At 46.2% G+C, this 144,179-nt stretch overlaps 1 protein-coding gene across 1 annotated transcript; it reads right to left on the bottom strand.

The window, feature by feature from the left end:
* Positions 1 to 42,369: 42,369 nt before the first annotated feature.
* LOC142566632 (solute carrier family 2, facilitated glucose transporter member 8-like) lies at positions 42,370 to 136,307 on the bottom strand. Its single transcript, XM_075677468.1, has 5 exons — positions 136,105 to 136,307; positions 126,450 to 126,708; positions 83,123 to 83,344; positions 75,846 to 76,049; positions 42,370 to 42,501 (listed from the first exon to the last, which is right to left on the bottom strand). Exons 1-5 carry the CDS (start codon positions 136,305 to 136,307, stop codon positions 42,370 to 42,372), a joined length of 1,020 nt encoding a protein of 339 aa, XP_075533583.1.
* Between the last annotated feature and the right edge of the window lie 7,872 nt (positions 136,308 to 144,179).

Raw genomic sequence — 144,179 nt, 5'->3', positions numbered from 1 at the left:
ATGACCACGCCTGGCGTTGTGACGCGGTTTGCAAAAAGCAGCTCGGCCCTAGAACGCCGTTTCGCGTTTTAATGCTCTGACAAGACAACTGTGTGGCCCTTTGTCCGACACCCAACATTGTTGAAAATTAATTTCGGTGCTTTTTTGTTACTTATGAGCCACGCTCGCCACGCCTGGCCTTGTGAGGCAGCTAGCGAAAGGCAGCTCGGCTGTATGGCGCAGTTTTTTCGCGTGTGCTGTATCATACTGGGACAAGTTCATGACACTTTCTCGGACCCCCAACATGATTGTAATTAATTTCGTTGCATTTTCGGAAAATTTTGAGGCACCCTTACCGCGCCTGTCGTGACGCAGCGAAAAGCACCTCGGCCATATTGACAAAGTTAGTTTGGTGTGTACTGAATCTTACTGCGACAAGTTTGTGACAATTTTTATGGCCCCGCAACAACTTAAAGGGACACTAAAGTGAAAAATTATTTCTTCTGCATCAGTAAATTACCGTACTTCAACACCAAAAACGCCACTCTTACAACGATAAGACGTTTGGTAAGCCAGAAAAAGCGCAAGAACGAAATACGGGTGGCGACGCCTACTGAAGTTCCCGCACCTGGGGGCTGTGACGTCTTGCATTTTGTAGGCATCTTCTAGGGCCTACTAATTATATATAGCGGTACAGATTGACTACATTGTGTCCTAAAGGAACCAAACATTAAACATGGCAAGTTTCGGGAACCTTTATTCAGCCAACCGGGCCCAAATGCGAAAACATACTTTGGGATCCCTGACGTCACGCTGACCTACCAGCGCTGGGGTTTCGGCGCGAAATTCAAATACTGACACTTGGACCTTCATTTTCTTACCTAATAAACTATTTTTTTAAGATGACTGCCTGCAGGGTTCTCGAACAATGCTTCATTAGTCTAAACTGATTTAGTGTTTCGCTTTAGTGTCCCTTTAAACCTTCTTTCGGTACTCACGATTCTCAATTGCCAAGAGTGGTAACACGGTAGTGTGTTGCTTGCGCGAACGCAATAAAGAACAAGAAAAATATAACACCAAGGAGTGCAAACACCAGCAACTCGTAACTCGAAAATTCTGTCTTCTGAACGACTGAAGACAGGCTTTGCACCCGCGCATTTGTCTTTAGTGCGAGTAGAAGGAATTCTGCGAGCGTCCAGCATGGTCTGCTTAAGGGCCTGTGTTGTAGCCACTTCTGTGTATTCGTAGCGTACTATCGCGTCGATTGTAGCCAAGTTCTTTTAGAAACGCGCACTATTCCCTGTATTTATGCTCTTAAAGTGAAGGAAATAAGTTCGGGGACGAGGGGAATGCTTGGAAATAGGATGTTTTCGTGGTGGGTATTTTTTTTTTTTTTGATGAGTAGGGTATTTTCTACGCCATGTATGTAAAAGCGAACTGCTTTTGTTTGTAATGCCACCCATTCACCACTTTCACACGTTTCGCCTCTACACACATTATTCGTATGTGTTAATACCAAAATTACACATGCCTGTAATTTACTTTTTTCAGCTTACGTCGTCCGGTGGAGCTTCGTACGGGAACTGCTGCTGCTTACCAGGTACCACAACTTTGGAAGAATGCACAGAAAGCCCACAACGAACATTTATATAGAATAAAATAAACATTTCCTGAATTCACAAGGTGTCTTGCGTCTTTATGAAATTGAACGTGGCGTATATTCGATGGAGACTTGTAATGATCGCTCGGAGTAATTTTTACTTCATAAGAAAACGATTTCGCACGAGAACCGATCACGGTTGAGCTGTAGAAGCAAAAAAAAAAACAAAGAACAATCGTGTCGATCAGCGCAGCCGGCGCAACGCGTACCAGCTTGCGTTCAAAACGCGCGCGCCCAAAACCAAAATCGGAAGTGTGGTTCAGGCATTAACGCTGTCGGCTGGGCGCGCTGCAGTCAATTCGGCGGCTGCGCTCTATGGGAGTGACACGTGTACTTATCTTTATCGGGCGACCACGTTTCGCCGCCTAACAAATGTAATCGCACAGCGCGGGACGCGCCTGCATCTATCCGAAGTTTCTGGAAAGTTATCGATGCTTCTATCCACGGTCTGTTGTGGCCGAACCTTGTGTTATCTGGTTTCATCGCGTGACGCGAATGGTGTAGAACTTCGTGGAAGGCACGCGGGTCCCAACGATTAGTCTGGAACGTTCGACTACTGCTGTATAAAAGCCGACGCGCTTGACCCGCTGATCAGATTTCCGACGATCGCCGACCGTGTTCGCCGCTCTCGTTGTGCTATAAGTGTAGCCTCTTTTTGTGGGCCCAGGTTCGCCCAATAAAAGTTAGTTTTGTCTTTCACAGTATTGCTACTGTGTTCTTCAACGTCACCACCACGTGACAGGAGTCTCCTCTCTTTAATGCTTTCTCTATGCGACCCGCTTGACCCGTTGAACAGATTTTCGACGATCGCCAACTGTGTTCGCCGCTGTCGTTGTGCTTTGAGGGTAGCCTGTTTTTGAGGGCCACAGGTTCGCCCAATAAAACACTAGTTTCGCCATTCACAGTTTTGCTGCTTTTCTCACTGTCATTACCACGTGACAATATGCACATGTGGGGCTTGGATAGGGCCGTTAAGAAACGATGTTCAGTTATGTGCCACGATGGTAAGCGCTTCGCTCGAAACATTATACGACGTTGCATTAGACGATTAGGGGATACCCATTTATTAATAGAGCTTGCCCAAACGAAGTGAGAAGTGCTCTCTGAATGTAGGTCAATAATGAAATGATGTGGCACGGGTCAGGTCATTTACGGTTGTGCATCAAGATGTTCATGTTCGTGTGCCCATTAGGCAAATATTTCAAACTGGAATATGACCTCTGTGAATGGAGTTACCATTCGTTTAATTCGGCTAGAGGCTTCCTACAGGACTTCGCCTAAATGCACGTGTAACCAGGCGGATTCCGAAGAGGTGATCAGGATCAAGGATCTTCGCCCTCGGTACGGCAGAGTGTTATATCGCAGTACAGTAATCCAAGCGTGATCGTACAAGACTTTTATGCAGCTTGTTTAGGCACTTATGTTCGTGCCCCAAGTTGTATGCGATAAAATATTTCGTACGTTTTCAGGCATTTAGCCTTGAGGTACTTGATTCGAGTAATGACGCATAGATTCAAGTTGTTTTTAGGCTAAAAACTTGTGCTCCGCATTTAGAAGTAAACCCTGTCCGTCGAGTTTGATATCGATCTGGGACCAGGCTTCACATCCTTGTAAAAAGGCGCAATAACTTATCTGGCTGTTAGGATTAAGCAAGGTGTGGAGACCGGGCTAGCTTGTATTCCATAAGGCTATAACTAGCGCGAAAGTAGACACGGAAATGCCAAAAGGCCCGTGTACTTGGATTAAGTGCACGTTAAAGAACCCCAGGTGGTCAACATTTTCGGAGTCCCATACTACGGTGTACCACCGAATAAAAAGTGTTTTTGGCACGTAAAACCCGATAACTTTGAAAGTAGACACGGAACAGAAAAACATGCGACAAGGACAAGCGCAGCGATTGTCTTTGTCACTTTTGTTTTTGTTCTGTGCATATTTTCCTGCTGGTTAGATCGTTAAGGTTAAACCAAGTGTAGTTGACTCCTTTTTTCACTTTGTTTAGCCCAAGTTGAACTGGTCGCTCACTAACAGTGAGGTTTCACATATTGAACATCACATGCCCGTCATCCACGCGTACATAAGAAAACATACTCAGTGGAATTGATGAGCGTAGGGAATTCATTTTTTATAATAAAAATGGTACAGCCCAGTACACCACCTTGCGGTACCTCAATTTCCTATATGAAAATCTAAATAAAACATTACCGACACGAGCACGGAATGTCTGGTTTCATAGCAGCTTTCTATAGCGGTGTACATGTTTCCATGAATACACATTATCGACAGGTCTAACATTATCACCTAGCGCCACGAGGCCTTGTAGGCCTTTTCCATGCCAAGGAACATCAACTAAAAGGGTTGTTTATAAAGAAATGCATCTGTAATACAAGCCTCGACGCGTACTAATTGTCGCTTGTCGACTGCCCTTCTCAGTAATCATATTGGTATGGATCAAGTAATTTATTAGATTCTAAGAAGTGTAAGAGAGGGCGATTTAATATCTTTTCAAATAGGTTGCAGAGGCGACTGGCAAGAGCTATCGGGCGCTTACTTCTTATCGCAGATTGGTCGGTACTCTGCTTCAAAAGTGGCACTTAAATAGCTTCTCTCCATGCAGCTGTCATATGTTTTGAAAAGCGTGAGCAGTTTTGTTTGTGTGTTGGGACGAAGGTTCTTGATTATCTCGCACATGATATTGTCAGCCTCCGGTGCAGCGCTGCTCCATGCCTTCAAGACGGCTCTTAGCTCGGCGATATTGAAGGGAAAGGTGTATGGTTCACTTTGCATGCATTTGTGATCGAGTGGCTTACGTTCTTTCATTTCTTTGTATTTAAGGAATGCTTCGGAATACGCATGGAGCTTGAACCGCGTTCGAAGCGTTCCCCAGCGCATGTGGTTAGTCTTCTAGGCTGTTCCCTTAGTCGTTTACCAAGGGCAACGGATCACTCGCCTGTCCATTTAGCCTTCTGAGCACATTCTACACTTTCGCCACCAGGGTACATGAATTGATGCCATACATAAACCTGTGCCAGCTTGCTCTCATGGTCTGCCATCTCGAGCACCTTCCGTGTGACTTCATAGGTTTAAATTCAGTGAGATTTTCCTCCGTTGGATATAGTTGCCGTATGCCCCAAGCTAAATTTTTTTTCGTGCATCTCTGTAGCCTTCATTCCAGCATGGAACACGTCTCTCACATAAGTGGCCATTTGTTTATGGTATGGCCTTTTATACAAAGTCAATTATAAAAGCACTAAAGTATGCATTGGTGTCATTTTCCTTAAGGTCGCGTATAAAATCTCGTGATAAGTAAGTAGATTATTCAAAATGTTTCCAATCAGACGAGGAAAATTTTCAGCGAGGGAGATGAGGAAGAGGGTCTCGTTGTGTAACTTTAGCGTTAGAGATATCATCACTCCCGCACCATTTTTTATTACGCCACATTATATGCCTAAAAAGTAATGGAAGGTGCAAGCGCTAAATCTATCGAGGAGTACGAATTATGCGCAATGTTATGGTAAATAGGTTATTTTCTTTTAAATAGGCACACATCAGGCGTCACAAGAAAATTTCTGTAAGCCGACCCCTCGAGTCAGTCCGGGAGTGTACGCACAGACTGTTATGAGGATCACAGTCACCGACGACAAGATAAGGTTCAGGAAGCTGGTCAACATGGCAATATAGAATCCCGTTTTGCTCAGGTGATAGATTTGAGGCATGTGGCTGCAGCAGACTTCAACGAATGTATTGACAAGAATTTCTTGCATTGCAACTGCCTCGAAGGACGTCCGAAAAGGCAAGTGTTGGCAAGCAACAGTCTTCAAAACTATGGCTACGCCGCGGGACGATGTGTTAATTTGACCACGATCCTTGGGAAAAAGGGTCTGTGGCCAGAGAGAAAATGTTTATGTAGGTAATAAATATGTCACTTGAAGAGACTGTACATTTCGATTAACTTTGAGTAAGAGTTCTTTAGTTCCCTCAAGATTGGGGAGAAAACCTCTCATGTTCTGCTGTAAAATTTCGGCATTCATTGTGTATGCACTGAAGTATTTCTGTATGCAAGGGTGGGCACGCCTGCTGGACCCACCCATGCACTTTAATAAATACGCTACTTTTCTGCATGCAGATTGCGCTCATCGGTGCAACAGCGGAGCTTGGCGCGTCGCAATGTTCCACTGGTTGCGTACAGCAGACCAGTTTCCTTCTGGACAACTGCGCGCATGTGAGTGACTTCGTCTTAGCAGGATCAATGGCGCATGACCTGTATAGCATTTTTGTCCAGCTAGCGTGCCAAAGAGCCTGAGATTGTTCTGTTATACTATAAGTGTTGTGTTTTTATTACTACTCATGCTGAGTGGTGATGTTGAGTGCAATCCGGGGTCAAACACCACTGAACCTTTAGCTCAGCTACTTGACAAACAGAAGAGCGTTAGGAATAGGCTCAGGGATAATAAATGAAGGTATGGATAGTCGAACAATCGTCGATCATAATCAAAGAAGGAAGCGCAAAGATCACATGTCTCGAAAAGAGCGTCAGAAACATGGAGACTAAGCTTGTTGACTACGAAGATCGGAGTCGGTGCAACAAGCTTGTGTTTGGCGTTACGGAAGCGACCTATGAAGCTGCAGAAAACCTTATTGGCAGCGTAGTCGATAATATGTCCCAGAAAACTTTGGGAGTACGTTTAAACTCTGTCGAGGTAATTTATAGACTTGCGCAGCCGCAGCGTGCCAAATCACGACCTGTTAATGTCAAATTTGTTGGGCACAGGGAAAAATTTGTGCATCCAAGAACTGGTTAAAGAGGCAAGGAAATTGCTATCTCAGAAGATTTTTCTGCGCCCACACGACATAAAAAAAAACACGTGCGGGAGGGCACGTCAGAAATGAGAAAAAGAGAATGAAAAGTCAAGCTTGCACACAACAAAATATAGATTGACTAACTTTATTTTAATGAGATAACGCTCAGAATAAAATTCTGTACAAAAAAAATCTGTACACGATGTAACGAGCACATAGGCCTAACCTGCTTTCAGTGTGTAAGTATTAACGTCCGTAGCATCGTTGGAAAATTTGATAATTGGGAAAGTAATTTAATCACGTACGATCACCTACGTACTTTAATCACGTACGACCTAGTCATCATAACCGAAACCTGGCTGGCATCCCAATATTGGAGGCGATGAGGTCCCCCCTGCAAGGGTTGGGGTCAGGCACGACATAAGTGGCTGCTGGCCCATGCCGTCGTGCGACTCATCCACGCTAAGGACATTGTTGGAAGGAGGCACTTGTTCTCATTGAGAACGAGGAAGGTGGGGTTTAATTACAATATCTACATGAAGGGTGGAGAACGTGATATTTCATCAGTGTAGCATGACTGAAAGAGAATGCACACCAAACAGCCGACAACGGGCGCATAAAACACTCTGTCCTCCCTAGATCCCTCAATGAGGGAAAACTGCCGTTCAACCTTCGATCAATGGGAGCGTCCAAAGTCATCGTAGTCGATCCCCCCTTGAGGGGGAGGGTTCACACACTCGCTTCCAAACTTTGGTTTCACTGAAGAAACCGATGTATGTAAGAGGGTTCTTAGACAGGGCTCTTGACCCAAGCAGGCGCCTCTTGATCCCAGAGCTGACCCCTCAGCCAGCAACGGTCAGCCACCGCGTCTGACCATTGACTGTGACGACTTCTGGCACCCGTTGCAAAGCAGCGCAAAACATCCTTTTCCAGGAGTTCTCTTGCTCCAAGGAAACCATGAAGGCGACAGCGAATCGAATATCAATAATCGGTCCGCCAACATGGCTAGACGTGCCGGTGCTGTTGGGCTTTTGAAGAGGCGCATTGTTGTTTTTACAAAGCGAGTCATCGCAGTGAGCTGGGAAAATTTTGCAGGTCGGTACTCCTGCAGGCCGATCGTAACAGCTCCTCCATGGCCAGTAAAATCTCGACTGGCCGGTGCTGATAACCGCTGGGTAGGAAGAGAATGGCTGGTGGCAAGGGGGAGGTGCCTTGGCATGCAGCAACCAGCTGTGAAATGAAACCGCCTCCAAAATATCCAACAATGACAGGCAACTGCAAAACGAACCCCACAACACGGCTCTGCGCCGAGATGATATGTCGTGGATCTCACTTTAGACCTGCTAGGCTTCAAAGAAAGCAAAAGTGCAGAAACAACAACTGCTGCACTTAGCTACGCCAATTTTGGAAGGAATTTCGGGCTGAAAAATTCAGCAATCATGATGGAGTCCTGCAAAATGAGAGGGGATCTTCTTGGCTAAACAAAATTAACAATACAACCAGAAAATTTAGGCGGGATCCTTAAACACAGAATTCAAATTAGCCTGCACAAACCATCCGCATTGCTATGCAACTTTCCATTCTTACATCTAACGGAGAAGTTGTACTCTTGGAGAGTGAGGCTCCATCGGAGCAAGCGGCCATTTTTGTGTGACATTTGATTGATCCACGTCAGAATACTCAGGTCGGTCTCGAAGATGAACCTCGCTCCGTACAAATAACACGACAAATTCTGGGCTGTCCAAAGTTAACAAGCACATTCCTTCTCTGAAGCGCAGTAGGCTTCCTATCTTGCAGTTAGTTTACGGCTGGCATAGAGAATAGGATGTTCCTCATTATCGTCGCCGACCTGAGTAAGTACCACGCCCATACCCCTGTCGCTTGCGGCGCACTGAACTATGAATTCCGTTGTGTAGTCCGGCACGCGAAGCACCGGACGAGAAACGAATAGCGTTTTCAAACATTGGAAAGCGTTCTTTTTGTCCTTATCACAGTGAACGCTACTCGGTGCTCCATTTCGGAGGGCGTCCGTTAAATGACTTGTTATTTGCGAGTAATCCGGAATGTACCGTTGATAGTACCTCACAAGTCCCCAAAATGAACGAAGGTCTCTTTTCGTGCGCGGCTGTGAAAAATCTCAAATCATAGCTATTTTCAGCTCTGCCGGCCGTCTCGTGCCCTGACCGACAACAAAGCCCAGGTGAGCAACCTGCGAGCAGCCAAATCTACACTTTTGCGCCTTCAGCTTTAAACCTGCTTCCCTCAACCGTGAGAACACCTTTTTGAGGTGCGATACGTGCTGTTCCCAGCTGTCCGGAAAAATTGTTACATCACCAAGATATCGCAAGGCGAACTCCTGCAAGTCCTTTAGGACAATATCCATTACCTTTGAGAAGCTAAACGGCGCGTTCTTCAGCCCGAAGCTGAGGACGAGAGGGCGAAAAGTTCCTACAGGTGAGATAAAATGCGGCATAGCGGCTGGCACTTTCTGAAACGGGAACATGCCAGTATTCCCGCATGACACTTATAGTTGAAGCGTATTTAGCAGCGTTAACCCTTTCGATTCGTTCCTCAATGTTGGGCATCGGGTACAGCTGATCCCTAGTGATGACATTTAATTTCCTGTAGTCAACACACGGACGAGGGTCCTTATTAGAGGTTTTTACAAGTATTAGCGGTGACGTGTAGTTACCTTCAGCTGGCTCAATAACTCCCAACTCTAGCATGCGCTGTATCTCTGCCTCCATAATTTTTCTCTGTCGCGGAGACACCCTGTAAGGCTTTGATCTTACGGGTTCGGTTGATGGTAGCTCTATTTCATGCGCTATTACTTCGGTTCCACCTGGGCGATCGCTGAATCTGTCGAGATATTCCACTAACAGGCCTCTTAGCTCATCTAGCTGCTCGGGTCTAAGAGCGTGCGGGCTTACCGAATGTTTTACCGCTTCCAGGCTGATATCAGAGTTGGAGGTCGCTTTATACTCAATAAACTCGATACTAGTGTCATCCTGCTCCTTGATGGTAAAGTTAACGACTCGGCTCCGCTCTACGTACGGCTTCATCAACTTGCAGTGGTGTATCCTCACCTCTTTCCAGGGACCGTGAATTTTCAGAGTATAGTTAGTATATGAAAGTTTGTGCAACACTTTAACGGGTCCGTCACAGTGAACATCAAGCTTGTTCTTTCTTGAACCTTTGAGGATCATTACCTGGTCGCCCGTGTTAAACGTACGAAGCCTCGCATTGTTGTCGTAATAGAACTTGGCGTTCTTTTGAGCTACTCTCCTGTTCATTTAGACTAGTTCTTGGGTAGCACTTAGCCGTTCCAGCAGGTTTAGCACGTATTCTACATCTGTTGCCCTCTCTCCTCTTTCCTCCCACATCTCTCTTAAAATTCTCAGTGGGGAAAGGAGTGTCCTCCCATACACTACTTCTGCCGGCGAGAACCCTGTTGCCTCATGAGGAACCGTTCGCAAAGCAAGCAAAGTGGCCGGAAGACAATTCTCCCAGTCCTCTTTGTGCTCTTTACAGAGCGCCCGTAAAACTCGCTTAAGCACTGAATGCCACCTCTCTACACTATTTGACTGAGGGTGATAGACGGAACTGTGTATCAACTTTACCCCGCACTTTTGTAAGAATGTGGAAGTCAGTAAGCTCGCGAATACTGCCTCTTGATCCGCCTGAATTTCTGCTAGAAACCAAACTCGTGCGAATACTGACAAAAGCGCGTATACTACTTCGGTGGAGCTGAGCTCTTTCAGAGGGATTGCTTGCGGAAACTTTGTAGCCGGACACAGCATGGTAAACAAATACCTGTAACCCGACTTTGTCTTTGGTAGAGGCCCTACCATGTCAGTCACAAGTCGCCTGAAAGCTTCTGAAATTAGGGGCACTACCTTGAGTGGAGCGTTCCAGATTTCTCCTGTTTTACCCGAGCGCTGGCAGGCGTCGCATGGTCTTACAAACTTTTCTACGTCTATGAAACAGCCAGGCCAGTAGTATTCCATAAGCAATCTTTTCTTCGATTTGTTTATGCCTCGGTGGCCAGACGACCCATTTCAATGACAGAGTCAAAAGGTCCTCTCTCTACTTAGTAGGTACGACTAACTGACCTAGAATCCTGCCCTTTCGGTCTCTGTTGTGCCGGTACAACAATGCTCCTCTCGTTTGTATCGTCACGTTGCACCTAGCAATGCCTTCTTTAGCTGTGTGATCTAATTTAGCTAAGCTGTCATCACTGGTTTGCACGGCTGCCAGCAACTCTCTGTCAACACGTAAGAGCTCATCAAAGTTCTTTGAGGCCGGTGATACTAATTACCCTGTCTCGCTTGCGAGTGCATGAGCTGGCTCTTCCTGCAGGCGTGAACTTTGACTCCTTAGTGATACGCTCTCATTGAGCTGGTCAGCTGGCAGGGTTTCCTCAACCGTTTTTCCGTCCCTAGAAGCTAGCTCGGATTCGTATACTGAAGTTACCTGTTTTGCTACTTCCGCTGGAGCAGCTTTTGCGTTTTCTGCCGGAAGCGACGCGATTTTACGAGCTTAGCCTCACGTCAACGCCTGTACTACGCCATCTCCTAGTTTAAGCCCTTTGTCTCGCAGTAACTGATCCGACCGATTGGAAAAAATGTAGGGTTACTGCAGTGACATGAATTTGGAAACTGCAGCCTCGGTCGCGAGTTCCCCGAACGGTCCACTGATTTGACTCTGGCCATGGGCAGACAAACGCTTTGTTCTTCTACAACCTGTTTGATCGATGCTGCTTCTCCAGTGAAATATTCTACCCTCACGTAAGACGGATGCACATGGTCCATAGTGGGCGGCGCTGTCTCGCAGCACCCGGCATGGTTTCCCATGAACTTGCAGGTCATGAAAGTATTGGCTTAAAAATTCCATATTCTCGCCTTTTTCATCCACGTAGCAGAAAAGTACGCTAGGCTTCCCGCAGTTTACAGTGATGTGCCCGAGTTTGTGGCACTTATAGCAACGGTTCTGTCTGAAAGATTCGAATTTTCTTTTCTGCTCTTTTTGTACGGTTTCCCCGTTTGACCTCTCCTCGCTCTTTTAGGAGGTCTTTTCCTCCACGTCTTCAGGCTCCGGTCATCTAGTCTACGAACGATTTTTGAACCGAAATGGCTTCCGCGGTCCATTTCGACCATCATAATTTCAGTCCTCGGCATTCTACGCGTTGCGTAATTTTCGGCTAATTCAGCCGCCCTTTCCACAGTGTTTACACTTTCTTTGTCTTGCACCCAGAGCTTCACAGATTGCGGGATGCTTTTGCAAAACTGCTCTAGGCACATGCATTCAATAATTATGTCTCTGCTCTCGTACGCTTCTGCGCGTTTCGACCATTCGACTTGGTTTGCCTTTAAGCCATATGCAAACTCCGGATACCCCTCGCTATCCTTCTTGCCCATGCTTCTAAACCTTTGCCGAAAAGGTTCGGCTGAAAGGTGGTACTTCTTCGAAAGACTAGCCTTAACCTTCGCATAATCATATGCATCTTGTGCACTGAGTCTGGCGATTACTTCCGCAGCCTCACATGGCAACCTAGACAGCAACTGCCATCATATTGTCACGTGGTGGTGACGTTGAAGAACACAGTAGCAATACTGTGAAATACAAAACTAACTTTTATTGGGCGAACCTGTGCCCACAAAAACAGGCTACACTTATAGCACAACGATAGCGGCGAACACGGTCGGCGATCGTCGAAATTATGATCAGCGGGTCAAGCGCGTCCGCTTTTACACAGCAGTCGTCGAATGTTCCAGACTAATCGTTCGGACCCGCGTGCCTTCCACAAAGTTCTACACGATAAGCGTCACGCGATCAAGTTAGATAACACAAGGTTCGGCGACAACAGACAGCCGGATAGAAGCATCGATAACATTCCAGAAACTTCCGATCCATGCAGGCGCGTCCTGCGCTGTGCGATAACATTTGTTAGGCGGTGAAACATGTCGCCCGATAAAGACAAACAAGTACACGTGTCAATACCCCCCTCTTAAAAAGCATCGTCCCGATGCTACAAATGTAAGAGAGCGAAACACAAAAGGACACTTATTAAACATAAGTAACAAAACAAAGAAAAGAGACAAAGTCCAAAGGTCAGGTACGCGAAGTCCCAAAGTTCATCAACGCTGGTGGTACGACTTCAGTCGCACAACGTGAACAATTTCAGGTCGTGAGCGTCACCGCTGTGACAGCGAAATGCAGTCTGTCACGGCCTCATAGTCCAGAGCGCCAATACGTCGGATGATGTTGTACGGTCCGAAATAGCGACGCAAAAGCTTCTCGCTCCGTCCTCGTCGGCGTATAGGGGTCGAAACCCAAACACGGTCACCGGGCTCGAACTCGACGAAGCGTCGTCGGAGGTTGTAGTGTCGACTGTCGGAACGCTGCTGGTTCTTGATCCGTAGGCGGGCGAGTTGTCGGGCTTCTTCGGCGCGCTGGAGAAAGGTCGCGACGTCAAGATTATCTTCGTCGGTGACGTGTGGCAGCATGGCGTCGAGCGTCGTCGTCGGGTTCCTGCCGTAAACCAGCGTAAATGGCGTGATCTGTGTCTTGCACCGCCGTGTTGTAAGAAAAGGTTACGTACGGCAGGACCGCCTCCCACGTCTTGTGCTCGACGTCGACGTACATTGCTAGCATATCGGCGAAGGTCTTGTTCAGGCGCTCCGTGAGACCATTGGTCTGCGGGTGATCGACAGTTGTCCTCCTGTGCCTTGTATGGCTGTACTGCAGAATGGCTTGGGTGAGCTCTGCTGTAAACGCTGTTCCTCTGTCGGTGATGAGGACTTCTGGGGCACCATGTCGCAGCAGAACGTTCTCGACGAAAAATTTCGCCACTTCGGCTGCGCTGCCTTTCGGTAGAGCTTTAGTTTCAGCAAAACGGGTGAGATAGTCTGTCGCCACGACGATCCACTTATTTCCGGATGTTGACGCCGGAAACGGTCCAAACAAATCCATCCCGATCTGCTGAAATGGTCGGCAAGGAGGAGTGATCGGCTGTAGTAACCCTGCTGGCCTTGTCGGTGGTGTCTTGCGTCGCTGACAGTCTCGGCATGTCTTGACGTAACGAGCGACGTCGGCGGTCAGACGCGGCCAGTAATACCTTTCCTGTATCCTCGACAGCGTTCGGGAGAATCAGAGGTGCCCAGCGGTTGGATCGTCATGTAGGGCGTACAGTATTTCTGGGTGCAGCGCTGACGGAAAAACAAGAAGGTAGCTGGCGCACGACTGGTGAGAAGTTCTTCTTTACGAGCAGGTTGTTTTGTAATGTGAACGAAGACAATCCGCGCTTAAATGCCCCAGGTACTACGTCGGTGTTCCCTTCCAAATACTCAACGAGACCTTTTATTTCCGGGTCTGCTCGTTGCTGTTTAGTGAAGTCTTCTGCGCTTATTATTCCGAGGAAGGCGTCGTCATCCTAGTCGTCTTCCGGCGGGGTATCGATGGGGGCGCGTAATAGGCAGTCGGCGTCTGAGTGTTTTCGTCCGGACTTGTAGATTACCATGACGTCATATTCTTGTAGTCTGAGGCTCCACCTCAACAGCCGTCCTGAAGGGTCCTTTAGGTTAGCTCGCCAACACAACGCGTGACGGTCGCTGACGACCTTGAATGGCCTGCCATATAGGTAAGGGCGGAATTTTGCTGTAGCCCAAATGATGGCGAGGCATTCCTTTTCAGTCGTAGAATAATTGCCTTCCGCTTTTGACAGCGACCGGCTAGCAGAAGATATCACCCGTTCATGTCCGTCTTTCTTCTGGACTAGGACGGCACCGAGGCCTAGGCTACTGGCGTCAGTGTGGATTTCGGTATCGGAGTCTAAATGTACCAGCACCGGCGGTGACTGCATGCGTCGTTTTAGTTCTTGAAATGCGTCAGCCTGCGGCGTTTGCCATTTGAACTCGACATCAGATTTGGTTAGATGCGTTAGCGGCTCAGCGATGCGTGAAAAGTCCGTGACAAAGCACCTGTAGTAGGCACACATGCCAAGGAATCTACGCACTGCCTTCTTGTCGATGGGCTGCGGGAACTTTGCAATGGTAGCTGTTTTCTGCGGGTCGGGGCGTACTCGGATTTGCTGATGACGTGGCCTAGGAACGGAAGCTCGTCGTAAGCGAAGTGGCACTTTTCCGGCTTCAGAGTGAGCCCAGATAATTTGATGGCCTCTAGTACTGTTGTAAGCCGCCTAAGGTGGTCGTCAAAATTTCCGGCGAAGACGACGACGTCATCCAAGTATACGAGACAGGACTGCCACTTCAATTCTGCTAAAACCGTGTCCATGACGCGCTGGAACGTTGCAGGCGCTGAGCACAGTCCCAGTGGCATAACCTTGAACTAGTAGAGGCCGTCTGGGGTGATGAAGGCGGTATTTTCGCGATCTCTTTCGTCGACTTCTATTTGCCAGTAGCCAGACTTGAGGTCTATCGACGAGAAGTATTTAGCGTTGCAGAGCCGATCCAGTGCGTCGTGTATTCGTGGGAGGGGGTATACTTCCTGCTTCGTGATCTTGTTCAGACGACAATAATCGACGCAGAAACGGAGTGTTCCGTCCTTTTTCTTCACCAGGACAACAGAAGATGCCCACGGGCTTTTCGATGGCTGGATGATGTCGTCGCGGAGAATTTCGTCGACTTGTTGCCTAATAGCTTCACGTTCTCGCGTTGAAACTCGGTAAGCGCCCTGGCGGAGTGGTTGAGCGCACTCTTCGGTTACTATTCGATGCTTTGCAACTGGTGTTTGTCGAATCTTCGATGAAGTCGAAAAGCAGTCCTTGTATCGTCGGAGAAGACTTCTGAACTTTTGCTGCTTGCTCTTAGGGAGGCTTGGATTTACGTCGAAGTCTGGTTCGGGTACTATGGTCGGCGGGGTAGATGCTGCAGAATCTGAGAGGACAAAGGCATTGCTTGTTTCCACAATTTCCTCGCTGTACGCGATAGTCGTGCCCTTGCTGATGTGCTTGAACTCTTTGCTGAAGTTGGTTAGCATCACTTCCGTTTTCCCTCTTGGAGTCGAGCGATCCCTCTTGCGACGCAAATTTCATGGTCTAGCAGTAGACGTTGGTCATGCTCGATGATGCCTTGTACGTCGGCAATTGTTTTGGTTCCGATGGAAATGACAATGCTGGAGAGAGGCTGGATGCTGGCTTGACTTTTGAGCAGGCTTAAGGCAGGCTGACTACGAGAGCTCTGCGGCGGTATCGCTTGATCTTCAGACAGGGTTATCGACTTCGACTTCAGGTCGATGACTGCGCCATGTTGTTTTAGGAAGTCCATGCCGAGAATGACGTCGCGTGAACATTCTTGGAGGATAACTAAAGTGGCAGGGTAAGTCCGGTCCTGAACGGTAATTCTTGCCTTGCAGATTCCAGTCGGCGTAATCAGGTGTCCTCCAGCGGTCCGAATTTGAGGGCCTTCCCATGCAGTGTTAACCTTCTTCAACTGGGCGGCGATGTGTCCACTCATGACGGAGTAATCGGCCCCTGCGTCGACTAAGGCGGTGACTGCGTGGCCGTCGGGAAGCACGTCGAGTTCGGTGGTTTTTGCCTTGGCCTTACAGTTACAGTTAAAGACGCTGCCACGTCCTGGCAGCGTCTTCCAATGCGAAGAAGACATGTCGCAGTTTGTCGTCGCTGGGCGGTTAAATGCAGCGAGCCTCTCATACCTCTCGAGCCAGGTTTCCGGGTCCTCGAATGTTGATCCGCGGAACGTCGGAGGTTCCCGGGGCTGCCGCAGCATGATGGGGGATGCTGGGGCTGCCATCGGGGTTGCCTTGGCCACAATCTTCTTGGTGTTCTCAGGTAGAAGTCCGTGCCCCGGGGGCAGCTGTTGAAGACGGCGGCTTGCGCGATGCTCCGGCACTACGTTCGTGTTCTCTTTGCGGTCCGGGCTTGGATCCCGGCTTATCCGGTGCGTCCAGTACATGAACGAAAAGCACCTCCACCAGATGTCACGTGGCGGTGACGTTGAAGAACACAGTAGCAATACTGTGAAATACAAAACTAACTTTTATTGGGCGAACCTGTGCCCACAAAAACAGGCGACACTTATAGCACAACGATAGCGGCGAACACGGTCGGCGATCGTCGAAAATCTGATCAGCGGGTCAAGCGCGTCCGCTTTTATACAGCAGTCGTCGAATGTTCCAGATTAATCATTCGGACCCGCGTGCCTTCCACAAAGTTCTACACCATTGACGTCAGGTGATGAAATCAGATAACACAATATTAGGCGACAACAGACAGCCGGATAGAAGCATCGATAACTTTCCAGAAACTTCGGATACATGCAGGCGTGTCCCGCGCTGTGCGATTGCATTTGTTAGGCGGCGAAACGTGGTCGCTCGATAAAGATAAGTACCCGTGTCAATATAGCACGAAATACAAAACTGCCGAATGATTACGCGACCACCGGCCTAGACACAGTGACTTCAGATGCTGCTCGACGGAACTCCGATCATCGCACGACACGGCAACCAACCTCGAAGCTTCAGACTCTCTGTGTTGGTGGTGGATTCCCTTGAACGCAAGCTACGGGTTCCACGTGACGATCGTAGCCGTGTGATGGTCAGGAGGTTTCCAAGTAAGGCAATGGACGCAGTCAGTTCCTTAACAATGCCTTTTGGTGCCACTGATCTCGTGGCGCGCGGGCGTGCAATAAAGTGGCACGTTTTATATTCCTAGCGCTACCAGTGAAGCATACGACATTGGTATTTCGCAAGACATGGCACGTTGAAAACGACCGTATGGGGTGTTCAAAGACGGAATAACAGCGTTCGCATAGGAAGTCACATTATTTATTTCGAAACTAAAAATTGCTAAATGAATGTTTTATGATTACCCAGGTAATTAGTACACAACATTTATTTTGGTGGCTGCACAGGACTGACTACCGAACAATGTACGCCTCATCACCGTATATTTACTAGCTTTATATAACTTGTTTGGTTACAGTTAGCCGGGACACCCTCCACACATGGTATATATAGGTGCTAGTACACCAAAAGAAGAAAGAAACAAACAAAAGCCAATATACCAAAAACATCAAGCGCAACCAATGAAAAGCGAGACTTCCCCCTCACTTAAATTGATATATTAATTATTTTTATATAATTATACTCATGGTGCGCTTACAGACTCGTGGCTTTCGGTTAGATAACGTAAGCTTCACACATTTCGCATCACCTTGTTTCACAGCACCTCTTGAGCGCCCTGGAGTCATCTAACAGCGATAAACTGCCACGCATTTATTATTTATGATAGCCTCAAGGTTTTATACCATGGTGGAGGGGAGGGACAGAGAATAACACAAATTTCATAAAAAAGCACTCTACAGCAAGCACAAAATCACTGAATATATCGGTATAATAAAATAGAAGAATTATAGCATGCATTAGTAGGAGGCTTCTGGCGTTTTCGGAGTTTACTTTAGGTTCAATTCGGAGAGTGTGTGTCGGAGCTTAATTTTTAAAAGACATTCCAAATTTTTCGATGCGTTTTATTTACGCATATTGTTACATGCCACAAAATCGCAATTCTTCAGTATTTATGTATTTCTTTCAAAATTTAAGCAACTGCTCCTCAATGGAAGGACACACTGCTAATAATAAAAAGCTTCCTTGACCAATACTACAAAAATAAATGTCGCTGATTAGAACTTGTATTATAAACAAGCCTACTTTCCTATGTTCGTATCCGCAACTGTAGCAAGCTATTTATTCACGATACAGAGCATAACTAGGGCAAACAGTTGCAAAAAAGCCTCGAATGTCTTGGCCGAATAGGTGTTACGCTAGGGGATTATAGTTTGCACTAAGAAAATGAATGAATCGCTGTTATATTAGACTGGCAATGTTACTTTTCACAGTACCGTTCCATGCGTCAACTACTGTGTAGTACTACTTCCCGAAAGAACCGATTGCGTCAGGTCGCTTTCGCTCCTCAGCAATGTCATGCATACAATAAGTAAACGTAAACACTAAATGTACCGTCAACTGAAAGTACAGCGAGCTCTCCTTCTGTTTAATGCCATCGCCTCATTTGAAAGCTCATCTTAAGTTTAGACTGCCACGAATTTGGCATACCTAACATAATATGTGGAGCGTCCTAGATCAAGCCACCCGCTACGAAAGAAAATTCCCTAGCATTCATTCAGCAGAGGTCAGTGCATGTTCATGTTGTACTCTGACAAAGGGGAAATCGCCTCTACCGCGGCCAAATGGGACAGTGTAGCGCGGTGAGTGGCTGTTTACATTTTTACGCGTCCAGCTTGGCTAAGCAAATATTTTCTTATTAGGGAAACTTGTATTGATTATGCTTTTATATACCCAGCCCAATTTGTTACACTTTGGCCTGTGGCTTTTCTTGAAAGTGTCATGCATTGTGGTGTTCGATGCCAAATAAACTCGCATGTACAAGTAACAAGCGCCATCAATGAGTATCCTAAGACTGCATGCCCTCAAAATCTTAGTTTTTCGTATTTATCCAAGAACGCAGAACGCTGGTCAAATGGCACCTGGAAAGTCGAAGATAGTGGAATACTACTCATTAATACGCTCACCAAAGAAAAAGATACGAAGGCAAACAAACGAGTGTAGAGAAGAAGATAAAAGCATACAAAAAAGAAGAAAAAACATTAGACGGACTTGTCAAGTGTGTCGTGGAATCTGTCAGTAGTCAGTCTGAGTGTTCCGTTGTGTTGGGTTTAATGGCGCATAAGCAACTCAGGCTATCATGCGCCAAGCGCAAGGTAAATTTCTTTTAACAAGCTGGGGGTCACCTCAGCGACGATCTTTGTCTGGGCAAGGACTCCGAGGATCCCAACAAACTAAAGACCTCAGTCTTCCCCTCAAATATGAGGAGGTGGGTGAGGTGTATAATAATATGAAGTTGTAGGTAGGATTGTTTATAGTTTTTCAACGATACCTGCTTCTCTTAAAAAAGCTAATAACATGTGTGATATCGGGAAGTGCATGTTCGCCTAAAATCAATGTTGGGTTAAAGGGCATATGTTGGTTATAAAACAAAGTAAAGTATTTTTTCCTCAGTGTTTCGAGTTGCACGCATGATAATAATATGGGGTTTACAGTAAGTTCATTTGCGCATTTTTCACTAACAGGCTTGTCTTGTTTTGTCAGAAGGAAGTTGTGTGTAAGGTGCGCCTGTCCCATGCGAAGGCGACATAAAATTACTTCGATGAAGTGTTCTCGGTGTAAGCATGACTTCCTTTCTTTTATGACTGATTTTACTGGGTGTAGTTTATTTGTTACTTCATTATTCCATGTAGTCTGCCATTTATTTTTCAGTTTATGGTGCACTGATTTCATACAGTCTTTATAAGGAATTCTTGCTTTGATGATTTCTTTGTCGAGCTTTTGCTACACATTTATCTGCTGTTTCGTTCCCACTGATTTATTTTTATTTATTTATTTGACAATACTGCCAGCTGATTTTTGGCAGCCAAAGCAGGAGTGGTATATAGAAAATAATAAGGAATACTGTACAAGCAAATAGAATATCGAAATAAAATTCGAACACAGCAATCTCACACACTGTGCAACACAGATCATACTTGTAGGATACTGCGCAGAACAATATCTCTAAAGCTAAAGACACGAGTTGATTATAATTCGGTACGAAAGGAATTGCGTGCTTCGACTTCGACTCGGCACCCAGCAAAATTTTATGTTGTGTCCTTGTCTGGTGGTTCTTATGTTATGTAGGACATCGCCGATTAATGGTGTAATTGCATTTCTAAGGTGAAGTGCTTTTAGTAGGCTTAATGAATCTGTGTAAATTATGCTATTTTCAATGTTCTCATTTGTTATTTTTTCTACAGCTAGAGAGATTGCGCAACACTCTGCAGTAAAAATGGATGCACACTGAGGTAGGAGTACCGTTTTTTCCCAAATGTTTTGTATCGTGGCACAGCCAAAGTCTCTTGCTGATTTGGAGCCATCAGTATAAAACACTGTGTATTCCGTGTATTTTTCGTTTAGTGCTAACGATTCTTGTATGTGTTCATGTGGTGTTTTGTTTTGAAGATGCGTTAATGTGAAGTCACTCACTGAAGGCTGGCAATACCAAGGTGGGAGTGGATCGGGTTGCCGGGCTATCTGAGGCAATGCGTCCATTATGTCTAATTCATGGCATCTCTCCTCAAAGCGGAGGAGGAGTGGTCTTATTGCTTGGGGTTGGCAAATAGTCTTCGTGATGGGGACCTTGTAACTATTGGGTAACAGACGCGTTTCGGCAGTGAACAAAATTTTTAGGTTGTATGAGCATGTAAACATGGTTCTTCTGTCTGAAAGAGGTGGTTCAATGGTTTCTACATACAGACTGTGCATAGGCGACGTCCTGCATGCACCAGTTGAAAGGTGTAAGCCTAAATTATGTACTGGGTCCAGGCGGTTAAAATATGACTTCCTTGCTGAGCCGTACACTATGGACTCATAGTCTAAGCAGGAGCAGGAGAACGGTAAACGTTAGGAGGCATACCCTATCAGAACCCCAGTGTTAGCCTGAAAGGACTTTAAGTATGTTGAGAGACTGAGATGCTTTCTTTTTCAGCGCGTTGATGTGCGAAAGGAAGGTGAGTTTATTGTCAAAAGTTATGCCTACAAATTTTTGCTCGTTTTGGAAAGGTAATTCGGCTTCGTTCAGGTGTAGGGTGGGGTCTGTCTGTACACCTCGTTTGAGTGAGAAGGGAATGGCCACTGTTTTCTGTGGAGAAAAGCGAAAACCATTTCTGTCTGCCTTTGTTGCTAGTTTATCTATTGTTAGCTGTACCTGTCCTTCCTATGTTGATATGTTTGATGACGTGCAGGCTATCTGAAGATCGTTGACGTAGACTGAATACACAATGTATTTTGGGATTATTTTGCTAATTCATTTTTATGACAAAGAGTGTTGTGCTTAAAATATATCCCTGAGGTATTCCATTTTCCTGAACGAAATTTTTCGACAGGGTTGAGCCAAGGCGTACATAGAACGAGTGGTTAGACAAAAAGGCTTTTATGCAGTTCAACATCCTGCCATGGATGCCAAGATCGGCCAGGTCTTTAAGCATGCCGAACCTCCTGGTTGTGTCATATGCCTTTTCTAAATCGAAAAAGACAGCAAGGCAGTGTCGTTTGTGGATAAACGCCTCTCGGACTGTGTTTTCAAGACAAACTAGATGGTCATTAGTGGAGAATGCTTTTTAAAACCTCATTGATGAATATCGAGAAGCTCACGGGTTTCTAGCACGAAGGTTAATCTAGTATTCAGGACATTTTCAAAGGAGTTCGCAAGACAGCTGGTAAGGGCTATAGGTCTATAGCTACTGGGGGAGGTTCGTCGATTTCCGAGTTTCGAAAATGGAACGATAATAGCTTTGTTCCATGCTTCAGGTATCTTCCCCGATACCCAAACTTTGTTAAAAAAATTAAAGGGGCTTTTACGGCATGTTCGGAGAGATTGTGTAACGCAGTGATTTGGGCTTGCTGGTAAAACATCGTGAGGCTTATAGCGCGGGAAAAAGACAAGGACGAAAGGAAGACGTGACACACCGAGAGATGGCCTAGCATTTGGTAATGCATTTTATCTGGGCCAGGTGCAGTTTGTTTACCAGAGGATAGTACTCTGTGGGTTTCATGAACTTTTATAAAGTATTGTATGGTTCATTTCTACTGCCATTTATCGTTAGTCTTTGTTTCTCAGCTCTATTCTGGAATTTTAGAAATGATTCTGTATAGTGTGATAAACTGGAAACTACCGAGAAATATTCACGCAATATCTCCGCCTGTTCTTCTAAGCTTGTCTGTATACCGGGGCTGTGAGAAACGGAACTGTGACTCGGGAATAGCTGTTATTTAGCTTTCGTACCTTCTCCCACATTTGCTTTGATGTGGTTGAGCTGCTTGTAGAGGACAAGTAGCTTCTCCATGAATATTTTTCAGCACTGCGACGGATATATTGAGCTTCCACTTTTTTTTTAACTTATAAATTTTTCTGCCGTTGGGTATCTGCGAAATATTCCTCAAGGTTTGTTTTGTTCTTTTTTTTTCGCTTGTCTACATTCATGTGTATACCAAATTTTGGGATATTGTTTCACTACTCCAGACGACTGAGGTATAGGTAGGTGCGCAGAGTCAATAATACAGTTTGTGAAAGCTTCATCTAGTTTGTATATGCTGAGATTTTTTGATACTTTTTTTTTCTAGGATGGCTTTCTCTTGAAACAGAGCGCAGTCGGCTACATGAAACTTCCACCGTCGTGATTTTGTTAGGATTACTTCGGGTGAGGATTCTAAGCTTATAAGTAAAGGTAGGTAGTAGTCAGTCTGAGTAGGGTGAGTGAGTTAGTAATACTGGAAGTTCAGGTGGGCAGGTGATCCTAGTCATGGAAAGTTGTGGTAGAAAAAGTTAATGCCAATATAACAGTCTTTCGCGGAGCAATATGGACATTGCATTGGTGATTAGGGCAGCCAGATGATATGAAAGGAGGCTTCACTCAGTGTGGTTTAACGGAGCTTCGAGCCACGTTTTATTGAAGTGCAGAAATGCATTTGAAGTTAAACTAGACCATTTCAGAACTACCTTACCCAAAAACGTACATCTATGGCTTCAGAAGAAGCGGAGTGCTTGGCGATCAGAGCTCGTGTACGATTTCGTTTGCTCCTTTCGTTCCCGTTCCTCCTTCGATGCCTTGCACTGCGAAGGCGACGGCAGAGCGGTGCTTGCTTAAAACGCTCCGCCTAGTTATTGTCAGCGTGGCGCGCCGTTGAACTTTAATTTTGGTTGTTCACGTACAATTTTGGCGCCTGCGAAGTGTCAAACGTAAAACTCCTAAATTAACTAAAAGTAACGACATCTCCTCTCTCCTCCTCCTGTGACCGCGCTCCTTCTCTGAGCTCCTCCTGGGCGCTGACGGTGGAGGCACCTCGGCCGGGTACAGCGAGCAGACGCTCCTAACGTTGGCCCCTTTGGCTCGCAGTGCACTGCGCGCCTGAAGGATTTGGTTATTGCGTTTGTGACAGGAGACGGTCATAAGTGAGTTATGACAATAACTGCCGGTATCCACGTTGCACAACTTTATCGAAGCTCCTTCCACTACGATCACTTGGACTGCTGTGTTAACGGCGGAGGTGGTGTTTCTGAAGTGAACTAACGGAATGTCTTTTCTCGAACGGTGCCTTTTGATCAGCTTCATTTAAACTTCAACGCCGCCAAGAGAAATTGGAATAACATACGCTTTGATGTGGATATTTACCTTTTACTTTTTTAAAACACAGGTGTGGGCTCTAGGCTTTATAAAAACTGATGGTGGTGTACTGCTTCCATAATCTGTCAAAGGCGCATTTGCTTTTACTACAAAAAGGCTTGGTAATGCGTCGAGCCTTAATTTCTTCATGCTGTAATTACAAAGGATTTGGCTTGGAAATTGGCTTTCGGTGAAGTAATCTGAAGATGAATAAGCTAAGATTTTGTATAGCACAACTTTTCAGAAATGATAAAAGGCACGGAAGAAAATATACGCCCTGACATTTCACAAATGATTTCGGAAATAAGAACTGTTGATACGTCAGCCCGCCGTTTGCGTCGCCATAACAATTTTCGCAAAGTCGAACGTTGAAAATGGTCGGGGTCATTTCGTGCCCCTTCGTTAGACGTTTCTTTTACCCTACCTATCTCCGTTAAAAACGTTTCAACCAGCTCAGCTTTGCATGACAATGTTGAACCCAATATAATTTCGGCTGTGTTTAGCGAATGTCTGCGTTGTGATTTGGCGCACACAAGATATAGCTGCCGTTACTGTGCCTAGGCACAGTAACTAACAACTTTGGTAACAACTCCGCAAATACAAATACATGCACCAATGCGCGCTACATAAAAGCTAGACCTGCCCCGCGAGGAGCATGAACAGAGGTGTCTCAAACGATGAGAACCACCGTTTTAGTCTCGAGTTCCTCACCGGAGTCCGACTAAAAAAAAAGAAGATACGTCTAGCAATACGCGTCAGTATGCGATACGCGTCACTCAACGGCTGGTAGAACTATCATATGAAGCGCAACTTTCGTGCCTAAGCCGAGCAACGGTTTCAACTACAACGAAGCGAGTGCACCAAGCATTGTGCGCAACATCATAATGAAGCCTGCCGAACCAGAAGCGTGAACGGGGAGGCTAAGACAACATGAAGCACACCTGTCTTAGCAGCGACTGAGCGTTTACAACTTCAAACGGCTGAACGTTATTTAGTGCGAAGAAAGGCTGCAAACACTCGTGCTTCTCACCAAATTGTCCGAAAAAATATGAGTGACTTCTGATGAACGGCCAGTTACCTCACAAAGGCGCGGGTCCCACGCATTTTCAAAGTTTGCCCGGGCGATCTTGTGCAGCCAAATCTTTCGGCGAGTCACACTGCTTCTTGCGGATGGAACAGCGAAAAGTATTTTCCCCTGGCCTCCTCGGTTGTTGCACCTATAAGCACAACATAGGCAAGGCAACGCCGCAATACATAAACGGGGCCAGCGCTATCGAAACGGTTCCCGCCAAAACTCCGCCGCCAGAAACAAACGCAAGCGCGATTTCGATGCCCGAGCATGGTGCCGGCGTCTGCTACAGACCCATGTACGGAGGAAAAAAGCGTGCGCTAGCACGTGACCACGGCGCTGAGAGCAATAGGAGGGTCGACTCTACGGAGGGGTGGCAGGCCAGAGAGAAATCGGCAAAGTTCAGAGGAAGTCGTTACTTTTTTATTCAGGAGTTTTGATCAAACGTAGCCAAACGCGGTTGTCCTCAGCTAGCCGCAGTGCGCTCAGCCAGCTAGGGTGCCTGATGTACTCCTTCCCGCCACTGGGGAGGAGGACATCGGGACACCCTTCCAACACCCTGCTGAAACCCCTAAAAAAAAAAAAAGTACCGCCATCTACGCCGCCCTCCTCTGCTTTGCGCTGATTTCTTCTGGCGCACTCTCGTCCCTCGCTGGTGGCGCTGCCTTGTCCGATGTAGTGTAGCAGACGACGCCAGGCGTTAATGCTAGCAGGATGACAGCTTTTTAGTTGGGCACTATTTATTACCTGGCGCATTGAAATTGAATCCGAAAGCTTTATTTCTGTGCTGGGAAGTAGTAAAAGCAGTAGTAACACGATTTCACAGGAAGAAACGTGTAAAAAATGTTTGCTTTGGAGTCAGGAGAGGGATAGCGTGGGCGCACAAGTTCGTGTCTCTGTAAAGGTTTTCGCTGAATACCATTTGTGAATCGTCGCAACTACCTATGAAGCACGGCTGTCTCATAGTGTTCATGAGAAATAGAACTTGCAAATTTGTTTTCAGTAACGTCGATTGCATCTACTCAGTTATACAGCTACGTTGCTAAGGCGGACAGAAACGATGAGTGAAGTGAACAGCCATTCGGGAAATGATGGCTCCATCCAAAGCTTTACAATAAACATCAAAATTTATTATTACGAGTCATGTGGGCATAATGGCTTCGCGTAAAGCCTTAAAAACATTAAAATAACTGCGCTGGCACTGAGTGTGTGTAATGGCTGATTACCATGGAGCTTGCTGGGTATAGGCCCGGCTCCAGCTTCTTTTTGTCGTAATCGCGCAAAAACAAAGGCCCAAATTTATCATCCGAAAGATGATCCTACACATTCAACAAAAGAGAAAAAACGACCTACATGAATCAAACATCATACGCGCCGAAAACGATTCGTGGCGGAGAAACAACAATGAAATAAACACATTACGGATAGTGTACGCATTTGGGCTGGTTGCTTCATGAGCATGCGTAGTAAACAGCGCTAAACAACAGGAGGAAGAGAGGGACACATACCACAGCGTTAGCAAGTGTAGAGGCGTGCATAAAATGAATGCAAACGACTGAAGAAGGGAAGCAACAGAAAGGCGTACACGAAGGAAGCGGCTTTCGCGCTGTTTACTGTACGTATTCATAAACAAGACAGCCCAAATACGTACCCTTCTGCAGATCACTTCTACTGCATCGGGCTCTTTTCCTCCATGTGCACCTTGCTCATGTTTCTGTTCTTCCTGGTTTGCATCAATTTGCTCGCCACCGCGACTTGTAGAGCTCGCCGCTACACTTACCAGCGTTGTCGCCTGTGTCCCTCCCTTCGTCCTGTTGTTTAGCGCTGTTTACTGCACGTAAACATTAAGGATGTTGTAAATTTTGATCGAATGAGGCATTTCCCACAAAATTTTAAGAGCTGAAACACCCTTCTTTGCGTAAGTATTAACGCGTGCAAGTCTGATTTATTTCTTGGGTATTCTGACAGTTAAATTGACGCTGTATTTTTTCCGCGGCTAAATACACATGCTTAAAAATCTCAAATTTTAGCCTATCATTCCGTTTTTCTTATATTAAAAAGCATGCATAAACTCCACTGGAGTTATCTATCTATGCGTAAGCATACCCCAAATTTCTGTTGGGCACCTCAAATTTCAAGTTGGGCAATGCCCAAATGTCAAGTTGGCCCCCTTCAAACTTCAAGTTTGATCACCCCGAAGTTTCAGCTGGCCAACCCCTACTTCTATCTTCCCCATGCATCTTCTAGGGGGCCCTATGTATCCTATGCGTACTTTCTCTCATAATTTTCTTTTTTTAATTCTTCCTTTTCACTTATAATCTACCAATCATCTACATTTAACCTATGGCTGGGAGCTCGGTTTAGCGGAGACAAGTAATATACGTTTTGACGGATTGAGAACGAAGGGTAGACGCTTTATTTCAAATTAAAACAGGTTTGATGGATGGATGGATGGATGGATGGATGGATGGATGGATGGAAGGTAGGAGCGTCCCCTTTGAAACGGGGCGATGACAGTTACCACCATGCTCAGCTCTTTATTTTTGTTAAACTGTGTTGTAAGTTCTTAAAATTCGCCATTTTCTTTAAATACGTCTTACTACACATTTACCCTATGTCACCTCTGCTTTTGAGCCACCAATACTCCAATCGCTTTTTGCTAATTTCCACCGCATTTATTTACATGACTATTGTTATCTCTAAACACTAGGGCCTCAAGAAGCGTGACTGTGCCCGCATCGACATCGGGATGGATACCATCACATTTTAATATGAGGTGTTCTATTGTTTCTAGATTCACCACATACAGTATATGTGTCTTCTTTGTTAAATTTCTCTTTCTAGCTGCGCGTTCTAAGACATCCTGACCTTGCTTCAAAGAGTAGGGCACTGCCTCTTGCATTATCATAAAAGGCTTCCTTCCTGATCTCCTGATTCCAGTATCGATATAGTTCAACACAATCCTTCTTTTGTATTTAATTTATGCAATTTTTGCCTTCCGCGTTTTTAACCTGTCGTTTAATGTTCTGTCTTTCTCCGTCCTCGTGTCTGGCATACTTACTGGTTAGCTTCCTAGTTCTTTTCCGCCATTGTGAGTCAATGCTCTTTCCGTATATGTATTTAAATACCTTAGCTGCCCACCTGTCATCGTCCAATTTCCTCAGGCGTTTTTCGGATAGGATTTTACTCTGAGCTTCCCGTGCTTCGAACGATGCCCAGCTCATATCCCCCTGTACTGCCTCGTTTGTGGTTTTCCCGTGGGCACCTAGTGCTAACCTTCCGACAGCTGTCTGATTTATTTCTAGTCTCGACGGAACTTCTGCCCTTAAGCACAGGACCGCATTCCCGAAAGTAAGCCCCGGCACGATTAATCCTTTCCAAATACCTCTCAGTACTTCATACCTGTTGTACCCCCAAGATGCCCTATTCTTCATTATCTCGGCATCTCTTCGCCCTTTTGCTATGAGAGACTATTCGTGCTTTTCCGTGTACAACTGCCCTTTCTTTATCCGTACCCCAAGATATTTGTATTCGTCAACTTGGGGCATTTCATGGCCTTGTATTGTAAGCTCCTGATCAGTTGTATCCTTGAAAAACATGCCACCGGACTTATCTGCGCTAAAACTGAACCCTAGACTGTCTCGTTCGTGTCCACAATAATTAACCAGAGTTTGAAAATCTTCCGGGCTGTCTGCTATCTGTACAGTATCGTCGGCATACTTAAAACCCGGTAGTCGTTGCTCAACAACTTTTCCGCCTAATCTTTACGGTAGATTATATACTAGATCGCTTCCTTGTAGCCTTCTTTCCATACTTATCAAATAAAGCATGAACGGCAGGGGTGATAGAGGACAACCATGCCTTAAACATTTTGGTACATAGACAGTTGTCGTACTCTTAATTCCTTTCCATGTTATTTCAACATTATTTTCTCGATATATTTCCTGTAGGAAATCAATTACCTCATGATCGATATCTTCATTTCTTGATCTCTTCCTCAGGAGTTCCCTGTTCACGTTGTCGTATGGGCAGCGTATGTCCAGGAAGGCTAAATACAGAGGTATATTTTCCGCCTTAGCTATTTCTATGCACTGGCTAAGCACGAACAGACCATCATCTAAGCGCCTACCATTTCTTAAGCCGTTCTGAAGTTCTCCGAGTATTCTATTACTTGCTGCCTATGACTGCATTCTTAATTTCCTCGCCTGCATCGCCAACCTATATATCACTGATGTTATCGTAATTGGTCGGAAGGATTTTATGTTGTCTTATAGCCTTTCCCTTTATAAATCAAATGCATTTTATTCTGTTTCCAGCTGTGCGGAATTTGCTTATTTGTTATGACGGCCTCCAATGTTTTTATAAGCGTTTCCGTGTTTCTTGGGCGAAGTTCATTAATTAACTTGATTGGAATTTCGTTTGTCCATGCGGACGTGCATTTTGGAACATTTGCTTTCGCCTTTTTCTGGTTAAGATCGGTCAGTTCTAAGCTGTTTCCTATTCTGCGATCCTGTGTTGCTCCCTCATTTGGAGCAATTACCCTATCATCTTTCCTAAATGACTCATCTATAACTGAACCAATATAGTTCACAGCGTCATCTGCCTCTGGACATTTTCCCTCGGCATCGTGAATCTGTTCCTGTTTTCTGTAGTTCACTTTACCTAGCCAGCTTATATGGTTCCAGAATTTTCTTGACCCCCCTTTAGTTGCATCGCGAACGTCAGCCAATCAGCTATCAGAGGATTGCTCTTAAAGCTTATTGTGCGCAAACAAACAGGGACGAAGAATAGAAGAAACACAAGGACGAGCGCGCTCGTCCTTGCGTTTCTTCTATTCTTCGTCCCTGTTTGTTTGCGCACAATAAGTTTTAAGATGAATTCGTTCCAACTAGGCCGACTCGCAGTCTTGCTTCAGAGGATTGCTTTATTTTAGCCTGGACGAGGAGCTGCACTTGTTGTTTCTTTTGTCGATAAGATTCCCATGTTTGGCCTATTTCCTCTTCAGATAACTGCGGCCTCTTTCCTGCTCTGTGTTCTCGTGATGGAAACCGTCGTTGTTCGATGGCCTCCCTAATTTCCTTATTCTACCAACTTCGTGGCTTCCTCTTTCCTCTCCAGTCGTTTATTTGTTAACTTCTTTTTTTGTACTTATGAGTAGTTCTAACTTATTATAATGTCACCATTCCATGCGATGTTTCTCTATTGCTCCCTCTATGCCGGCCGCTATTTGCGCTATTTCTTCGTCATTTCATTTTGCGTACTTTTTTTACTTCCCTGCGTTTCTCTTTTGAGCAGGGCTCCCACCTGTAGACTAATACGCTTATGATCACTTCCGAGGCCGTACTTGCTCTCTTCGTCTATTTCCAATATTGCGAGCTTGCTATACATCTCCTGCGACATTAAGCAGTAGTCAATGGTCGTTTGCCTGCTACGGGATTCCCACGTGACTTGTCCCTCACACTTAGTTTCTCTATTTACTATAACTAGGTTGTGTCGCTCACAGAAGTCTAGCATCAACTTCCCATTACAATCTGTGTATCCATCCAGACCCTCGATGTGGCTATTCATGTCAAGCAGCAGAATAATATCGGCACATTCTACAAACTGCTTTATGTCGTCATTGAGACACTACACTAGATCATTGTTCTCTTGCCTGCGTTTATCCCCTGTCCCCAAACAAACTACTCCTAGCCATGTATTTTTACCGGAAATTGTACTTGCCACCAAGACATGTTCTTTGCAAGTTGACTTTATTCTTTGCCAATTTGTTCCTTGATGTATCAGCATACCTACTCCTCCTCCTTTCCACTCCGTTGCTGTTCTGTTGCGCCCATCTGAGACGTAGCCTTCAATAAACGGTGGGTCTTCTAGATCCCTGAAATGTGTTTCGAATAGCGCGTATACCCCTACTTCTTCGTCCTTTAACTGTTGTTCTATTTCTAACCACTTCGCTTTCTTTCTACCACCTTGCATGTTTATGTATCCTTGTGTTAAATTTCGTTTTTTTTTTGTAGTTTTCTTGCTGGATCTCGTAGTGGCCATTTTATTGGCGTCAGCCTCTATTGTTGCACTTTCTACATTGTTTCTACATACCCCTACGCCCTCAGCCGTAGTAGATCCCCTAAAAAAAGCTACTTCCCGGCCTGCCAGGCGCCAGCCGATCTCGGATCCTAGCCTTCCATTAAAGTGGATGCCATCTCATGTAAAGCCTCCACCAAAGCCTGCTCTATGCATTTCTCTGTTTATGTCTGCCACTTCAAAGCTTTCTTCTGGCTTAGCTTTCATAACTCCCGATGAACAACCACAACATCCTTGGTAATTTCTTCGTTCCGTCCTTGCACCTCCGGCACTGTGCATTCAAGATGTGGACTTGCTGTGCTATCGCCCTGCGTCAACTCCCTTCGCTAATCTTTCCGCTACTTGTGGCTTCACCATTCAGGACATCATTTAGCCCCGCCGCTACCACTACCAAATTGCGCTCTGCAACATTCTTAGAAAGTTCACTTTTTGTCTTTCTCACTACTGCGTCCATTGTCTTGTCTGGGAACGCCCCGACTGCTACCCGCTTATTACCCTTTACACGCTCCATTATAGTTCTTTTGCACCTACTCATGTTTGAGTCATCACCGATAAGCACTGAGGTATTCCCTTCCTCCCTCCTGACTTCCAGATTATGCTGCCTCTTATAACTGACTGTGACCTGATTCCTTGGGGTTAGCTTGTTCCCCTCCTCTCCATCGCCTCCTGACTTCCTAGTTGCCACGTGTACGTAGCTATTCCTGTCTGAACCTGCCTGACCTTCTTCCCTATCGCTTTCCATGCCAGTGCAGGGCCCATCCCCGTGGCTGGAGCTGGAAAGTCCGCCAATGTGACTTCGCATAGCGGTCTCAGTCATTTTTTCGTCCAACAATTCACTAAGCTGCTCTTGGAGTTTGCGCTTCTCTGCCCTCTCTACCTGTAGCTCCTTTTCTAGAGCATCCATACGTAACGCTAAGCTGGTGTTCACTTCGTCAGTCCTGTCCAGGTGTGCAATTAGTACGCAGCATTTGGACATAAAATCCGCGCCTTCGCCCTCCTCTACAGATTCGAACCGTGTTTCCTTCCAATTCATGGACGCCTCATACTCCTTGCATTTAACCTTCAGTTGCTTGACCATCTTATCAGCGCTCTATTATCGCTACCACAAAAGCCAGAAAAAAAAAAACACTTGCAACCACGTGCTCAAATAAAATTCTGCCTACCGCAAAAAGTCGATAAGCTAGAAAACAAATACTAACTACTTGTCTAAACTAGTTAACTTACAAATGAGCACTGCAAATCTATAGCTGCCGGCCGGAAATGAGCCGGCCGTTAGGTCACTGACCTGCTCTTTTGCGAGCACTTCACCTGACTAGCCTAGATCTGAAAACTAGCCTAAATATAAATTCTGAAAATATTAAAGGAAGGAACTCATCTATTTGTCGTAGTCACGGCGCTCTCCCCGTCATCCGTGCGTCCGTCCGGTCCCGGTCACCGCGCGTAATCCCCACACGGGAGTGGCATTGTTGGTGCCCCTGTCCCAAGAAAGAGCAGGGGGCAATGACCCCCACCTGGAGGCCAGGCGAGGTGACTGAATTTCACAGAAGCCAGGACAAATCACAGTGACAGACGGTCGTTACAAAGACTCCCCTTCCCCCCTCCCCCTCTCTAGAAAGCCGGAGGCATAGGTGCGAATGGCGGGAGGAATGAAGCGTTAAAGATAGGCGGCTTTCACGAGGTCGCATGACACTGTCTGCGTACGTTAATCTTGCATGCTTTCTCTGAACGCGAATCCACACGAAATAGGAAGGAGTCAATGGTGGCTTCGGAGAAAGTTGCACCGGAGAAAGACGTGCGTGGTTGCTTCCGTTGTCAGAAAACTAAGCACAGGCTGCCCGCAGGCAATACGTGGGGGTGTAGGTAGGTGCCGGTCGAGCCAGAAATGTAGCCTAAGTGCTGCGCCGCCACTGGCGGAGTGCCTTGCTGGGTGTCGAAAAACTGGCCTGAACCACGGATTGCTGATCCATAGAGCATCTTGGCAGCGCTGACTCCCAGGGGATCCTTGATCGTTGTTCGCAGTTCCGGTAGTACTAGGGGTAGCCTCTCCACAAAGTGCTGTCTGTCCAGCGCGGCGGTCAATGACGCCTTCAATTGTCGGTGAAGTAGCTCTGTGGATGGTAAGTCATGGTGTTATGCAGGCGCGTGACAAGCAGTTTTGCTAGGGCCGAAAAAAAGAAAAAAGCGAGCTTTGTAATTGTCAGCCTCCATCAATAGTCATTCGCAAAGAGCAACCGTACCGCGATAGCCACGTAGCAGCCAATGCTTTCACTGCTGTTTCGGCCGTGATGTCTTGTAGAAGCGTGACCTCATGCCACCTTGAATACCGATCCACACACGTGAGAAGGTACCCGAAACCTTGGCAGGGCGGAAAATTCCGCACCAAATCTAAATGCATGCGATCGAAACCGCTCTTTTGTGGTCGAAAGAGCTGCGCCACTGAACGCTGTGCCGGGTCACTTTCACGGCGTGGCAGGCTTGGCAGCTTGTTGCCCAGCTTCGAACATCGATATTGATTCCTGGCCAGATGAAGCGGCCTGTGATAAGGCTCTGTGTCATTCCGATGCCGGGATGGCTTAGCCCGTGCAGTGAATCATATATTGGCTGCCGAACTTGATGGGTCACGACAGGGCAAGGAGTTACGTGCGATGTGTCGCACGTGAATAATGGTGTTGTGTAGGGAAGCGGCACCTCCGCAAGCTGGAACAACGAGCCTTCTTCCCGCAATTGGCGCAGCTCGGGGTCGTTTTGCTGAGCAGAGGCTAGAGCTTAGAAATCCAGAGCCAGCAGGCACAGCACCGAACCGCGAGAATGCGTTAGCTGCCTGATTTTCGGTCCCAGAGATGTGGCGGATGCCCGCAGAAAATTCGGTAATAAAATAACGTTACTGAAGCAAACATTCTGAGCCCGATGAGCTGTTCTTCTCGAAAACGAAGGTTAAGGGCTTGTCTTGGCTACTAGGTGCGAAAACACACACGACTCAAGGGAGGAGACGGGACAAAAAAAAATTCGTGTGTGTTTTCGCGCCTAGTAGCCAAGATGAATTGTGACCAACTCGCCCAACAAGACGTCCTTTTAAGGGCTTGTGGTTGGTCAGAATGTAAAAGCTATAGTCTTCAAGGAAAAAACGGAAATGCTTGACAGCGCAATAGATGGCCAACGTCGCCCAGTAAAAGAAAGAAACCCAGTAGCCTCCAGTCTGTGCCTTCATGCTGCTTTAGTACTGCACCCACTTCTGTGGTCGACGCATCGGCCATAAGGCGAGTTGGGGCGTCAGACAATGGACGAATCAGCAACACTGCAGTAGCCAGCCGCGTTTTGGCTTCCTGGAAGGAGTATTCATGCTCCGAGGATCAGTTAAAGGTAAGGGTTATTTTGAGTCACTACGCAGCAAGTCGTTAAGCGGCTGAAGAACTTGCAGACAGAATAGTATGAAGCGCCTGCGAAAATTTGAGTACCAGAAGCTCGCGCAACTTTCTGAAGGAGGTTGGAGAAGGGAAGTCCTCGATTGCCTCAAGCCGTGTTTCCAGTGGCTTGATGCCTTGGGATGAAATGCAATGGCCGAGAAAATCCAGGGCTTCAACTCCGAAAATGCATTTCTTGGGCTTTAGGATTAGGCCGTCTTCATCCAGTCGCTGAAATAGAAGGCGAAGGTGCTCTTTGTGCTCTTCGTCTGTGCGACTTGCAACGAGAATGTTGTCAAGGCAGACGAAAATGAACGGGAGTACGCGCGTAACCTCGTCCATGAACCTCTGAAAAGTTTGTGCAGCATTCTTGAAACCGTAAGGCATACGGAGAAAAAACAGGGCAAATGGAGTGGTGATTGGTGTCTTCGGATTGTCGCTGTGTTTCACAAGAGTTTGGCGGTATGCGCTCATCAAATCGATCTTGCTTTACATTTTGGTTCCTGCGAGACGAGCTCCAAGGTCATGTATGTGAGAAAGGGGATATTGATCCGGAGTAGTGAGGGCATTCAAACCTCGGTAATCACCGTAAGGCCGCCAGTCGCCACTTTCCAGCTTTGGAATCAGATCGCAAGTACGTTGTCGTACGTTGAGACCGGCCGAAACGTACGGCTGCCGGATGTGGTGACGTTCGACATAAGGCCAAGTACAGCGAGGGATGTCACGTCATCCTTTAGGCGCCGATCGCGAACACTCACATCTAGTTTGAAATGGCGGAGGAAGGCCGCTCCCGTATGGCAAAGCTCACGCCGGCTACCACAAACACATATCTATGCAAGCACCGGCGGCTGATATTTGTCGTTATTGACCGGAGCCCATACCACGTGATGGCAGTGTTCACCGCGTGGAGTGTGCGTGTTGCTTGGATCCCACCGATGGCATCGGTTGTTGGGAACTCGGCGCTGACGCCCGTGGTTGTACCTGGGTCGCAAGCCCCAAGGGTAGCGTTGGCCTGGCGGCCTGGGGTACAACTGGAAGCATCCGAAGGTCCCGGCAAAGCATGAGTCGACTGGTAACAACAAAACAACTTGTTTATTTTAACATCGCAAAGAGTTGGCGGTCAGGTTGACCGAAGTAGAGAGACGGGAGAGCACTTTACTCAACAGAAGAAATCGGAGCCCTCCTTTTTGCGTCCGGGGGCAGCTGTTTTTATACTCTCGCAGTTGAGGGCAAGAAGGAACCCCTCAATAGACGAGCACGTGAATGTACAATGGGCTAATGGTGACGCACACTGTCGTAGCGCTGCCGGTCGGGCACAATGACTGGAATGAGAGGGTGATCCCTGCTGTCGCATCGCCTGGTTCGGGCACAATGACACATACACTCACACACGCACATGAAGACACCTGGCATCGGAACATGCCTGGAAACGCCTGGAAACGCCTGGCGGGGAGCGTTGCGGCGACGCCGAACGGGCCAAAATGTCTGCCGCCCCGCCGCAGTCGCGCCGGCAAAACCGCGTGTCGCAGGCGAAACGCAACAGACCGCCCCGCCGGGGGAAGGAGATCCCGATGGACAGGGGACTACATCCGCTGTCCGGAGGGATGTCGCTCGATGATGCTCATAACCGAAGTCGGGCGTCCCTCGACGTTTCTTGAGCGCAGCGCACAGAGAAGGCCTCGTTCTCTCGTTCAGGTTCGCACGGGACACTGCAAAGTGACTTCGGGAGAGTTCACATTTTTGTTCTCGTTCCCGGCAAGCGTTAGAACTACGCTGAAACTCAACCGCTCAGTCAGCAAGCACGGCACAACCCTCACTAAGCCCTGCCAGGCTCTTTCCCCTTTTTATACCACTGCCTAGTTCCTTACAGTAGTCTAGCATCACTCAGAACGCGTCCACAAATTGGAAAATTGCACTAGAAAGCATATCATCACTTTGAAACACTAAACAAAAGCAATATGTTAAAAAAAATCCTGCCTCAGGAAGAAAAACATCAGTAACCAACAATTTTGAGGCTGATTCCTACGTTAGGGGCTTCGGCTTAAGCCATCGGCGTTACCGTTGAGACTCCCCTTTTTGTAACGCACCTCAAAGGAATATTGTTGTAAAGCGAGACTCCAGCGCAGGAGGCGGCCATTTTTGGGAGAGATGGTCTGCAGCCATTGGAGAGGGCAGTGATCCGTCTCAATGATAAACCTCGAGCCGGCTAGATAGCATGACAATTTCTGAACGGCCCACACGAGACATGCACACTCTTTCTCGGTGGCGCTATACGCCTGCTCACGACTGGTCAGCTTACGACTAGCATACAGGACGGGGTGTTCTACTTCTCCCTTTTCCCGTTGGCACAGTACAACGCCCATGCCTCGCTCACTAGCATCGCACTGAACAATGAACCCTTTTGTATAGTCTGGCGATCGTAGCACAGGCTGGTTTGTTAGGGCACTCTTTAGGGCGCTAAAAGCTCTTTCCTTTGTCTCGTCCCAGACGACTGTTTGAGGCTCTGACTTTCTTAGAGCATCCGTCAGGGGAGCCGCGATATCAGAGTACCTGGGGATGTACCTCTGATAGTAGCCGGCGACACCTAAGAACGACCGAACATCGGTCTTTGTGCGCGGTTGCGGGAAGTCTCGCACAGCGGCCACTTTTATTTCAGAGGGGCGGCGACGACCCTGACCAATCACGTGACCGAGGTAGACAACCTCGGCCTGTGCTAACTGGCACTTAGGAGCCTTTACTGTCAAGCCCGCTTCGCGCAGGCGGGTTAGCACTGCCCGCAAGTGTGCCATATGCTCAGACCAGGATGCGGAGAATATCGCTACGTCGTCTAGATACGGTAAAGCGAATTCTTGCTGTCCCCGCAACACCTTATCCATGAGGCTTGAAAAACAGTATGGCGCGTTCTTCAAACCAAAACTCAACACTTTAGGACGGAATGTTCCCATTGGTGAAATGAACGCCGCATACCTACTAGCCTCTTCGGTAAGTGGAACCTGCCAATAACCCCTGACAAGATCTAGGGTGGAAATAAACTGAGCGCTACTAACTTTCTCAAGGCGCTCCTCGATGTTAGGGATCGGATAAATTTGATCCTTAGTGATGGAATTAAGCCTGCGGTAGTCGACGCAAGGACGAGGTTCCTTGCCCGGTACCTCAACTAAAATCAAAGGGGAGGTATAATCACTCTCACCTGCCTCAATAACACCGAGCTGTAGCATTTTCTTTACCTCAGCCTCCATAATATCGCTCTGGCGGGGTGATACCCGATACGCCTTGGATCGTACTGGCTCTGGGGAGGTAAGTTCTATATCATGAGTAAGTACAGAAGTCCTACCAGGCCTCTCAGAGAACAGACCTTGAAACTCTTGTAATAGCTGGTGTAGTTCGGTTTTCTGCTCGGGCGACAGCGGTGCTTTACTGATAAGGTCACTAATGACTTGACCGGTGTCTTCCCTGTTCGTCACTGAGCCTAGTCCCGGAAGCTCGACCGGAAGCTCTTCAGGAACGTTTACCATCATGCACACCACTGCTTCCCTTTGTCTATAAGGTTTGAGCAGATTACAGTGGTAAACTTGCTGTGCTTTCCGCTTTCCTGGCAGACTTACCACGTAGTTAACGTCCGACAGTTTCTGAACAATTCGTGCTGGGCCCTCCCACTGCACGTCTAGTTTGTTGCTTAGTGATGTGCGCAATATCATGACCTCATCGCCCACCTCAAAACGACGGGCCCTGGCTGTCCGATCATAATAAACCTTGGCCCTCTGCTGGGCCTTTGTCATTGCTTCACCTGACAACTCCTGTGCCCTTCTTAAGCGTTCGAGGAGCTTAAGTACGTACTCCACCACGACTGGGTCGTCTCCCCTACCTTCCCACGATTCTCGAAGCATGCGAAGCGGAGATCGAAGCGAGCGACCGTACACCAGTTCAGCTGGCGAAAACCCCGTAGCCGCATGCGGCGCGGTCCTTAAAGCAAACATCACCCCAGGCAGACACAGCTCCCAGTCAGTTCGATGTTCAAAACACAACGCTCTCAACACGCGCTTCATGACGGAGTGGAGCTTCTCAACGGAATTCGACTGTGGGTGGTACACTGAGCTGTGTAACAGCTTTACCCCACACCTTTCGAGAAAAGTTGTCGTCAAAGCGCTAGTAAACACTGTGCCCTGATCTGATTGGATTTCCGCAGGGAAACCAACTCGCGCAAATATGGACAGTAGTGCATTAACTATCTCAACTGAGCTGAGTTCTTTAAGCGGCACTGCTTCAGGGAACTTTGTCGCTGGGCAGATCACAGTCAAAATGTGTCTGTACCCCGTGGCTGTTACCGGCAGAGGTCCCACTTTATCAATAACGAGCCGTCTAAAAGGCTCCGTTATGATAGGTACCAATTTCAACGGCGCCCTTGATTTGTCCCCTGGTTTGCCCACCCGCTGACAAGTGTCACATGTCCTCACGAAATGGTCTGCGTCCCGAAAACACCCTGGCCAATAGTACTCTTGCAAGAGACGGTCCTTAGTTTTCTTAACTCCTAGGTGTCCGGACCACGAACCCCCGTGTGACAAGCGCAACAGATCCTGACGATAGCATTGAGGCACGATCAGCTGATCGAACTCCACTCCTCGGCGGTCTAGATACTTCCGGTACAGGACTCCACCTCTTTCCACAAAACGCGCAGTTTTCCTGGCGATACCTTCTTTGACATTGCAGCGCACGTTTTCCAGGCTGCCATCCTTTTTTTGCTCGGCTATCAAAGCCGACCGGCTGACTTTTAGCAACCTATTAAGTCCGTCTGACGTAGGCGCGATGAGCAAATCAGTAGATAGCTCTTCTAACTTTCCCGTGTCGGGCGTTTCCTCTCCAGTATCTGGTGCCTTTAACGTTACAGACTCAAGTTTATTCAGTTCGGGCGTGCTCTGAATATCAGCTTGCTGCGCCTCTGACCCTTTTTCGTTGTTTGATAACGTCGGCCCCGCAACTACCGCCTTTGCCGCGAGCTCCCGAACCTTCGATCTGGTTAAGGCCTGAACACTAGCTTCACCAAACAAAAGCCCCTTCTCGCGCAGGAGGTGATCGGACCTGTTTGAAAATAGGTACGGGTACTGGGGTGGCAGCATAGATGACACTGCCGCCTCCGTCTCAAGCGCTCCGAAAGGTCCTTCAATAAGCACCCTTGCTACTGGCAGACACACGCTATGAGCTTCCACGGCTTGCTTGATCCATGCGCACTCGCCCGTGAACATATGGGGTTCTACGTAAGACGGGTGAACTACATCCATCGTAGCTGCGGAATCGCGAAGCACTCGGCACTCTTTCCCGTTCACGAGGAGGTCTCGCATGTAAGGCTCGAGAAGCTTCATGTTCTCGTCAGTGCTGCCTATTGAAAAAAACACAACTTTTGGTGTTGTTTCCGGACACTGCGCCGAAAAGTGACCCGGCTTCTGGCACGTATAACAAACGCGCGCTCGCCTCATCTCGAACCGCTTTCTTCGTTCGGCTTCGGCTGCCGCCGTCTCTTTACGTTTGGTCGGACTGCTTTCACTTGCATCCTCACTACGCGTGTTCCCCTTTGCTCTCATGGGTGTGAACTTCGGCCTCTCAAACTTCGAGCCAAATTCACCCTTTTGACCGTCCTTAGCTCCGCGAGCCCGACGCGTCACAAACTCCTCGGCTAGCTCAGCGGCTTTAGCCACCGTACCAACGTCTGGCCTATCCAAGACCCAGTATCGCACGTTCTCCGGTAACCGACTATAAAACTGTTCTAGCCCGAAGCACTGCAGAACTTTATCGTGGTCACCAAACGCTTTCTCTTCTTTGAGCCACTCCTGCATGTTCGACATAAGCCTATACGCAAGCTCTGTATATGACTCACTTTTGCCTTTCTCATTTTCCCGAAACTTCCGACGGAACGCCTCCGCAGACAGCCGGTACTTTTTTAGAAGACTCGATTTCACTGTGTCGAAATCCTCTGCCTCCTCTCTATCCAAGCGAGCGACTACGTCGGCCGCCTCGCCGGGTAACAAAGTGAGCAAGCGCTGTGGCCACGTTTCCCGAGAGAACCCCTGCTTCTCGCACGTTCGCTCAAAGTTAACCAGGAACAAACCAATGTCCTCTCCAAGCTTAAACGGCCGCATCAGGTCAGTCATTTTGAACAATACGCGTTCTCCTGCACCGTGTGCCTGACTTCCATTACGAGCGCGTTCCATCTCTATCTCGAGACGCTTCATTTCCAAAGCGTGTTCGCGCTCTTCTTTTTCTTTCTGCTCTTTAAGTTCGCGCTCCTGTTTCTCTTTTTGCTCTTTAAGTTCGCGCTCCTGTCTTTTTGACCTCTCCTCAATAGTCTCAAGGCATTCCGACAGCTCGTCATCCTCAGCCTCTAACTCAAGAATAGCCTTTAGCAGTTCAGGTTTTCTTAGTTTGTCTGAGACATCCAGACCCAACTCTCTTGCAAGCTCTAACAATTTCGGTTTGCGCAACGACTTCAAATCCATGGCTGCTCTGAATGCTGCTTTCTCTACTGCTTACTATTGTCTTGCCGCAAACTAACCCGGCAGCAACGACAACCACAATTACCAGCTCTGTTTCTAACACTAACAAAAGCCTGGCAAAGCTCAGAAGAAGAAAGTCCCGCACTCACCAAACCTCGCAGCCATGAGTCCAGCGCAGTCGTTCCGCTGCAGGCAACCAGTCATCACACAGGGCTCGTTGCACTGCTCCCGGATCGTCGTTGAGCTGCTCAGCATACAGTCAACTGCATATCTTCGCTGCTGGCCTCCGTTGTCGCGATCTCACCGCTGGCAGACAGTTGTTTGAAGTCGGAGGCGATCCCACCGCTGCCAACCAGATGTTTGGATCCCACCGATGGCATCGGTTGTTGGGAACTCGGCGCTGACGCCCGTGGTTGTACCTGGGTCGCAAGCCCCAAGGGTAGCGTTGGCCTGGCGGCCTGGGGTACAACTGGAAGCATCCGAAGGTCCCGGCAAAGCATGAGTCGACTGGTAACAACAAAACAACTTGTTTATTTTAACATCGCAAAGTGTTGGCGGTCAGGTTGACCGAAGTAGAGAGACGGGAGAGCACTTTACTCAACAGAAGAAATCGGAGCCCTCCTTTTTGCGTCCGGGGGCAGCTGTTTTTATACTCTCGCAGTTGAGGGCAAGAAGGAACCCCTCAATAGACGACCACGTGAATGTACAATGGGCTAATGGTGACGCACACTGTCGTAGCGCTGCCGGTCGGGCACAATGACTGGAATGAGAGGGTGATCCCTGCTGTCGCATCGCCTGGTTCGGGCACAATGACACATACACTCACACACGCACATGAAGACACGTGGCATCGGAACATGCCTGGAAACGCCTGGAAACGCCTGGCGGGGAGCGTTGCGGCGACGCCGAACCGGCCAAAATGTCTGCCGCCCCGCCGCAGTCGCGCCGGCAAAACCGCGTGTCGCAGGCGAAACGCAACAGTGTGGACTTGCCGCATTGGCAATCTGCTGCCGTGGCGGGAACAATAGACAGCTCTGCTGTGGTGTCTACGAGGTGGCGGGTGCTCGTGATGCGTGCGACTACGAAGAATAGACGACTTGCACGAGGGCCAATATCGCATGCCGCGGTTAGCGACTGGCCTGTGCGTTTCCCGCCCACGAACAGGGCAAGGTTAAGTGACTTGCTTGTTCGGGAAAGCGACGGTGGTACCTGCACAATTGGCACGGCGAGTCCCTAGGTGCGCTGCGAGAGAGTGTAGGCGAATGGTTGCGCGGAAGTTGGACTGCAATGCTGCGATCAGTCGCCGGCTTCTCAAGTGCACTAGTAAGGCTATGGACTGTTTCCTCCAGGGGGGAGAGTCGGTCTTCTCTCTTTGAGACTCAGCGCAGCGGTGATAGGTAGCTGTGACGCCGACGAGCAGTCGCATACACGGTCAGCGTCTGCAGCTGGTCGATCAAGACTCGTCTCGCCCTAACCTGCGAGCACCAAGCGTGCGGACTGTGGGAGGCGCTGCAAGATCACGCAAAATTAGAAGCTGGCTGTCGTTTGCGGAGTGACCACTCAGCAGCTGACGCAACCAGTGCAAGAGCTGTTCCGAAGAACTCTAGAGTTCTTCGGAAAGGAATAGTTGAAGCCTGTTCTGTTGCGATGGCTAAAGGCACTGCAGAACCATGCGTTTTACGTCGTCGTATGCTGTGCCCGAAGGCGTACCCGCTGGCAAGTCGTCTATGGCATCGGTGATGTCGCAGGGTGGCGCGGCGACGACGTGCAGGTACTGCACTGTCTGTGAAGTGATGCGCCGGAGTTGTAAACGGGCCTATACTTGCATAAGCCAAGCTAAAGGATGGTTGTGCAAAAATCTGGGAAGCTGAAGCTCTGCGGCAATGAGAGGAGACGTTATCGTGGCGTCTTCTCTGTCAGCAGGAGTAGGAGCAGCGTCGTGCATGGCAGTGTTGAAAAAAAGAAAAACGTAAATGTCCTGGGTCACCACTTGGGAGCTCAGTTTAGCGCAGGCAAGTAATACACGTTTTGAAAGGTTGAAAACGAAAGTAGACTGGCTTTATTCCGCAGTAGAACTGGTCTGAGGTGTGGCAGTGGGGGCACCCCTGTTGAGCAGACACCTCACATCCCAAGATAGAGCAAGCGGCGATGGCCGCTACGTGGAGGCAAGGCGAGGTAATTTCCCAGACGTGGGGGTCAAATCACAGTTACAGACGGTCGCTGCACTATAATAACGATAAACTGTCCTAACTTCGCAAATAACGCACTTTTGTGCAGATACAGGGCATCACACTTTTGGCGTGACGGACAACTTTTCCTGTGGTATTCGCCAAGGAATGCTTACGCATTAAAAAAAAGTCCACAGTACTGCTCCAGGCAAAACAACTGCGTTGATATGGCGTACAACGAAGGTGCACACGACATCTGCGGTAAAGTCGCGCGATGTGAAAGCTTGAGAATAAATACCTCAGATACACTGTCCTATTTAGCATCCTCCAACTTACCCCACAAAAGCGCGTGGACGGCGGCCCATTGATGTTTGCGCGACCACTCTGGCGGATCCATACATTTCTTTGCTCCACAATTTGCTTGCCAGACGGCAGCATACAAAGTTTTTTTTTTTTCATTCACCGAAGCGATTACAGCAAACGTAGGCCCAGCAAATCACGACGAATAGTAGACGCAGCACCAAGGAAGCGCGCTGTTCTTAACGACGCCCTCACGACGGAGGAGACGGTCACCATATAAACCACATTATGCGTACACTACAGCACGTATTCATATATTGTAGCGAAAATGACGCCAGAGAGACTTCTGAAAGCGCGTACTTTCTGCTCGGAAAAAAAAAACTGGGAAAGCGCGCGCAGTCACGTGACGGCGGTAGTGCAATTGGGAAGGAGAAACTGGCAGTGAAAGGCGCGGGTAAGGGTGAAAGGCAAACAGCCCGTGCGGCGGCGGGCAAGTTCAAAGGATAGCGCTACCTTGAACCATTGAGGTGTTCTTCAGTAAAGCAAGCTAAAGCCCCTCAATTTCCCAAAGTAGCGCCATTCACTTCCCTCCTCCTCCGCTCGGCGCGGCCTCGATGGTGGCGCCGCCGGTGGTGGGCCTACCGCAGCAGACGACGGCTAACACGCTACGGGAGGAAATCCGCAGAAAAGTTCGTTCGAGCCCTGCGGAGCAGTTTTTTCACTCCAGATCTTTCTTCGTCAGTCGGTAACTGGCCTTTAGAATTTCGTGTTGGAATTGCGGAAGAAATAGCGAAAAGGACCATTATTCAAGGCGTATTTAAGGCGTAAAGCGCGCGACGTTGAGAGTTCGTGTTGCTGAAACACGACGCAAGCACACGGTGTACTCAAATACGCGCGTAATTACCAAAGTTTCAGGTGTTGACGGCGTGAAAGTATGTGTACGTGGTTTCGTAGGTTCATTTACGTACCTGCAGGATACTTTTGTTCGGCCGGCGCGTGAGAGATTGCTGACCGCACACAGCCATTCCGGCTGTGTGCGGTCAGCAATGCCTGGCAACCGGGCCGTTTCTTTCATTGCGGGGTGCTTTGGTAATCGTGACGATATATTGTTTTTTTTTTACAAGTACTGCTCCAGGAGGGCACATGTAATGGCTAACGGAGGCCTCTGAACAGCACGTGACATTACAATAATGCAGGCGTCGCAAGGAGTGTTTGCATACAAAATTGGCTGTCCGCGATCTTATACCCCCTTGGCATGTACAGGCTTCGGCGAGCCCCATCCAGCCCTGGTTCTAGCTTTGGTGTTCCCGTTGCCGCTTTGGCGCCCTGGAGGCGCCGTCAATAATACGAAATAATGACAAGGAGTTACAACTAGTAAATAAAATTTATTGAAGAAATACAATCGCGCCGAGGCGCCAACTTCTAAAGCTGCGCTAGCGCGCCTGCGCGAATATTATGAAACGCCAACGAGGAATTTACCTGCCCACGTACGATTCTACGATCAAAGTGCACGTTAAACATCCCCAGGTGAGCTAGATAATGTTATCCGGAGCCATCCACTACGATCTGCATCCTCGCTTTAGTCGCTTCGGAACGTTAAAAACGTTAATCACCACAAACCAAATCAATACATGCGGGCGTACATTCGAAGCTAAAAGACTGCATCCTAAGTCATTTTGAGCCTTGCAAAGGCCTTGAGAATGTGCTAACTTCTGCCTGAGTAAAGTCGCTTTTATGTCACAGGCCAGCTGCAGATGCGTGCATTTCACCGCAAGACGAAATTACATGAAACAAAGAGAGCACATTCGAAAAAAAAAAGTCAAACAACGCGCTAAAAACCACGCAGAGCATGAACACACTTTTTCGAAGCGGAAGGCGTGAACTAGGCTCGAAATAAGAGGTTGTGAGTAGCCGTGGCTCTTCACTAAGCCGTGCGTTCTTTGCCACTTCCTCGAAGTCAGCCCGCCCGATCCTGCGAATCCACACTTCTTGCGTTGCGCCCGCCGGACGGCAAAGCATAGAGCTTTTTGCCCTCGCTGTGTCTGTTGCGGCAACCGAAGGCGCAGCAGCATAGCATCGCAATTAAGTTCTCGGCCCGACACATTCTATTACGCTAACGCACTCCGCCAGTCCGCCTGCCGTACTTTCGTCGCGCAGGCCCAACAATGGAGGTCGGCGCGCGCTGGAAACAAAAAAATATACAAAAGCGCGGCGCCTGCTCCGCGCTGGAAAGAAAAAACATACAAAAGCGCGGCGCCTTCTTCCACGTGACACAGATTGGCCAATGGGGGAGCGGAGGAGGCTGGGGCGACAGGAGGCGTGGAGGAGGACGCGCCAGGGTGAGCGGGGTGGCGGAAAGATCTAAGAATGGCGCTACTTTTGAAAAATTGAGGGGCTTTAAAGCAAGCAGACTCCTCGCGCCACCCCGTGGCGACAGCGGTATCTACGCTGCAGCAGACCACAGCTCCTTACAAATGAAATGCGGATCCACAGGTTTTGCGTTGTGCATGGCAGGGTTTGAATTCAAGCTCATATGCTCCAATCTGGCTTTGTTATGTAACGTGGAGCGGCTTCCTGCACCAGCTTGACCAGCGGATAGTAGCCACATCGAAAGAGCGGATACTCGGCACTATCAGTAACTCAAAACGCAGTGAAGTCTGCCAAGGCGTCAAACCAAAAGTGGCACTGGAAAGCGTGCGTGTTGTCTGACATTAGAGGGAAGCTGAAACGGTTTTGAATTTCCATGAATTGCTGTAGTTGGGAAGAACAGACCTATTAATTTACGGTTCTGAAATTTTTTTCTTCGTTTTGTTAATATAAGGGGCGGAAATCGCTTTCTAAATCCCTCCCCCCCCCCCCCCCCCCGCGGACACGCCCTCGTCGCTTCCCGCAGCGCCGGGTGAGGAGGCAGCCGGAGTAGAGTACCGTCGAGAGAGACGTCATTCCCGGGGACCATGCTGCCGGACCGGCGTGCTGGCATGTGCTTGCATGCTTCTTTCCGTCCTGCACTTTACTAAACGACGCTACGAGAGATCTGCCGCCGCTGAAGTTCGCTTCCTTTCGCGATTTTCGTGAACTGTGCTTCCTTTGTGTGCTGCGGGAGTGCATACAGCCAAGGGCGCCCAACATGCCGTCGTTCTGTGCAACATTCGGCTTTGCGAACACAGGCGGGTGAGACGATGTGGTGTTTCACATGTTCCCGAAGGACAAGAAGCTTGCAGCGCAGTGGGTCCGTGCGGTGAGGAGAGATAATTTCGTGCCGACGAAATCAACTGGGCTGTGCTCTGACCATTTCCGCGACAGTGATTATCATCGGAGCTTGACAACGATGCGAGCAATCGGTATTCCAATGAAATCGGCGCGACTGAAGCCCGGCGTTGTTCCGTCTATATTCTCCCACAAGAGAAACACCTCGCCACATCGAAGAGAGGCCTTTGCCAAGAGGCGCTCAGTTCTCAACGAAAAAAAAAATTACTCATAGAAATAATCCGTGTACTTATAGAGCTGCTAAAACGTTGTTTTAAATCAATTTGCTTTATCGTTATTTTTTAATTGCAGCCCGTCGCGGCAGCTTCGCGTGCATACTCGCGCGAGCAAACGCCGCTGGCACGCTGCGAAGCATAGACGGAAACGCGGGGAGTAATAAATTTTGGTGACCGGACTTCTTGCGTAGCTTCCACAGCGTTGCACCTGAGGTATGAAATGGAGTATAGGCTTGCCTAGCGACATTCGACGTACGGTTGCAGTTACCGTATATGTTTACCATACGGCGGCGCTAAAACTGCATATCTTTTGTCAACACTAGCATGCAGCACGCATACCGATTCTTGATCGAGCCACAATCGCAATGTCGTCGAACCATAATGAATATTTCACACATAATCCCCCTGGCCCTCTCTGGACGTGTATGATAAGCAACTTCCATGACTGTGCCTCGCAGCACTGTAGGGGCGCCCTTTGAAACGCGGCACTTATGTTCGCGATCGTATATCAACACGCAGAAAACCACGGAACTTTAGACAACGGCAAGGCAAGGTGCATGGCATCGCGGAATTGCACGCGTGTTTACAATCTAATAAGAAGTTAATGCTTCGGCATTCTTCCAGCAGCAAGTTCACAGTGACACTTTAGCGCGTGTTTTTCTCCCGTCATTGGAACGTGCAACTACATGAAAAAACATACGTACCAGCTAAGATTTATAACACGTGAGAAGGTTCACACATCGCTCTCACTCTTGGCACACTCAACATCGTCGTTGCCGCCGTTACCGTCATCATTTTCTGTATCGGCTGTCAGTTCGAACATTTACCTCGAAAATACAAGCTGTCCGGAATAGCGAGAACGTCCCATAATGCTTACAACTCAGCTGTGAAGCCAGAACAGAACAGCGTGCTACGCTCCGAAACGGCGGCGCCGACCGGCGATTCCCGTGAATGACACTACAGCGGTCCCGACCGATCACGGGCAACAGCGGCGTTCGCGCGATGCCCTGAAGCGCTGGTGCGCGTTTTCTTCCAAAAAATAGCCCCTTGCGTTTGGTTCCGCCTTTTTAAACGAGATATTCGTGTTGAGTGGACTAAAAACTGTACAATGCCGCAGGGAACTCATTTTTTTCGAAAAGTGTTTCAGCTTCCCTTTAAGAGGAAGCTTTAGCTCGGGCGCAACTCCGACGCGGCCTATTCAAATACATGTAAAACGCAAAAACGTTTTTCTGAGATAACCCCTGGACCGATTTTAATGAAGTTTGTTGAATTTGAGAGAAAAAGCTCACTTCTAGTGACTCTTGAATGCGGAATTTCTATTTACGGCCTGAATATTTTCAAATGTTCGACCGTTTGAAAAAAGTAGAAGCACGAAGTTCACAAATTCATAGCTCAGCATCAAGGACAGATATCCCGGTTCTGTAAAAGGCATCTGTTAGATGATTCAAAGCGGACAAATTCGGTATGTCATTTTACATCTTACGTGAATTTATTACGTTGGTTACAAGCGTTCAGTAAAAGCTGTATTTCCATATTACTAAATTTTTTTTATATTCATGTGTAACAGATCAATTTTATCCGTTTTAGATGTACTATTAGATGCAAGTCACAGAATTGTGCTAAGTTAGTGTACTAAGTTACAGTAAACTAAGTCACAGTAAACTAAGTTAGAGTTGTAAACTTGATAGTTTGGCTTTTTGAAAATTTTTTATTTTTGCCGATTTTTAATAAACAATTGATTATCTAACTCAGAAATTCAAAGCCAACAGTCTCTAAATTTTAAGCTATTCTTTAGAATGCAACAAAGCTCGTCAAATTTGGTGCAGTGGTTGCCGAGAAAAACGAATTCTCCTTTTATATGTATTTCGATAGGAGCACTCGAGCGAAAGCTTCCTCTTAAGCTTCGCGTGTTACGAGGCTACTAGAGTGCTCAAAACTAGTCGAAATCAGCGATACCCAACGGCTACGACACCGATAAGCAGGGTAACCAAAGTGTTATTCCTGCGCGGCCGGCCATGGCCAAGCACCGAAAATGTTAGTCGGCTTCTTGCGGTAGTACGCAATTATTATAAAAATTCGAAACCAGAGTTTCACTTACGTCAGCCTGTTTAATAAACCGAGTCCACAAGTATACACAATAACAGTAGTACGAAGCTTACTGAGGTAAACACTCTTCTCGATTAACATCAGCTATTGGCCAATAGCAGCCGCTTGTGGGAATCTGCTATATCAGGACATAAAGCGTCCAGAGAAGAGTGAGGAGCAGATTTCTATTCAAAATACACCTTTTGAGAGAAAGATGACTTCGCGCACCCCTTGCGAGCTCTACGTGCCGCGCACGACTCAAATTTGGCTGAGTTGTTCACAGCAGCGTATGCTATCCATGGACCCTTTTCTTTTTCCACCCTGCCACAGGAGTCGTTCAGGACCTCTTTAAGTACACGGTCGTGATAAGTAGAGGTGAGAGAATCTTCTGCGCGTGGCAAAAGATGGGAGGTTAAGGTTACCTTCCATGCTAATTACACTAGACTTTGCACAGTATGAGCAGCGCCGACCGATTCTGAAGTGCGGCGAGATTGTTGATAAGTGTTACATGGCCAGCATCCCATCGAGATAAAGCGTATTCTAGCACAAGACGGACATAAGTGACATATAACTGTTTCTTTGTCGACGAGGGTGCAAGTTTTAAGTAACCGTGCATACGCTTGGGTTTGGATGTAATGTAGTGAATGTGAACAGACCATGACTTAGAGTTAGTAGCTTTTTCACCATGACCCTTATAAGACCGAACAGATTCGACCAGAACTGCACAAAAAAAAAACTAATTGCTTGTGAAAATGTTTGAAGGTATTCGACATCGGTATCATTAGTAACGTCGCGGTAGATAACGTAATCGGCAGCGAAAAATACAAAAAGACAGATTGATATCAGTAAACCATCGATAAATCTTCAAGCGTATTAGATTTGGCGGACGATCCCACCGCTGTCAACGAAATATAGGAGTTGTCGGGTGATCTCGCCGCTGCCACCATTTGAAGGAGTTGAAGGTCGTACAGAGGAACTTGGGAGGAACTAGGTGAACAGGGTTTATTTACATTATTTACAGTTTAAACAAGACATACATCGACAGTCTAGCGTGGCTCACAAATGGAGCCCGCAAGACGAAGCATACAGCAATTGAGCACACAGCTCACGAGTACATTTCGAGCACGACAACGAGCACCAGCACCCTGTAGCAGCCGACGACCACTGCTTATAAGCACTCCATTCGACGTCATCGTTCGACGTCATAGTAGACTACCCGCCTTTCAGAGGAGGAGGGCTCACACACACGTGCCGCGCAGGTTTCAGTGCTCTCTCGAGGGCAGACGACCTTTGCAGCGCAGTCGTCCTGGTATCCATTGTGCTGCGTCCTCGTAGCCATGTGGTCACGCCCGACCCCAGCCGGCGCCTCTAAATTCCAGAGCTGCCTTTCTCCTGTTCTCCGAATGAGGCGCTTGGTGGATGAACACCTCCGTAGTGAAGTTCTCCAAAGGAAGCTCACGGTTGGTTAGCGCTGTCCTCGCTGCTTCTCTGAAGGGCGCCCCCACCGCGGGTGGATCGACGCACCTGCAGCGGCTGAAATAGCTGCAGGCCGATCCTAACAAGCGACAGACAACCGCCCAGAACATGAATCGAGATGACTCAGCTGATGAAATGGTTCCCTATCGTAGTGGCCAAAACGTGCCATGTATTTCTCAATAAACGTGGATTTATATTTTTAATTCATTATCAAAAGTCGCCAAAAATGACTTTTGGCTCCCCACGCAGCAAAAACTTCAAGCCGCATAAGAGGTTAACCAGGTAACCTTCTACTAGTGTACGTGGTTACCGGTCTTTTTATGATCAAAAATCGAAAGCGGACTCGCCACAAGGAACATGCTCACGGAGCCATATTATTGATGAGAGCATCACAAAAGGCTAGGTGCGGTCAGGTTGACTTTACAAGTTTTCAAGGATTCACTCACGGGCTAGTTGGTTCATTACGGCCTAAACAACAGCGCTTCAAGTTGTTAGCGCAGTGTGTGTGTGTGTGTGTGTGCTTCCTCCTTTGTGCCCCGTCTTGAAGCGCTGTTCTTTCAGTGACCTTAGAGACGTTCATTTTCTGCGTCAGTTACACTTGCCAATACCGTTTACTTGGAAAATTTTTCTTCGCGTGGCTCTTACAGAAACTTGTTTAATAAAAGTTTCTTCGCTTTGCTGGATAATCTCGGGGGCCGGCTCCAAACTGCTCCTTTTCTTTGGCCACGTAAGATCAATTACATAAATTTAATTAACGTAGCTTTGTTAATTACGCACACAACCTCTCAACTTACTCCGCATCCAAAGCTTACGAATCTGAACACACGAATGAGAAAATGATGTCACCAATACTTTATTGGTTTAATAGTTTTGTTTCGTGCAGTTAATTGCAGCCGGCACATTGATAGTGCTGTAGATTTCTTATAATTCAAGTATATATAACCTCATACCTATCTCGCTGACGTCTTGCATCGGCAAGGTAGCCGATCACGTGGTCCTAAACAGGCTCTCGAAGCATCTCGTAGAAAAAGATATCTAACCCGCAGCAATGATCGGCTTTAGACCCGGGCTATCCACCCAAGACGCCATGAAGCTCCTGAAGCATGAGATCATTGACGCAGACACGAGAGACGCGAGATTAATCCTAGGGCTAGACCTCGAAAAGGCATTAGATAATTTATCACATGGCTACATACTCGACACGATCTCCAACCTCGACCTCGGCACGACACTCTACGCTTATACAAAATCGTTCCTGAGCGACAGAACGGCCACCCTCCGTCTAGGGGAAATCAAGTCCCAGAAATACAAAGTCGGCGGCAAGGGCACACCGCAAGGTTCTGTAATCTCTCCGACGCTTTTTAACCTTGCACTAGCCGGCCTACGCGAGAAGCTGGATCAAATCGAGAACGTCAAATACACGATATACGCAGATGACGTAACGCTCTGGGTCCCCGGAGGTAGCCTGGGATCAATTGAAAGCGCTATGCAGAAAGCGATCGACGCGATCGAAGAATACCTCACCCCCACCGGCTTGCGATGTTCGCCTGCGAAGTCGGAGCTCCTCGTCTACGAACCACCGAGAAGCGGTCCCAAGCCAAAGAACGAAATCAGAGACACATACCCCATTACTCTCAGAACAAAAGGCGGAGGAACCATTCCACACGTCAGCAAAATCAGAGTCCTTGGGATGCTCATTGAGAGCAATGGCTATAACGCCGCGACAGTGGAGAAGATCGTGACAAAGTCGAATAATGCCTTGAATCTCATACGACGCGTAGCAAACAGACAACACGGCCTTAAGGAAGAAAATCTCCTGAAGCTAACACACGCCTTCGCGCTATGCCACTTCACCTACGAGGCGGCCATGCACAGATGGAAGGTAGCGGAGAAAGACAAACTCAATGTACAACTGAGGAAGCTAGTCAAACTAGCGCTGGGTATCCCCAAGAACACCGAGACAGAGCTCCTGCTGAAACTGGGGGTACACAGTACACTTGAAGAAATCGCCGAAGCTCAAGAACGGGCTCAATGGACAAGACTCTCTGGAACCAAACCAGGTAGAGAAATCCTAGCCAAACTAGGTCATGACACCACAGTAATGAATAATCTATATAAAAGCGTCCCGACGGACACACTCAACTCCTACACGGTTCGCCCACTCCCGCGGAAGATGAACCCCGCGTACCATCAACCCAGAAGGCTGGTACGCGGATCGTTCATCCTGCGCGAAATACGTGATAAGAAGATCTTAGACTGTTTCGTAGACGCGGCACAGCACCCGACCAGGAAGGCCTTCGTTGCCACCACGATCAATAAGCAAGGTCAAGTCACAAACGCTCTCACAGTCAAGAACCACAAGTCAGAGATAGCAGAACAGGTCGCCATCGCACTCGCGCTCACAGACCTGACCACCATCCACGTCTGCAGCGATTCACGCTCGGTCGTTAAAGCCTTTCAGAAAGGAACAGTTGCAAGCCAAGCACTACAAATAATCAATAGATCCGCACCGCTGCAGCATCACACCATCTGCTGGTTCCCGGCACACCTCCGAGATATCAAGGACGCCCCTCGCAATCTCAATGAGATAGCTCACAGGAGCGCGCGAGACTTAACCCTCCGCGACGCCACCTATTCTGGTCGTGACCATCCCAGCGAGAATCGGGACCCTCCCTCCACATATAACGAGATAACAAAGCACTTTTATCTAGACCGCAGAAAATGCAGCACACCTCACAATATGCTAACGAGGCCTCAAGCCCTCACGTTCAGAATGCTACAAACATACACGTAGCCCGCGCAGAACAGACTACATCACTACATGCCTGACCTATACAAAGCATCATATTGCGAAAACTGCCATAGGACTCTAGACGTACATCACTTGCTCTGACCGTGTGGTCGGACCCACGCAAACAAGGATCAAGATTCCGCCAGGCTAGAAGAAGCATTACGCAGCACGGACCTGGCAGAGCAGCTCTGGGCTGTCCAGCGAGCCCACGATGCGGCCAGGGAGTCCTTGCGACCTTGCGTCCCGTAGCTCGCAGCACCTTTCATTAAAGTTATTCCATCCATCCAAGTGTGAAAGCTTGGAGAGGTTATCTTGGCGCACATCAACTTCATAAGCTTAAGTACATGCGCCCAAACGTGCACTTCTGCCTTTATAAACGATTCTACTACATTACACAACAAGCACCTCACCGCTACAGTATATAACACAAGGTGTGCGAGAACATTGTGCACGCTCCCGATTAGATTTCGAATCATTGGTGGCATCAGGCTCGATTTCCTGGCATCATCAGGAATAAAAACAGCTACCTGCGGAAAACCATTGATTAAATTTTCAGTACTTTATAAAATATGGATCAGCGCGGATAAGTACGTTAGAACGAAAACTACTAAAATATTAGGACAAGGGTTCTACTGCATAAATTTTGGCTGTCTAATGTTAAGATCTAAAGAAAAAATACTGTGATATTGTGACAAATTATGCTTCCATACGTGCAGTCACGTGAAATATTAGCTCCGACACAGTACCCGAGGTTGAACTGGCCCCTGGACTCTAGGGCTACATTAAACCAGGAAATGCCGGTTTGATGAATACCCGTAATTTGAAAGTGTTTAGCTCTTGAATTTTTTGTATGTCGGCACCACTGTGCAGCCTTGGGGGCCCTTTTTACCACGAGCACTATGTTTCAGCGAATCTTCAAAGCAACTGTACACTATTTTTTTCCAAGGTGAGCTTTCTTTAGCGTCTAATCACTCTTCCAAAGTTATCAGTTAGCTCAAGACGCGCCTGCATGTGTTTCTAATATCCAGTATGTTGCCACAGATTCAATAGCGAATGTGCATTATCTTGTCAGATTTCACGTGTGAAGCGACTATTAGTGACATTCTCCATCACATATGGCCGTCCCAGTTTCGCTGCAATGTACGAGCATTCCAATCTGATGAACCGATGCCTTGATCCGTAGACCAGATCCAGAGGATGCACTACTTTGCGTGCCGCCATCGTTGTGCTTTAAGTATTTTCCAGGGCAAGCTCCCTTATAATGAGTTATCCTCGTGTAGACAGTGTAGACGTGCTACATTTTCATTCAGTGAAAACTGGGAAATGGTCTAAGACTTTTGTTGCGTGTGCGTTTACACATTTACCACAACAATTTATTATTCATGACGTACTCTTTAATTTAGGCGCATGTAAAAGACAGCAACCTTTTATTAACAAGATGGCTTAATAAAACAGAAAATTGAAATGCTAATTAGTCGGCTTTCAGCTCATGGTAAGGAATTTTAATAAAGATATCGTTATGATAACTAAAAGCATATGCGCTTGACAACATTTCATCTGAGTTCCCCTTTTGCAAGCTGATACCTATTTGAAGGTGGTGCATATCGTGGGCCCCTGACATATGTACAACCGTCAAACAAAGGGTTATTCCGAATGTTTAATTTCAGGAAGGCGTGTTACCCTCCTGCATTTCACTCCAATTTTCAAATACGCACTAAACAAAAGTGCTGCGTGACGAACTCGGTTAGTCCAAATCTATGAGCTACCGCAACTCGTCTCGCCTATATCGCTGTAATTTAGGCTTAGATAAGAAATGCATATTTTAAATCTAACGCATCACGATTCCGGAAAGAGGTGCCCTTGACCAGTCCAGCTAGGTTTCTTTCATTTCGTACTCCGTCCTAGCGACTAATAGTAGCTCACGGAGGAGAGCGGTCAGTGTGGAAGTGGCAGAGAAGGTGCTCTATGCTGTCTCGTCACACACCGAAAATTGCACGGCGCGCTGGTTGCCATTCCTAGCAAACTTTATATGCGACGACCAGTCATTTGCAACACAGCCACATTGTTTTGCGATGGGAGAGTCGAGGTGAGAGGCAGGGTGGTTTACGAGGTATAGACATGCTATTTTCTGCAGCAATTTAGGAATGAATGGATGAATTCCTTCATTTATTGAGAAAAAGGAGGAGCAAACATCGGTGGAAGCACGTCTGAGCACATTGGGAAAGGAGCCGGGGACAAATGAGAAAAAGCTGGAGTCCGGGTGGCAGGCGAAGCGGCAGGTTAGGGTTGAGAGAATATAAGCTAGAGTTTGTGAAACTGGTTGAGTTCCAGCGTAGATCTGTGATGTGGCGAGTAAATGATTGGAGTCACCACCCAGCATCCCTCCTTTGCGGTAGCATACCGCCGTTCTTGGTAATAAACATTTACTGTAAACCAATCTTGGCAATTGCTTATTCATCGGCCATACCTCACCGTGTATTCCTTAGTGGCAAGGTATGTGGATTAGAATTGCGCTGTAGTGACGATTTACGACCATACCGTGCCGCTTGCGCTTACGGTTACCATACTCGCGACTCACTATAGCAGGAATACTACAAACGGGTTTACTGCACAAGTTAGAGAACAGACAGTTTAGAACAGCGTTTCTCGCCTTACATACGCAAACGCAAGCACCATTGCAGTATATTAGTAGCCATATTTCAGAAGTCTTTAAAATGCCACTCGCTACCTCAAGATTGGCGTAGAGCAAGTGTGGTCACAATTTTCAAAGGCGGCAATAGAACAATGTTGAGCAATTATAGGCATGTGTCTCTCAGATCGGTGTGTTGTAAAATATTTGAGCATATAGTGACAAAATACATCAGAAAATTTCTGGAACAAAAAGACTTATTATGTCCGTTTCAGCATGGACTCCGCAGTGGCCTTACAACTGTAACGCAGTTGATCGAAACGATTCATGATTTCTGTGTTGCTATACAAGTCGATGTTATATGCATAGATTTTGCGAAGGCTTTTGACAAAGTTTCACACCGTAAACTGCTCTTCAAGCTTCGCAATGTCGGTCTTAGTGCGGATGTTCTCGATTGGATAGGAGCGTATTTATGTGATCGCCAAGAACCAGTCAGAGTGGCTGATACTATTTCAGGAAATCGTGAGGTGTATTCGGGCGTGCCGCAGGGTTCCGTACTAGTGCAACTACTTTTTCTGCTATAAATTGATGATATATCAGCGGTTGTCCAATCACCTGTAAAAATTAAGCTTTTCGCAAATGACTGCCTAATTTATTGTCCGGTAACATGCAGGGAAGATCAATTTAAAATCAACCAGTGCCTTCAAAACTTCAGCTCATGGTGTCAAAAATGGGGTATGGAAAGTAATTTAAAAAAAACCACTTACACACACATAACAAAAAGAAAGGAAGTGATCTCGTTCACATATAATATTGCTGATAATATACTGGTAAAAGTATGTAGCTTCAAATATTTGGGTATAACCATAACAGATAAATTGAACTGGCACCCTCATGTTGAAAATATTTGTCAATCAACATACAGGAAGTTGTGCTACTTGCAAAGGAAATTACGCCAGGCGACTAAAGAAGTCAAGTTGATTGCATACAAGACATATATCCGTCCGAGCCTAGAATACGCTGATGCTGTGCGGAGCCCCCATCAAAAGGTTCTAAACATAAATTAGAATGAATTCAAAGAATGTCAGTTCGCTTTATCTGCTTTAAATATCGACGACGTGACCCGGTAACTGAAATGTTAAAAGTATGTAACTTGGAACCACTGGAATCAAGAAGGCAGAAGCAGCGATTGAATTTGCTTTTTTAAATACTACACGCAGATGTGAAAATAAACAAGGATGAATATCTGACGCTCTTTCACAAAAGGTTACCACGAACAACACGCAGTACATTCGTGCAACCAATAATAGCTCGAACAGACTTATTCCGCTTTTCTTTTCTGACGCTATTAAAATATGGAATGAACTACCGAATGATGTGGTACAAAAAATGCTTTGAGTGATTTTGAGGTTGGCCTTGATAAGTATTTCGCTCACACTGTATAGCTTATGTTTGTTCCTTGCATGTAGCTGTTTTTTTTTCTACAAATGTTCTATGTATTACAAATTTTCTCCTACAAATGATCTTCAATGTTTTATCTATGTACAATTCAAATACTAAGCGTCCCTGTAACGACTCTCAAGTGAGGGTTAACAGTATGACTAAATAAATAAATAAAAATAAAATATTATGCTGCGCGTCCCTTCAAGACAGGGATGCCAACGCCATCATTAGAACGCTTTAGAAGACAGGGTGCCGTCTTGGGCCTCGTGGCAAACGTATCCAAGCCAACAATATGTTAGCAACCATGCTGTCGTTTCCACGCAAGCAGGTTATATACTTCTCGAGTGCCAGTCGCAGCCGTCGCCTATGGGAGCGCGTGAATCTGCAGCCGGCCATATTGTTAGAAGAAAAGGAGCGCGGCTACTATACGTGGTCGCGATATGCGCGCGGCGCACGTTGCGCTTGCGGTTTTGCGATGAAAAATAAAATTAAACCCCTTTAAGAAGCATGTCAGTCCGTTGTTGTGTGGCGCTGTTGTCGAAAGCAATGTGTCATAGTGGCAGGTGCCTCGTGTTTTTTGTATAAATTATAAAAACTGAAAAACAGTTGTATTTTCTGTTTTCATCATTCAGTAGCCTGCCGCGTGCATCGGCAATAATGAATGAATATTTGATGTTTAATGGCGCAAGGGCCAGATGTGGCCAAAGAGCGCCATGCTAATGATTAATGAGTTCGCAGTGCCTGATGGGTTTATGGTCTTAATGCGCTGTGGCTGTAAAGGGGCCTAAAAGAGTTGATGTAAATTCCATAAAATGTACGAGTAATAAAGTTATGGGAATGACTATTGGCGAGTACTGTGAACATTAAAATGGATTGAGAAAGGATGATGCAATATATAAAATATGTGATTGTCTAGATGTATAATATTGTCTAGAGCACTAGTGCCTCACCGGGACCCTTGAAACGCAAGGGCCTAGAGGCATGTGCTATACAGAGAATCTATCCTAGCGATATCCTCTGGAAAGAGAATGCGCTAAGAAATGAATGGGCTTGTAACATGTAGTACAACATCTTTCAAGAAAGCGAGGACTGCTTTGGTACCAAAAAGCGGTTCTACCCCAAGGAACATGGCCGGATGCAGAGGGACGTGATGGCTGTATGCAAAAGGAAAATGTTTTCTCCTGTCTTTTTCGGCTTCCCGGCACTCCAGGAAGACATGGAGGACGGTCAGCCGGTCGCCACATCTACCACAGGTTGCAGGCTCGTTACCAGTCAAAAGAAAATTATGAGTGCCAAATGTGTGTCCTATTCTCAGTCTAGTGAAAAGGACGTCTGTTCTTCGTGTTTTCGTTGTTGGCTGCCATAAACCTAACTTAGGCTTAATTACGTGAAGCTTATTGCTCGTTTCTGCGTCCCACAAGCGTTGCCAGTGGCTTCGCAGTTTGTTTCTGAGGAAAGGCTTCATGTCTGTGACAGGGACTGCAGCAGAACGGCTACCCTGCGATGCCACTGATTTGGCCATCTCGTCAGCAAGCACATTTCCCTCGATTCCTCTATGGCCAGGAACCCAGCATATTACAACATGTCTGTGTAATGAGTAGATGTTACATAAGTGTGTGTAGAGTTCATTGAAGACAGGATTTGTATGCTTTTGTAAAGAAATTAGTGCTTTTACAAGACTTAACGAGTCTGTGAATATTATTGCTCTGTCAAGTTTCAGTGTCTTTATGTGTTTTACTGCAGACAGTACTGCATAGGCTTCTGCAGTGAAGATACTTGTTAAGGGGTTCAACATGTCAGATTCAGAAAGAGAGTGGCCAACAGCAGCGTAGGATACACCAGCATGGGATTTGGACGCGTCTGTGAAAAACTCGTAGCAGGAGTACTTCGATTGAAGCTCTCGGAAATGCATAGCAATTTCAAGCTCAGGAGCGTGCTTCGAGACCTCTACAAAGGATGTGTCACATTCTATCATCTGCCACTCCCAGGGCGGTAATAGATTAGCAGGAGCCATTAGGCGATGTTCGAGTATTGGGACATCCATTTCTTCACTAAGTTCTCTTACACGCAGCGACAAAGGAAGTCTCATGGAGGGTCTGTTACGGAAGAGTGTTTCACACGTTAAGTCGTTTACTGTCGTGAAACACGGATGTTCCTTATTAGAGCGCACTTTAAGAAAGTAGGTGAAGCTAATGTATGTTCTCTGAATATGTAGTGACCACTCGTCTGACTCTGCATATAGACTTTCGACGGGGCTTGTTCTAAATGCGCCAGTGGCGAGGCGGATGCCCAGATGATGAACGGGGTCTAACAATTTTAGCGCACTCGGTGCAGCAGAGTGATATACTACGGCACCATAATCTAGCCGTGATCTAACTAGGCTCCTGTAAAGATTCAACAGGCACCTCCTGTCGCTACCCCATGTAGTGTGGGATAGAACTTTAAGTAAGTTCATGGTTTTTAGACATTTTGCTTTCAGACTTCTTATGTGTGAAATGAAGGTAAGCCTGGAGTCAAGGATAACACCTAGAAATTTGTGTTCTTTGTTAACAGGAATTTGTTGTCCACCCAGTTCTACACAGGGATCAGGTACCAGGCCTCTCTTTCTTGTGAAGAGAACACAAGAACTTTTGTGCGGGTTAATTTTAAATCCATTTTGGTCTGCCCACTTGGACACCTTGTTTAAGCCCTGCTGTACCTGTCTTTCACATACTGTAAGGTTGCAGGATTTGAAGCCTATCTGTATATCGTCTACGTATACTGAATAAAAAATGGCTGGGGGCAGTGAAGAACGAAGTGTATTCATCTTAACGATAAAGAGAGTGCAGCTAAGTACGCCTCCCTGGGGTACACCAGTTTCCTGCGTAAAAGGACGTGACAGTGCATTACCGACTTTTACACGGAAGGTACGATTTGACAGATAGCTTTCGATTATGTTCAGCATATTTCCACGGATGCCCATTTCCGACAGGTCTCGCAAAATCCCGTAACGCCATGCCGTGTCATAAGCTTTTTCCATGTCAAGGAATATCGATAGGAAATACTGTTTATGTATAAATGCATCGCGGATATTTCCTTCAATGCGCACAAGGTGATCGGTTGTTGACCACCCTTGTCTGAAGCCACACTGATAGAGATCGAGTATATTGTTGAGTTCAAGGAAATGTACGAGTCTGCGATTAATCATTTTTTCAAAGAGCTTACACAGACAATTGGTAAGAGCTATCGGACGATAACTTGCTGCCAAGGAGGGGTCTTTTCCCTGCTTCAGGACAGGAACCACAATCGCCTCTTTCCATGTAGATGGGAGGTATCCCGCAGCCCACAGAGTGTTGAAAAGTGTAAGTAGTGTAAATTGCGTGTCAGTATGTAAGTTTCTGATCATGTCATACATGACTCTGTCAGGTCCCGGTGCAGTGCTTTGGCATGTATTCAAGGCAGCTCTCAACTCGGCAATACTGAAAGGCCGGTTATAGGGTTCATTCTGTCTTGATTTTCTAATTATTGGCTTACATTCTTCGGTTTGTTTATATTTGAGAAAGGACTGAGAATAGTGGGTTGAGCTCGAGATGCTCTCAAAGTGCTCCCCAAGTGAGTCTGCCTGATCTTGGAGGGTATCACCTTGTGTGTTTACCAGAGGGAGTGATTGTGCTTGTCGCCCTATTATCCTAATAACCCTGCTCCAGACTTTGGCCTCATCTGTGTACGAGTTGATGCCCGATAAAAACTTCTGCCAGCTTTCTCTTCTGGCCTGTCGGCGGGTTCGCCTGCCTTCGGATTTTACTTTTTTAAAGTTGATAAGATTTTCTGCAGTGAGAGAAGCGCGTAGCAAACCCCACGCTTTGTTCTGTTTTTTACGTGCGATCCTACAATCGTCGGTTCACCACGGGACACGCCGTTTGCACGACAGGCCATTTACTTGTAATATGCATTTAGATGCGGCATCTATTATAAAGGCTGTAAAATACTCCACAGCAGCATCAATTTCTAACGAGGATATGTCATGCCATGAGATACCAGTAAGAGTTCGAAATTTGTCCCAATCAGCTGTCTCCATCTTCCACCGAGGTGCCTGTGGTGGATATTCGTTTTCTTGAGGTGTTCGTAGTAGTATGGGGAAGTGATCGCTTCCGTAAGGGTTCTTTGTAACTTCCCATTCAAGTTCAGGCAGAATAGAAGGAGAAACTATGCTCAGATCAATTGAAGAAAAGGTATGGTTTGCAAGACAGTAATAAGTGGGTTCCTTCTTATTCAGCAGACACGCATCGGACGAAAAAAGAAATTGTTCAACGAGACGACCTCGCGCATCGATACGAGAGTCTCCCCACAAGCTGCTGTGTGCATTGAAATCACCCAGAACAACATAAGGTTCTGGCAATTGATCTATAGAGGATTGGAATTCATGTTTCGTTAATTTGTGATGTGGGGGGATGTAAAGAGAACTAATAGTGATAAGTTTGTTTAGAAGAACAGCTCGAACCGCCACTGCTTCAAGAGGCGTTTGTAGATGTAAAGGTTGACACGCAATGCTTTTATGGATGACAATGGCAACGCCGCCTGATGATGCGACACCATCATCGCGATCTTTGCGAAAAGTTAAATACTGTCGGAGAAAGTTTGTGTGTTTTGATTTTAGGTGTGTTTCCTGTAAACACAGCACTTTTGGATTGTGTTGGTGGATGAGTTCTTGTACATCATCAAGGTTTCTCAGAAGACCTCTGACATTCCATTGTATGACTTGTGTATCCATGTTTAAAGGGAATTGGTGCTGTGTTTACGGAAACGGAAGTGATGCCTTAGATTACAGAGCTCTTGCGAGGCCCTGTAACCGGGGTTCTGCCTTTTTTGGAGCGTTCGAGGGAGCCTCGCCGCTCCTTAGGCGCTTGGAGCGCCGTGGGGATAGGTGTTGTGTCCATTGCCTCTTTTGAAGCGCCGGACACGCGCTCTTGAGAGCGAGAAGTTTTTCGAGAGAGTCTCACCTCGGAAGGCGAGACCCCTGCGCCCACCAGCCCGGAGGTCGATGGGGCTCCCTGAGCGATTTGGCTGCGCCGGCTGTTGCCAGCGCTGGAAGGGGCCGGGGAGGTTGAGGCAGCCTCGGCTGCGCCCACCTTCGGGGTCGGTGGTCCCCTCTCCTCGGTTGACGGAGCAGCGCTAGCTGCAACCGCCGCGGGGGCAGATGGCTTAGCTGCCGACTCACTGATTCAGGGTCGGACAGCCGCCGGAGGCCGTTGTGACGCTGCCCCCTGACGTGCCACTTCGGCAAAGGTTTTCTTTGGCAGGTATGCTACCCGCCTTCGTGCCTCTTTGAACGATATATTCTCTTTCACTTTGATCGTTACTATTTCTTTTTCCTTCTTCCAGGAGGGGCACGACCGCGAGTACGCGGCGTGCTCCCCATCACAGTTTACACAGTGGGGAGCGTTCTCACACGTTTCAGTGGTGTGTTCTTGGGCACTACATTTAGCACAAGTTTGGCGGCCTCGGCAACTCTGCGAACTGTGGCCGAAGCGCTGGCACTTGAAACAGCGGAGTGGGTTGGGCACGTACGGCCTAACGCGGAGCTTGATGTACCCGGCCTCGATTGACTCGGGCAGGACACTTGAACCAAAGGTGATTATTAAGTGCTTCGTTTGAATCTCTTTACCATCTCGCCTTATCTTTATTCTTCTAACATTGATAAAATTTTGCTCACTGAAGCCCTCCAGGAGCTCCGCCTCAGTCAGCTCAAGCAGATCATCATCGGAAACAACACCGCGGGTGGTGTTCATTGTACGGTGTGGCGTTACTGTTATGTGGGTCTCCCCGAATGACACTAGTTTCTGTAGTTGCTCATATTGCTTCTGGTCGCGGAGCTCCAAGAGGAGGTCACCGCTTGCCATCCTGGACACCTTGTAACCTGGTCCAAAAACATCAGTCAAGGACTTTGAGACAAGGAATGGTGATATGTTTCTACTGCTTTGTTTGGCTTTTCAGAGTGAATGACGTGGAACCGGGGAAAATTCTGGATTTGGTGTCCGAAAAACTGAAAAACATCTTCGGTGCGCCCTCGTTTCGGAGGGCGATCAGGAAGTTTGGGGAAGGAAGTTTCCATGAGAATATATAAGATTCGGCAACAGCGCCGACCGCCCACCACGGAGCCCAACGAGGGGACGCGGCAGAGCTTGTGTACAAGCCTGCACGACGCCAGCCGTACGCCATCACTATAACCCAATATGGTGTACCCAAGGTAGGATATCCACACAAGGTTAACCCTTGCCGCCGTGGAGAAAGGAAGTAAATGGAAGAGAGAAGAAGACAGGAAAGATGTAAAGTGAGAGATAAAGACGAAGGTTTGAGAAGAGAGAGACAGGAAAAGGCGACTACCGATTTCCCCCGGGTGGGTCAGTCCGGGGGTGCCGTCTACGTGAAGCAGAGGCCAAAGAGGCGTGTTGCCTCCGCCGGGGGGCCTTAAAGGTCCGAACACCCGGCATCGGCTCAACCCCCAGGATCCCCCTTTCCCCGGACACGGCTAAGCCGCGCACGGCTACACGCGGGAGGGTCCAACCCTCGTGTGCTCGGGTCCGTGGTGTCGCAACACACCAAACGCCTGCTTGCGCAGACGCCCCTGCGGGGTGCATCGGCAATAAGATGCCCTTTCGCCGATACGTGGCGCCGGCCCGTATAGACAGCGAGATGACCTCAAAATATAGCATCCTTATGCCATTTCTAAAAAAATAAACGACTATTTGTGTAAATGAACGTCCAAGGGCGCTATAACGTAAAACTATTCCAAACTTTTCTATTCCAATTCTGCTATCAGCCCTCCACGATTGGTCAAAAACGTTTTTCGACCACCCGCACTTCACCTGTCTGTCACGCGACGTCACGAAAACAGCGATACCTCCCCATCTGATATGATGTGTACACAGTGATTATGCATGATTTGACAGAAAATTAAAAAAAACAGTTATTTCTGATTTGACGCCTTTTCGCCATTAGCCTCCGGCTATTGGTCGAAAGTTTTCGGGATGCACCCACTTCACCTGCCTGTCACGCGACGTCCCAAAACCGCGAAAACTCACCGCGTCAAACTGATGTGTACGCATGAAAGATGCATTAATATGCCGAACAAAACTGAATTTTCTTCTGAATACACGCAGGCTGCCCCGTTCCGAAGGGAATAAAAGATGGCTGCCGCCGATCGCTCAGGCGCTGGCTGCTCGCACCTGCCGGAGAGCATGGGTGTATTTGCGCATAATAAAACTTCTTGCGTGGCCGTGTAACGTTTTCGAGCACTTTCGGCACGTTTACCAGCTCATTCTGCCAACTCTTCTTTGCTGAGTGTCCCTTTTAGCGTCATTCTTAAGCTTCCGTTGCATGCCGCCGCGATTTTCGACCAGCCACAACAAGCTAAGTGAGGGAAAGCCAACCAATCGCAGACGCCGGCACCACCCTCTTCATAAGGCTATCGATTTTCAGTGCACTGGCTCTGCCCCTTCGAATCCCTCTCTACTTGAGCGTTTTGCTCGCCTCTTCTCAGCCAATTAGATACGACAAGCCGCTCAGTGTAGGCAATGTTATTCGTTTTTCAAGCAAACAAAAGCGACATCCTATGAACGAGGAGAGCGATTTATTTGTGTGTTCAGACAACCTTGCAGGTGATCGCCCGGTGCTTGTGTCGGTGGTTACGCAAATTTCACGTCAGGAGATTGGAATATAAACATATTGGAATAGTTTTACGTTATAGTGCCCCAAGTCACTGATGTTGAAGATGTTGCCACTTTAAAGTTAGGAATGAGCGTTTTTGTTTTAAAGCTAGAAAACAAAAACAAAAATACAACGGTAGGTCTCATTTTCGCCGGGCGTTTCAGATTTAACAGAAAAGAGTCCGCGAAAGCAAATTTACAATAAAGCCAAGTCGACTATCTGCACGTAGCCGGAAGCCTACGCGCTCTCCGATGATAGTAGCCTGCCAAAGTTAAGCTCATGTGTCTGCTAGCGCCTCAAGCAATCTTTACGTTTTTATGTGTCTGCATCCGTTTCGCCTGCGTCTGCGACGCAAACGAGTAGTGGGAAGGCAGATAAACCGAAAGTGGGGGGGGGGGGGAGGTGATGACAGCGTAATGGTTAGCGGGCCCAGCTCCCAAATGCAGAATGCTGCGAATGCATGGGCTCGAATCCCGGTGGGTTGTCTGTGAAGACAGCTTTCTGTGCTCTCTGGTGACGGCGAAGCTCAGAATGAGGCGGTAGCCTGATGACAACGGTTGCCACCAGCGTACCAGAATTAGCGAGCGAGCAAGGTCACAACCTAAAGCCGAAAGTATACTCAGAGGAAATACATATGCACCTGTCGACAAAAAAAGTGATAAATAACGAGCGGTGTTGCTAAGACAGGGTGTACACCGATAATGTCACCAAAGATAGGACCCCGCTCCTATCCCGGTGATAAGCAGAAATGTATATCGACAGCATCTCAAGTAGCGTTTAATTGATACTCCGTTAAGGCCGTAGCGTATTCGTGTTGTGTCTAGCACGAGCGAGCAGTGTAAAGGATGGCACTGGAAAGAAAGCCGCGAGCGATGTCCCCGAAAAGTACTTGATAGCCATATTGCACGTCAACGCCGTGTTGAAGAAAGCCTGCGACTTCAGTTCCTCAGGTCGCCAGAAATGCTTGAGTGGCAGCATACCGTTGGGCGTATTTGGAAACCACAGCGATACACACACGCTTTTCGGAAATAAACAAAGGAAAGGAGCCCAGTGAGTTGGACGGCCTTTTCGAGCTCTGGCATACTTTTAAACATGAATGCGGCGAAATATGACGCCAGGAAGAGTATAGGGCAACCCAAATGAATCAGCGCGGTCATACTTGCGCGACACGCCATGGTGGCCTGCCACCAGCACATCATGTAGTTGCGGCGATGACAGTTTAGATCGGCTGATTGAGAATAAAAACAAGCAGATCAGAGGCGTCCGAGGGACGTTTCTACGCTACAAGAGGACCGCCCAGCCCCAATACAAAAAAAAACACGCACAAAAATAAGCTTCCGAATAGGGGCGTCATACGATCGAGTACTACGGCGTTTGTTGATCTTGTTCATGATGACGTCCGCGTTTCATTCAGCGTTTATTTTTGAGAAAATGGGTTCAAGAAACATTTATGTGCATCACAATGGCGGGAATTACCAGGCCAAAATTGGAAGCATTTAATTTCGAGGGTGCCTTAGTGATCTGTCTACATAACTTACGACAATGATAGCAAGAATGCAACATTATTAGAGAACATAATTTGAAAACAAGTTCACTTGTTGATGCAGTGTAGTAAAAAGAAAGTACCTTCACAGTATAGCTGAGGAGGGCGCAAATAATTAAACTCCAATGCATTAAATACAGTGCACTCTGCGGTGTCTTTCTTTGACGGCTGGTACCGACTCTCGGGCAATAAGGGCAGTAACAAATTGTTTCACGTTCCGTCTGTCACCTTTCTCGAACTGCCAACGTTCCTTACCCGCCGTAATTGCCTAGTTTTTATTGGGTTAGGCTGCTAATCAAGAGGTCGCGGTATCGAATCCCAGCCACGATAGTCGTATTTCAATGGGTGTGAAATGCGAAAACACTGGTGTACTTAGGGTTAGGCGCACGTGAAAGAACCCCAAGTGGTGCGAATTATTCCGGAATCCCCCACTATGGCGTGCGTCGTAATCAGATGTTGGTTTTGGCACGTAAAGCCCTATAATTTATTATGTAACATTTCTTAAAGGTGTCCTTAGCAATAGCACAACTTTTGAATAAAAGAACAGTGTCAGGAGCTATGCACGAGGTCTTTAAGTATGTGGGTAGCCTTTATGGTGCTCGACACCTGCTCGTCTATATTGTGGCTGTATTATAAAGGCGTAACGGCAACTTGGTAGACAATATGGACAACAGACCAATCTCGCATATACTACTGCACAATAATTTTAAATAGCGGTCTTCCTTCAGTCACATGGATAACCATGACAGGAGACTACTTTGGGGACTAACTGCAAGTACTCTATATGTGATACCCAAGAGGGCACCTGGCCCGGTGGCCAGTAAATGTGATGTTATATTGCGAGCAGCTTCAGCCATATCATGCTAACGGAAGACGACAAAGAGATAGTTCGCTCAATTATTGTGTCATGACTTTTGCGTCAAGATGCAAAACCAACTCCTGACGCTGCGCGATGTTCGGACGTTAAGAATGTGTGCCGACTGAAGAAATGGTGCGCTTTGATGGTTACCCTGGATTGTGTACTCCGTAGCATAAAAGAGAAAGAAAAGAAAGAATAGAAATCAAAAGTCCAGAATCAATCATCGTTCGCGCAACTAAACCCTCTTAGGATGATAGGTCATTTTTAGGCGGCGAGCAGCTACGCTTTATCAAGAACACTGATCACGCCGGCGGGACAAGCATTCTGGCGAAGTTCAATGCGCAGGGATAGCTTTTAATTATTATATTTTTGTTTTGTTGACATCATCATAGCGTCACCGCGGGAAGTTTGAAAAGCTTAAGGTCAGTACGCCACGCGGTGGCACTCACACAAACTAAACCCTCGTGTCCAGAAAATCTGGATGTGTTGTCATCAAGCGACGTCTCCTCATGTGTGCCGATGCGCACGCGACATGGTATGTCTTTAGTAAGTGCATGTTTATTGCATTTAATATGGCCGATGACACTACGAACCTTTTTTCATGTAGTTCTCTAATACATTACTTTGATTATTTTGCCTTTAAGGCGAAACACTCAGCATTTTTTCTTGAAAAACATTTTCTTACGTTTTCATAGCAAAATTACGCTTCCATATTTTCAGGTGCAAAAAAGTAAGGCATTGCTCTAAACAGAACACTGTGCAATATGACACCAATCGAGGCACGGTAGCTGTAGGGCCTTCTTTTTCGTTCATTCTCAACTGATGAGACTTCCTCCAACCGCACTTTTTGATCAAATGGTGAGGTTTCCTCTTGTAACATGTGAGCACTAACCCTGACCGAATCTGCCGTCAGCTCATTCTCCACTTTTCACCAGCCCTCCTCGAAGTATCTGCTTCACACAAATAAGATGCTGACAATCGAAACGCTGTGCTGCCGCTATATTTGGCGCTAACCACAAAATGCGGTGAAGTCCTTCCAAACCAAGGCGTGGTTGAGGTATCTCAAATGAAAGTTAGCTTCCCTTACTTTTGTGGAGATGGTCACATCTTTAGCCATACTGAGGTTCAACAAAGGCTTCAAAGTCATTTAGGAGGTTCTAAAGAAGTTGTGCATCCTTCCGACTCGGGAATTGATCTCTCTGAGCAACCATATAGCACATACAAAACCACAGAAAAGTCACAGGGAATTTTGAAACACAGAGAGCTCAACGTAAATCTCGTCACTGCAGAGGAAAGCCCACCTGGAGGAATAGACTTCGAAGGGTTCTGAGTGCAACCACCTACGCAAGAGAATGCTGAAGTTTTATGCTTCTTTCGCAAAGAATGATCTCCGTTCTGGAGAAATTTTTATGCTAATTTCTGATCTACAACAGTACCACGCATGTTAGAAGCTTTCAACTTAGTTTGGTCGTTTTGCTTTTTTTGCAATCTTGCCGTGTTTATACTATTTACCGGCAAACATTACTCTACATTGTGTGACTCAACCTCGGCGAAATTTTGCGTACACATTCTTCAGGACTTGTAGAGTGCAAGTATTGATGTTTCATGGTAATTTGCAGCAAATTGGGACATCGTAATCTTAAAACAATTATAGGTGTTCTCAGTAACTCTTCTCCAACGTAAAAACTTTCGTTTGAATTATTAACCCTATAAGAAAAAAAGTTTGAGTCTGCTAACAATTGCAATGGGGGACATAGCGCTTGAAGACAAAGGCAATAGCGAGAAGACAGGTCGAGGGCTAATTTTCAATTAAGTATTTAGTTCCAGAAAACACCGTGTTTGTTGGGCCGCACACTGGAAAGGCCCAATGACCGCACATGAAAACCAGCCACTTCTAGGAACGTAAAATCACTTTTAGTCAGAGCAACTAAAGGGGAACTGGTGGACTTACCAGCGGCCCTCGCTATCAAAGCAGCTTAAACAACTTCTGGCGTAACTTTATATACATTTCTATACAAAATAGAGCACTTATCAAACACGGGTTTGCCCTCACAATCACCGGAATGCACAGACAGAGACAATGCACAATGCTCAGACACATGACCTCGCGGTATCAGTTCTATTTTTGGTTATGTTCTATTAACCTATCGTTCAGGCATCTCCCAGACTACCCAATGTAAACCTTCGCACACGATAACGGAAAGCGGTACGCCACATTCTTTACGTGTGATACATTAGGGGGCCGACGATTGTTTCTATAACCTGCGCGCTTTTTGCCAGACTGATCTGAGGCACTGCATAACCTGAGAAATTTCTGCGGAGCGGAAAATACCATATCTAGTTTAACATTTGGTCCAAGTTTCTTCAGTGTGTGTGAAATGTTATGCAAATACAGCACAACCACCTTTTTTCATATTGTCACAAGTGCTCATGTGCGCGCCATTCTGTTCCCTCAACTTCCTCAACGCACGCTGTGCTACTGAAACAAGTACGTGGTCAGTGTAACCTGCGTCCGATAGATGCTCTTTCTGTAGGTCAAAGCTTCTAGACAATTCATAGGGGCATTATTTCCGGAGCACGTTGTCAAAAACAGGCTAGTGATTGCTCTTTTCACTAGCTTGCAATGAGATGAATGATGTGGAAGCAGCATCTTACTGTCGCGAGAATGACGTTCCCAACATGCATGATTCTCGAGCAAAAAATTGTCATGTCTAAAAACAGGATTTAATTATTGACTGGTATTTCATGTGTTATTACCACACGGTCAAGAGATCGAAAAAAAATGTTGACTACATCATTTGAAGAATGAGTGGAATGAAATAGGACTAGATAATCGTCAAGATATCTACAGATTTGGCGACCCTCGCTTCTGACATACAAACTTTTATGACCTTGACATAATGGGCGAAGAAAATATCGCTAAGTATGGGTGCCAGACACGACCCAATGCGAAATCCCCTCTTTTGTACATATATATGTGTCCATTGCATTCCACGTAGGTTGAATTCAAATAAAACGTAAGAAGTTCTAATAACCCGCTATCTGAAATGCCTGTCTTAGTTCGAAGCCCAATTACTTCAAAATGATCAATGCATTATTAAACACATGTAAAAAGGGGGCTTTGCGGCATGGACTAATATAAGTCCTTCACGTCAATACAAAAGGCCGATATGCCCTGGTCACATTTCATTCTAAAGATCTGTCCCACCTCATTCGAGCATCTTGCGATAAACGGAATGATTGTGTTAATGTGGTGTCCGGAAAGAAACTTGCGTGTACCCATCAACATGTTCGTCGTGTGCAGCCGTTCTTGCAGGATAATTCCCTGTGCGTCCTACTAGTGAATAAAGATGGTCGTTTTGTCGTCCTCACTTAGGCTGAATTTTTGTCAAGGGCTTTGGAAGCGGTATCTTCCGTAATAAAAGATGCGAAAGGGTTTCACTAATGAATTTAAAGGCTGAGGGGAAAAAATGGTGCTCTCGCCTCAGCCTAGCTCCGCTAGAAAAGTGTTCGGACAAAAGGGAGGACTTTCACTTAAATGTCATGTTCTCTGTGAAAACTCACAAACCCAAATGGCCTTTTAGAGTGATAATGTCAGAGAGAGGCACCTTGCGGAAAGCGGTTGCCAGTTTTCTTCAAGATGCATTTCGCTTGTTGAACATCGATGATCCGTTTATTGCAAGAAGCTTAAGCGAGATGGTGCAGTTCTTTAAAACGAATTGTGACAAGGGCATATCAGCAATTTCTATTGACGTGAAGAACTTATGCTGCAAAGCCACTTTTTGACATGTGGTGAAGAATGTATTATAATTTTGCAGTGATTGGGTTGCAAGCTAAGGCATTTCAGCGACTGGGTTCTCAGAACTTCTCATGTTCTATTTGAAGCCAACCTAAAAGTAATGTGATCGACACATCTATGTTCAAAAGAGAGGGGTTTGCATTTGGTCGTGTCTGGCACTCATACTTAGTGATATTTTCTTGGCCTATCATGACAAGGTCATAGACGTTTGCATGTCTGAAGCGAGGAGCACCAAATCTTTTTAGACATATTGAGGATTAGCTTGTCCTGCTTAATTCCACTCCTTCTGTAAATGATGTAGCTAACTTTCTCTATGGCCAAAGAGCACCAGGCCAGTGTTAATGAGTTCGAAGTGGACGATGCATTACGAGAGCTGAATGTGACAGGGCTGTAAAGGACCCTAAAAACGGTCACTGTAAGTGCGTAACACCTATATGTAATGAAATTATGGTAATGGCTAATAAAGTGGTGCTATAGACATGAAATATATATATTGTGAAAGAACGATGATATACAAAAATATGTCAGAAGTAAAGCAGAACGCACTTAGCAGAGCCATTGAAACCCAAGGACCCGAAGGCGCATGCTATGCAAATTGGTTCTTTCCCAAAAAATATAACGGTATGGAGAGGGACAAGAGTGTGATATGCTAGATGGAAATGTTGCTTTGTCTCTGTTTCAGGTTCCCGACACTCCTGAAAGCCGTGGAGGGTGGTCAGCCTGCCACCAAATCTACCACCCTTTGGTGGTTCATTTCCAGTCAGCAAAATACTGCGGGTGCCATATTTTTGTCCTATTCGGATATGACAGAACAGGACATCAGTTCTTTCTCGTATTTTTCAACGTATTTTCTCTACGGAGGGCCAGCAACCTTAATGCGGCTCAATCAAATGAAGATTATTATTCGTTTCAGCGTCCCACATGTGTTGCCAGTGGCTTCGCAGTTCCCTTCACAAGAATGGCTTTATCCCTCTGGATGGCACGACAGCGGTAGGGTTAATTGTGTGCGATGTTATCGACGTCTTCATTTCATCTGCTAGCACATTACCCTCGATGCCTGTATGGCCAGAGACCCAACATATAACGACATGCTGGTTACATACATACGCTCTACAAAGAACAGAATAGAGATCAATAAGTGCAGAATATTTTTGTTTACCGAGTGACATTAAGGCTTTTACGATGCTTAGGGAGCCTGTGTATATAAATGCTTTTGAATTTCAGATTTTTTTAGATCCTTCAATGTCGACAATACTGCAGAGGCCTCAGCCGTAAATATGCTCGTTTCCGAATGCAGTACATCGGATTCCCTGAAGTATGAACCGACGGCTACATAGGTTACTCCAGCTTGTGACTTAGAGTCGTCAGTGTAAAAGTTTGTGCACGAGGACTTGTAGTGGGGTTCTAGGAAATGCATTTTAATAAGTGCTTCTGCAGCGTGTTTTGTTACGACTACAAACAATGCATCACATTCTATAAGCTGCCACTACGACAACGGTAATGGCATTCCTGGGGTCATCAGACGATGTTCCAGGAGTGTAACGCACATTTCCTCACTAAGTTTCGTTGTGTGCAAAGGGAAGTGTTCTCGTGCAGCAGGTTGATTAATAAACAGTGTTGCAGATGATCAGTCGTTTACGGTCACATAAGAGGGATGTTCGTCGTTTGCATTAACTTTCAGGAAGTAGATAAAAGATAGGAGTACGCCTTCTGAAGATTGAACAACCACTCGTCAGCTTCAATGTAGAGACTCTCTGTAGGACTTGCCCTCAGGGCATAAGTTGTCAGACGGATACTTAGGTGATGGACAGGATCCAGCATCTTCAAGGTGCTAGGAGAATCCGACTGATCCACTATGGCCCCGTAATCTAAACATGATCGAGTGAGTCCTTCGTAAATGCTCATTATGCACTACCTGTCACTACTCCACGTTGTGTGGGACAGGATTTATAGAATGTTCATGTTGTTCAGGCATTTGTTTTAAGTCTACTTCAGGTGTTCTATAAAGGTACTTTTTGCATTTAACATGATGACTAAAACTTCAAAGCCATTCCGCTCTTTGAAGAGGGATGACCAGCAGAGTTGTATATATGAGGATAATTATGTCCCTAATTATTATTTTTGTTGAAAACATGACACATACCACAATGAATTTCGTTTTTCACGATTTATTGCTGTTTTACTAAATTGTATACTCAACGCTCTTTTATTTTTAACCTTCTTTTGTTCGCTTTTTTGGATGTATTATTTGATCACCAAGGTACTATCGCTTTATGAGCTCTATGGCATACTATCGCTTTATGAGCTCTATGGCATATGCTCATTATGCACTACCTGTCACTACTCCACGTTGTGTGGGACAGGATTTATAGAATGTTCATGTTGTTCAGGCATTTGTTTTAAGTCTACTTCAGGTGTTCTATAAAGGTACTTTTTGCATTTAACATGATGACTAAAACTTCAAAGCCATTCCGCTCTTTGAAGAGGGATGACCAGCAGAGTTGTATATATGAGGATAATTATGTCCCTAATTATTATTTTTGTTGAAAACATGACACATACCACAATGAATTTCGTTTTTCACGATTTATTGCTGTTTTACTAAATTGTATACTCAACGCTCTTTTATTTTTAACCTTCTTTTGTTCGCTTTTTTGGATGTATTATTTGATCACCAAGGTACTATCGCTTTATGAGCTCTATGGCATACGGCCAATGGCTCTACCGCGACACTGGAAAGATTCTTGGCCAATGTCAGGTCTATACAAGTCCGATGAGGCGTCGTGGGCACACTGATGTTTGTGCAACATTGAATGCCGAACCATTCCAAGAGAAACGCCACGAACCACGTTACGATCTGGCCGAGACACGTCTATGCTGAAATCAACAACGATTACGATGGGAGTGGAGTCGGTAGGGGTGATCCAACTAAAGGTGTATACGCTTGGCGTTTGCGGCAAGATCTTTGTATTACGTGCCACCCGCCGTCGCCGCACCCATTCCCGCTTCTATTCACGATGGTGTTCAACGTAGGCGCGCTGCTTTTCAACAGTCCACAACGCACGCAGCCTACCAATCGCATAGGTAGAAGGGAACTGAGATAAGGTTACGTGGCTAGCCTATGGAGCCCGTGACGTCAAACCGCAATCCATCCTAAACAGTGTCTATTCCGGTTTCTTATTACGACATTTTTTATCAAAATAAGTTTTTACACTTCACGCAATTAAACGCAGCTGTGACATACCCGGTAATACGCTTTTGATTTATGTTTTAGCTCTTTTAGCTCTAAGGTGGCCGCCATCTTTCTTCCCTAAGCACACAGACCGCCAGAACCTAGCGTTTAACAGCTACGCTGTAACAGTGTTTGCTCGCTGCTTATAGGCAAATTTCGGTCATGCTGCTCAATATGGGGGTCTGGGACCAGACCTTTATTTCTCGAAAACCGGACACAGCAGCTATTCAGCGTACTTAGTGTAAATACGTTCTCCTGTGCCCATCTGGACACTTTGTTCAGGCGATGTTGAATCTGCTGTTTGTAAAATGCCAGGTTACATAATCTAAATCTAATCGGCACGTCAACAACGTAAGTAGCATAGAATATACTTCCCAGAATGTATGTACGTAACGAATGCATTTTGCAATAGAAAGGGTACAACTAAGTATTACACCCTGTGGTAGTCCAGTGTGATGGATAAATGGTCTGGACAGAACGTTGTCAGCCCTAACACATAGTCTACAATTGGGTAAATAGCTTTCTATTACGTTATGTATGTTGTCACGAATACGCATATCAGAGAGATGAAGCAAAATTCCGTAACGAAAAGTGGTGTCATAAGTTCTTCGCAAGTTTTTATTGTTGGCATGAAGGCATTTACATTGGGTATGGTATGAAGGTGGGACCCTGTAACTCTCGTAGGAGTTGTGAAGGGGGTTCATACTCATTATAAGCTTAAAAACAACGGTTACGGCGCTAAGCAGACGAGGACAAAGTGAGACGCATGCGACACATGCGGGCGTTGGTGTCTCACTTCGTCCTTGTCTGCTCAGCACCGTAACCTTCGTTTTAAGTCATGAACCAATAGCTGAGCAACCAGGTTTGTTAAATCATTGTAAGCGTTTTCAATCTCAAGGAACATCGACAGGAAGACATGTTGGTGAACAAACGTTTCACGAATGTATACCTCAACTCGCACGAGGTGATCAGTTGTGAATCGACCTTCGCTAAATCCACATTGATAAGGATCGAGCAATTTTTTAGATTCGAGAAAGTTTAACAGTCGATGATTAACGCAGGCGGTAGATTCCAGCAAGATCTTCGGACCCCCTGGGTGATGCGGTGAACACTTCGACAATCCTGATTGACCGGAACCAGGTTCTAGAATTTCTGTTGCGTAGAATGCCAGGAAAAAGGAAATGTAAAGACGCGCATCTTTCGGGTAAGCTGACGGAACTGAGAGTCTGCAGGGACTTGTACGGTGGCCCAACTTAAAGTGGGCGCCCGTATTGCTGGGTGCAGTTAATATTTATACATGTAAGTAAACCCGTTTCTCTATTCCTTTCATTTTGCCAATTTATATCTGCATCAGCAATGCCCGAGTCCGAACTATGAACCACAAGACATGTCTGACGCAATAACGCAACAAGACGTTTTCGCTTTGAGCGTAATGCAGCCGCGGTTATGGCGAAGAGGACCCCGTGGACCCATGTTAAGCAGATTCACGGGCTGCTCTCTCTGCAATAGCCGTCAAGTCACCGCAGCGAGTGATAGTCAAATTTTGTGAAAACCTGAAATAATTAAATCCTCCGACTACGGAGAGCTCACACAGCGTGCTGACAGCCAATACAAAGACAGAGTGAGGTTCTCGCCTGAAGGCTGGCAATGATGATGGACGTGGTGGAGGCGCTCACGGCAAAGCCGGGTGCGGAGAGCATGGTGTGAGCGTGCAGGATGACCATGGTGATACCTGAGAACTGCTGCAGCAAGTACACGTGCACAGCGAGCAGGACGTTCGAGACGGGTGTGGGCAAGACGGCGAACAAGTGGTCGATGGCCTGGCACTCGTTGTCTACCTGCGCGGAATCAGAATCGGTTTTTATTGAGAGGATTAGAAAGAAAACAAGATGTTAATATACAGAAGCAGGTCTTGAAGTCAAAGACTGCAATGGGACCTCCTTCACAAAGTGAACATAATGAAACACAAGTTACAGCAGTTTGAACAAATCATTACCATGGAATAATTGCAGGTTTTGGTATGAATAGCATGACTAGAGAATTACATGTGCATAAATGTCATGGCAAAAAACACTGTAACATAATTTCGCTGACAACTAACAAAGTAACATCGTAAGTGACATGACGAGCACAGTATATTTTGCTAACTCGAACGTATATTCACCAACACCAACGTAGTCCCGGACCATCGTGCAAGCCACTGTCTACAAAAGCTGCCCCCGGAGCACGGACTTCTACCTAAGAAGACCAAGAAGATTGTGGCCAAGACAATCATAATGGCAGCCCCAGTTTCGCCCATCGTGCTTCCACAATCCAGAAAGCCCCTTACCTTCCGTAGGAGCTAGGTCGGAGGATCCGGAAACATGGCTCGAAACCTTCGAAAGGATCGCGAACTTCAACAACTGAACCTCTGAGGATAAACTATGACATGTTTACCTCTCCTTGGAAGATGTCGCGAGGACTTGTTTCGAGAACCGGGAGTCCACCCTTACAACATGGGACCTGTTCCGCAGTAACTTCTTGAGGAGGTTCACGAGAATTGTCCAAAAGAAAGGGCCGAAGTTCTGCTGGAAACCCGACGCCAACTACCCAATGAGACCACCGCCATCTTCACGGAAGAGATGACCCGTCTTTTCCGGCACGCCGACCCGGAAATGTCCGAAGAGGAAAAAAGTGCGTTTCTTGATGCAAGGCGTAAAGCAAGAACTTTTCGCCGGACTGATCCGAAACCAACCGAAGATGGTTGACAGAGGCGACGACGATTGAGAAAACTCTAGAAATGCGCACTAGGCATAGTGCCAAGGCATCACCAAGTGCTCACGCCGCAGTGAGCCATCGAAGCACTGGGCTTCGTTGATATCCAAGAGACCACCAGGGCCATTGTGCGCGAATAACTGCGCAAGATGTTTCTTTCTTCGCAACCTCAGGTGTCCTCAGTCACTGTCATCGTCAAGGACGAATTTCGACGGTCCCTGTGCGTTACCGAAGTGCAGCCCGAATGGTCGCTTCCCGTGCCAGAAGCGATGACCTACGCCGCCGTCGCCCGTCGTCAAGCTCCCCTTCCGCAATTCCGTCGTCCATCGCCGCCGCCGCCAGCACGCCCACCCGTCGCCCAGCACAGCTACGCGAGGAAAACGGACATTTGGCGCGCCCTCGATCACCGCCCGCTCTGCTGTCACTACAGGGAAGCCGGACATATCTACCGCCGATGTCCATACCGCGAAATTAGACTACGAGGGTTCGCCGTCAACTTTCCCCGCGCGCAGCAAGGTGAACGCCCTTGCGATATCGCCGACTACCTCGCCGCTACTCAGTGGAGGTCTCGACGATCGTCCCGTTCGTCATCACAAGGCCGCTACCTGTCGGCACAGCGCCGTCCATAGACTGGTCCAGCCTGGGGCCGCTCTGAAAGCCCATATCCGGAAAACTAAAAGCAGCAACCGACGGAGGTGCGGTTGCTGTTCTTCGAACTGACGAAGATCCCCCGCCACCGACGAAGACGCCAAAGAGGCTATCTCGACGATATAACAGCGACACGCCACCGTCCCGACGAAGTCTAGAAGCAGAGAATACACCGACGAAAGACGGCCTGACGACGCCACGTTCCAGCCATAGGTCAACGCGACGCAGGCGTGATCCGTCACCAAGACCTAACTGTAACGCAAGGCAAAGAACCATCGATAACATTCCAGAAACTTCCGATACATGCAGGCGCGTGCTGCGCTGTGCGATAACATTTGTTAGGCGGTGACAAGCGGTCACCCGGAAAAATAAACAAGTGCACGTGTCAATATGTGAGGCAAAAACAGAAAGCTAATTGTATGACAATGAACATGAAATGAAGGCACCCTGAAAGAATGGTTGTATGAACTAGGCATCAGTATTCCACAGAATGTTATCCTTAAGTCGTTTCTTAAATTCGTGAATTTTAAGTGTTTTTATATCTAATGGTAGTGTGTTCTAGAATAAGATAGATGAAAAATGTACACTCTGCTTGTCATAATTAGTATGTATTTTGGCGAAAATGAAGTTGCTATTTATTCCAAACCTGTTGAAACTAGTATTTATTAGAGAAGATTGTGATATCAAGCTATCGCATCGTAATCGATTTGACGGAACAAAACGGTACCTAGGTTATATTTACCTAGTTGTGTGACTGAAAGAATGTCATTAGGTCGTAAAAGATATGAGACATTGTGATTATATGGCCTAAATATAATTATCCTAATAGCGTGATTCTGTAGGATTTGCAATTAGCTTAAGTGGGTGGCGTGTTTCCCCAGCAAGTAACGCACTAGTTTATGTGGCAATGAATATATGAAAAGTATAATGATAGTAATATTTGATAGCTAAATATGTTTCATGCTTCTAGAAGTACCCTAATTCCGTAGGTAATCTTCTGTTTTACTTTGGTTAAGTGTTCCATAAATTTGCAAACAATAAATTTGCGACAAACTTGCAGGATAGGACTTGCGCCAAGAAAGATAGGAGGAATGGAGTGAAGTGTTCGTTGTTGGGAAGTCAATACAACAACTTTTGTTTTCGACGGGTTTATCTGTAGCTGGTTAGTATGGCACCACTCCAGCAGGCTGCGTAAATCGCAATTAAGGATAGATACTAAAGTTGTAAGACATTTATCGGAGTTATTGATAGTAGCATCATCTGCATAAAGTATACATTTCGAAGAAGAGAGATAGTTAGGTAGACAATTGACATATAATAAAAATAATAGAGTACCCGCTATTAGCGAACATGTTTTTAGACTGAACGCCTGAAATAGTTACTACCTGCATTCTGTCTGTTAAGTATGTGTAGTAACAAATTGCTGGACCGGTTATTACGAATGATTGAAGCTTACAAAATAGGGTGTAATGACCTTTTTTCTGAAGCACTTTGCTTAAATCTAGAAATACTGAAGCTGCATAATTGCCTTCATCGATAGCGAGTTTTAGTCGATCGGTTAGCGCAACAAGAGCAAGTTCGGTCGAGTAACCCGACTGAAAGCCATATTGGAATGGTGAGAGAATGTTAAATTTCGTAAGGTAATTAGTCAGGCTTTTCTTCTATAACCTTTTAAATTACCTTGCTAAAAAAAGGTAATACACAGATGAGGCGATAAGTGGAAATTAAAGAGCGCTCAACTTTCTAAAAAATTGGGCGATCTTGCCTTGTTTAAGTTCCTGTGGGAAACTGCCTGATTTAAACATGATGTTGATTATGTCTGCAAGGACATCAGTTAATAAGGGTGCATTTAATTTTATATGGGAAGGGTGTTTCTATCGATGCTGGCGCCGGTTATTTTGATGTTGTTTATAATGTTTAGAACTTCTTTGGATGTAGTTGGAAATAAAAAGAAATACTGTGGCAGGCGCTGGGGCACGGGATTGTCATGCGCAGGTCTCTGTAGTTCGCTGCTAAAGAAGAAATCAGCAAACGCATCAGCTATTTCTTTGGCGGTCTTGTACAAAAGACCGGATGATGAGCAAAGTATGATGCGATGACAAGGTAGATAATCACAAGTTTTCACTAAGAAACCCTGTTCGTGTTTATTTGTTACAAAGGGCGACAGCGCGGTGGAAGGGACGCATCCAGTAGATACACGGGACATCTTAACGTGACAAGCCAGTGCTCTCTTATATGTCTCATCCTATCCTGCACGCGCCCTTCGTTCCTTAGCGTCCTGTAGGAGGTGCTGAGAGAATTATTGAGGTGGTTTACCGCTCTCAGAAAAATACACGGGCCATTTTACATGAACACGGCATGTAGTGGCGAAGAAATGCGACGGCTGATATGATTTCAGGGAGAGTACTCGCGTCTGGCAGCTGCTACAATATGGGCGTTATTCACATGGTTTTCGTTCATTCTGGATCCTATTCTGCACAAGTGACAAACTACAATTATGCCAAACTATTTTTCTCGTGTTTTCTGGCTAAAATAAAAAAGACATCAAAGAAAAATTGCTAATTTCGTATATTTCTCACGGGACGCGACCGCGGCGATGGTATAGAGAAATTGATCAAGTTGTGTGCATTTAAGTTTCATAAAGCGCTGTGCGGAATATCGTTTCTGGCACTGCACGCTGCGACAGATAGCTCGCACAAATATCAAAGAGATAAAAAGCAAGACATGCAGTACAGCTCTCTATAAGGGCCTGTGTAATTTTTGTGGTTTATAAGTAAGCACGGTAGAAAAACGCAATGAGGTCACAAGTTCCACTGCCGGAGGCGCCAGAAATATAAGATTGGGGGGACTGCACAGAAGCTCATGTACCGTACTTTTAATTAATACTAAACAGCCCCAAATGGCGCAAATTCTGTCGGCGCTCTAATCTATGCTGTCCCTCTCAGCGCTTGTATTGGTTTAAACTTGAAGCTCAGTCGTTAAATTAAATATCCGAAGAATCTACATCTATCCGCACAAGTCGCGAACTCGCGTGTAGGAGGAGAAAATCCTATTTCATAAAAATTTGCGAGTTCAAATGACACAGTTCAAATGAAAGTGACTCATTGGGCGACTTAGCTGAAGGGTTACAGCAAGAACGTCCACTGGCACAGCGCTTTCTTTGTGTTCTGCCTGTTTTCTTGTCTTATCATGGAATTCCGTGAGGTCGGACGCAGTCCCGTAAATGCCAAAGAACCTAGCATGATTCAGCCATTAATGATTAGCAATGCAACAGTATTTTACAAAGGCCGCATCCTTTCTGCGTGAACCTACCCACAGTCATGCCAGAGCCATGCCATTTGCGTGAGTAGCAAAATTACATTTCGTCTTGCACTGTCTTGCAAAGCATAGAGTCTGCTACAGACATCATCAGAGACACACTGGCTACCGAACGCCGTTACGAACGGCCGGCGGGGGCTGGCGACCTTCGGGGAACCACGACGGAAAGGCGCCACCATGTCTGCGGCGAGGACTCGCTTTGAAAGGACCAAATATGCCATGTCCACTGCGATGACTCGCTTTGTGAGGACTACAATCCGCGAGTCAACAACCCTTCGACGCCGGCAGGTCTGCGGCGATGACCTGCTTAGTGAGGACAAGAATGCGCCACGTCAACATGGGGACGGCGCCGAGATGGCTAGCCGCATTCGGCGGAGCAAATATTATTAGTGTGCACGCCGTCACCATCAAGGCCTGGTTGGAGCGAGGGAATTCCTGGTAGGAGATGCTTTGCGGTGCTGCCTCACGCAGCTTAGAAGTCGTCGGTCAATGGACAGACGTGGCGGCCATTGTCCGCGCAGTCAACTCTGGGATAAAGAAGCGCCTGCTCGGGTCCAGCACCGTGTCTGCGACAACCCACTCACCTCGGCGGGGTCAGTGCAACCTGCGCGGAAGTGAGTGCGTGGGCTCTCCCCTTAAAGGCGGTTCGGCTGCGATGGCGTTGGACGCTCCGAATTGGTGGTGAACTGCCGTTGTCCCTCACCTCGGGATCTAGGGAGGACAGAGTGTATTTAAGGAGCCATTGTCGGCTCCGCATTGTGCATTCCTCTTTCAATCTCAGTGTATTTTATATGTTATCATACTATCGTTACATACTATAGGATCCTGTCTATTTGTGAGTTGATGCTGCTTTTTAGAAAGATCTATTCTTCTGTGTCCCAACTGCTTTTATTTTGTACACGTTGCTCGGTGCTTCCGATCACTGCACACATTTTGCTAAATGTGTGGCCTCTCACACCTTGTCTTATTTCGGTAGTCCGAGAAAAGCCAGCATATGAGCACTGAATAAAAAATTCCATGTATTTTCTCGTTGTCACCAGCGTCTTCGTTGTCACTGCGAGACAAGGCACAAATAAATGGCCTATGTAGCAAGAGTCTTCCGCGGTGCTTTGCCACCTCCAAAAGTGTCAGCAAAAAGGGCTTCTTAAACTGCCGGTGTTTTCGCCATGTGAACGCTTCTCTAGCGGGCTCCAGTTTTTTAAGGTTCTTCAAATCCCGCCAACGTGCACAATTTTTCAGCGCCAGTGAGCTTGCAATATCTGTTGCAAGGTAAGAACCAGTCATAAGCTTACGCATATAATCTTACGCAGTTTGACGAAAGCAAGAACTCGGCCAACAGGGCCGCAATGAGAACATGAATGCTACTGACCGCCACGCTAGACCTTCCAATGTGATATTGCAGACAAGTTGCGGTGAAAATAATGGCCAAGTAATGCGCAGGCTAGGCGCATGTACGAAAGCACACTGTTCATAATAAGCAGCGAGAGAAAGTAAGCACGCTGTTGATCAGGAAACAGCCACTAGCAAGGTTTACTAGCGGCCGGCGTCAATAACGCGGGTGGACTGTCAGCGGTGCGCGGTCGCTGAACGCTGGAAAGCGCTTAACCTCAAGATTGACTTCAACAAGACAATTGTGTGGAAAACCGAGCCGAATCCGCGCAGGATTGAGGTTGATTCTTGAGTCGTGGCACATTCAGCACACACACGGAAATGTTAATCGCTCCTGGTGGAACCTTCCCTCGTCTTAATCCCATGGCGTGCGTTTATTGACCCAGCGCGTCTCCACACGTGGGTTTAAAAAGCCGCGCTGCACCTCGCCCGCAGTCACACCCTGAAGAATGAGCCAAGCTGGTTTCGAAACGTCGGTGCTTATGTAAAACTTAGTTTAAATATTTAGTTTTATCTTATCTTAAATAATGGCTTAACTACCGTCTACGCTACGCACAAATATCAGCCCCCAAAAGCACAAATACTAAAGAATGTCAGCCTGTTTGCCTAAAAACAGTTGCTGTGAACGTCTCGTGCGGCCGTTTTGCGCTCCCTCTTCGACAGCTGCGCCACTCGCGGCACGCACCGTCCCTATATGAAACTTTGGCCTGAATTTCATGACCAGAAAAAGCATTGTAAGACCCTGGCGGAAGCAATGTGTGGATGACAGCAACAGTGTAGCATTGTAGCTTGCTGTGCATACCCTGCCACCCATCCCTCGCAGCTTCATGAGTGCCTGGAGTGCATCGATCTTGCGGCCATTGAGGAGAAGCCAACGGGGGCTCTCTACGGAGAACTGGCTAGCAGCGACGAGCAGGATGGCGACCGCGAAGCACGCCAGGGCGAGCAGCTCCCACTCGAGGAACGTGCCCAGCACGTACGAGTAGAGGACGCCTGCAGCAATGGACAGCTGAACGACTCCTCCCTGAATAGTAGTGAGGAAATGTCAGATCAAATTGTGGCTTTTACCGCCTCAAAGCAAAAAAAAAGAGCCTATGAGACACTTCGTACTAGAGACTCCGGAATAATTTCGACTTATAGGGTTTCTTCACCGCGCTTCTAAGTCCAAGTACACAAAAGTTTTTTTGCATTGCACCCCTATGCGGGTACGGCTGCAAGGCTGAGGATCCTCGTGTTCGGCGGCCCTCGAGCACTGCAGCGTAGTGTCTCAATCTGTTGGCAATCGCGTCGGTTCGTGACGCAGGTAATGCAGGGTGACACAAAACAAGGGTCGTTTATGTCGCACAGACAGACACCCACCACGGTAACTCATTGGGTTGAGCTTTGCGCTGCCGAGTACGGGGTCGCGGGTTTGATCCCTGTCACAGCGCGGACGCATTCCGATGGGGCAGAATGCGAAAACGCTCGTCTACCGGACAGTGGGCGCACCGGAAAGAAACCCAGTCGCTCAAAATTATTCCGGAGTCCCCTCGCTAAAGTGTGCCTCCTATTCAGACCACAGTTTTGGCAGGTGAAACTGTAGAATCACAACACTTGCACTCAATTACGCATACATATGCACAAGTAACGCACGGCGGCATACTATCACATTCAGTATGACAAGCACGCAGCGCGTAAGCCCTGGCCTCAGCGCCCTCCAGGCCTACCTGTTCACGGAACAACGCGCCATGGTCGAGAAACAAAGGGTGGGGTTTTCCATTACAGCGGTGCACACAACGGATTCCCCGCACTAGCTTTGCGTTTCGTATGGCGCCGATGGCGCACCGCTGCTGCTTGGCGGCCTGCTTTATTAGGCAGTTATGGTTAGGCTTGTGAGATCATCCAGGTACGCAGAGTGCGAGAGCTTGCGTACGTAGCGAAGGGCGCACCCACGAAGTAGCGGAATTTGGCCGGAAACAAAATTTGAGCGATTGATTGCTCACTGGCACGGCGCGGGAGAAGTCACGTTCTGCTGAGCGCTGCCATACGCCAGCTTCAGAAACTCCTGTAGTCAGCCATAGCCTCCCAGATTGCACCCTTTTAGAGGTTTTCCTCCGGCCGTATCCGCGGGCTTCCCAACAACCACACACACACACGAAAAAAGAAATTGTCAACCAAGTGCCCGCGCTAAAGAAGACAAGGTCGTCGTACACAGTTTTTGAAATGTTTCAATAAAAAAATGTTGATTATGTGTCTCTATTCTACCTAATTTTCATGTTTATTATTCATTTGATTTTCATCTTAATCATATCACATTTCAAGAGCAATTACGATGATGCCCATCGGATCTCCTTGGCCGTCCTGTGATGCAGGAGAGGCTCGTTGTGCAGTTCAGAAGTCTCGGCAGCCACGCATCTATGTTGGGTCACTCTCTTCCGCTAGGGTCCCCAGACGCCACTCGCAAGTCTTGCGGCTCCTGTTGGGCGCGATACGAATCACGCATTTGGTAGAAACGGGTCTCACTAGCAACAGAAAGAGACGGCTTTCATAGGGCTTCGAAGCCGCCATTGCCACCGCTGTTACAGCGCTCAGCGGCGGCTACACTTTCGCATTAGTTTAAGCTTGTATTTTGGTTTGTCGCCACTATTTTTCTGTGCGGTTTTCAACAGCAAGTCATCGTACCAACAATCCTAGTTAACCGCAATTTCAAAATTATTTTCCAAATTTAATCACTGCGGGCCGGCCTTCTGGGATAACGCCCGTGCGCTGCATATTACATCATACCATGCCTGTGAACCTTATTATCTGTAAATAATCCGCAGACCCAAAATATCTTTATATAATGTGGCCTTAGCACCTACATTTTAGCATCATGCTCATATTGACTTGATTATCGGGGTTTCATGGCTCAAGAGCTCACGGTGGTCAAAGAACGCCAAAACTTAGTATGATGTAGCCGATGCTATTTTCAGTTATAGACTATTTTTGAAGCGGCAGTATAATAGCCCAAAAAGCATTCGCTGCAGAGTGCGCAAAGTACATTGTAAATAAAGTATGACAATGACACATAGAGTTCACAATGATATATCCGATGTAAAAAAGCTATGCTACGAAGGGGTGATGTACTAAAATGTGTCACTGTCAGTAGCAATACTGCCTAATCAGTGCCCTTCGAAATTAACAGCCTTGAGGCGTGCACCATAAAAAAAGCTGCCATCGCAACAGCGGCCTCTCGAGAGAGGGCGCGCTATGAATTCTTTGGGCTGATAGCATGTAGAAGGCAAATTTCATAGAAAAAATCCTAAATCCGATTTGCTGCTGAATAACACTTCCTTAACGAGAAACATTGCTGGATGGAGAGGAAAATGTTCTTTGTATTCTAGAGAAAATAAATTTTTTTCCTTTGAACATCTGCTTCCCAGCACTCCCTTAAGACTTGAATTGACGGCCAACCCCTCAGTACATTTACCACAGCAAACAAGTAGTTCTGTGTGCCATACGTGTGTCGTATCCTCAACCAAGTTAGGAGGCATCGGATTCTCGTGATTTCGTTGTCCTGCGGCCCTGCGGTTTCATTAGAGGAAGCTTATTAGACGCTTCAGCAGCCCAAAGGTCTTCCCATTAGCTTCTTAGTTTCCTCCGGAGCAAGGGTTTCATATATATAGTTGCGACAGTATGGGAGCGTTGGGAGTTTTCGTTGCCATAGACGTAGCGAATTCATCAATGAGCATATTATCCTCTATCTTTCTGTGGCAACGAACCCAGCATATTACAATACGTAGTTCAGCTGCATCAATAGTGTGCAGAAGAGAATAGAGTTGAGTAATTACAGGATTTTTATGCTTTCATTGACACATTGAAACCTGAAATACGCCTATTTAGTCTGGTGATATCTTCGACCTCTGTTACTTTGATTGCACAGTACATTTTTATTTATTTACTACATGGTCCAGACCCTTCGATCCAAGCAGAGAGTCTATAGCATAGAAACATATAATGGAGAAGAAATCAGGAACAAACAAGAACAAAGTTATACAATTTTTATTCGCCCTTTGTCTGTCAACCCCCGTTCCAGTCCAATATTGTTCGGGGAAAAAAACGAAATTTAAATGAATCATCTAGAGCATAATAGGGTGTTAGTGAGATAGAATGATGCTGTCTTGTGTGCCGCGTTATTGCAGGCGGTATGTAAGTCGACAGCTTCATTTAAAGCTTGTTCCTGAGAAGGAAGGAAAGGGAATCAAGCTTTAGCTGCTCTCGAGAGTAGGTATAGAATTTTCTGTCATAATTTTAGAGGGAGAGTCCAGTTTTGCAAAATTTATGAAACATAAACCTAACTGCCCTTTTTTGTACCTTTCAAGACGCGTCATATTTCACTTAGTGTAAGGATCCGAGGATATACGTACGTGCATACTCTAGCTTTGGTCTAATAAAGGAACAATAACAGTAATTTCACAGCCGACAATACGACATAGGCGTCAGCCGTAAAGATGATTCTTTGTGAGCGCAGAATATCAGATTCGGGAAATTATGGTCTAACGGCTGGACAAGACACATTTGCATGCGACTTTGATACATCCATGTAAAATTCCTGGAACAAATATTTTGCTTCCAGTTCTAGAAAGCACATTGAAATGTGTTCTTGTGGAGCATGCTCCAGACTCTTACAGACGAAGTGTTACAATCTACGATCTTCCAGGGCCATGAAGGTAACGGCCTTGCTTGGGGTTTACACCGTGTTCTAGGAGCGTAACACTCATTTCGTCACTGAGCCTTCTAACACGCAACGAAGCGAGGCTCTCTCAATGTGGGGCGTTTATGAAACAGTGTAGCACACTGCATGTCATATACAGATGCGTAAAAAGGATGTTCAAGGTTCGAATACACTTTCAATAAATACGTGAAACTAGAGTACTCGGTGTGGAGGAGCGATACCGCATAGTGCCATAATCCAAACGGGATTATATAAGGCTCTTGTACAGGTTTATTAGGCATTTGCTATCATTGTTCCATGTTACGTGCGACTAAATTTTAACGATATTCAGTGTTTAGGCGCTTACCCTGTCTTATGTCGCCAATCAGTCCTTCACGCGGTGTCGTCCGCGCCATTTAACATGGCAGGGTTCATGTGGCGAGGTGCAGCTGAGCAAATGACTGACTGAGGAGGCGCTTGCTGCAATGTAGCCGGAGGTGTTTTCTGGGACGTGTCCTCAGGCATGGTTGAGCTTAGGGTACGGGATCAAAGTTCCAGGATTGACGTTGTAGGCCGAAGCGCCCTCCACCACTGGTGTTAATTATTCACCAGCGCCTGGGCCGACCGTCAGAGCAGAGCACAGACTACCTGCTCGAGCGGCGTTCCCCGAACAAAGGCGCTGGAGAAGATGGCCCACTATAGCATTGTTCTTCTTCGCGACATAAGTATTAATTTTAATAGATTTATAGGGCTGAGTGGAGGATAGTTTTGAGTCAAGTATGACACTCAAAAAGAAGTAAGCGCTGTCTATCGAGTTCAATATCGCCGTCTAGGATCAGGCTTCTTCTTGTGAAAATGACGCAGGACAATTGCAAGATATTTCGTCTTAATTCATTCTCACTAGCCCATTTTGTCGCCCTTTTAAGGACAACTTAACATGTCACTCATAAACTGCGAGGTAAGACGATCTGAATCCCATTTGCACAGCGCCAACGTATACTGAATAAACTATGGTACGTGGAATTGAAGAGCGTAAGCAATTCATTTTTCACAATGAAAAGAGTTGAGCTTATTCCTCCACCCTGCGGTAGCCTCCTTTCTTTGAGAGAGGATTACCCATTCTGATACGGAATATGCGGTTCTACAAGCAGGTTTCTATTATGACCACCATGTTTCTGCGAACACCCATTGCCGACAAACGTCACAATATATCCTAGCGCCAAGTCGAGCTGTACGCCTTTTCGATATCGTGGAATATGGACACGAAATACTGCTGGTGAATGAAAGCGTCATGGATGTTTGACTCTATAGGCTGTAAAGGCTGCTACCAGTTGTTACGGAACGGGGTTATGCAACCTTCAAAAGCATCTGTCTGCAGCTCGAACCAGGTTGACCATTAGAGAGGGTTCAGCAGGGAAGACAAGGTGATGTAAAAACAAATAACCGAAGTTTAATACATCATTACGGGTGAGCAGTGCGATCGAACACAAAAATACAGAAACGTCACGTCGGGTTGACCCACACAGAGGAATACGGAGAAAAAGCAATCCCTGGCACAGTGGGGGCGAAGGCAGGAAAGAGGACAGTAGTATTTGCACGTTCCAATCATAATGTCGTCGCACACACCCGACGGACAAGTGTTTTCATGTTGACGAGCGTGACGAATAGAAACGTCGTGTCCCAGGCGCTTGCCATTCGTTTCATTCATTGCCTACCAATGTGAACCGTAGCAGACGGCCCCGCCGCCAAAGGAGATCCCTATGGGCAGGAGAAGACATCCGCTGGCGAGAGGAATCACGCAGGTCGGTGCTTGTAGTCCTCGTCGGTTATCGTACGGCTCTATTGAGGACGAAACACTTTTAAGGTTTCTTAACGCTCTTTCTGTTCTTTACGTTCCCGTTCTTTACATTCTTTCTGTTCTTGGCGGTACCGTTCTTCACATTCATTCCTGTTCTTTATGTTATTGTTGTCCAGGCTCTTCCGCCTGACTTTTCAAAGTTTCCCTCGCTCTAATCATCTCAAGGCATTCCGTTAGTTCATCATCCTCAGCCTCTGGATCAAGAATAGTCTCAATCAAGTGTGGTTCTTGGCGGGCGTCAGTGACAACGAGGTGCAAGTCCTTCGCCAGCTCCAACAATTCTCGTTTACGCAATAAGTTCAAATTCATGGTGATTTCGGTGCTGTTCTTTCTCCTGTACACAACTGTCTTGCCACAGCCCAACTAGGTGTGATCAATAGATTGAATTACGCGTTCTATTCTAAACCTTGAACAAAACCTCGCGAAACCCAGCAGAGAAAGCCCCACACTCGCCACCATGCAGCCAAGGATCCGGCGTAGACCATCGCAAACGCTGCATTCAGTTGCACATTGGTAGACGAGGCTAGTAGATCCATTTACCACCGCTGCTTAGCAGTTGTTACGGGGACTGGGTTCTGCGACCTTCAACAGCGTCTGCTTCGAGCTTGAACCAGGTAAGCCACCGGAGAGGGTTAGGTAGGCAAGACGAGGTGTTGTAAAAAGAAATAATAGATGTCGAATACATCATTATGGGTGAGCAGTTTACGCCGAGGCAAAAATACAGCAACGTTCAGCGCGCGTGCACCTGCACGCAAGGGTAGAGATATGTTTTCACTTGACCTCTCGCTGGCCTTCTTACACCCTCCATCATCTGGGTAACCTCGTTCTCTCTTGCTCCATGGTAGAGGGCCTTGACACTGAGGAATACGGAGAGAAACCACTCCCGGGCGCAGAGCGGATGAACGTAGGATTGAGGAGAGTAGGATTTGCACATTCCGCGTATAATCACGTCGCACACACCCGAAGCATGACGAATAGGCACGTCGTGTCTCAGGCGCTTGGCATCTGTTCCATTCATTTCCGCACAAAGTGAACCGCTACAGCGTACGAGACGGCCAGCTGCAAAATGATATTCCTTTAATACGCACTGATAAGTGCACGTGGACACTGCGATGACGTTAGAGAGGGTCATAACGAGGACGACGAAAAGAGAGTGCGTTCAGAATAAGGATGATGGCTGACACCACAGCAGGTTCATAGCTATTCAAAAGACATATCGCGACAGAGATGGAGACAAAAAAACACAGTGGCGCATGACAAGCGTTGCAATGTGCACCGTAGTGCACCGCTTCTCCGCATCATGATGCAAAAGTGGCGCTGCAGTCAGTAGAATGGCTCTCCTGACGCGGCGTCGTCCGTACGCTGGGAAGAGCGGGTGCACGCAGGGAAGCCAAATGCGTGTTTGAGTATATCGCTGCTATGCTTCAAATACCATTCTGTCAAGCGCAAGCAAAGCTCCATGCGTAATTTTGATCGCCAGAAAACACGAAGCGCTGGAACTATTTTTTTCAGCTCCTACGCAAGAACCTTCCAGTTTTCGAGGTTTTCAGCGAGTAAGTAGTTATTTTGGAGTTTTAGGCTGTAAAGTTCTGAGTACAGTTTTGTACATTTGGCGCAACCCACTTTTCTTTAATCAAATAAATAATAACGTTCAACGTCCAGAAGCACATAGGCTAGCTATGAGAGACGCCACAGTGGGGCATTCGCGAATACCTTGAGAGTCGTAAACGTCGGCCTAAACCTAAGCATACGAGCGTTTTGTATTCCAACCCAATCAAGACGCGGCCGCTATGGCACTTAAACGAACCCACAGTCTCATCACCAGCAACACAACGATAACCACCGAGCCATCACAGCGGGTAAGAACTCTGTTTGGAGCAAAGATGTAGCACTTGATGCTGAATTCACAGCTCCCGTGTAATTAAGCCTTGTTGCCGTTCGCCTTCTTTTAGAGCTCAGAAATATATCCTTACAGTCGTTCACGAAGTAGCTGGCAATATTTCAGGAACAAGCCAACTTACCTTTCCTGTAGAGTTATTGGGTGCAGCCGTCAGTTTCTTGTAGCGAAATTCACACGCTTCCAGTCGACCTTTAATTACTGAGCGTGATGTTCAAAACCTATTTCGTTTAATGAGAAAATGTGGCTGCTGTAGTACCTTCCGCTTCCAGGCGCAGTGACCAAGTATGCTACAACAGCTACGCGATGAGAAGTTTCCCAAGGACTGGCAGAGAAATACTGACGTCCCAATTAGCGCTGGGTTCATTCGCACCTTCGTGCTCTGATCTCTCCGAGGATTTGCGGTGATAATTACGCTGTGTAATCACAGTTCCAAAATAATGTTCACGATTAATTTCTCAGGAATCATATTACAGGCATTAGCAACATTATAGACATAGACATTTGGTAACCGTTTCGTAGTCGACAACATGGGTGTAATAGCGCTGGATGAACTGTTCTTAAAGTCTCGGTGGTGTCCGCTGCTGCGTTAGGCCCCTATTATTTATAGTTCAGACTGACGCAATAAATGTGCGTACTGATCGTCTCTGAAGCAGAAACACTACCCCTCATTGGTGCGGGCTCCGCTTATTCGCCATCGGAGATGAGCTTCTGCTAACAATGCCGCTCAGCTTTTCATTGTAGGAGCTTCAGCATATCTTAGTAACTTGCAAATACGCAGTGACCCAGACCTATATCGCCCCAGTACATAAAATGACAGCTACAGATGACAATTTTTCACTCTGCGTGCTTTCCTTTGTGGCGCGCCGTCTGCTACTTGTGGCAGACGACATGCGCCACTGAGAACCGTTGTAGTGAGCGTACGCCAGTTTTGCGTCATGATGCGGAGAAGCGACCAACTATGCTCCCGACCGGCCGGTTGCGACACCCATATCTACTCGTCCAGCTGGCATAGCGGCGTGCGGGCCCATGTGATCCCTAGTGGTGGGCAGATTATGGAGCTGGGTATGGCAACATGCCGAAAGATCTTCGGACGGCACCATGGCAAGGTGTGGCGTTTGTAACCAGCAGTTCCGCATAATTATATCAGCCTCAACTCTCGCTGCGGACCTTCGGAATGAGCATGTACTTCAGAAGAATCCCGCAAAGCGCAACTCAAAACTTGAATTTTCTACACGGATACCTGTTGAAATTTCTCGTTTCAAGATATTACTTGCTATTCACCGCAGGTCTTGTAGGAATTGAAATGCTTCCATAGTCATTCACGTATATTAATGCGTCGCCATGAAACTTTTTTAAAGGAGTTTGTCGTACATAGGAAGACTCAGTCCTGTAATGTGAGGTAGTTTTAGATACCTACCCAGCTCATCAAATATGCGAGCAGTTATTTTGCGCGCCCTGACTTTATTGAATATAACAACACGGCCATTACTCGACATGAACATCACCATAACACCTTCGTAGAATACCAAGTTTAGGTACGCTTGCTTTTTTATTCGTTTGCTTTTTTGTATCTAAAGCATCCTTCCTTCTCAAACTAATCCAGGCCAAGAAAACAGCTCGGAATGACGTTGTGCTTTAGATGATGTATCTTTGGTAACACATAATTCCTGGGCTGTTTTCTTGCCACGAATTTGATTCCGAATGAAGAATGCTTGAGATACCTGCTCTATAACTGGCAGCTTTGTGCACGAGACAGTTTCTATAGCTTCCTTGAGAAACATATTTTTTCTCTCTTGCTATTATGCTCAGGACACAAAATTAAACTATAAAAATGAAAACGCCCCATATTGCCAGCTTCTGATGGCCGCCTTGGGAAATCAGTTTGTTGATGATACAGACAGTTGATTACCACACTTTAATTTGAGTTAGATTTAGTAGACCTCTTATTGAGTGATAATTATTCAATAAAGTTTTCGGATTCTGTTTATAATATTACTGCCCTAACAAATGGCGTTGGGGGAACTTCAATTCATATCTACTTTTACAGGCTCCTACTACCTTCGGATGTCAGCGAAAGTGGAGAAGTTTCTGGTGATGACCCTCCTTGTGGTAACCAAACTATTGGTTCTGCAATTGAACTTGGGACGTCAGCGGCGCCTAGGCCTCGAATACGATATAAGTGCACTGAAAGTAAGGAGTAGATTGACCAGGTGCTCTAAAAAATGGTCGCTATTAACCAGTTGCCCTTGTTATTTAAAACCAGTGCCTGATTGAGGCATTTTCTGTGTGTCGTTGAGCCAAGCAATAAGCCACCTTTATATGCTAAGCTGAAATCCAATTAAACTCCTGCATAATCAGTTGAGAGAGAAAGTAGTGTCTCAAATCGACTCAGCCACAACTGTGGCGCTCACCTCAGACTTTTCGAGGCCGAGGGCGCAGGATTTGCATATTACAGTGACTGCGCACACTCTGAACAGAAAGCGGTGGTCGCAAGGATTCACTTTAGCAACGGAGGAGATGCAAGAGTGCCATTCAGGAGAGAAAATCATGCAGTGAATGCAGGAAGTGATCAGGGTTTGTAAGTTGGGGGCGGTAAGGTAACGGCTTTTGTCACTGATAATGCATCTAAAGGCATGAACGCTGTGAATGCGCTGCTACCTATTTAAGAGCTAAGTGGACGTTACTTGTTCTGCGCACAGTTCCCACCTGAGCAACGAAAAAGACTTATCTAGCAAGGAGGTCGATGGCCTCTGTCAGAATAGCTGAAGATTCGTTGGTCACTTGAGGCACTCGACCATCGCCAGCGACGAGTTGAGTAGGCGACAGGAGCTACTCGCCTTACCCACGGAGCGCCTGACGCAAAGCTGTCCGACAAGATGGAGCGCGACTCAACAGATGCGCACAAAGCTCATCAAGCGTCGGTCTGCTATACAAAGTGTTCTTGCTGACCGAACAATCCTCACAGCACAAAAAGCGCGGAACCTAGAGATCAGCCAGCAAGAATGGAATGTATTCAGTGAACATTGTGAGGCCCTTGACCCTAGCGACCTCGAGCCAAAAGCCAGAGCCATTATCCGGGCACTATAGCGAGAACATCTACGCAAGTTACGAGAACAAAAGAAGATTATCCGGGCAACCAGACAAGACCGGATTACATACGCTAGTTATTTCCCAAACAAGTTACAAAAAATCTTGCATCCGAGTTCTTCCTAATGTTTGTTCACAATATCACTCAAGCTGCAACTTCTAGTAGGCAGAAGTTTTATTTGTGATTTCCAAACGCCACATTCAAAAGGCAGATACAAGTTATTGTAGACTTGATTGTCATCTTTTGGCACTGATTGCACTCTTCAACGCCAGTGGTCTGTGAGTTCCGCGGCAGGTGCGGCGCGCCGCGAGTGGCTGTTTAGCCGAGAGGAGACTTGCAATGAGCTTGTCTGTAACAGGTAACTATTGCATACATGTCGACCAGCGCACAGAATGGTGTGGTGTGGTGGGCTGCGCCGTCCGGACCGTTGTGAACATTTTAGGATTGTGGCCGTTAGTATGATTTCCAACAGATCTGCTTTGCCGGTAGCCAGCTCATGCTTACATCTACTCTCGATTACGGGAAAGCCAGCACATTTATTCGCGTCATTCTTGCGAAGGCAAGCAGGGCCCTTGTTCTGTAACGGTTCGCTTTGCAACTGGCTTGGTCTGGCTGTTGCGTCTGGGTGACGTCACTCGGAGAAAGAGTGGAACGTCAGGGCGCGAGGGAGACCAATGAACGAGCGTCGTTCTGCCGCAAGTGCACGTCATGATTTTTATTTGTGCTTTGGGAACGATATAGTTATTCAACGATGTCGCTAGTTCGGTAAAATAGATATTGGTTTGTACAAAACACTTGCACATTTAATTTCCAGTAATACTTGATCTTCCGATGCAGACAGCTGGTGGTTCAATTTTGTCTGCGTTGTTTTATTCATTTTTTTTTCGTCGCTAGGTGATGCGCCATAAGTTAAGCAATCAAAGCGGTTCTGTGCGGGTAGGCAGCGGCTCTAACAGGATTTCGTTCAGCCGTGACTGAGCTTCTTAGGCCGGACGACTTCGATGAGAGTTCCGTCAACTCATCCCACAACTTCGAGCATCTTGCCACGGTCAAGGAAGCGTTCTTGACGGCGACTTTCTCCTGCAGCGTGGAGAGAAATTCCACACCCCCTTTTTTTCCTCAACTGTAATGACCCTAGCGATGGCGGTAGTAATGCGACTGACTAAAGGTTGCGACAAAGCTTCGACATTCTAGACGCACTGCTGAAAACAAGCCGTAGCAATAGAAAACAAAACGTAGCGCGCCCACCACTTACGTCGCAGTGTGAACGCTCTAAGTCTTGTGGTCCGCGATATTCTAGCTCGTCGCAAATCCATCGCATTCTGTATTTGGGGCGGGTAAAATGCCTTCGGAACTCGCCTTCGCTCATTTCGAAAGCGTCGCGTCGTTGCCTCTCGTCACGCCGTTGTCTTTGGGGAACGCTCGCCAGCAACACAACCAAAGGAGCCACTATTGGCGTCCCTCTCGTTGCGCGGGCCAACGCGACACTAGCAGACGGCCACGTTTGCCCTAGCAACCCTCAAGATTATACTCGCCACCGCGCGCGACCCTCGAGCGAACCACCTCTCCGCGGTTTCTCTCGTAGCATACGACGGGTTCGACGGACGACGACAAGCTGTATGACGACAACACAATTTGTAGTCACGTCCACCAGGGATGACGACAACGAAGAGCCGGCCAATGGCGTTCGTGACAGCGAACCAGTTCCAAAGCAAATCGTTACAGAATACGGCCTCAGTTTAAAGCTTTATAGTCAATATAGCAGCGAACGTGTATCGACGAAAGCCTGCTTGGTCGCGAAAGCGATGCACGACGCACTGATTGTGCAGATTTAGCGCGGCGCTGGTATCAAGGCAATGCGCTGCCGCCAAGGGAACGAAAACAACGAAAGGGAACAGCCAGGCACTGCCGATGGTGGTCGTTCCATGGCGACAAAATCTGAAGCCGCCATCTTTACGCCTCAGGCAACTTTTTCATTTTTTGCGTGGGCTTCGCTTTTGAGTAAGACATTATGCTTGAAGTGCAGGGTCATTTGTTGTTGTCTCGTAGATTTCAATCGGGGTTTAAATAAACTATACAGAATTTGTCTCCGAGAGGAGGTGTAAAGAATTAAATTCACAAATACAAAAACACACCCTCACACACAATACGCAAGCACAGATACGCACGCATTCACAAACACACATGCTCTCTCTGTCTCCCTCGCACACACACACACACACACACACACACACACACACACTAATTCTCCCTCGCGCGCACGCACGCACACACTCCCCTCGCGCAGACACACACACTCGCTCCTTCGCACGCATGCACACATACACGCAGATTCTTTTTCTTCTTCCCACAAACACACACAATACGCGCACACACGTCTATGCGCGCATAAATACGCACAAATTTGTTCTCACGCATGGATGCTGAAACAAGAACACACACGTTCGCACACATACACATTCACACGGGCCTGTACATATACCGCAGGCACGCAACTGCATGCATGCACGCACATACCATATAGTTTTAAATTATGGGCGCAAGCCCGTTGCGCAGGCAAGAACTAGGGGCCACAGTACTGCTCATGCACCGAACCCTACGTCTCGGTCTGCGCATGCGCAGTACCATGGCCCCTAGTTCTTGTGTGCGCAAGCCGCTTGTGTCCCCTAATCTAAATATCTCCATTAACTAGCGCATGCACGCACAAGGAAACGGAAATGCACGCATGCACACACGCCACGAATGCTCACATGCGCACACACGCACTCGTAGGCACGCAAATGCAAATACGGAGGCATATGCTCGTGCACACATATACGCATGCACACGTGCACACTCAAGGCGTACACAAGCATAATCCCGCTCTCCTCCCCGGCTGCCTATCAAAAACATGCGCTTGCAGGCTGCTAACACTCCCTCTATCATTACCATCCCAACGCCAGCTGTGATAATTCGCGTTACGTTTTGAATTGGGTGCATCTTCAAGTCTGTGTGCGCTCTGTAGGGAGGACGTAAAACTATTTGCTCCTGTTGTGTGACTTCACCCCCCCCCGTCCATGACCAAAAGACTGCTTTAACGCATGGCCCATGTTCCGACTATAAGGGCCATATATGCATATGCTGGTAGAAGGGACTACACTCTTGTAGTCAGCTGAAACTTTTTGATCCTCGGCGAATACTCTGATATACGAAGGTTGTTCAAGTCAATACGGGACTTTTATTAAAAACAAATCGAGGAACAAATTATAAAGTGCGAAAGTCGATTTATTTTTCCACATAACCTTGAGGTACAGTTATACACTTATCCCAGCGTTTAACAAACGCCTGAAATGCTTCGGCATAGAAAGATTTATTATTACGATGGAACCATTGTAGGACACCATTCTTTACTTCATCCTCAGTGTTGAAATATTTTCCTCCAAGGAATTGCTTCAGGGGCCCACACAGGTGTAAGTCACTTCGTGCTAAGTCAGGACTATACGGGGTTGTGTGCCGTTATATCTGCCAGCCAAGTTCCTGGATTGTTTGGAATGTGTTTTGAGCGGTAGGCAGTCGTGCACTGTCTTGCAAAAAGAACACACCCTTTGTGATCAAACCGGGACGTTTCTTCCGTACACACTTGTGCACATCACGCAGAACACGGCTGTAATACTCACTGTTGATAGTGACACCATGGGGTAAAAAATCAACTTGAATGATTACCCGTTTATACCATAATATACTTCCTATCACTTTACCAGCAGACGCAGCTGTTCGAATTTTCTAGGGAGGTGGTGATTCCGTACGCTTCCAATGCATCGATGCTCTTTTGGATTCTGCGGTGAAATGGTGAACCCATCTTTCGACACATGTCATGATGCGATTCAGAAAATCCTGGCCTATTTCCCTTTCATAGCGTTCCTTCTGTTCTTTAGAGACTTCAGCTCTTCTCTCTCGGTCACGAGCAGACAGCTGCTTTGGGACCCAGCGTGCACTCACTTTCGGAACAACAAATGATCATGAATTATTGTGTTCACTATTCCTGTCGACAGATTACACACCTTTGCAATTTTACTTATGCGACGATTGTCCACGACGAGCTGCTCCACGCGCAGATTGTTCTCAGGAATGACTATTGCGGGCTGTGATCCACTACAATTGGGATCGTCAGTAATAGAGATGCAGCCGTCTCTGAAACGCTTACACCATTCAAATGTCTTACTACAACTGAGTGTCACATCACCGTACTTATCCTGAAGTATTCTCTAAATTTCAGCAGGTTTTACGCCCTCGTTCACTAAAAACTTCATCACAACACACTGTTCCAAGGAGACCTTCGCACTGTTGCCCGCCATCTTAAATAACAGTGTATCCAGAAGCGCGGGAAATGAGCGCCGTCTGCCAGTAGCAGGACACAGGTAGCAGTTCCTACTGCATACAAAACCTCCAGCCTAGGCGTCCATTTAAACCGGGAAAGAAAAAAAGTCCCGTATTGAGTTGGGCGACCATCGTATGTATATATATATATATATATATATATATATATATATATATATATATATATATATATATATATATATATATATATATATATATATATATATATATATATATATATTGACACGTGTACTTGTTTGTCTTTATCCGGCGACATGTTTCACCGCCTAACAAATGTTATCGCAAAGCGCAGGATGCGCCTGCATGGATCGAAGCTTTCAACCGCTGTCTGTGACCGAACCTTGTGTGATCTGATTGCATGTGTGCGCTACGCTAATAATGTAGACTTTTGTGGAAGGCACGCGGGGCTCAGCGATTACTCTGGAACATTCGACGACTGACGCATAAAAGCCGACGCGCTTGACCCCCTGAGCAGATTTTCGACGATCGCCGACCAAGTTCGCCGCTATCAATGTGCTATAAGTGTAGCCTGTTTTTGTGGGCACAGGTTAGTAAATGTTAGTTTTGTCTGTCCCAGTATTGCTACTGTGTTCTTCTTATGCAGCGTCCCCACCAAGTGAATATATATATATATATATATATATATATATATATATATATATATATAGGATGTGTGTGTGTGTGTGTGTGTGTGTGTGTGTGTGTGTGTGAAGCGGTCTGCGCTGGATGCATGAAGGAATACGAAGAAGTGGGCTAGTAGAGAAGTGAGGTAGAAAGAATAAAATGTGTAACGATACCCGTCTCAATGAGATTGCGTCTTTTTACTGTTGTTCTTGTTATGAACGCTCCATTTTGACGCAGCCGACAGTCTTCAAAGACCAGACATGCGGCTGACGTTTTTCGTCGACCAGGCGACATCGGAGTCTGTTGCTTTCACCCGATACCAAGTGCACTGTCAACCGGCGTCGGAGCTTGCTCGAACAGTTAATTCTGCCGCACTGATCAACGTGGTGCAGCAACAAGCTGCAATCAGCCGCCAAGCCCTGGTGCAAACAGGATCGGTGACAGTGAATCTACAGCTCCAGACACTGAGCGAACTCGTTCTGGAACCAATACGACGTGGCACCCTCAAAGTGGAAATGCCTGCCGGGAAAATGGGCCTGGACTTGACTGTTCTAGAACTACATGCGCACATTGTGCAACAGAATGAAATAATGAGAATTTCGGTCCAAGTGCCTAAGCCAGAGAAACCAGCAGGAGGTATTTCTGAACCGGATGTTTTTGAAGGAAACTCGCACAGTACGCACTACTGGCTGTGGTTTTTCGAGTACGCCTGTGACAAGAATATGTAGTACTCCAACGACACAGTGATTTTGAATATGCGCCGCTATTTGGGCCCTATCGCCAGAATATTGTATGATGTGCAACTCATGGATCATGCAACAACATGTTGGGAACTGCGGAAAACAACTTTTTAGCGGCTTTCGAAGGCAATGCAGTAGAAAGATGGGACGCTGCACAGCGGTTCAGATAAACATGTGGCTCTCTGCTTGGGTACTGTCTTAAGGAGCGTCGCCTATTGTATTCTGCAGAACCGAAGCTCTCGTCTCCTGCTGTTGTAGCTTTGATAACGCAAAGGTTGTGTATTGAGATCAGTATTCATGTCCTTCTAAAGGTCCAAGAACATTTTATGACCTTCTGAACTTTCTACAGACCTCAATGCCAAGAATTATATTGAGAAGGGAGCCAGGTGGTAGAACAGAGCAACCTGATTCTCGTAAGCTGAGTGAACATCTAGATTCATTGCCGTCATCTGAACGTGAAGATAGCTTCATAGACAAAGCTATGGGAAGCGTCAATCATTTTAGTTATTTCATTTCATTGTCTTTTATTTATTTTCTGAAAGTGCCCAAGAACAGCTTTACCTCATAATATGGCTGTACTTGTGTTACGCAAAGACTATAAAACCGATAGGCAAAACAAATTGCCTAAAACAACACTGGTAGAAAGTGCAAACAACAAATAAATTATTCAATGACAGAAGTCAGATAATGAGAAAATAGTAGAGCGGAATATATCAAGATCATGATGCAAGGTACTTTGTTGTCTTAAGAGACGTGTTATAGCGTTAGAAATGCAAGAGGAAGTGAAAAATGCTAGTATTACGCAAGTTAGGGCGAGACACGCAGAACGTTACAGCTGACAGTAACCGCGGACAGGAGTAAAGGTTGCGAATTAGTTTATACAAGAATAAGTAATCACGTTTTTTTTTTTCGCCTTATTTCTAGGGGTCTAATATTAAACATGCGCCGTACACGCTCTTGGGCATAAAATACACGGCGTCCGAGAAATCGATCGTACAGGATACGGATGAAACTTCGCTGAACACATTCAATTTTCGCAACATTGGTCAAATTAACACAGTTTCATACAACAGAACTAAATTCTAACTTCGAACGGACAAAATAATAATGCAAGAGAATATGGCAGTTCACACTGGTAAACTTTTAGTCACCCTTGATATGAGGCCTAACTTCCTGCAGGATGCATTAACGATGCTTGAAACATGTTCTTGGAAAGTTAGCCGGGAGTCAACCAATATTCCTAAGTCGCGCGTACAAATCGCTCATTTTAAAAGAATGTTATCAAGTGAGTGTACGTCTAGTAAAGGGTGCATTTTGCGATTGAAGGAAACGACAAATGTCTTAGTTGAATTAATGCGCAAAATGTTGGGAGCCACACCACTGCTCAACAGAAATCACGTCGTCCTGTAATAATTCACAATCCTGCACTCATTCTATTTCACTGTAAAGTTTAATATCGTCAGCGTATAAAAGAAGACGCGCATAACGCAAACCCTATTCAAGGTTATTAACAAACGTATTGAAAAATAATGTGCCTAAGTACGGCCCTTGCGGAATACCGGAATTTGATTCATAAGGCGAAGAGTACTTAGTACCAACATAAGCATAACTTCACAGAGTTGACAGGTGCTCTTTAATGAGCGTGCATAGGCTAGTACTAACGCCGTAACTCAAGAGTTTATGGATAAGAAGACCATGAGAGACAAAGTCAAATGCATTTGACAAGTCAAAGTATACGGTGTCTGTCTTTGGTTAGCAAAAGCGGGTCCTGCATCACCTAGAAAAGAAACAAGGTTTGCTTCCACAGACCTACCTTGAACAAAGCCATGTTCGTATGCACTAATTTTATGCTTCAAGAAAAAGTGCAGATGTGTAAACATAGCTATTTCAAACATTTTTGCAAAGGAGACAACAGGTACACGGGGCGATTATTTTTGACGCCGCTCATGCGGCCGCTTTTATGAACTGGCACAACTATTGCATTCTTCCAACAAGAAGGAAAGGCACTTGTACGCAAAGCAAGATTAAATATGTGCGTAAGGAGAGGAACAAAAATGGAACAGCCGTTGATAACAGAACTTGACATACGGTCGTAAGCAGCAGAATGCTTTGCTTTCAGCTTACGGCCGCCGCGATATTTTCTCCCGTGAAGCTTGAAATGTTGAAATGGTCACTGAAGCTTTCCTGCCAGTCACCAGAGCTAGGAGCATGCGCTGTATTTAGGAAAATCGAGGGAAAATGTTCAGCGAACGCATTGGCAATACTGTCGCAGTTTCTAAGAATGCCACGGGATGGATGATTTAGGACATTAATCTCAGCCCGCTCAGAACTGTAATATCTCACATAAGACCAGAAGCGTTTTGGATCGCATTTTACGCGCTCTTCGACAAACTTAATGTATTCATCACTGTCTCTACGCATTCCGCATTTCACCTGGCTACGCAAGACACTAAGTCGTGACTATTATGATGGTGAAGAACCAATTACAGCAGTTCTCGACAAACTACTTCCATACAATCTGACTACCGTGAATCACAAGCCCCAGGAAAATAGCTTCAGTGGGACAGTGTATTTGGTGTCGCCGAGCTTACTGTATATATGCCCTCATTAAGGTAGATGGCGTTCAAGTGTAGGTTCTCATTGGCAGTGGGGCATCGGTATCAGTTATGTACTAGACTCGAGTGGATGCCGGTCGTCTTCACGCTGATAAACATTGCGTGTCCAAGCCTACGATGGGTCAGTGACCATGCATAGTGAATGGGCAACTCTGGCTATTGAATTCGAAGGACATTCTATCACCACTGACGTATTGGCAATTCCCAATGTCGCCTATAATTTTCTTTTTGTCTCGCCCAGACATGAAAAAAACTTATGATAAACCTCTATCGGGACCACAAGGTAATGACCGAAGACAACATAAGGACAGAAGATTGTACCTTGGTTTGGGCGAGTTGATTCGTGATGACCGTATCATAAAAACGCGCTAAAGATGAAGACGAAGGAACACATACGATAGGACTGGCGACAGGAAGCGCCAGTCCTGTGGTATGTGTTCCTTCGTCTTCCTCTTTTGGGCGTTTTATGAAAACAGAAGATCCTGGTGAAAAACCTAGTGTGTCAAGGCTGATTATTTATGATGAAGACATCAAGACAAAGTAGCCAGAGCTCACATGCATAGAGAGCTATCCGCCAGCAATGAAATCCCATATCGTTCCTTTCGAGCTCGCAGATAAAACAATGATTCGTAGGGCCTCCTATATTATGTCCAGAGATAAAAACGTGTCTGAAAAAGGAGTTGCAAGAAATGTTGGATGCAGATATCATCCGGCCTTCTGTATCCCCATTTGCTTCTCCTATAACTATTGCACCAAAAGAAGACGGAACATTCCGGCTCGGTACAGACTACCGGACTGTCAACCGTCAAACTGAATTGATACCTTATCAAACGCCGGGAATCAGCAACATCATTGACGGAGGTCCCGATACAGTCTTTGACTATAGGACCTCCTTATGTTTACTACGCACATGTAATTATCTGCATTTCAACTAATAAATAAATAATGAAATTATGAAAAGAAAACTGGTGGTTGCCTTTGTTTTACACGAATACATCTCTGCAAGGACATCTGGCAGATTCCACTAAGTGAAGAAATGAAAAAGTAGATGTGTTGATAACCCCATTTGACTTGTTTTAGTACAACCGCCTACCATTTGTTTGGAAAAACTCGCCTGCGTGGCTTCAGAACATTATGACCGACATTCTGAAACCTTACTTGAGTAAATCTGGCAATGTGTACATCGACGACATCACTATCTGCTCAAACACAAAGGAAGAGCACCGTAGCCATCTTTTAAAATTTTTCATGCTCTCAGTCTTACCTAACTCAAAGTCAACTTCAAGAAAAGTGCGTTCTTTCAACATGAAGTACTATTCTTTGGTAGGGTTATTGATGGACACACTAAAAGCACTAAGCAAGGACCAGTAGAGAGGAGCTTCAAGCTGGTAAAGCCTCATGACGTGCACTCCTTGCGCATGTTTCTTGGCCTAGCAGCACACTGCAGGGCGTTTATCAAAGAATATGCATTGAGAACAAGGTACCTCAGACACTTAACTCAGAAATACGTGCTGTTACAATGGGACGAATAGTGCGAATGTGTCTATTGCGAGCTTGTAAAACTAATAGCATCGGACTCCATCTTTAGAATACCGGATTTTTTTCAACCTTTCGTGCTGAACATGGATGCATCACACTATGCAACCGGTGCAGCTCCATACCAGAAACCATCAAAACAACCTGATCAAACCAAACACCACCTTGTGCGGCATTATAGCTATACCCTGAAAACCGCTGAAATCAATTACTCTGCCACTGAAAAGAAAGCTCTGGCCGTCTTAAAAGCTCAGGAATACTTTCGTACTTACCTGGAAGGTGCGAAATTCATACTTTTCACTGAACATCAGGCATTGACTCAACTTCTGCGCATGGCACAGCCATGCGGCCCCATTGCTAAATGGATGAACAATCTGCAACACTTTAATTTCGTAATTTCGCACCGTCCTAGCTGATCCTCACTGACGCTGACGCTCTATCAAGGTTACTTGTAAACGAAAAAAGAAAGAACCCATAGGCAATCAACCATATTAAGCTTTGGGAAGGTACAAAAGAGCTCCAGTTTATCAATGGAATGTATCACGTACCACCAACTATGGTTCAAAGGATTCTTCATCTGCACCACGACACTCCCCGATCGGGCGGACATGATGGCTTCTGCCGCACTTATAAGAGATTGCTCTTGAGATTCACATGAACGAGCAAGAAAAACGACATCAGCAATTACATCCGCACATGCCACCTCTGCCAGGTGAACAAAGTTAAATTGAAGCAATCGACAGACGTTATGACAAACCCTGAATATTCAAGCATCCCATTCAAAATAATTCATTTGGACTTCGCGGAGCTCAGTAACTATGAGGAAGGAGTCAAGTGAACGCAAAATTTCTTGTTCTTGATACATGAGTGCATAAGGACGATTGCGGCTAAAGCTGGCAAAGAAGACGCAAACAGCTTAATAGATCTCTTCAAGGCCGAATGTTTTAAACACAAAAATACGCTAGTGTGCGACATAGGGCCGGCTTTACGGAGTGTCAAGTTATCTAAATGGGCACAGGAGCACGGGATAATGATCAAGAATACTTCTCAAAACAACCCGGCAGCAAACGGCCTAGCGGAACGGGCTATACGAGACGTCAAGCAATACCTGAAGATGTATTCATTGTTTGCAGGTAGCTAGAAGTGATGTATTGAGACCATTGTGAAACATCACATCAGATCGTACACCACTCATTTAGGCTGCAGTCATCATTTCGCCATTTTGGTCACAGCACCCATACATCCTGCAAATAGTGAGCTAGGCCTCCTAGAGGGCCTAGAACTCACTGAAGTTAGGAAAACTGTCAAAGAACAGGAGGTGTACAAGCGCCGCATGAAGATAAACTTTGATAAAATGCACAGTAGTGAGATATCGGACGTACAACCTGGAGACAATGTCCTCGTAATTAAAGAAGCTGTACATTTAAATTCTAAATTGTGTGGACAACTTCAAGTGATCAAAACTTAATCCCAACATTGAATATTGAAGAACGACTGGTATCCAGAGCCCCGGGTCAAATTGAGTGCGCCTCTATTGGAAACACATTAAAGTATTAGCCCAGGAGCTTTTATCAATAGAAGTCCGGAAGAGTGAAGCGGTCTGCGCTGGATGCTTGAAAGAAGACGAAGAAGTGGGCTAGGGCGGAAGGTAGGGCGAAGAAGTTATAATAAAATGGCGGACGACACCCGTCTCATTGAGATTGTCTTTTCTAATGCCGTTCTAGCTAGGAACGCTACAATATATATATATATATATATATATATATATATATATATATATATATATATATATATATATATATATATATATATATATATATATATATATATATATATATGTGTGTGTGTGTGTGTGTGGGGGGGGGTGTTGTGTTTAATTTTGGCTGTAGAATTACGCCAAACAAATAGAGGAAAACAAGGCAGCCAAAAGGGAGCTAGAGCTAAGCCGAGAGGAAACCAGGCAACTAAAGAAAAGAATCGGTGATTTCATGAGAGAGTTACAGGCACAAAGAAAGGGCTGGCCACCCATATCGCACCCAGCCCCGTGCCCGAACAACAGATACAACAAACACAGTCAGGGAAAAGAGCCTAGAAGAAAAGAGGGAAAGCTTTATGCACACCATGCAGTAGTAGATTGCACAGATGCAACAAAAAATGGCGCTGCAGGAACAGACTTTTCGCAGCTACAAAAAAAGTCAAAACACACAGAAAATCACGAGCGAAGCCAGGGACAGGCTTTATCACGAAAGATGATTCGCATGCGAAAGCCAAAACAACAGCAATAACAATACATCATGGCCGGATAAAACACACTAAGCATATGGCAATGGATCTGCAGGGGATACCGGCGCAAGCAGGCACTCCTGCAGCAGTACATAAGCCCACAAACCACACCACCAGACATCATCATGTTACAAGAGACAAATTTCACGCCAACACTCAGGGGATATACATGCCAGGAGAAGGGCCGCACGGCGACACTAATTAGCAACAAACTAGTAACCATAGCACATTGCGAAATATCAGATACCCGTATAGAACATATGATAACTGAGGTGATACCCAAGAAAAAGCATAATGCAAAGAGTACGTTCATGGTTCACTTATACAGTCCGGCCATACAAAAAGATGGAAACTTTAGCAAACTTTTCGCGGAGGCAGGCAGGTTAGCAAAATCCAACACCCTTTTGATAGCAAGGGACTTTAACGCGAGGGACCCCAGCTGGGGGTATAAGAAAGGAGACGGGAAGGGGCAGCTAGTTAGCATGGCCGCGAAGGACACAAACTGCACCCTCATAACGGACGAAAATCAGTCACCGCGTCTAGGCAACAGCGTTAGCCCAGATATCTGCCCCGACTTAACGTACGTTAGAGGAGCAAAACAGGTCGAATGGGAGAACTTGCTGGAGAACCTAGACAGCGATCATTACGCACCGAAGATAACTGTAGAAGCCGAGAACATCAAGAGGAAGATTGGCACAGCCCACATAACGCACTCGGACGGCTTTCGGAAGAACAGTAAACACATGAATGGGGAATAGAAGAATGGCGCCAACAGCTACAGCAACTACAAAAACAATACACGCAAGAAATAAACAGAACCGAACAAACACCGGAAGTGGACCCGCGGCTACTCAAGCTATGGGAGGCGAGACGCGGGCTCACCAAGAGATGGAAAATACAGAGGCTAAACAAGAAGCTAAAGAAGAAGATCGCTGAAGGCACCTAGAAGGCAGAGGAATACGCAGCGCAATTGGCAAGACAAGGCTGGCAGCAGTTTAGCAGCTCACCAAACGGCATGCTCAGCACAGCCAAAACGTGGCGAATACTCAAGGCACTCATGCGCCCAACCAGAACCAAAGCTGCGACCAACAAGGCACTTCAAAAGCTCGTCCACCAATATGAGGGACAAAAACGAGGAATTACTAGAGGAAGTCCGGATCAAATGTTATGGCCGGGAAAAGCGGCAAGAATACGAGGGGGACTACCAGGGAACGGAAAACACCGAACTCGACAAGCCAATTACAAGAGAAGAGGTGTATGCCGCCATCAGAGCAGTTACCAAAAACACGGCAGCAGGAGCCGATAAAATTAAGAACTGCTTGATCCGCAACCTCAGCGATGAAGCGGTGGCCAAACTCACGGACTACCTCAATACGCAGTGGGAAGCGGGCACGGTACCAAAAGAATGGAAGCATGCGGAAGTGGTCATCATACCCAAACCCGGCAAGAAGCTACAGATAGAAAACTTGCGGCCCATCTCGCTAACCTCGTGTCTCGGCAAGCTTTACGAGAGAGTGGTCACCAAAAGAATACAGCGACACCTAGAAGACAACGAACTTTTCCCACATCATGTTTGGCTTCCGGGCGAACCTGTCAACACAGGATGTCTTGCTACAAATAAAGGAAGAGATCCTTAACAAGATCCCCAAAGCCGGCGAAACCATCACCATGACCCTAGACATCAAAAGGGCTTTTGACAATGTCAGCCACGGAGCAATCATGGAAGGGCTGAACAAGACGAACTGCGGCAAGAGAGTCCAGGATTACGTGCGGGCATTCTTGTCAAAGCGCGCGGCGACAGTAGGACTCGGAGACCTGCGGAGTGATGCCTTTTACACGCCTAACAAGGGTACCCCGCAGGGCTCGGTCATTTAGCTAATTTTCTTTACCATCGCGATGATCGGGCTAGCCCAGAAACTGAACGAGATCGAGAGCATCCAGCACGCCATGTATGCGGATGACATCACTGTCTGGGTAAATCAGGGATCATTGGGCCAAAAAGAAGAAAAGCTTCAGAAAACGGCAACATACGTCGAACAATTCGTCAAGGAGACAGGCTTCGCGTGCTCAACCGAGAAATCAGAAATTCTGAAGATTGGAAGGAACACAAGCAAGAAAAGATAGAGTGTATCTGGAAGGTCAAGTCATAGAAGGACTGGTATGACTATATATATATATATATAGTCATACCAGTCCTTCTCTGGTATGACTTGACCTTCCAGGTATAAATATATATATATATATATATATATATATATATATATATATATATATATATATATATATATATATATATAGAAACGGCCATGCCCACAGCACGGATCACACTCAGGAGCGAGCCCCACAAGCGATGATGAAGAAGAACCCCATATGAAGCCCACATGATGATGATCATGCACGGATGACAAATAGCTTATAAATGCCCACACTAATGTCCCCTCGCGCGAGAGCGGCCATCCTGGCCGCAATTAAAAGGGGCGGTGAACGCCTCGTGAAAGGCTTCATACGGGAAATGTGGACAACCTCAGCAGCGGTGGTCATTTGGAACAATAACTGTTGCCACGCGATAGTTAACCGGAGAGGTCTACTCCTAGACTTTGTAGGAACCGATGAACCGAAGCTGAAACTTGGGACACAAGCCAGGGGTACGGACTGGTGTCCAGACCAAACGATAGTTAGGCATTCCTGCTCCGTGATGGTGTAATTCCTTTCGGTGTTTGTCAGAACGCGACTTGCGCACGCGACGACCCTCTCACCTAAAGTGTCGTTTCGCTGTAGGAGTATGCTACCAATGCCATGAACACGTGACCACTTGCATCCGTATGCAGGAGGGTAGGATCAGCTTCATCAAAATGGCGAAGTACTGGTTCAGGTGTGAGAGCGCGCTTCAGATGGGCGAACGCTGATTCACATTCGGGAGACCGCACAAAGGGAACATTAGAATCCAGTAATTTGTGCAGAGGGGACGCCATTGAGGCGAAGCCTCGTATGAATCGGCGAAAATAGGAAGCGAGGCCTAGGAAACTACGCAAACCTTTGGTCTTTTCGGGATGAGGGAAGTGCCGAACTGCCGATATCTTGTAAAGATCAGGAAGAATACCGTCTTTGCTCACAATGTCACCTAATACCTTGACCGTCTTGCTTGCAAAATTGCATTTCTTGGTGTTTAGCTGAAGTTCAGCGTTCGCAAGGGACGTGACAGCTTCATCCAAACGTTTCAGGTGTTGAGAGAAGATTGGCGAGAAAGCAACACTATTGTCCAGATAGCACAAGCAAGTCTTCCACTTCAGGACACAAAGAACGGTGTCAATCATGCGCTGGAACGTTCCGGGTGCACTGCAGAGGCCGAGTGGCATGACATTAAACTCGTAGAGCCCATCTGGCGTTGAAAACGCTGTTTTCTCTTTATCGCCCTCATGCAGAGGAATCTGCCAGTAGCAGGAACGCAGATGGAGACTGGAGAAGTACTCGGCACCCTGTTGGGAATCCAAGGCATCGTCTATTCGCGGCATAGGACATACATCCTTCCGTGTGATCTTATTAGGTGCTCGGTAGTTGACACAAAATTGAACAGAGCCGCCTTTTTTTGCGAACCAAAACAACGGGGGAAGACCAAAAGCTAGCAGAGGGGCGTATTATGTCCCGTTGGAGCATGTCCGGGACGTTCTCGTCAATGACTTTCCTCTCGGCTAGCGATACGCGATACGGTCTACAGCGCACGATGCATGTACTGTCTGCCTCTATCCGGTGTGTCGTAATCGAAGTCTTTCCCAATGAAGCTGATTGCGCGTCAAAGAAAGCTTCATGTTTTTGGAGCAAATCAAGCCACTGTTGTGACTGCAAAGGTGTCAGGTCGGAACTGATGGCAGCTGCAAGAGCTGAAGGAGATGCGGCCCGTCCGGTACAAGGAACTTCAGAGGAAGCTGCTTTAAAGGAAACAACAGAGATAGAATCTGATTCAGTGGCGCAAGCCAACGTAGTGCCATTAGGGATGAGAATATTTTCGGATGTCGGGTTTGTAGCATAGAGAAGTGCAGAGCCGTGATCAAACCGAACCAGCCCTGATGCAAAGGCTATCCCTCTTGCGAGACAGCGTACAGATGGAAATACGAACACGTCGCCGCAGTCAATGACATCAGACGTGTTAGTAACAATGCTTTAATGGCGATGAGGTAGCGCGGTATTTTCTGCATCAAGCCAGTGAAGTGGTGCGTCATCTGCATGAAGTGAATAGAGCGTGTCAGTCGTTTGTAGATAATAATAATAATAATAATAATAATAATAATAATAATAATAATAATAATAATAATAATAATAATAATAATAATAATAATGTTTATTTCCCATCAAGAAAGATGAAGGACGCTGCAGCTAAAAGCTGCACGAACAAACGGCAGCTTGACAGGGACCCGCAGCCCCCTTACAAGGCGGCAGTAAAAAGGCTACAAGAAAGAACATCGAAAACATACATAGGCACCGGAATGGACACTAGGAATGAACACAAAAATCATCCAATAAGAAAGACTAGCCACGTTTTACATAGTGTTGCCGTATCCCAGCATTAGTTATTTTTAAAATATCAGTGGTACTTTTGTTGTAATTATTCAGGAGAGTGGGCAGGGTGAAGGACAGTTTTTCTGTGGAGTAGTTAGCCTGAGGGGTTATAACATTCCATTTTTCTTTGTGCCCGGTAATGTGTATGGAAATGTTCTCTTTTAATGATGATAAGTCGCGTAGCAACGTCCTAGTTTCCAATACTTCGCGTTTGAAGTCTAGTGTTAGCTTATAGTCATAAAGATATTTTACTGGTATAATGTTTGTTTGTTGAAAAAAAGAAACTGTGTGTATGACTATTATATGGTAAGTCCTAAAGCAGTGTGGCAATTTTTTTTCTGGAGGACAAAAATGGCGGCCCCTTGAGCAGCGAGAAGCGTAGGTCCATCATAGGGGGTCGCAACTTTCCGGAGTCACTAACACAATTCACGGTGAATAACTGAAACACTAGCACCAGTGTTGATCAAAGCGTCTACTTGCACACCTTCTACTACAACCAATATCACATTGTACGGATGCGATGGAGGAATTTCTGTGCTGTCGTTCAATGTAGTTTTTCCTCCAAAAGCTGCATAATTCAGTTTTCTTCATGACGCTCGGCGAATTGAGAAGCAGGTCTAAGTATGGACGTAGAGCGGCGAAGGGGTGACGGCGAACGGCGTCTCGCAGGATGGTACGTACGTCGGAGCCGTCTCGGATGCTACAGTAGGCGATGAAGAGCGTCCGCGCGATGGAGCATAAGGACGGCGTTGGCCATGGAGGCGCCCTAGACGTTGGAAAGTAGCTCCGGGTGAAAAGTGATCTCGTTCGTATACGCCACATACGCGACGCTCGTCTTGCTGGCGCTTGCGGCAAAAACGTGGAATGTTGCCAAGATAGCCGCATTAGTAGCAGATGGGACGAGGAGGACGCCACTGCGGATAGCTCGTTTGGGTAGGTGAGCTGGTAGTCATGGAAGCCATGTGGGCTGGCGTTGGTTTTGGAGGCATCGGTGAAACGATGACTGGAGTAACTGCGGCTACTTGTGCGTACGCTGGCGGGGACCTAGCGGTTAGAGGGTCTGTGTACGCTGCACCAGCCATGGACACCAATTCCTTCTTGACAACGTCTCGCAGATTGGTATCCGAGGCATGAGAATTCATAGGCCCTGCGGCGAAGCCCGAAGATACTGTAGCTCTTCCCGAATTATTGCGCGGATCATACCTCGTAACGTGGGGTCGTCGGCGGTAGTGTTTGGAGCGGTGTCCGGCTGCAACCATACTGATTCAAGTTCGTCAAGACGCTGGCAAGTAGCGACAATATCAGCGACGGTAGAGGTGTTCTTGATGGCTAAAGCATTGTAAGGAACAGAATCGATGCATTTGAGGATGTAGCGAACCCTGTCTGATTCGCTCTTGGCCATGTTCACGCGTTGATAAAGAGCAAGCACATCCTCGATGTACGACGTATAAGATTCCCCGAGTTGTTGCTTGCGAGTGTTGAGAGTCTTTTTTGCGAGGGCGGAACGAAGAGCCGGTGTGCCGAAGATTTGGCGGAGCTGCTGTTTGAAAGTGCCCCAGTTCGTAAAATGAACCTCATGGTTTGAAACCAAATCTTCGCTACTCCTGTCAGATAAAAGGCGACGTGACGTAGCTTGGACGCACCGTCCCAAGGGTTAGCCAAACTCACTCGGTCGTAGTCGTCCCGCCAATCTTCAACGTCATCACCGCGAAGTCCAGCAAACAGATGGAGATCATGCTGGTGGCCAGTGACAATTCAATACGGAGAGGCGGGGTAGCCCAGGCCTAGATAGCGGAAGTAGAAGTGCCTGTTGGCTCGTCCTGCGACATGCTGCCAGACAACTGGCACAATCGACGACCCGATTGAAGCTCCAGGAGGTTAAGCGGGGAGTCAGAGGACGGAGGACTGAAGAGCACACTCCACCACTTGTGACGCAGAGGTTAACAGGATGTTTATTCCGCGTCGAAGATGCGGCGAACCGACCACGCCCACAGCACGGATCACACACAAGAGCAAGCCCCACAAGTGATGATGAAGAAGGACCCCATATGAACCCCACATAATGATGATCATCTACAGATGACAAAGAATAGCTTACATACACCAACAATAATATATATATATATATATATATATATATATATATACATATATATATACAGACAGGTGAATTTACGAACATACAATTCAGCATACAATACTCGCGCAAGTAGACAGAGACACTACTTGTAGTAGAACTAAAATTACGCCATATTATCGAAAGTGGTAATACCGCAGGCGTAACGATAGTGGCGGGGGTCGGGTAAATAGTTTGAAGTGCGGTTTTCGCATAATTTATTTTTCCTTACGTGGAAACAAGGTTCGTTCTTGTGGAAAAAGAAAAAAAACATGACAATTTCATGTGTATACCTATTTTTTTTTCAAAGCTATAGTAAGAGCTAGATCTTTATACGTGTGACTTCCGCCTCGCAGAGAATGCGTTAATAATAATATTTGGGGTTTTACGTGCCAAAACCACTTTCTGATTATGAGGCACGCCGTAGTGGAGGACTCCGGAAATTTTGACAACCTGGGGTTCTTTAACGTGCACCTAAATCTAAGCACACGGGTGTTTTCGCATTTCGCCCCCATCGAAATGCGGCCGCCGTGGCCGGGATTCGATCCCGCGAGCTCGTGCTCAGCAGCCCAACACCATAGCCACTGAGCAACCACGGCGGGTCAGAGAATGCGTTGGAACTTGCCATGCATAACGTCCGCGTATGTTCGAAGGCCCAACTTGAGCCATTATGTGAGCGGGCCTGAGTCCGGCGCTGTCCCGCCCGGAAACACTTCGGACGGCCCGGCTTGCGCGCCGGGCCTGAGTCCCTACAGTGCACTATTTTAATTTCCTGAAGGCTAATTAAACAAGTAAAACGAATGCCATAATATACATGGCGTCGTAGCTAACTGTAACAAACGCTTAAAGATATGCCGAGGCAACCAAATGCATTTTGTTGGCTCATGAATGGAAGAAGTCTTGCTGTACACCTCATGCATAATACCTACAACCCTGACCGCATATTGGGTTTCCGCTACATGCTTTCATGAAGGATGCATGTCGGTGGGCGCGAAACGCGTGTGTTCAGTTCTTGGGCCACGCGCGCTCTATTACAGGTGTCATTGAGTTCACTGGGGTGTTCGGGCATATACACAGCGTGTTCGTGGTACAACATTGCGTTTAAAAGTCAGAGTTAATTCCCTTCAACAGGGCAGGTGAAATATATTTGCAAGCTCTCGCGCTATGCAGAATGAATGCGCCTTTGACTAATACAAACTAAAAGCGGCGATGGGGTCGAATTCGCTGCAGAAGTGTATGGAACTCAAGTCGTGTAAAAAGAAGTGAGGCGTGCAGACAGGACACGAGAGTAGAGATGTGAACAACACGAATGCCGACTATCAACTGAAGGGAGCGCTGAGGCCAAAAAAGAAATAAGACACAAAAATCGTCTGCGCAAGCTCTGAAATGGTATCACCACGTGTGAGTCGGTTACATGTGCCGGTCTACGTGAGAGAAAAATTTTAAGGCACTTAATCTCTTCCTTATGTAAAGTAATCGAAGGCTGACTCACGCTCGCACTTCCACCCTTACAGATATGCCATGCCTCTACCATAAGACGCGTATCTTCATTCTTATGCCTGTACAATATCGCGCATTCATCGAATTCTGGCGTGGAGTTACAATCATGGCAATGAAAAGAAAGATTAGAAGGCGATCCACCGTTTAACGACCTTTTATGTTCCATTAGCCTCTGATTGATACACCGCCCTGTTTGGCCTACGTAGAACTGGCCACAGGTAAGGGGAATTTTCTAAACCACACCCATACGGCAGTCAGTAAAACTGTTGTTCTTATTGTGCTTCACTGGAAAAATATCTGTTTTTGTGCCTTTTACCTGCTCCTTTTTCCTCTGCACGGCAGCGCATATCTTACCTAGCTTATTGGGAGCAGTGAAAGCAACATTAAAATCACATCTACTTGCAACTTTTTTAAGCCTGTGCGACACTGAAGGAATGTACGGAATAGCCACTACTCTTTTTTTTGCTATTACTGCTTTCTGTAATCATGTCCGTCCCCCTCGAAACCAATTTTTTTAGGCGTTCAGCCACAGTGGCCACTGCTACACTAGGATAACCTGCTTCTAATAGGCACCGGACCTGCGCATTACAACTGACGCTCATTTTGTGCATGAGAGAAAGCCTTAGGTGATTGCGTCATCAAGATATTTCGTTAAGTTGATGATTACCTGATTTTCTGCAATAGGGAAGCCTCAGAAAGTAATATCAACTTTATGGAGGAGGATTAAAGTTTACCAAGGAATTTCCATAGCGATGCGTAATTCAGTTTCTAAACATTTCCCTGGTCTTCGAACATAATCACGTTTCTTGGCAGGACTCCCCAAGATCTTCAAAGCCTTTGTTAAACTTTCCTTCCAAACATTCCAAAGAAGTAAAAAACGAAATTGTCATGTCGTGCCTTAAGTGTTCTCTCACCCAATCCTGCATGCACAAAATGAGCGCCAGTTTTAATGCGCAGCTCCGGCGCCTATTAGAAGCAGGTTATCCTAGTGTGGCAGTGGCCACTGTGGCTGAACGCCTAAAGAAGTCGGTTTCGAGGTGGATGGACGTGATTACAGAAAGCAGTAATAGCAAAAAAGAGTAGTAGCTATTCCGTATATTCGTTCGGTGTGGGAGAGGCTTAAAAAAGTTGCAAGTAGATATGATTTTAATGTTACTTTTACTGCTCCCAATAAGCTAGGTAAGATATGCGCTGCCGTACATAGGAAAAAGGAGCCGGTAAAAGGCAAAAAAAGATAAGATATTTTTCCAGTGAAGCACATGAAGAACAACAGTTTTACTGACTGCCGTATGGGTGTGGTTTCGAAAATTCCCCTTAGCTGTGACCAGTTCTACGTAAGCCAAACGGGTGGTGTATCAATCAGAGGCTAATGGAACATGAAAGGTCGTTAACCGGTGTATCGCCTTCTAATCTTTCTTTTCATTGCCAAGATTGTAACTGCAAGCGAGAGTTAGATGAATGCGCGATATTGTACAGGCATAAGAATGAAGATACGCGTCTTATGGTAGAGGCATGCCATATCTATAATGGTGGAAGTGCGCACGTGAGTCAGCCTTCGATTACTTTGCATAAGGAAGAGTTTAAGTGCCTTAACAGTTATCTCTTACGTACAGACCGGCACATGTACCCGACTGACACTTGGTGATACCATTCCAGAGCTTGCGCAGATGTGTTTTGTGTCTTCTTTTTTTTTCACCTCAGTGCTCCCTTCAGTTGATAGTCGGCGTTTGTGTTGTCCACGTCTGTACTCTTGTGTCCTGTCTGCGCGCCTCACCTCTTTTTTGCATAATGAATCATTACCAACTAGCTCAGCTTTCTGTCGTTTTAAGTCGTGTCTTACTTCATTCCGGACTGCATCAGCCCAAACAACATCAAGAAGAAAAAATTATGCAGGCTCCACGCGCTGTGGGAATCGATGTAAGCGAAGCGTTCCGTGCTGGATACTTTGATCGACGATAATTAGCGGTAATGTTCACGGCTAAAGCTTAATTCCTGCAAAGTTTAGCCTAACACGAGAGTGGTGAGTTGATGTTAAATGTCACCTTGCGGGCACCACTGCGGTTTGCCTGCGTAGTACACAGAACACAGAAGGAGCGGCGTTTGCTTGAGGCGTTGTTGTGCGCCATATTTGATAACCTCTGAGAGGGTTGAGCATGCTCATTGCCTCACATGGCACATCTCACAGGGAGAGAAGTATTAAACGTGAATTGGATTAGGGGTTTGTACGCACCAAAACCACAATCGGATTTTGGGCAGGCCGTAATGGCGGACTCCAGAATAATTTTGACGCCGTGGTGTTGCTTAACGCCTCCTCAAATCTAAATACACGTGCGTTTTCTATTTTGCCACCCTTGGAAAGCACCAGCCGCGCTCGGGATCCAATTCGCGACCTCTAGCAATACCATAGCCGCAGAGCTATCGCAGCGGGCACAGAAGTGTTGATCTGACGGCCGACTGCTTTCGTATTGTCGCCTGGACCCTGCGGTGCGCTTTAATTAATGCGGCTATGCTTCTTCACGCCCTCCATAAGTTGCTCGCTTGACATATTTGCAAGGTGTTTATGTTTCAGAAAGAGCAGCAATGTACTGTACTATACTTTGAACTTACGCGTATCCAGTTTCCCCGAAACCGCCGTAGTAGTGTTTGCTTCCCTTCTCACGTCACCTTCCGCGCCTCCCACCCTTGTATGAGAACTGCATCTTCTCTTCCCACTTCCCTACAGTTGTATCTACGTCCCCTCTGGCCTCGCAAGTTAGTAGAAAGGGAAGCGCCGCAGTTACTGCAATGCTTCTGAGGGGAGTCACGGATAATTAGAGCTGTGAAGAGGCTAAATTGGCAACGGCGAGAGAGCTCCCGAGGGCATTGTGCTCATTCGGCGCGTTGGGTGAAAACGAATTGCTAGCGTGGCCTTTCCTCTCTGGCTCACTCCTGTGATGTATGCACACGCTGTGACCCCCCCCCCCCCCCCCCGTGGTGTGCCTGACAGCAGCAGCCACACCAGCCGCAGCAGCAGCAGCATTGGCAAAGTTGAAGGAAGAGGCACAGAAAGCTTCGCTTTAACAAAGACTGTAGAGGACACCTAAGCACTGCGTCCCCTTTGGAATGCGGCGGTGGGTTGCGCCACCAAGCTCTTGCTATTATACTGCCTAATGTCCTACCTAGGTTAAACATAAAAAATACAACAAAACGCTACGAACTCCCACTACCAATATTTCTGATCCCCTATTGCGAACTGTGCTTTTGTACATCTCCACTTTTTGTCGTTTCCCTACTTTTCTTCTACCGATCCTCCGATAGCCTCTTACTAATCCCTATTGCGGACATATTTACTTTTCCACTGCTCTCGCTGAACCCAAGGGCTTCAAGGAGGCCAGTGGTGCTGGGCAGATGTCTTCACATTCTAATAAAACATGCTTCATAGTTTCCTCAGCTTTACTGCAGCAAGCACATGCTTCTTCTTCCTTCTTATATCTCGCTTTATAGGTGCGCGTTCTGGAGCATCCCGATCTCGCTTCGAAAAGTAATGAGCTTCCCTTTAAGTTATCATAAATTGTTTATTTCCTGATTTCATATTTTCCTCTTGAGTAATTACTCATGGCAGGTTTCTTTTCCATTGCCGCCACCCATGAAATTATATCAGTCTCTCTGACTTTCCGCTTGACGTTCTTTGTTGCTGTGTTGCCCACGATACATACTAACTGGTAAGCTTCCTAGTTCTTTTCCTCCACTGTGAATCAATGTTTTTCCTGTACAGATACCTCAATGATCTCCCAGCCCATTTACTTTCTTCCATATTCCTCAGTCGCTCTTCATACTCAATTTTACTGCGATCTTCCCTCCCTTCAAAACTAGTCCAGCCCATATCACCCCGCACAGCTTCGTTTGTAGTCTTCCCGTGAGAGCCCAATGCGAGGGGACCCACTGATCTTTGGTTCCCATCAAGTCCTGATTGTACCCCTGATTTAAAGAAAATAACCGCATTTCCAAAAGTCCTAGAACCATCACAGTTTTCCACACACATCGGAGCACCTCGTACATATTGTACCCCCATAGCGCTCTGTGCTTCATTATGGCTGCCATTTCTCTTCCCCTTCACCCTTATTGTTTTTTCATGTGTCTCCATATATCTATTGCCTTCGTTTATCCTTACCTATTGTATCCCCATAGCGCTCTGTGCTTCATTATGGCTGCATTTCTCTTCCCCTTTACTGTTATTGTTTTTTCCTGTGTTTCCATATATCTATTGGCTTCGTTTATCCCTATACCAAGGTATTTATATTCTGTTACCTGAGGTATTTCCTGGCCCTGTATCGCCACTGTCTGTTCACCGGTTTCATTGAATACCATAACACCTGATTTTCTTACACTAAATTTCAAACCTAAATTGTTGCCCTCCTGCCCACAGATATTAGTCAGACGTTGCAAATCACTTTGCTTGTTAGCTAGCAGCACAGTGTCGTCCGCATAAAATAAGCCTGGAAGCTGCTGCTCTACTACTGTACCCGCCCGCTCGCATAAGATAATAAAGCCGATATTACTTCCTTCTTGCGCCTTCTCCATCCTCACCATGTGCATCATATACAGCAGTGAGGCTAAAGGGCACCCCTGCCTTAGTCTCTTGTTCATACAGCATCCATTAGCATCCATTTGAACGCCACTGAGCGGTCTTCCAAGCTGTGAACTACTCGCGGGCAAGCGAGCGCGTTGAAACGCGGCGTTTGATTTGACCTTACCGAGGCGCACTTAGAACGCAGGCGAGAGCTTGCGCGGGCAGGGAACGTACGGACAACACAGGATTCCGAGAACTATGGAAGGGAAATTTGCCGTAGCAGCCATGCCTTCTCCCCCCTCACGCAACACGTCGCGGCGATACTATTCCTTTTCGCCCGATCTACTCCGTCGAAGTGTGCTCGGGCCGTGGAATCGAATCCAGATAGCTGCGACGAGATGTGTGCCGTGACGCATGCAATAGGCAGACCTTTAGTCAGCCAGAACCATTGAGCCGCCGTAGTGTCGCAGAAGAGCGTAAAGGCCAGAATACATGGAGCGAATATGCGACGAATATTCGGCGTTTGACGCCCGGCGGCGTACGCGCGACGCGCGGCGGCGAAGAAAACGTCGTTAGCCGCCGATCCAGCTGGCGCAGAAAAGTTCGTCGGGCGGCGACGATACCGGAAGCGGCAAACGAGCGGCGCCCCAAAGCGAGCCAATCAGGTCTCACTATCCGCCCCGACTTCCGGCTAGGCTTTCCCGCTTGTCCGTGTATCCCGATCCCGCTCTATCGTTCACGCCGGTCTCCCGCTTTCGTATTCATGGCATCCAAAGCGGTTACTAAGTTAATAACAGCCATGGTTAGACAAGCTCACGTGCGCTACTTTCGGGTCTGCTTGCTTCGGCCGCGCGCGCGTTGAGCCACAGAACAGAGCCGCGGAGTTAGAAAGGCGAAAGTTGTTTACCCGCCCAGTGTTGACACAACGCATAGCATCGCCGCTTTCTTTAAACTACATCGGCACATGAATGTCTCAAACACATAAAAAACATTAGAAATCATTTCTAAACAAAATTTTACGCGTTTTTAGGGTGTTCCGCAATTCAAAAGCGATAATAGTTGTCATTAAAGTTCTTTTTCTTCTTTTATGTGTTTCACTACAGCGCATTTGCCTCGTCTATATTTGAAGTAGTGGCTTAGCGCGAATTAAACTGCCTAGCCACGCCGATAACAACGCAACGACTCACCGGCGGCGGCCGCCGTGTCTTCGCTCCATGTAGCGCAGCCCGACGAACATACGGCGTCGCGGCGTGGCAGACTTTCTGCCTCCCGAACTTCGTCGTGAAAGTTCGCTCCATGTATTCTGGCCTTAAGGAAGGCCGGGTTCGATGGTCACCCAGCCCAAAATGTACCATTTTAACGCGAAAGCATTAGGGAGCTCGTGTCGCAGAAAAGCCGGTGTCATCGGCGTCGGTGGCGTAGGCCGTGAGCTAAAAATGGCGGAAGGCAATTCATAAATAAAACAACTTGTAAGATGGGCTAGGTGGGAATCGAACCAGGGTCTCCGGAGTGTGAGACGGAGACGCTACTACTCAGCCATGAGTTCGATGCTTCAAAGCGGGACAAAAGCGCATCTAGTGAATGCGGTGTTGCCTTATAAACGTGTGGTAGAAAGTTATCCTGTGGTGTATATCGGTAAATATGAGTATGCAAATTACAGAAGTCCCAGTTAAACGCGTAGCGAAGTACGTTTCCGCTACATTTATTCTGCGCTTGGCGCGCACGCAGAGCCATCTTGCGGCCAACACAGAAGACCCCCTCCTCGCAATGTACGGCGCTGCCCCGACAGTTGGCTCGCCACTCGCCCGCGCGACGCGGCTCCTCTTTCCGCTCACAGCGCGATTCCTAGGTGGAGCGTCCTATGCGGAACGCCTCTGACGTGATCGCTGCGCCGTAGCGCATCTGGTGGGAAAGCGTCCCTGTGATGTGTGCCGTCTGCTGGCGAGGAATCATGCGTCTGCGTGGTGCTCCCAAGCGAGAGAGAGGACGATTCCATCGAGGCGTCAGCCCCATGATCGCGTCCGCCTTCACGGCACGTCGCGGCCTGGCTGTCCGTGCCGATCACGACGTTTGGCTTGCGTAGATTGTTTCTCCCTCCGAGACACCGAGTTCTTTGGTTCTTTCCGCTTGCTCAGGCGCACGTTTCGTCTTTGTGTGACTCAAGAGCATGCCTAGCGAATGAGTGGGCGGTGCGAACGGGGTGCGATAACGCTATCGCGTTCCACTCTTGAAGGCGAAGCTTAAGCGTCCGCCATTTTTTATCTCGAAGCCATTATTATCACGATAACAATTACACGGACACTGCAGGCGCATTTTTTTCCGTCCGCATCGCCGTGGTGTTCCATAAAAAGTCCAAGGGTGATAACATAGTCGCGTTGTTCTCCGGTAGCTAGTTCTTATTTCACGGCCGGGCGTGAGAGGAACTGAGGATCACCGCTCAACCTCGCGCATGAAAGGGAGGATAAAGGGGAGGCAGCGTGGTAGGGAGGAGGGGTGGCTTCTACTCCGCCAGCAACTGCGCACTTTGCGCAGTCATGCGCGCTGTATCTTGAAAGTGATGTCCAACTGGGAGATTTACCTTTCTGTGTGCTGTGTCCCTGCCGCTCAATTCGGCTTAATTCGATAGACAGCACAAAGGTCACTTGCTGCTGGTGCCGCGCTTGCTCACGCCAGCATTTTGACAGCGAGCGTCCGCGGTCATGAGTGCGATGTTTGCCTATGCGCGCTGACATGATGCTTGTGAATTCAATTGGTAAGCGAGTGTTTCCAAGTTGATACGGTTGATAAAGCTGATATCCTTATTTGCATAGCTGTCTACTAATTTTCAATCGATGCTTCGCCTTTCGGGCGAAACTACGACTTTATTTTCTTCACAGTAACCTCCCTGCGAAATTTGACGTTAATGCGATCATTTTTCTACGTGTTTTTACTCTTTGTGCCATGGGCTATTTTTGGCACCATCTTTCGTGCTATATGGGAGCTAAATGGGCTATATAATTCTTTTGCAATAAAATGCATAACTAACGTAGAAGCGCGAGTTGTTGCGATATCTTGCGTGCTTGTGTAGCAACAAAACGCAGGCATCTAGCACGAACGACGTGGCTTCATAAACGCTTGTCTATTCGGCTACATAGTCCCTGGATCATCCTTGGCTCAATAAAGGCGACTGCTTTTGTGTACACACCACTTAATAAGCTGCAGATTAACCATACTAAGACCAATTTTGTCGTCATGGTCTCGCATCAGCGATCGCCTGAGCTGCTTCAGTCTGTTTCCATCAAGAATCACCTAATAAGTGCAGTTGGTCGTCGTACCTATTTAGGGGTGGAATTTGATCACCACCTTAAATTTCACCTTCACAGAGCTAGCGTAAAAAAATGGCATTAGAAATAGGTGTTTCAATCAAAGCACGACATTATTTCTGATTTTTACTCTAACGTCGCTTTATTATGTTTTTACACATTCTCATATTAACTATAACATTGAACCATGGAGAAAAACTTATAACTCTCACCTAACTTTGTTCCAAGTCCCTCAGAATCGAGCTATTCGCCTAATAACGTTTTCAACTCATAGCGTTTGCACAAATCAGCCAATAGGTACATATAATATTTTGAATGTGACTGATCTTGTTAAATATAACTGGGCCATGCATTATTTTAGGGCATTAAACAATGATATTCCAGGAACCATCATACCAAAGACATCCCTTACTAATATAAACAATACTAGATTGGCAGGCAATATAAACTTCATTTTAGCCTTCGTTCGCACCAACTATGGTAAGCAGTCATTATACTTTTCAGCTGTATCTCTCTGGAACACATTACAATTTGCTTTAAAATTCCTGAAAGCTCGCATATTTCATACAGAACATAAGCACTTTCTTTTAGCTATCTCCGACTTTCCTATTTGAGTGTAGTATCTGTTGTATTTTTCAACTTGACCTTTATTTATAAATTTGTCTCCGAATTTGTTTACTTCTTTTTGTTAAGCTCCCTTTGTAGTTTCAGCTCTTGTTGACTAATCCGAAGCTATTGCATTCATTTCCTGCTTTTGTGTTCATTTATGCCTCGTCCTCTAAACACTTTATTATTGTAAATTTTACGTGCTCCCTTTGTTGTTTGTATTATTAATTCTAGTCATCTTGCACAGGAGGTCCCATTTCAGTTTCTAACTACGGGGCCTCCTTCTGTATATACTTATGAAGTTATCCCCAGTTTTGTCATACATAAACTGATTCTGATTCGGTGAATGATGCAGCTGTTACTAAGGTGTTGCAGAACTTGAGTGTAATAAACGGAGCCATGTGGGCGTGGTACAGATTTGAAAAATGTACTCATTCATTCGTCAATCAAAGCTGCTGTAGCCAACTGCTGCAATTAGCGTGATATATACGGACGAATGATGTGACGAAGTGTGTGCCCGTCTCCGCGTTAACACCAACGCATTCCCTCGGCGCTGCTCACGCAGCTTGTAAATTAGAGGATGCGGCCGAAGCCTCATTGTTGTCCAGCACGGCGGCCGGCCTGTTGCTCACATAATCGTCACTATGGTGTCCTCGCCGCACCTCGAGGAACAGAATTGGGTTGAAAGTGTCGGCGAATCAACATGCCTCAGTGGTTAGGCGAGTACTGGCTGGCAGGCCGGGTTCCAGAAGCCGCGGTCGTCCACAAGAAAGCCGACAGGTGGTCAGATTCTGTCCTCTTCGTCGACAGCGACCACGACAGCGAGGGGCTAACCAGCAGCCCGGCGCACTTCAGATCAGACCCTCGACATACACTCCAAAGATAGCGAACGCGTTCGAACTGTGTTCACACAGTCTGTAGGGCTTTGCTATCGTGTTTGTGTGTTTATGTGGAACTTTTTGTGCGTTCTCCCATATAGTGTTTGCAGCGTTCATTCCCGCTAACACTCGTTTTTTCGCGTTTTTGCTTAATCTTTAGTGATCGTGAATTCACACGCAGGGGCTTTGTTCAACCATTTGCTGGAGCGTTCTCTGTCGTTGTTTGTCAGCATCTCTCGCCTTCAATGAAATATTGCTGGCGTGCGTATTTTACCTGCTATGTTGAGTACCACGTCAGCTCCTGCATGACACGTCCTACCTAATGCTCCTGGTTCGCGGTTAATCAGGCGTAGACTTATTGCTAGTCACCAACAGAACCTTTCTCTATACGCCAGTGCGGTGGTTTTCTTTTTTTGCAGCAACCCCTCTGTTCACGAGAGTACAGCATACAACCACCACATTTTGACAAACTGGCGCCTACGTGGCAGGACATCCTCTTCAGGCTTTTCCATGGTCATCATGCATTGCGGACAGAACAGACACGTAGCGCGAAGAGAGCAGAATAGCCGCAATGCGGTTGATGAAATGGGGCGTATTTTTCATGTCGTGGAGCAGATGGTCGTAGAGGATACAGCGCTCCAGGAATTTTTGCAGGCAGAGCGAGCGGCGCATCGCGACTGCCTCAGAGGCCAAGTAGCGACAGCCCGAGAAAGCGCGACGGGACCACTGGCTCTTGAACGCGCGAAGTCATTGTTTTAGCAAAACTGAGGGCTCAGAAGGCCTGCCAAATTCAGCCGCGGTGACACCTCACTTAACTGAGGTGCCTCCACATACGTTATTGATGCTGCTTCGAGAAAGCAAACATACGACTTAGTCGCGTACCAGACGTCCGCTGTACGGGTGGCCGAGGCAGGGGGCTGGTTCCATGAACAATCCACCAGATCACTGGCTGCGTGGCTAACTGGAGATGCACTAACTATATGCAAGAATCGGAAGCGTCAGTGAATGACCAAGTCCAGTGGTCTCTTCTATGTCTTTTGTGCTTGCACAAAGGCTTCCTACGAAAAGTGAGGATAGAAACACCCCATGACGACGAGACGTCGCCTCAGTTTTTCGCCCGGTTAGAAAGGTACTGCGAGAGCTGCGTCTAAGTGTCGGCGCGAATAGATTGTTTGAAGGGATCAGTGATCTTCTATCCGGTGGTTGCTTGTTAGTTTTGTTTGATTCCTCCGACAATATTTATTCTTTTATGATATTTTTCATCTTCTATCGTAGTGTACCAGAAGAACTCCTACTACACGAGTTTCGAGAAAATAATCACAGATATTCGAATAAAAACAATTACGCACTGGTCCAGAGGAATGGAAACACCGGAAGAGTCATCGACAAAAAAAAAGAAAAACAGATTATTAGATGGTGGGTTGATTAGCCAGCAGAATATATTCGGGTGTCTTGTTAGCATCCAAGAAGGCATCCAAAAGCTTTTTCTTAGCAAGCTTGAGTGTAGTTACGTAAGCACCACGTGCTAATTTCTAATGTCGGCGAGAGTTCCCATGTGGGGTTGTTGCTATTGTCATGTTCTAGTCACGGTGAAAAACCACATTGACACAATGCAAATCACAAAACTAACCGTTTATTAGGAGAACCTGTTTCCTACAAAACATGCGACATTCAGCGCAATGATAGCGGCGAGCACACTCGGCGATCCTCAAAACCTTAACTACACGTCAAGCCCACCGGCGTTTACATGGCTTGTGGACCGTTCCAACGTAATCGCTGGCGCTCGCGTACGTTCCATAAGATACAACAATGTTCGCGTCGCGAATACCCTCTGATTATACATGTTCAGCGAGAACATAGACAACAAATAGAATCAACAATAGCATTCTAGTAAGTGTCAAAGCATTCAGGCGCGCCTTGCGCCGAACAATGACTTGCGCAATAAATAAGTTGCTAGCGGGTGAAATACGCTTCCCGGAAGAAAGGATAAACAAGTGCACGTGCCAGTATGGCGTCGTACGATGTCCTTGTATCGTGAGCAGGAAGATGGAAAAAAAAAAAGAAACAGCTCTGCGTGCGTGTATTTTTGTATTCTTGTCCCCCTGCTCGTGCTGCAAGAACACTTGGCTTCTAAGCGGCCCACCTTTTGTCTGTAGGGTAGTTGTCAGTAAAACAGAGCGGTTGGAAAGGCAGCTGAGGATATAAGTTATTACAAAATTTTTTATACCTACACAAGACTTCATGGTCACTACATTTATAAATATTGCCAACCGTAGTCTTGGGTACTTATAACCATATTCTATGCAGTGCTCTGTCCTTTCGTTTGCTACCCTTCGCCCTTCATGCTGCTTCACTATGTCATATCATCTCTGCTATTTAGTTCTACTGTCGTTGGTGTATCCGTTTGTGTGTGTGTGTTAGAGAGAGAGAGAAAAAATATAGCTGCATACGCTGTCTTTTGCACTATTTTCGGGCGCAAACGTAATTACAGTGTCATTGACAGTTTTACTGTAAAAATATATTGCAAGCGTGCTGAAACATAGCTATCGCATATTCATGCTTTTCGAGTAATAAGCAAATAATGTACTTTCTGACTTACATTATTAGGGATTGATTCTGAGGCAGCATATGGATTCAATAGCTATTAGGATAGAGGAATGGCACCGGCGGTTACGATACGTCGTCTATAGGCAAGTACGCCGAAGATCGTATTCCTTTAAATAATTCATGCAGGTCACTGAGAAGTATATCTATGGAGCTCCGCTAATAGAAGTGCAAGTCACATGAGATGTCATAGACAAAGAACGTTCATTTCCGTCTCACGATTGGCGGTGACAGCGGTGCTTAAGCTTCGGTAGGTATCAGTACCATGCTATGCAGACCGCCTTATTACTACAGATGCCACACCGCGCTCCCCACACGACAGCGTACCAAGGTGCCCCGGTGCCGAGGCAGCGCCACCTCCGAGACGTAGGCCGGCACGCAGAGCGACACAATGCCGGTGGCGACGCCCGTCAGGAAGCGGCCCGCGAGGACGAACAATCCGGAATTGGCCGCGAAGATCACCGAGTAGCCGGTCATGTAGGCCAGAGCGCTGACGAGCAAGGTGAATCGGCGGCCCATGGCCTGGCAGAGAATGGTGCCCGCCACAGAGCCCGGAATGGCGCCCAATGGCAGTAGGGAGGTCAGCCTGAACGAGAGGCACAGCGTCGGGACCACGGCACAACCCTAAGAACATTACTGAAGGAAACGCAGTCGCTACTTTTCAGAACTGATAGGCAGTCGTTTTCTAAGTTTCGGTGCGTCGCGAAATTTGAGGCAATGAAAAAAAAAAAAGACAGGAGCAGCCATAAATAGGCAAGTCAACCTTTCTATATTCTCTTTTTGTAGCACCTGATAAACGTGTTTTTCTGCAAAGCTCTTAGCCTCAAGTTGGTTGGGATTTTTTGTAGCGTCCTGACCCAAAAAATGGCAATTAAATAAGGGATTTGTGCTTGAGTTTCTGCGCAATAGACTTGTTTTCTCATATATTCGAATTACAATCTGATGCTAGTTCATGTTTGTAGGTTGTGTGTGGGTTCTACTGTACGAATTTTGTGACAAAGTTTACTTTGAGAAATTCAATTAGGCCAGTAACGCAGCTGTGCCCGGTGGAGAGCCTACAAGAATCAGTATGAATGTGGATGGGCCTCTAAAGGCAGCTGGAAAGGGCTTCTATTTCAGTTTCCGCGTAACATATTTATGTATTCTCGTATATTCCTATTACAATCCGAAGGTATCATGTCTGCAGCTTGTGTGTAAGTCGCGCTTTACGCATTTTCTGGCGCAATTTACTTTTAAACATTAATTTACTCCAATGAGGCACTTGCGCTTGACGGACGGACGGCCTAGAAGAATGAGTAAATATGCTGCATTTTCACATACGTGCGCGCGCGTGCCGTACCACGCTTGTGGTGGTGGTGCCTCTCTCAAATCACGTAACGTCAATAAGGGTGCTGGTATTGCCTAACGTCCGCGTCAGCTTCGCTGTATGCCCACTTTCACATGGTGCAATAAAGGCGGATATTTTTCAGGGACACATTCGAATCCCTCCTTGCAGGGGTGTTATTGAGACCCGGGGCTCCATTCTGCATGTGCACTTACATGTACGCATATCGGCGAACATCTTGAACGTGGGCCACACAGCCGGTGAAGCTTTAGTGTGGATGAAATAGGACAAAAACACGGATTACGAATTTTCTAAGATCTACTTGCGTGCACCATCAGTGCCCTTGGTTGCGGCCTCTTCACCAGCAGACTGATACTCACTCCAAGCTGCAGAACCGTGCTTGCCTTGCTAGTCGAAAAGCACGCAACACTTGCGGGGGACTCCTGCTCATGCCTTCGTACTTTTCGGACGCTGTGGTAACCGTTGTGCTATTACTTCAAATTGGCGAGGCAGCCAGTAAGATGGCAGAGCGAGAATTCAATTCGGCGCGGCGTAGCCGCCTTCCTGGGTCCGCTTCGACGGAACACCGGCACAAATTCGGAAGTTTAAACTGAGTACCCATTGTGTACATCTTTGATAGTGCTGGGTAATGTACCCAGATTCACCCCTGCCAACATGAGAACCTTATTAGATTATGGGGTTTTACGTGCCAAAACCACTTTCTGATTATGAGGCACGCCGTAGTGGAGGACTCCGGAAATTTTGAGCACCTGGGGTTCTTTAACGTGCACCTAAATCTAAGTACACGGGTGTTTTCGCATTTCGCCCCCATCGAAATGCGGCAGCCGTGGCCGGGATTCGATCCCGCGACCTCGTGCTCAGCAGCCTAACACCATAGCCACTGAGCAACCACGGCGGGTCATGGGAACCTTATCGGCGCTTTGCTGGTGAGCTGAAAAGCACTGCGCTTCTCTGGAGTTACTGGCACCCATGCTAGCCACGAGGTCACATTTACCATGGCGAGAACCGGGTTAGCCCGAAACTAAATGAAATAAGCATGCATTTGATTAAACACCGTGAAGCACGGGTAAAAATGATGATGTTTTTTTTTTCTCTTTAGGACAGGTCCTCATTGGATGGCCACCTCAGTTATTATTCCAGTCACTCTCCGAATTCGCTACCGCCTATTTCGAGACAACAGCGCAGCAAATGTTTTGTTATTGCTTGCGCATGGGTTCTATTAAAAAGCGTTGCCTTAAGGAACGGCGTCTCTGGCAACGGCGTCTTTGGCCAGCCGCCATTGCTGTGCGTCCGCCAAAGCGCTGAAACCGCCAGTGCAAGCAGGTTACGTTTAGCTTGCATTTATTAAAATCAGCGTTAGTTTAAATGTTAAGACCCTGCATAAACACTGACACGTCGAATAAACCTTGCCATCAACCTATACTCCATTTCGTACATCGTTTGTAACACTGCGAAGGATGGCTAGAGTTTTTGCAATGGCTGCGCCGTTTGGTGTTTCTGGCAGGCAAGTATCTGTGCCTTCTCTATATAGGCTCCGTATTAAAAAAAAATAAACATTAGAAATGAAGAATCTTTTTATGCTTCGGATAAGGGGTTGTTTTATATCGACTTGTCTTTCGTTGTTTTCCTTCAGAGGTTTTTAATGTGGAAACCAGTGGGATTACAAAAGTGTACTTTCACCCGCTGCGGTAGCCCAGGGCCCATAGAATTGCACTGCTGAGCTCGAAGTCGCCAGTTAGATCCCGGCGGTGGCGGCCGCATTTTGACGGAGGCGAAATGCATAAAATACTCGCGCGCTTAGACTAATAAGAGGACTTTAAGGAATCTCAAGTGGTCATAGTCAATCCAGAGTCATCCGATACGGCGCATCTGATAGTCTAATAATGGTTTTGGCACAAAAAAAAACAGATATTTCTTTTTATATATAAGTCGAATTTCGCCGCCATACTGTAAGATGGCAGCGCGATTGACTTAAGTCAACGTCTCTATCGAGACATTAGCTTAAACCTATTTACAGTATTTTTTTATCTGCACGTACACCCGAACCATCAAGATTTGTAGGCGGCAGCCCTACATTGCAGGAGCCTGCGGGAAGTGACCGAACGAACATCATGAATAGCACTCGATTATCCTGTTTTTATCAGTTCCACTTACGGACGCACCCAACAACACACTTCAATTAAAGAATTAAATCTTCTCCGCCTTCATCCCTTTCACGCACAAGAAGACGCCACAGCATCAAAACATCGTCCTCAGCTCATCTTCGCACGCTTTTTGTCGCACGCTTTCCCTCGCACGTACAGCATACGGCTCGTAGCCGCGTTTTCATCGCACTTGGACTTCATTTGGGAATTTCACGCTGACGGCGACTACAACGGCGGAAATTTACATAGAGAGTCCATACACATGCTGTCGCAATAATAAATGCGGCAAGACATGCCCCTCAGAGTAAAGCTAAAAAGTATAGCATAATAGCATCACTTTCTTAAATGTCTGCTAAGCTCTCAGAGTATTTTTAATGATAGCTGGCATCATAAGTAGTAGTAGATTCAGAACACATCTGTTGCTCTGAGCAGGAAGCATCGGCAGCAGCCAGCGGGCACGTCTCCAGAATCTGTGCTTCCTGTATTTGCAGTCTAACCCGGTGACCTGCCGCTTGTACGCCGAACGAGCTGCCCAGCCAGCAACGCCCAACGAGGGGCGTTTCTTTGACATTAGCAGCATCGGCAGCAACCAGCGTGCACGTCTCCTGAATCTGTGGTTGCTATATTTGCAGGTTCGATATTTATTTTTACAGAGCATTTTTTTTGCCTGCCGCTGCTGCCAAGGGAACTGTTGTAGATCGCGCAGACATGTTATGTTGCTGCGCATGCTGACAGTTTATTGCTGACGGCTGTCCGTCGATGCGCTGTTCTGAGTGGGATTTCGTCTTTCATCTTGGGCCTTATAGTGGCGTTTGGGAGGATACGTACAAATCGAAACGAGAAGACGCATATAAATCCTGGAAGTGTGAGTCATGCAAGGGTGGCAGTAAATCCCATATTTCACGTGAAGAACAGCCGTCCGACCGAGAGCTAATCACTCGGCTTCCTGCAATGGAAAGTAATATTGACTCTCTCTCCTGGCCTTGTCTGGCAAGGTTGAGTCACTTGAATCATCCGTCCAACTACTCTCTGATTAATTCGACGACTTTCAAACATGTCTTCTTGCCCAAGAAAAGTTAACCAAGGGAGTTACGAAGCGAGTTGAACAGCTAGAGAAGTGGGAAGGGGCCAGTGAAATTGCACAGCTCAATCTGGACGTATATAACCAAGAGTGGCGCAGCCGTCGTCTGAACATTGAATTTCACGGCATCCCGGAGTCTGATGGCGAAGATTTTATGAAGAAGGTTATTGATATAGGTACGACGCTGGTTCTTAAGCCACTGTCATCGAGCGACATGACAGCCATACACAGGCTTCCTGCTAAGCCGCGTGAAACACGGGGCGTAATTGTCAATCAAAAATTCGCGACGCTTGGCTGGAAAAAAAGGAAGGCGTTACGATGCGCCATGTTTATCTACGAAAATCTGACACGGTTTTCTCGTAGTCTTCTGGCAAGTGCAAAGCACTGGGCGAAGGAATCTGGCTGCGCGTTCTTTTGGCACGCGAATGGAAAAGTACTTCTAAGAAAAAAGGCCGGCGCACGTGCAGTTGCCCGTGATAAGGATGACCTTGCAAACCTGAAATGATAGCATAGTCCTCTGTTACACTTCCAAGAAAGCACCATTCCATTTCAAATTCCGCTCATCATTCTGTGCAGTTGAAGGATGAGCAAGAGCTTTTTTTATTTCATTTGAACTGCCAAAGCATGCGTAAAAAATTCATGAGGTAACCTTATTTTTATCGAGCCTAAACCATGAATTAGATTTCATTTGCTTTATAAAGTGAGATATGGTTCACATCGGGTGATTGTTTTTACTACCGGGATATGACTGTGCGTCAGCCTGTGGTTCATGGAAGCGTGGAGGTGGCGTTGCTCTGTATGTCCGTTCGGATCTGCGTACCAAATTCCATCAAATTATAATATCCTAAACGAAAATTCTGAGTGCGTTTCTATTCATTGCTACAACATAGTTCTTGCTGCCGTGTAACGACCGCCATCTGAGTGTATAAGTGAACTTATGCAGCTTGCAGAAGGAGTATTCATGCGTAGAATTGAAATCAATCGTGAATGTGTTTTTGTCGGCGACTTATAAATTCTTCTGAAGATAATGCTACCTTCTTGCATTTCAAAGAACGTTTCGAGTCATATGGTTGTTGAAATATAATTAATGAGTCTAACCGTGTCACCTCAAATACTGAAACGATATTAGACCTGTGTATTACAAGCTTTCGCCCTGATGAAATTAAGTCACGTGTAATCACGTGTCATCTTTCCGATAATTTACCAATATATTGTCTAATACCATCGAAACAAAAGCGCATATTCGAAAAAGAAACTCTGGTTAGAGACTACTCGGAATAAACCATCTTAAGTTTTAAAGAACTCATGGAACAACAGAAATGAGATGTTGTCATAAAAGAAAACGATCCAAATGTTCCTTAAAATGTCTTTCTGAAGTGTGTTACTTCTGCCTATAATGCTTGCTTCCCGCTAAAAGCTCTTAAAAACACACAGAAAACAAGAAAACCTTGGATATCGCATGACATATACCAGAATTAAACACAGGCAGAAGTTCTTCCAGAAGTTCTTAGACACAAGATGTGAAGGTGATCTTCAAATGTTTAAGAAAGCGAGGAACAAATTAAGTGCTGATATTAAAAAAAGCAAAACGGTAATTCTACATGAAAAAAAAAAAATTCTGAAGTTGTGGGAAATTCTCGTCTTGTATGGAAAGCGATCCGGGACATTATAAGCAAGACAAGTTTGCCAAAACGTGTTTTATATGCAAGTCAGTCCACGAGTGACATCGAGGTCGCAAACCTGGTTAACGAACACTTTATTAATGTGGGTGCTTCCGCAGATGACCGCGCTAAAATACCTTGCGAACATTTTATGAAAACACACTGTCAAATTACTATATTTATGTCACCCACTGATCAATATGAGATAACTGATGTCATATTGGTCTTAAAAAACGATTGTGCCGCTGTAGCTGATGATATTAAACCTAGACCACTGAAAGCTGTCGCGAAGTTGGTAGGCATCCCCCTTATGCACCTTCTCAACCTTTCTCTTTCAATCGCTGCGTTCCCCGACACAATGAAGTTAGCCCACCTCATGGCCCTAATACATAAAGGTGGTTCCGTTAAACACAAGAACAATTACAGACCAGTCTCAGTGCTACCTATCTTTGTGAAGATAGCGGAGAACATAATACATAAAAGACTTTCTATCTTTCTGACGACAAACAGTATAATAGTAAGCGAACAATTCGGGTTTTGGAAAAACAAGTGGTCTGAAAGTGCACCTCTTGAAATAAAGGAGCACATACTAGACAATATTGAAAGGAAAATAGTTACCACGGGAATATTTCTGAATTTTAGAAAGGCTTTTGACTGTCCAACATGATATGCTCTTAAAGAAAGTGCCATCGTATGGAATATGCGGCAAAGCTTGGTCCTTGATAAAAAGCTACTTAACTTCGAGAGCGCAACTTACATGCATAAATGGCGTAAACTCGGACTTAAAATTTGCAATTTGGTGTACCACAGAGATCATTATTAGGACCGACTTGATCTTTATTATACATTAACGATATTGTAAACGTTAACAAAAATACAAAATGAATTTTATACGCACACGATACGAATGTATTCTTCTCAGGTGCTCATGTAAGAGATGTATTTAATCGAGCTAACGAACGGCTAAAAGGTCTGGATTTGTGATTTCAATCTAATAGACTTCAATTTAACGTCAGTAAAACGAAATACTTACTCTTCCGGCCGCGAAGAAACAACCCGACAGTAAACTTGGATTTAAAATGTCAGAACATTTCCAGCGAACAACCTGTATCAGTTAGATTTTTGGGGGTGACTTTTCAAGAAAACCTTGCATGGACGCCTCACGATGACAAGCTCCGAAGTGAGCTAGCCCTCCCCCCCCCCTCCCTGAGCTGTTGGAATCTTAAATAAAGTCAGATATTATATCTCGTAGGCGGTGAAAAGGCAGATATACTATGCGCTTATTCATTCCGGGTTATGTTACTGTTTTTTAGTATGATCAACAACGACTAAGACCAACTCTGACTGTCTTTTTTCCTTGCAAAAGCGAGTGGTGCGTGCAATAGAAATTTGGAACTTGCGGAACCACCCCCCCCTACACCCTTTCTTTAAATAAAATAAAATACTGCCTATTCATAAATAGTGTACATATAAACTGGCCCAAGAAATTTTCCATCAGCACAAAACAACACCTTTCCAAACCAAATATCAAGTGAAACCTATTCCGTACTGCCCACGAAAGAATTTAATACCCAGGGCACGTTCCCGTACAAAATATGGCGATCAAAACCTAAGTTTTATGATACCAGACCTACTAAACGAATATCCGGAAATAGCTGAACCACTCGTTACAGCTACCTCGGTGCATATTTTCAGAAAAATGCTCAGAATTTTTTTTCTTAATACAGTCTTAAAATTGTGCAGAATGACACTAATTGCTTTCCGCTTACTGTGTGAGTCTTTGCTTTTCATTGTGAAAGTCCGATATATTTTCTGTACCCGGTCGACAGCTGTTTCGACATACCTGTATCATGTATCTGATTGTATTGTATTGTGACTATTTATGTAATTGATGTAAAAAATAGAGACAGTTATTCATGTCTAAGTTTTACCGTGTTTCAAATTGCGGCTTTTCTATTCTATACTTTTTGTTATTAATTTCTGCTTGTTTGACCGCAGCTGCCAAGGGTAGCGAGGCCCAGTCAAGCACGCTCAGTGCTTTTTGTCGCGTCCCCCAAGCCATTTCTGTAAGGAATGTCTTGAATAAATGAACAAAGAAAGAAAGGAAGGAAGAAAGAGAAGATAAAAGAAAATATTACTACCCAACTACACACGAGTTGTTGATCAGGCAGATGCGAATACAAAAAAAAAAATCGCCGTTAAAACATCAGTTCGCCTGATCGTTCCAGCTGAATATACATTGCCTGAACTTGTTTATCAGAATACGGTGAAAAAAGCTCAATAACTGTTTTACTACTGTGGCATATTGGATGGCCACACAGATTTTTGCGATCCTTCCCAAGTTACTCATTTACAAACACCTGCTCTCAACCTTTTCATAATGTTTGGCATAGAGATAAATATTGTGCTAAAGTCTGGGAAAATGCAGTTGAGTAAAGAAGGTGGAATATCTCAAAATACGGTGAAGTGAGTAAATAGACAGACATAACTGGGAGCATATTATTTCTTTCTTTTGTTTCTTTTTTCAATCATTGAATAATGGTGGCGAAAGCTGTGCCATTATTTAAAGCTGGAAACCATGCAAAGGATTCAAGTTATCGTGTGTTGCCTCTTTTAATTTCATATGACACAATTTGAGAAAATACAGCGTGCACATATTGCGACGTTGTAGTGAGGTTAAGAATCAGGTCGTACACGGCCCTCCAGAAAAAGAGAACACTGCGAGTTGCGAAAACTAACGCAGTCCGACGCTGCCAGCGTGCCTGGCAGCGTCCGGCGAAGTCGAATATGTTACGCCGGCGACGCCTATATCACCGGAAATTTGCCACTCGTATTGTTTGGTGTGTTGAACGTGGTCCATAGCAACGCGGTGATCAGGTGCTGCCAAAGCGCATGCCACACTTTGGCGTGAGCGAGCGCTTTTGGATAAACAGGGAAACTGAGCGCAATCTCCTCAGTGCACCCGAACGACGCGCTAGCGGCTCGGGCGTGAAAAAGAGCAGGCTCTATTCGCGTGCTAGCCACGCAGAAGGCCGTCAGTGACGCCGAGTGCGGGGTAACACTGGACTGTGGAGCGCCCACTTCGCACCGGCGGAGCAAAACTGCGCCTTGCCTGACACACCCTTGCCTGACACGCCCCAATTTACACCCTTTTGAGCTTATCGAGGCCCCCAACCAAAGTTGTCACGTCTTACTCGCGTTTCCTTCCTTGAAAACTGTGCGCTCGTTGCTTTCCTATCAAGAATCATTACTCACGCTCAGAAGCCGCAGCCTGTTCGTGACATTGAAGTACGGGGTGCGCAGCGTAAAACAAAACAAAAAAAAAGGTCCAAAGCATTCGAAGATTTTTAAGTGTAGGAAAAATTAGCTGTTCGCAAATTTGAAATGTAGGAATACTGAAAAGCGAAATTAAAGTGAACAAAAAGACAGCATGCCGGTGGTGGAAGCACAATCCGCTTCTTGAGTATGTCACGCATGATGCTCTGCTATTTCAGCTACGTCAACGCCTGTCTCCCCGTCCGCATTCTTTCATATTTATGTAGGCGTACTAAGTCTTGCGCTGCAAGTGCTACATGGCACACTCACACTCATGTTGCCCGAAGTAGAACGCCATTTCAGCCGCAGGGATGAAGTGGCACGTCAACTTAGGGGCAAACAAGTGGGCACATCGTACACTACTTCGGGGACTGCCTGATTCGAGACCGTCGCTATGGAATGTAGAAGCTCGTGGGCAGCTCCCGCCACCACTCACCAGATGGAGCTAGCCAGGTGCCGGAATGAATCGGCGTGCTCGGCCGTGGTGGCCGCCAGGCTGCCGGTCGCTGGCGAAGTGTATCCCAATGCGACGCCCATGCAGAAAGAGCCCAACCACGCACTCAGCAGCGTTGCCGCAAAGGCGGGGGTGATTGTACTGTCTAGAGACTCAGGCTGCTGGCTTCCAATGATTAAATGCATGTCAGCGATGACGAGCACGTTTGTCTGCTTGCCTCCTATATTATGGCACGTGCCCACTACGGGGAAGTGGCCAAGGAGCCGATGGTTAAACGTGGGGGAGGGGGAGGTAAGGAAAGCTTGAGAGAAAAAGTATATGTCAGGGTACAGTTGAAATTATACAAGTAGTTAAAGTAGACGCTTCTATAAAGAGACGTTTCTAAAAACTAAACAAAAATATATTCAAATAACATTGGTTGTTCTTTTCATTAGAGAAAAGCGTATGCTTTATGAAAGGATAGCAATTTTTAAGGTCAGAAATTTTAATCCGTTCCAAACTCAAATTTTTAAATATCAATTCAAAAATTTTAATAATGGTACGCGACCCTAACCTTTGGCTTAGGTGTGTCTTAGTGGCACTCGTACCTCGGTGTTGGTGTTATTTAGGTAACATTAGGGGAAAGCAACGCACGAATCGAACTCGGAGGCAACTGTTTTTCATTAATTAGCCGGTTAAATATCATGCCACCTTCTTATGTGTGACATCATTAGTGACGTCGCTACTTCCGCTTTCTCTTTCTTGGTTTCCAGGAATTTCTCCAACGTAGAGCTCACGTGGCCTGCCTCTAAAATCTACAATTCTGTGCTTTGATGTGCGATAATTAGTGATTTCTAATTCATTCTGATTGTTAGAAACACTTCAGTAACTCTATTGTAGCTAAACTTATGCCCTGATATCATAACTTCACGAAACTCACAAATTTTGTAGTGTACAATTTTTTTCTATTTTTTTCTGATTTAATTTGAATTTCGCCCACTGTGGTCTCAGTGATTTCTAGTTAATTCAATTTATTTCAGACACTACAGTAACTCAACTTTCAACAAACCTTATCCTTGTATGACATACTATAACGAAACCCATGAATTTCACTTTACTACCTTTTTCTATTTTTTTCTGATTTATTTTGAATTACATACCCGGTCATCTCGGTGATATCTAATTATTTCTAAGCATTCCAAACACTTGTATAACTCAGCTCGTACGTAAACTTATGTTCTGATGCTCTGATATTGTGTCTATAATGAAACCCATGAACTTCGTGCTGCACTTGTTACCTTTTGCGCCAGGCGTACCGAAAGGATAAGACAAGTTGAGGGTAAACGACGTTTATTAACCCATGCTTGGGGGTTGAGGCTCGGGCAAGAAAGAGAGGAGCGCTAGCAAGCGGCACTCTGCTTTTAACACTTAATGGCGCATGCGTACTTCGCAGAGTGTTCTTATCAACATGAGCGCCAGCCGACACAACAGCACCATTGTTTTCTATATCTTTTTCTGACTTATTTTGAATTTCCCCCCGGTCGTCTCAGGAGGTGAACTGGACGTGCTACGCAAAAAACAAAAGTGTCACTCGATGCTCGTGTCACTAAAATCAGTGCTTTAACTAGGCACTCTCCTTCTGCCACAAAGGAACTCGCGGATGGCGATGCATACGTTTCTGCGGCTACAATCCAGTGTAGGTGCTACAAATGGGAGAATATTTTGAGTTGTTGCAATGCTTAGGTTTCGGAATCCTTTAAAGCCAACTGTCAATGAAGCGAAGGAAAGCATCGGGGAAATTAGCTGTGGTTGAAATCTTAATGCACAAAATAATGAATAAAGTAGAAATGAAAGGGAACGAAAACATAAGTCGTCGCCGATGGGGACTGACCGACACCATGGCTCTGAGTGGCGCTGTCTAGCACTCGCAAGGTTAGATCTAGTAAAACATAAATACCCGAGATAGTGGTTGGATTGATAGCAGTCGCCTCAGCACAAGTGATAGTGCCACGCACACAAAATGCCGAGGTTCTTCGTTCGGTCTCCACCGGCGACAAGTTATCTTTTCATCCACTTTCATTCCCACTTTCTTCAGTATTTTCTACATTAGAATTTCAACCACAGCTAATATCCCTGATGATTTCCCTGGCTTCATTGCTTCTTGGCTTTATACGGTAGCAATTAACAATAATCGAGCCCCTCGCCTCCTTTTCTCCAATTTTCGGAATGTATTTCGAAGTACATTTCTCGCTGGATTCTAAATCCACGGCAGGTTAATCACTATGATGATTTGTTTCAGGTTTCTTGCAGACATGCCATAGAGGGGGCTGCGCCAGAACCTGCGTAAATAAAAATTTGATGGTGGCATACGCATTGTAATTTTGAGAAGGTAATTTGCAATTTATGTGTGCAACACAATTGATTATCCCAAGGCAAAAACAAATAGTTAAATTGTGTTGTTTGGAATGTTTTTTAACATATTTATTTCTGCATTTATTAGGCGAAGCCTTGCGGCAGAAAAGGGGTGCTCTATGGTGGAGGGGGGCTCTCTTCTTCCTCGAGGGGGAGTGGTCCCGTGGCCGGCTCTGCAAAGAGGCGTTCAGGCCGGTCCTTTTCCCAGAAAAAGTCAAGAAAAGCACGCCAAAGCTGGAGTGAGTCCTTGGGCCCGATGTGCGACGGCGGGTCGAGCCACTTCTGCAGGGTGCCAGGTCGGTTTCCGCCCAGGGAGTGTAGTGTCCTTTCTCGGACCATGTCAAAGGCAGAGCAGCTCCGCAGAAGGCGTTCGGCCGTACCTCTGGCCGGGCATGCCAGGTACTTAGTGCTCGGGTATGAGTGCAGGTTGATGAGGTGTAGCCTTGCTGGTGACAGAAGCTGGCCGGCCTGGGCTCGGCGAAGAAGAACGGCCTGCGAAATGTGCTGGGTGGGCTTGGAATGCTTGTTTTGTAGACCATAAGAAAGGAGAAACTTTCCTAAATCTAGCATGTTGATTTAAGTAGACGTTGGCACAACAGACATTACTGGCCGATCAAGAAATGTACGAGCAAGCGTGTCGATCATTTCATTTTAAAGCAAAGCACGCTGACCTAGTGCCCATATCAAGCACTGTAGACGTAAGGCCGAACAGATAAATTCTTCTAGCACTATCAAACTGTATTGTCTAAGGATGAGGTGAGTGCAGTACACACTGACGATGAATCAGTTATCATTACAGCTGTCGAAGAACTTACAGGAAGTTTTCGAAGAGCGAAAGCAATTGATAGTAATTCTGTCTGGAATGGGCATGTAAAATGAGGAAGTCGCCACGAATAAGACCAGGATAGAGCCTGAGAAGAAGTGCACACGACCGCTTTCTCCTTAATATTGATGCATCCGTCACTATTACATTAGTGATGTTCAATTACACTAAACCATGCAGCAACAGGCCTCCTAAATATCTATATTCTTAAACAATATTACGCCCTTTTGGTCGTATCTTGCCACCCAACAATAATCGTCATCTGTCGTGTCCGCATCTCCTTTCTTTACCGCTGCGAGCCCGGTACTTCATAGCCAAGAATGGCATGCGTGTTATCAGCATGACAGGCCATTCTCGACAGGAAAGTAACGAGCGCAGCGTTTTCAAGAGAGGTAACGCAAGCAATGCAGATGACGAATATTGTTGTGTGGCAAAGATACATCCGAAAGGGTGTATATTTCTCTAAGAGTGTAGTTAGGAAAAATTTAGCATTGCAAAAAAAAATATATCACCACATTTTTTTTTCATTAAAATTTACGGGATTGTGGTGGGAATAATCTCGCGTATCTGAATGTTTAATTGTTCTAGTTCCCAAACAAAGAACTTGTGTATTGTTTAGACGGGACCATGCTTTGCCAAAAAGCGCAGATTTTTCCTTAATAAACACAAACTGCGATCGTATCAATGAATATTGGCGAAGGTTTTGAGTAGGTTTTTTTACTGTGAGAATGCGGAATCTGCAAACAAGTGTGGCAATTGGGCTTCTTGTTATGACACATTAATAGCAACAAATTATAGAAAACCATGACAAATACACAGAACCTCTCGCTCAAAACGAACGTATCATGGCCCAACAGCGAATAAAACGCACCGAAGTTGCAATATGGGTCGAACGTACATATGATAAATCATTTACAGAAAGCTGTTGTTGTTGCCTCAAAGCATGGCTCGTACCAAAAAATACAAACTGGCGGTAAACCTGTTCCTTCGTCATGTTCTGCTTTGACTCGCAACAGGAATTTCCCCAGTATCAGTCGCGCGCAGTCCCTTGCGCAAATTTCAGCCTCTATTGATCATCGCCTTATGGATCACTGTGCTTTCACGGCCGTCGCAGCAGTGTGTGGTAGCAGCCGTACACCGGAGCATAAAAATTATCTTAAATCTGTGGCAAATACGGGCCTTGTTCTGGCTTTGTTTGAAGCTGTACACCACTGGTGCATTTAGTTAGCGTGATTTTTTTAAATTTATGAATACTGTTAGCATACATGCCATAAGAGGGGTTGCTGTGGTTGGCACAATTACAGGTGCTATGAATTTGAGCACAAACAAAATGCTATCGTATAGTAAAGATATTAGCACAACGCAGCAGAACACAAGTGAGCAAGAAATTACATTTGGGTATGCCAATTTTGATTTCAATATCTGTAAGTTGCATTAGGTACAAAAGGTAATTTCGCTCAACAGAGCCCTCTCATATATTTTAACATCATTACACAGTGCAACATTATTCGATAATTTGTTCCATGTATCTATAGCCCACACAATAAATGAATTTATAAAGGACAGTGTGTTATGCCTAAAAGGTTTTATGTGCTTACCGTGCTTTGTGCGCGAATGTGAAGTGTTCATTATTAAAGTTTTCTCTATTTCTGTCTGATATTTCCCATGCAATATTTGGAAAAATAAGTTGAGGCTGTTGATGTTCATTCTTTCCTGCACAGTAAGAATTTGTGCTTGTGTCCTCTGTCTTGTTACCGACTGCGTCGGAAGGAATGAGCTAAAAATAAATCTTAAAGGCCTGTTTTGTACGCGTTCACATTTCGTGATGTTTTGTGTGTATGGTTACCATAGCGGACTTGCGTATTCCAGCAACGGCAGAATGGTGGTTTTATACACTAAGAGTTTGACTTCAATTGTCGTATCACCAAGCTTACAACGAAGACATCCACAGTTACTTTTGTGCCTTATCACAGATATAATCTATTTGGCGACCCCCGCTCAAGTGATCTGTGACGTAAACACCCAGATATTTATATTCAGGCACACGGCAAATCCGCTCTTCATGAATCTTCTAATGAAATAACAGTGGCTTGTTTTTCGAGCAATTGGCATAAGAACGGCTTTGCTAAGGTTAAAATTCATTTGCCATTTTTTACACCAGCAGCCTATCATCCCCAAGTGGCCATGAAGTTTTTCCTGTTCATAAATATAGTTCACCTTTGAGTACGTAATTGTATCATTCGCAAAATGCGTAATGAAAATGTCAGGTGATAAACGGCTGATCCTATCAGTAATATAAAGTGCGAAGAACAGTGGTCCTAACAGAGCCCTGGCGAACCCCCGAGCGTACCGCTCGTCTCGTACTTGTGGCATCTTGGATGCAAACCACCTGCTCTCTTTTCGTCAAATAGGCTGCACCCCACTTGATGAAAGTATAATTCCACAAAATTGTGCTAAGTTTATGTAAGAAATTGGGATGTATTATTTTGTCGAATGCTTTCCTAAAATCGAGAAAAATAATATGAACCTGTTCTCCAGCGTCAACGACTTGGTTAATGAAGTGTATTACTTAAGTAAAAATGGTCACGGTAGAGTAGCCCCACCTAAAACCATGTTTTCCGTTGCCCATTATATTGTGCTCTTCAATAAATTATCTTAAGTGCTTAATAATTTCATGCTCCAGTGTTTTACAGCATGCGCTTGTCAATGACAAAGAGCTGTAGCTATTCACGATATCTTTAGTGCCACCTTAATGAAACGGTATTACTCTCGCACATTTCCAGTCATTAGGAACCTCTCCTGTTTGTAAAAATTTTTTAAATATGTCAGCGAAGTAATATGAGCACCCCTCAGCGTACCTTTGCAAAAAAACATTTGGAATCCCATTCGAGCCGGTACATTTCTTTACATCTAGGTTTAGAAGAAGGTTAAACGTGCCTTCTTGAGTCACCGCAATAACAGTTATTAGGAAGGCAGGACAGCGCACATTATATTTCGGTAAAATGCCGTCATCGTTCGTAAACAGATTCGAAGTAATCATTAAATGTACGGGCTATCTGGAAATTATCGGTAACTTTGCGATTCTCGCTCGTAAAATATATATCACTCGTTTATTGAGTTTATAGATAGCGCCAAAACTTCTGCGGTGCTGCTTCAGAAAAGTAAGTTAGTATTCATGTATCGCTTACATGCAGTGGCCAACTCAGTTCTCAAGAATAAAGAGAATGTCGTGGCGTCATCGCTTTTTACACTTTGTTTGTGACGATTTTGTTTACAACGTATGCGCCTCAGTCCACGCTTGATATGGATAAGTTTTCGCCAAATCCACAGGTTCTTCCTTTCAACCTTTTTTCTTTCAGTCAGGTATGTACCGTCTTATTAGTGTTTGTACTATTTCTTGAAAACGTTTCCACACATCGTCCAGGTCAAAGTTTCGCATGCACTAACATTTAAAATTTCATGGTTAACATCGAGGTAATCCATAATTGAAACATCATCCCTACTTGAATAATGAGGAACTGGTAAAGTCTTCATGATACGCTCTTGATGACAAGTCGCTAATTGCCGAAAAATGATAATTTTATGATGTGAAATTCCCTCCATGACTTCACAGGCGTATTTGTGTTGAGCTAGAGGCGGTCTCAGTGAAAGAAGATCAAGTAGTGAACCTCCGCTTTCGTGTACCCGTGTGTGCACTTGAAAAAATTGAACTAAGTTGAGCGAGTAAACCACGTCCAGGAGTGCGCGTCATGACAATACATCAACTTTGGCCTCTTTATAGTCAGACCAGTCAACATGTGGGACGTTTACCTCACCAGCTATTACAATTTTTCTGTTCGAATTTTCTAATTTCATATGTAAAAAGTAACTTAAAACGAGCATGTATTCATCAGATGAATCCGCAGGGCCATAGACTGCGAGGAACGTTAACGTACTGCTGTCTAGAATCGTCTCACATACAACGCATTCACTTTCTGGTGGCGACTACCGAGCAGTGCACACAATTGGCCTTTTATAAATAATACCTACACCACCACCCCTGGATCAACAATCCTTACCATAGGCTGCATATTTTGGAGGAAGGAAATCACAGCTGTAAATGCATTCATACAACTATGTCTCAGTAACAATGAGCACCTCCGCTTCCTGCTCAAGGAAGAAGTTTTTAATGTACGATATTTTATTCAGCATACGGCGTGCCTTCGGATCAATAATCGTTATTGCTTTAGGAGCAATGTTCGCTTTTCTGGGTTTCCATGTGGCTCAAGAATTATCGGCAACTGAGCATGGTTTCCGTGAGGCACTTCTGTCATCCCAGAGATAAGTATCCTTGTTTACATACAGCTTATCCTGAATAAGACGCACGCGTGCGCCGTTTCTTCTTACCTCCTTTGCGCTCTCCCAAAGACGCTAGCGACACCATAGTAGGCGCTTGGAAAAGTCTCCATTAACTGAAACGCCTGTTCATTTAAATTTTGAACAGTTCCTCAAATTCAGAATTTTTTCTTTGACGTTGAATAAACGAAGTATTACTGGCTGGAGATTTTCTCACTTCTTTCCAAGTAGATCCGTCTGCTCTAAACTGCATGACTGTACGCCTATCACAGAAAAAAGCTTTTCGTTCACAGCTTCAGGCATTTCACCTACTGGTTCATTCAATTTCTCTGGTAGACCGTAAAGTATCAAATTATTCCGCCTTTGGCGATTCTCCAGGCCATCCACCTTTTGGCAAAGCACGCCAACTTTCTCAGTTAAAGCCGAAACGGCATCGTGGACTTTTCTATATTCGGAATGGACAACTCAACAATGGATAATATTTCCGCAAATTTTCTAATGACGCAGC

The sequence above is a fragment of the Dermacentor variabilis genome, unplaced genomic scaffold (genome assembly GCF_050947875.1).
Source record: "Dermacentor variabilis isolate Ectoservices unplaced genomic scaffold, ASM5094787v1 scaffold_13, whole genome shotgun sequence".
NCBI classification, from domain to species: Eukaryota; Metazoa; Arthropoda; class Arachnida; order Ixodida; family Ixodidae; genus Dermacentor; species Dermacentor variabilis.
Note: the sequence above shows the minus strand (reverse complement) of the source record. Positions and strands in the feature narration are given on the sequence as shown.

What these genes read in the sequence shown, in the direction of transcription:
- LOC142566632 (XM_075677468.1), bottom strand. Translation starts at nt 136,307, where the DNA reads ATGCATTTAATCATTGGAAGCCAGCAGCCTGAGTCTCTAGACAGTACA. An exon ending in CACCTGGCTAGCTCCATCTG is followed by an intron (nt 126,709 to 136,104) that starts GTGAGTGGTGGC and finishes CCTCTCGTTCAG; the next exon opens with GCTGACCTCCCTACTGCCAT. An exon ending in TGCGAGGGATGGGTGGCAGG is followed by an intron (nt 76,050 to 83,122) that starts GTATGCACAGCA and finishes GATTCCGCGCAG; the next exon opens with GTAGACAACGAGTGCCAGGC.